Source organism: Rhinolophus ferrumequinum, chromosome 6 (genome assembly GCF_004115265.2).
Source record: "Rhinolophus ferrumequinum isolate MPI-CBG mRhiFer1 chromosome 6, mRhiFer1_v1.p, whole genome shotgun sequence".
NCBI classification, from domain to species: domain Eukaryota; kingdom Metazoa; phylum Chordata; class Mammalia; order Chiroptera; family Rhinolophidae; genus Rhinolophus; species Rhinolophus ferrumequinum.
The window spans coordinates 10,583,493-10,686,841 of record NC_046289.1 but is presented as its reverse complement, the minus strand read 5'-3'; the positions used below and the strand labels follow the sequence as shown (position 1 = coordinate 10,686,841).

Below are 103,349 nucleotides of genomic sequence, written 5' to 3'. Positions count from 1 at the left end.
CATAGTGCAGGGCACAAAAGCTGAAATGTGCTGAATGAATGAAGAATGAATGAATGTGTGAGTGCTCAGTAATGCTTATTGAATGTGACCGAGTCCTTGGTTCCCTAACTGAATGACCTCCTCACTGAGGCACAAGTCCCAAGAGCTCCCCGAATTGTTCTTAATTTTCTTCCATCTTCCATGTAAAAAGGCTTCCTTAGAAAAATCCACTGTTAACAGATATAGTTCTTTGAAAACAATGAAACCACTTCCTTTGTTTTTCTTGAAATGGGCCTCCTTCCTGTTCCACTGTCAGAGGCAAAGCTATGTTGATATGAATGGTGGATATTGTATGCCTTTCTTTGTGCTCTAGTGTTAAACCTCTTCCCACAAAATGATGGTTGTTGCAACATTCTGAGTGGGTTTTTCTATGTTGTTTGTTTTCCTTTCAATGTTAAACATTACTTTTTTAATATTAATGTCATATTTTTTTGAGGCAGATCTGAGGCAAAAAAGAGATTTGGGTTGATGTAGGTAACTGTGCTCCTTAGATTTTGCTGTGCGTATTAATTCTTTCATTTGATAGAGACGAATCACTTAATCTCTGTCCTAATCCCTTTTCGTTCTTCATTCAGTGCGGTTTACAAGTGATTTGTGACTCAGTCCGGTTCTACCTCTCCAGCCTCAGCTCCCACTATCCCCACCACACATTTTTGACTTTCTGAATCAATTGCAGTCCCCTAAATCACCAAATTTGCACTACTGTTCCTCTTACCTCTATTTTATTGGTACCAACTGGCAAATTCATGTTCATTCAGCCGAAGTATAATACCACCTCTTCTGGAAGATAAAACTCCACAACACCCATCCCAGAGTGAACTAGTTGCCCTTCGTCAGCATCCCTGCCACAATCCATCCATATCTCTATCATGGCACCTCCACAATAACTGTGGTTATTGGCTTCTTTTCCCTCTTCCCACTAAACTCATTCCATGTGAGTTCCCAGTGGACAGCAATTATGACTTCCAGCTGTTTCCTGAGCACATAGCATAGCACCTGACACATAGAAGGCACTCAATTTGGTGAATGAAGGAAAAACAAATCTTTAAAAGAATATGAATTCCTACAGTGCTTGTGAAATAATTTCACAAATATAAATAAATGGTCATATGAATACAATGTTGTGGGGCGGAGGGACAGATTTCTGCTTTCCCTCAAATTATTCCATTCCCATTTTCTGCCTTAGGAAAACATAACAGCAAAAGCTTAGACATAGGTATTCACTCATTCGTTCATTTACTTGTTCAACAAACATTTTTGAGTGTCTATAGTGTACCAGGTAGAGTTCTAAGCACTTGCTTCAGGGAGAAAGTGACATTTCAGCTGAGTCATAAATGTTCACCAAAACTTGATTCCTCTTTCTGGGCACAAAACTAAACTACTTACATCCAGGTAAGGTCATGTGACTAGATCTCACCAATGGAATTTGAGCAGAAGTTGAGTTTCACTACTGGATCCAGGCAATTAAGAACTAGTGAGCCTTCTCCCTACTCTCTCCCTCTTGCCATTCCTTGACCACCTTGGCCCATTGCTAAACCATTGCTAACCATTGCTAAAGCTGATAATGAGACCAGATGGAAGAAGTTCTGGTCCTTGATTAACTTCATCGAACAAAGCTCCCCCACCATTCACTAATCTTAATTGGATTGTGATGTGAGTGAAAAATGAACTTTGTTGTGTGAACTACTAATACTTGGGGTTATGGTGGCAGTGGGGATGGCTAAAATGGATTTGGTAATGATGGAAGCAATTTCGGAGGTGATGGAAGCTACAGTGACTTGGGCAGTTACAACAATCAGTCTTGAAATTTTGGACCCATGAAAGGAAGAAACTTTGGAGGCAGAAGTTCTGGCTCCTATGGTGGTAGAGGCTAATACTTTGCCAAATCACAAAACCAAGGTGGCTATGGCAGTTCCAGCAGCAGCAGTAGTTATGGCAGTGGCAGAAGGTTTTAATCACTGCCAGGAAACAAAGCTTAGCAGGAGAGGTGAGCCAGAGAAGTGACAGGAAAGCTACAGGTTACAACAGATTTGTGAACTCAGCTGAGCACAGTGGTGGCAGGGACTAGCTGCTACAAAGAAGACATGTTTTAGATAATATGAAGCCTGACAATTAAGTTCACAAACTCATCCTAGAAAAAGTGCTACATATACCTCATTGCTGAATACCACTATGGTCACCTTCGAAGTACTCCCCTTGGGAAGCTATGCACCATTGCCAACACCTAGTCCACCCTTCAAAGGAATTTTGGAACTTTTTTTCTGGAATGGCCATCAGAGCTGTCATCATGTTGCCCTTGATGTCCTGAATGTCATCAAAATGTCTTCCTCTACAATATTTTCTTTATCTTCAGGTAAAGAAAGAAGTCATTAGGCACCAGATCAGGTGAGTAGGGAGGGTGTCCCAATACAGTTATTTGTTTACTGGCTAAAAACTCCCTCACAGACAGTGCCATATGAGCTGGTGCATTGTCGTGATGTAAGAGCCATGAATTGTTGGCAAAAATTTCAGGTCGTCTAACTTTTTCATGCAGCCTTTTCAGCACTTCCAAATAGTAAACTTGGTTAACTGTTTTCCGGTTGGTACAAATTCAAAATGAATAATCCCTTTGATATCAAAAAAAGGTTAACAACATCGTTGCAACAAGTTTGTGAATTTAATTGTCTGACCTTGTACTCATGTGTATGACAAAAAACTCAAGGACTGTTTTGTGACTAATTGTGTAACAGGTTATTTTAGTTTCTGTTCTGTGGAAAGTGTAAAGCATTCCAAAAAGGGGTTTTAATGTAGATTTTTTTTGTACCCATGCTGTTGATTGCTAAATGTAATAGTCTGATCATGACGCTTATCACGTGTCTTTTTAAAAATGTGCTCTATAAAGTCAGTCTAGACTCTGAAGCCATCTTGGTAAATTATTCCAACAGTGTGAAGTTAGAATTCCTTCAGGGTGATGCCAGTTTCCATTTGAAATTTATTTACAATGTGCTTGGGCACAAGAAGCCATTGTCTTAAAAACCTTGGTGTAGTTGAATTGATAGTTACTGTACTGTGACCTGGAGTTCACCATTAAAAGGGTCACCCAAGCAGAGTCATGGAGTTTATTTAATTATTAATGATTATTGGCACATACTATGCAATACATTAAATTGAATCATGGTACTAGATAAAATTTTAAATGAGAATGAAGCTTGTGTGTCATCCTTTATCATGTATAATCAACACATGATTTAATATCCTCAAAAAAAAAAAAAAAAAACCTTTATGGATACACAGCTCTTTGTTCTCTCTCTCAGGTGGCCACCTGATCAGAATGCTGACATCTTGACCTAAAAACAAGCATAGAGTCACCATAACATCTTCATCATCTTTATCAGCTATTTCCTGCACTTTGAGGCGTTTCCCTGAATGCACTTCAGGAGGTCCAGTGTCTCTCACAATAGAGTGTATATGGAGGAGTGATAGAGGACAGGAGTGAGAAAAGAGGCTCTGTAGGCTATTGAAAATCTTACAAAGGAGTTTGTGTATTAATCTACAGGACACATAGTTGAATAAACTAGGGACTATCTGTGATGGGATGAGTTTTTTCTTTTCTTCCCCTTCTCCTATCATCATCTTTTCTGGGTAATTGATACCCACTGAAGCTAAGGTACCAATGGAAGAATGGCTGGTCATAGATGCTCCACCAAGAGACTAATCATGATGAGGGCCGCTTTTCTCAATGCCCTCACCCCACAGCCCTTCCATCCTCCAAATCCCATTAATCAATGAAACTTCATACCGTGTTTCCCCAAAAATAAGACCAACTGGACAATCAACTCTAATGTGTCTTTTGGAGCAAAAGACCTGGTATTATATTATATTATGTTATATTTTATTATATTATATACCTGGTATTATATTATATTATATTATATTATATTATATTATATTATATTATATATCATATCATATCGTATTATATTATATTACATTATACCCGGTCTTATATTACAGTAAAATAAGACCAGGTTTTATATTAATTTTTGCTCCAAAAGACGCATTAGAGCTGATGGTCTGGCTAGGTCTTATTTTTGGGGAAACACGGTAGCATCAGAAGGCTGATAGTGGAGGCCTAAACAAAAAATATTCAGCCCCTAGGACAGGAGGCAATAGCACCAGTGAGATCCAAGGAAGGTTATAAAGAAGGAAAAGAAGAAGGAGGACTCAGGGAAAAAAAATAGAGAGAGAGGGTTTCCTACCAACTACAAGACCAACTCACCCAGGCTGGGAAGCCGGTCGGAAGAGAATGAGAGATGCATGGAATATGTAGTATGAAACTGCCATCTGCCCTAGGATTCCAGCCTAAAAGTCCCCAGTCTCATTGAATAAAGCAAAGAAACATCTAAATCCCTGGACTGGAAGAAATAATTCACATATGAAATAAATAACTGCATTTTTCTGGACTCTGTGTGCAATGGGTTCAACTGTGTCAACTTGCTTAAGCTGAAACTACACTTCTTTCCCATGTTTCTATGTTGGAACCAAACAGAGGAATTTGGACAAGATTTGGAAGGTAGACGTGAAACACAGCTATTACTCTGAAAATCCTCATGAGTACATCCCGTGGTGCACAGACACAGAGATGCTGGCAGGAGCTAGCTTGTCCTGTCCTTGCTCCCTACATCTCGCTCTTCTTCCTAAATGCTGGCCCTGCCGACCACTAGAGTCCCAGGCCCACCTTCTGAGCCCGGCTGAAGACTTACAGAGGTGACAGCTACCCATACATCTTCCACAGCTCTCCTGGGTGCCACTGCAGCAGCTAGATGTGCCAAATTTCCTATATTCATTGCAATTTCTGACCCTACAGGTCTATCTGCTCCAGCATGTCCTAGGGCCTGGTTAGTGACTTTTCTCTGATCCTTCAATCCCACTTCCAGGTCTTTACTTTCCCAGTTTCCCGCACAACCCTGTAAGATCTTCTATTCTTATATCAGTAATACTCCAGTGGGTCATCTTCCCTGACTGACGCCCTCTGAATCACCTTGCACATGCGTGGCTATCCAACGGGAAGATGTACCTGTACGAGAATTGTACCTCCCTTCCCTTCTACTATTAAAGAAAAAGGTCATAAATAGGAACTACAGAAATCTGGGTAAAGATTATACCTTTGTAGAGGTCTCCCCAAGAGAGAGTGACTAGTTAAGTTACCTCCTGGCTTCCTAGTGTGAATTTACCATAGTACGGAAACTGACGTTTAGCTTTTCAATCTTAGAAACCTGCCTCTTTTTCCTTTTTGCATACTAAGTTAAACTCTGTTGAGGAAGATTCTGTCAGTCTCACTAGACACCGACATAGACAATAAGGTCTATTAATATTAGTACAGCCTCTCTATTAATATAGCATGAAGAATAGTACTGTTGCAGGCTCCAGACATTTGTATCTTATGCTCAAAGCACTACGCTCTACAGAAACAGTCATATAGGAAGCTGAATGATAATCAGAAGCTCGCCTGGGGAGGGATGTGGAACAAAAATTAGAGGAGCTGGGAGGAATATTGAGTGATTAATAGCATCAAGTTATGACAGCCACCATCACTAGCACAGAACAGACTGGCCTGTCACAGTTGCAGACAACCTGTGTGGTTCCGTTTACAAAGCGTACGTCATAGTAATAGGCCTCCATCTGTAGATTACAGTATTGGCTCCGGTGCTTTATCCCTCACTGTATCCATGACTTTGAAGTTCCTTTCAGTCAAGGAGTGGAGTATATTTCCCAACCTCTTGATTATGAGTTCAGCCATGTGATTTACTTGGGCGGAAGTAACAGTGTTACAGTTCTGAGCTTAGGCTGGAAGAGGGCTAAAATGTTTCTGCTTGACCTCTTGTGCTCTGCCAATGCCATGAGAAGATTTTGCCTGGACCAGCCAGCTGGTCCAATGAGGACAAGGGACATCGAGCAGAGTTATCCCAGATAAGCCCAGACTAGATCAGCTAATCCCCAGCTGACCAGCAAACAGGTGAGAAATAATAGATGATTGTTGCTTTATGCCATGGCATTTTGGGACTGTTTGTTACACAGCAGTAGTTACCTGACATACCCTCCAAATGTGATTTTCTGGGATGGTGGAGGAAGTGCTCTTACCCCATTGTGGCCCCAGTGTTCCAGAGAGTGTGTCCAGGAGTCTCCTCCCACGTCACTAGGAGGCACCAATTGGGCCAATGGGAAGTTAGAGGATCATCTTTGAACCCTCAATAAAATTCTATTTGACATTTTCTATCCTTTTGGGTAGATGTAAAATCTAAACATTTGTCACAGCAGAAGAAAGATTTAAAAATTCTTCAGAAGGCTATTTCTCAATATTAATGGTTGTTTGCAAATAAAACTCTAAAGCACTATCTGAAAAAAACAAAACTGAAGTCCATCATTTGTGATTTTTGCTTTTATCAGAGTTTTAGGAAAACTCATACGCCCAGCAAAATCCCTAGGCAGCTTAGGATGCCAAGACTTTCTTCCCTTCCCTTTAAATCTGTTCCAACTCCATAAGGAGAATTCATGAATAAATGTGGTTGGCAGATGAACCAAATACCCAAAGACACATTTTTATGACAATTATATCTTAATTTGTTAGTTTGAAGTATGTATTTTTCATATCTTTATATGAATTAGAAGCATTGGTGGGGGTGGTCCTCAAAACACTTTATAATCCTATTTTTTCAGACATTCCTTCTTTCCCCACCCCTCCCTGCCTTTCACTAGCTTTCTCCACCCTTCCAGTTTATGACAGACTGATGATTTGGGGATATTTTTTGAGGAAATGTGGGAGGTCTGTCACCCATTTCCTACTTGACGTGGGCTTCATTTACCAGAAGGACAAAAAGCCCACCAACAACAATGCAAACACACTTCCCGCCTAGCTTGACAGCACTCCATGCATTGGTTTTAAACAGCTATCATCGTGCCCGACAAGGTGACAGCACTCGAGGGACAGGACAGGGTCGGGGAGGGCCAGTGAAGCATACCCTGCCATTTCTGAAAAACATCCCCTCAGGAAACAATTTGGCGTTTCCTGCAAAACATGAACATGCTTGGCAGTCTGACCAACTCATCGCCCCTGTTCTTCTCATACCACATGCCTGATGAATATGAGTAACGAGTCCAAGAACATAGTGAATACAGCTTCAATGGGAAAGGGACAAGGGGAGACAAACAATACCCTTGCCAAACAAACATGCAAGCACACACACCCACGCCCCACACACACCCACGCCCCACACACACCCACGCCCCACACACACCCACGCCCCACACCCCCCAAACATATAAAGCCACTTTAAAAATGTTGAGTAATACAAAATGGCTCAATCAAAACCACTTTACACTATCGAGAACAGGGTTTAAAATTACTTTCTTTCTCCCATCTAAATATATTTGGAATGATAATAGCATCCATTCTTCACTGGCGTATCACATGCCAAGCACTGTGTTAAAACATTATATATATACCCTGCAGAGTAGGTATTATTATCTAAACTTTACAGATAAGTAACTTTCCAAGATCGCAAAGAAGTGATCAAGGGGCCAGGATTTGAACCCAAGGCTGTGTGTGACTCTAAAGGTCAAGCTCCTTTCATTAAACCACAGGCCTGGTTGGTAAGCTGGAAAGTCCGGACACAGGAACTATTTCTACATAAACCCAACTCATTACTCAAGGCCTATTGAAGTCACCATCTCTTCTATGAATTCTTGACTCTTTCTGAACAGATCTCTGATGGTTACAAGTAACAGAAACCCACTCAAATTAGTTCGAGCAGGGTATTCTAGTCCCAGCCCTAATATAGGTAAGGAAACGATGGGAACATACAGGAATTCAGGAATCTGAACAAGATTCCAGAACCTGAGGCAGCCAAGACAACTCTCGGCCTGTCATCTCACAGAGGCTGCTTTTCTCTGCACACCTGCACATCTCAACCAGCTTCTCTGAGTCTCTAGTCCCTCAAAAAGCGGCAGCCTACATCCAATTCCACAATGACTTCCTTAATGGCAAATTTACTAGACCTTTGCCCTCAGGACCTACCACCTAAGAATAATAAGTGCTTTTCACTTTCCGGGTTCCTAGAAGAGAAATCTGATGGGCTCAGCTTATATTTTTCAGCTGGACCAAACACAAGGCACAGGTCGCTGGCTGGTCTATGGTTGGGCACCCCTGGGTCAGATGTTCACCCTGGTCCAATCAGAGGTAGTGGGGAGGAGAGGATCAAGTGATCTGCAGCTGCCCCTTCTAGGTGGGGAAGCGCCCTGAATGCTCAGCTCTCATTCACTCCCCTTCCCTTTAAAAGGCTGATTCATATAATTAATTTTAAGGAGTGCTCCCCTTTCCTCATTAATATCCAACTGCCTCTTATTTATTTTTTGGGTTCCTAGAGAACCACCCCTTAAGGCCGTTATATCTGTAACGCCTGACCAAGTGCTGAGATTTATACACAGTGGACACTTAACACAATTTGTTTTACTAGATAGAATTCATTGTGGGGCAGGACAATGCAGATGGTCATAAAGAATTTCTTTATTCCTTCCCTTGCCCACAGAAGGGCCATCAGAAATATAAAGAGACTATCACAAGTGATCACAAGTCTTTAACCTCACTGGCTTAATTGGAGCATACGTGGAGAAGGGAAAGAATTTGACCCTGAGCACATGAACTCTGAAATTCTACCAACTCTTTCTAAAAGAGGCATCCAGGCCAGTAATACTCAACCGGGAGTAATGTTCCCAGGTACCATATCCTTGCTCTGATTCCATCCCCTTATCACCCATTTAGAGAAGTCTACTAGCGTTAAGATAAATGGCTCTCAAGCTATTATAATGGTAGGCTTGATTCTGCTCTAATTTGTAAAAGAAAAAAGTAAAAGGTTCAAAGCCTTGGTATTAAATTACTTGTAAATTACTGGTAGTCATGCTACAATTGGCATTGTGACAGAGAACTGGTAATTCATGACATTCCTCTGCCCCCAGCTGAGATGGCACTAACTGTTTCGATAAGAATGCTTTCAGTCACAAACAACAGAAAACTCAACTCAACTGGTCATAAAAACAAGGACATGTATTAGCTGATGTGGTGGCTTAATTATGTTCATAATTCTTTGAATATCCTCTCATCAGAGGTCTCGTATGTTCTCTCTCCTACATCAAGGCTAACTATAGTGATTGGTTGACAAAGAGAGTACTGTGGGAATGACAGAATGTGGAAATAAAGGAACATAAAGGATGTCCAAGACTAGGTCATAAAAAGAAATACAATTTCTACTTGGTCCTCTCTGGATACTTGCCCTTGGAATTCAGCCACCATGCTCTGAGGAAGCCCAAGCCGTTTGTGGAGAAACCGAACCAAGGGTCACGACTCTCAGCTCTGACTCAGCCAGCAGCAACTTTCCAGTCAGGTGAGTGAGCCTTGGGGGAAGTGAATCCTGCAGCCCCTACCTGAGCTGCCCCAGCTGACATCTCATGGCCGAGGCAAGCCCTCCCCACTGAGCCCTGCCTATATTGCAGATGTATGAACTACAAAATGATAACGTGATGTTGTTTTAAGCCACTAAATTTTGGGAAGGGTTTGTTCCACAACAATATATAACTGATATGGCTAATCTAAAAGGAAGTCCAAAGGTAGATCAGCCATCAGAATCATGGATTCAGCAATTCAACCACTTATCATTGAATGTTTTCCTTCCCTTTTCTCTGTTCTAGATTACGGAATCTTCATTCTAAATCTAGTTCCCTTGCATTTATCCCATTGCTGATTGCAGGGGCAATCAGACCTTCCTCCTTCAATTCAGGCGAGAGAGTAGAATGAATTCCCCTGGACCACTCTTCTGAATATTTTTCCAGAAGCTCATATCTCCTGGGCCAGAATTAAGTCACATGCTTATTCTGGAACAAATAACAGGCAAAGAGGATAACATTTTGACTAATCAGTCCTACCCCTGAAGTTGAGATCAATTCCCCAAACCCCATTGCTGCTACTTATGGGATAGAATGGATATTGGAAAAGACACTTCACTGATGTAAGACATTTGAAAAGGGTGTCAGGTCAATAGAAAAGCCCTCAGGTTGTGACCAGCCCTGGCACGCGATAACTAAGAAGATTCACGGGATTGGCACTGTCCTGAGTGAGCTATAGAGGATCTAGCTTTGTATAGATTATAAAGCAGGTCACTACTTTCAAACCCCATTGACTCAGAACCTGTCCCTTACCCCTTTCTCTGGCATCTCCCATTTTTATCATCTGTCTCATCTTCATTAGCTCTCTGCACATTTATACCTGCTCTCTGGCAGAGGACAGCTTAGTGGTTAAAAAAAATAATCCAAAAAAACAACAACAAAAAAAAACCACACTGTTCAACTTCCAGTCACGTTATTCCAATTTCCCTTGGAAAAATAACCCCCTGACCTAGGCAACGGTTGGTGTCATTATTTTTTCCATTTCTGCCAATGAAATAATTAAGGCTTTATGGTTTGGGTAGATTACTTCTCCCTCGATCTATCTACTCATATGAAAAATGAAAGGAATAGAGCAGAAGATTAGTAAGCTTTCTAGCTCCAGGAGTTTCTGCATTCGGCCTCCTATCTTCTCCAAGATGGCTACGCCCATGCCCAAAAAAATCAATGTCATTTTATGACAGTCAGCTGTCGTCACCATATCCCCGTCCTTCTGCTAGTGTGTTTTCACTATGGTGAGCCATCTCCAGATTCTACCGCCCTTCTTCATTTCCTGGACTGGCTAAAAGTAATGAGGGTTCCTTAGCTGTTCTACATGGAGTTTTCCTCCTCGTTCCTTTTGGCGTTGTACTGACTCCTTTAAACACAGCACAGGATTGTGATGGAGTTCAGCAAATATTTCATTTCCAAAAATTGAGTGGGATAGTTCTGGAACAAAAATATTTTTGAAGATTCCACTTAGGATGCTCAGCGCAGACATCTTTTTATATCACGAGAGCTACTCCTGCCTCCACTCCAAATTTGAACTTCTAGCGGTGGCCACTATATTGTTCCGTGATTTTACTCCCCTAGTCAGAACTGACTGATTCATGAAAAGGCATCTGACTCAAAAAGGGCCAATCAGAATCTTTCTCTAGAATTTTTTTTGAACAGTAACTAGGAAAAAACAGTCCTGTTTTTAGCAATCGTAGACACTTTGGTGGCCATTTCTCCTAGGTAACAATATATAATAAAGGAGAATGAAGTTGATATGCTGGGAGAAGTAAAGATAAGAGATGGGATAAGAGGTTCCAGAGGCATTAGATTTCTTGGCTCTATTCAGTCCTGTGGGAAGCTGCACCAGTTATAAAGCCATAAAAAAAATCTTTTGGCTAAGTTAATACATGTTTAGTTTCCATCACTTAAGCACAAGAGACTTGATATGAGTACTGAAAACACTAGGTCCCAAAAGGATCTTTGGAACTGGGTCTTTGGCATTTTCAACTGATTGTGATTTGCATACATTTTCATTTGCTTTAAGTGCTCACCTCTTAGTATTTGTTTATTGCATGGAATACTAGGAAAAACATGGAATTCAGAGGCAGAAAACCTGAGTTTAAATTCTGGCTTTAATACGTTTTTGTGACAGTGCCAGAGCCTCCCTCAGCCTGAATCTCTTTTTCCTATAAAGTGGGGAGAATAATAATCTTTGCTCTAGCAACCTCTCAGGGTCATTGTGATGATCCAAATAAGAAAATGGGGAGGGACAGGGCCATATTCATCTTTGCGTTCCTAATATCTACCATAAGGCCTGGGACAGTGGTGTAGATACTGAATGACTGTTTGACAAGTGAAAGAAAAATATTTGAAAGCATTCTGCATACTTTAAAGCACTACGTGAATTAACATGATCAAGACCACTTCACAGTAGTGGAGTGTATGTATAATGATTTACGTTAGCAGGTTAAGCTGGTCTTGGGCTCAATGACAATTTCAGTGTCATGAACAAAACTTCCTACAAATAAGATGTGAAGTATATGGAACTTGTGACCAGCACCCTTCCAACCTCTCTTTGGTTATTCTCCCTCTGTTTGGTCCAGACAGTGTCTAAGTGTTTCTGATCTCAAATTGCAAAAGTGGCCAGTATTCTGGAGCCGCTAGATGCTGTTGTAGGAGCATCAAGATGACGACGGTGAAGAAAGAGATTATTAAAATGACTTAAGGCCCTTTCACTCATAATTAGCACATAAACTTACCTCTCCCTTTGAACCATGAGTGGGGCTAAGGCTCCCACAAAACTCTCAGGATGCAAATTGCCCACTTGTGACTCCTTTTTCTCTTCCCAAATGCCCATGTCAAATTATACAAAGAAGACACGAGACCTCAAGAAGCACAACTGCCTGGGAGCACTCAGTGCAGGCGCAAACAGATCTACACACTGTATTATGATACAGGAGAGTGTAACCACAGAAGTTTATAATGATAATCCTGAATCATCGTCATGGAAAATGTTATACATGGTATAGTCTGGCCACCAAGACAGGAAAGTGGTCAATGCTTTATTTCTAATATCCATCAAAACGATTAAAATTATTTAAAGGTTTAGTGCTTCAAAAAGTATATTCCTAATTAGCTGAAACACATTTCCCAAAATGATTCATTTTCCAACTATTCAACAGATCCAAAGTTTTCGGCTATCATTGCTCCTTCAATGGTTCAGTAAGTCCATCGCAAATACTAGATGCCCAAAGCCTGAAGACCCCAACCCCTAATGTTGTATAGTAGGTGGAAAATGAACAGTCTCCTAACAATAAATATATTCTGCCGGGATAAAAATGCTTTGCTTCACTAACCTTGACTTTTTTCAATTTATAAGGGAAACCTGTCTTGACCGAATTTCCTACAGCAAATATTATTGGAAAAAATGAATCACCATGGGTTTTTGTTTGTTGTTGTTGTTGTTGTTGTTTCCCCTACCAATAGATCACCAGTTGTTGGCAATTTTTGAAACAAATGATCTCTCACTTTCCTACCTTGATACACAGAATGCAGCATGTGTGCTTTAACCTATGCTGGACCTGTGAACCATACAGTGGAGACTTTCCTGGCATGTCCAAGGAATGGTGAGAGGGCAGAACAACTGGAGCAAGAGAAAGAGAGGGAGAGGAGTAGAAACTGAGGACAGAGGACCATGAGGTGGGGTTCAGGGTGAAGGCCATTGCAAAGACATTTGTTTTTACTCTGAATAGACTGAAAAACCATTGGGAGGTTGGAGTAGAGGAATAGCATGAACAGATTTAACACTTAACACTCCAGGAGTTGGGTTGAGAATAAACTGCAGGAACAGGGGACAAATGTGGAAGCAGAGAGGCTGGCTAACCAATTAACTATAATGGAGGGGAAAGAAGAGTGTGGCTGGGACCAAGATGGTAGTAGTAAAGGTGATAGGTGTGAGGGTCAAATAATATATGTAAATAAACAGCATAATGACTGGACACTCATCCCCAGCAGATGCTGGCTATTATTAGCATGATGGCATGCTGAACCCCAAGACTCATCAATAAATGGTTGGTAGATTGAATGGCAGACCCAGGTGAGTGATTACAAATTGGAAAGTCAATGCCAGGATTAGAAAAGGCACTTTTTGAACACTTCTGTGTAGATCAACCCAAATGAACTGGAATTGAGTCAAAACCGTAGAGTTCCTACTTCTCCTCATTGAACTCTCTGCTTGGATTGTTCTAAAAATTACACACACACACACACACACACACACACACACACACACACACACACACGAAAGCCCTGTGATCAAAAAGCTTGTTGAAATGCCACAATTGCCCAGAATCCAGCCTGACCTCACAGCACTCCTACATACTAAAAATCATTTCTATTGTCTTACATTTTTTGCTTTAACAAGCACAAGAGGCCATGAACTCCAATATCTGAAGCAAACGTGTTAAACATCTGGGATCTGGCGTAAGTTTCTCCTGTGGGATGCATTGTTTGTTCAAACTTTTATTGAATAAAAAAATAAGTAAGAACTGAATTTCAAAATATTCGTGTAACCTAGTGAGAATATTTCCCTGAAATGAGAAACAAAATATAGAGTTCTTCAAACCAGTTAATAAACTTAATTTAAAACCAGGCTAGAAATCAGTTCTTCAGACACAGAGTGATGTCTAAATGGAGTCAAGCTTGAGTATCTGGAGCTCTCACTCTAACAAGATGGCTGGTCTAACCTAAGTGGATTTTTCCAGGCTAAAGGCTGCAGCTCACAACTACTCCAGGAAAGGTCATGGCATTTGCAGAAAGAGCACTGACTTGCAGTAGGGAGCAATCTCTGTCACTTCAACACACATGATCTTGTGCAATTTAATTTACCTCGGAGTTTGATTTGCCTTTTTATTATAAAAGATGGAAAGGACACTAATGCCCCCCAGGTCTTAGAAATTTACAAGCATAAAAAATAGAATAAGAAGAGTGATAGAATGTTTAAAAGTTCTTTACATATAGACACATAGGAGAAGAGGTAAAACGGAGGGAGAAGAAGAGGGAGAAGAATGTAAGAGATTGTTATTAGAACACAGGAAGGACCAAACAAGTTGAACCAAGCTTTTAAAGAAGAAAAGCTAAGAGTCATCTTCTGGAATGTTCCTCAAGGGTGGGACAACCTCTTGTACTCCTATAGTATCTCCCCAAAGTGCCCAAGGCAGCACCCACTGACTGACAGACAGACAGGTTCCGCTCGGCCTCCACAATGCATACCCTGAGTATTCTAAGTAGTGGGGTATGGGTAAAGGAAGACAGAGTCTGCCACCCCTTTTTCTTTGGTAGCCTGAAGGACAGGAAATCAAGAAGAAATATGTCTTCTTAAAATGGGGACAGGAATAGCTTTTTAAATCCACATCTCCCTTCTGAGAGGGAGCTGCTGTTCCCTACAAATTATGTTTGTGCAGCTGAGCATCTGGAAGGGTTTGGCCTGGATGGTGGGCTGGAAGTTGAGTTTGAGAGTAGGAGTGCTACATACTATGGAGAGTAAGATGGATTTGGAGTTTGGGGACTTCACAGGAAGGAGGGAGGAGGAGGTAAGTTGATCTTGAAAGAGGGAGCCAGTGACACAGCAGGGCTGGAGAACTGAGAAGTAAATTCCTCTCTGTTCCACTCTCAAACTCTCAGTAAAGTTGACCACATGTTCAAGTGTAAATGGCGTTTGTATTAGTTTCCTAAGGCCACCGTAACAAAATACCACAAACTTGGCTTGAAACCCCAGAAATATATTCTCTCACAGTTCTGGAGGCTGGAAGTACAAAATCAAAGTGTCAACAGCACCATGCTTCCTCTGAAGGTTCTAGGAAAGAATCCTACTTCGCTTCTCTTCTAGCTTCTGGTGGTTCCTGGAAGTCCTTGGCATTCTTTGGCTTGTAGCTACATCATTCCAACTCTGCCTCCATCTTCACATGGCCTTTTTTCTCTTATATCTTTGTGTGTCCTCTCCTCTTCCTACGAGGATATTAGTCATTGGATTTAAGGCTCACCCTATTCCAGTATGACCTCATCTTAACTTGATGAATTACATGAGCAAAGACCCTATTTTCAAAGAAAGTCACATTCCGATGTTCTAGGCAGACATGAACTTTGACAGAACATTATTCAATCCACTACAGTGTTGTTTCATCTTGTTTTTGTGGAAATTAAGAGACAAGGCAGTTTCATGTCAGGTCAACTGGCAAGAGACTGGGGAAGGGGAGGTGTTTGGTAAAATGGCCTGTGAACCGAACGAATTCAAGAGAGTTCGGAGTTGGGAGTCAGAGACGAAAGTAAGTGCTCCCTCCGCCTCTCATGGGGATGTTCAGAAATCTGGAAGGGCTTTGGAATTCCAAAGGGCATGCAATGAAGACTTCAAGGTAATATTATCCGGCTCTCTTAGGCCAGGAGACAACCGTGACTTCTGGGTTACCGATAAAAGAAGGACACTTGGGAGAGGGGAAAACAGAGAAGACGGAAGAGAAGGAGGAACAAAAGGAAAAAAGGTGGGGAGATAATTAAGTAAGACCGATGAGTTTCTGAAGGGAGACCAAGGAGAAAGACAAAACAGCTCTTTAGAGTCAGGGTGAAGGATCCAACGCAAGACTTGGTAAACAAAAGAAATCAAGATAAGCCTGGGAAGAAAGAAAAGAAGAAGGGTGGAGAGGGAGGGAGGGAGCAAGAGAGGAAGAGCTGCATGGGAGGCCTCATGCAGTGTCACCAAAAATCGCCCCCACTGCCACCCAGAGCTGCCCAAACCGTGGCTTCTGGCTCAGGACCCTAATTAACTCAAAAGAACAGAGCACAGGTGGGAACCCTTTCTGCTTCTCTCTCTGCATCATGGTTCTTTTGTTGGTTTTTTTTTTTTTTTTATGGTACGAAAGTATTTAAGAAGCACCACATTGGTACAAAAAACACATAACCTATAGTTCATGCTTTAAAGCCAGAAGAGCCAAGTGAAAAGTCAGTACAAATTCTTACTTTTACTTAAAAAAAAAAAAATTCAAGTTGTACATTGGGAATTGAACTACTATGAACTCTCTTTTTTCTAAAGCTGTGACATGAGTGATTTCTGGTCAATAATGTTCTGTCAAACATTGTACTAAGCCAATGTACTAATCAAAGCAGATAGAGGACCAATAAAGCTGTTTGCTCTCTCCTATTCCTGCTGAGCTAGACCAGGAAAACACAATCTTAGTAGGAAGACTGACAGGAAGAGGAATTGCAGAGCTCCTACCCCAACAGAAAACCAAACGAACTAATTTCTACAGAAAGGATTTTAAGCAAATCCACACACTTCAATGCTATAAGAAAAGGATACCTTTTAGTCTCCTTCCAGCACAAGCACATTCCAGTAAAACAGGAGCCTTTAGAGCACTAACAGCTAAAAAGCACACAGCATATAATGATTTGATCATTAAATGGGTAACCATGGAAGTCCCAAGATTATATCCACTAGGTTAGCCTGAGTAGTCATTTATAAAAATGTTGTTTCAAAAATGCTTAAAAGAGAGTTCTGGTTACAGGGGGGCTATATCAGCGGAAGACATAGTGATACAAGGACTGAAAACGTACGACTAGGAATTGATTTTCACACGTAGCTTGTGGGTAAAGTACATCTCTCAGCTGATTCCCACAGCCAAGACTAGCTGTGTTAATAGGAGCTCTAGAAATCTCAAGACAGGCAGCTGGCTCAATAACACCCTACAGAGATACTCCCAAACACTCAAAAACCCCATTGAGGCGGAAGGACTAAACTTTGATTCAGGTCAAAAGCTGTGAGGGCACAAAATGTATGCAAAGTCTGCTGGGTCAAAGGGGGCTGGTGATGGTGGGTGCTGACACCAACGTGGGTGCTGGGCAGGGTCCCCCAGGTGGAATGCTGGACGTGGGCTCGCTCCAGAGGAGCCCAACTCAGTAACCCCTGAGAGAGGCATGTACCTGGGGAGGAGTACTGGGGTTATTGAACACAAGGTTTTTCAGGAGAAACAGGTCCTAGGAGAATCAGGTCTTTTTTTTTTTCTTTTTTTTTTTTTGACCCACCCATATTTAACATTAACGCAAAGGTGCAGAACAGAGCCAGTTTTTCCAAGATGTATTCTTCCCTCATTAGCTGAAGCCGCTCCCAAGATACTGGGCTGCTGCAGTCCAGAGCAATCTCATTGCCTGGAAGAGGGACCTCGGATGGCCGATTTTTGTGGGAAGCTGGCCCAGAGGATCAGTTGCACAGTGAAATCACCGTTAAACCACTGCTTAAGTCCGGTCCCCGGTCTTTTTCTGCTCTGTAATGCAGAAACATTTCTTTAAAGGCCAGAAGAATCCATAAACGTGAGCAGCACGTCCAATGTGTCACCAGCCACTTCATCGTCATGGTGCTGTAAAGTTGTTGTGACAGCCACCATGTTAAATCTAGCAGTCTGCTCCAGCAGCTGTTCTGCAATATGCTTTTCCACCAAAGGAATAGATTTGTTAAAAATAGGCATGTAGGTGAGTTGATTCTCATCTGTGTGACCTGGAGCTAGTCAATCCCTGACCCCCAGCCTCAGATTCCTCATTGTAAACAGGTAGTTGGATCTCATGACATAATTTCTAGATCCTTTGAGCTGTCGTGAGCTATATGGAAGTATTATCAATAAAATTCAATTAAAACGACCTCCCTGGAGTATCCACAGTGTATTGGAAGAGTGAAAATGTTGCTAGAAACCACATTCCCATTTTGTAGAGAGTGGAGATGAAATGGACCTAATTTCAAGTCTCAGTGAAATTAAATTAAATGAAATACAATGAAAGTGAAATGAAATGAAATGAAGTGAAATGAAATGAAATGACATTGAAATGAAACGAAATGAAATTGAAATGAAATGAAACGAAACAAAATGAAATGGAGTGAGAAGGAAATTGCTGAGAGTGTGCTGAGGGAAGGAAGGCCACTTTGGTCCTCCAAGTTCCGGGAACTGATTATAAATTGAGTCATGGCTTTGATATTACCACATTTGAAGTGAAGAAAGGCATAGGGCAAGACTTGTTAGGACAATAGAGAAGAAAATCATTCCCACCTCATCATCCGATTTCTGAAAACAACACAGAGATGAGTATCTTTACCCCCATTTAACAGATAAGGAACATGAGGCTCGGAGAATCTAAGCAACTTGTTCCAGGCCACAAACCAGTCAGTGGCAGAACTGGGATGGAAATCCAGGTCTGTTCAAGTCCAATCCCAGTGTTCCGTCTGCCTCACCGGATTGGCACTATTACGCCCCGCTGTCTGACTCAAGACAAAATTCCTATTGAGAACCTGCGTGGTGCACAGCTCACTTTTCTCTCCTCTAGCCCAAGGAACACAGGCATGTTTTTAAATTGAGAGTGATGGCTACCTGGCCAGGGGCCACAGCAAAGAATTGTTCGCGCAGAGATTCTTAACCAGACCAGAGCCAGGAACAGAGTAGAAACCTGACAAATATTTGCTGAGGAGTTGAGTGAGTATAAGATCCAGGATGAAGATTTTCTGCATGTTACAAAGGAAGGATCTGAGTTCAGAGAAGCCAAGTGACTTGCCCTACGTCAACAGAGACCTAGAAAAGATCTCTCTTTTTCCGGAGAGAGATGAAAAAAGAACCAAAGATGTCTAGACTTCCAGACAAGGGATCTTCCCACCATATCACCATAATTTCTAAGGCCAGTACAATTTTTGCTATACACTTAATGAAATGCAGTATACTTTGGGGAGAAATGAATGCTAACCTCCAACCAAGAACGTTTATTTGCCTCATGGGTTAATTAGAAAATGACTCTGCTGTTTCAGGAAGCTAATAAACGCATGGTTAATGCAATTATCAGTTTTCATATTAGGCTATGAGTCATTTTGTTTATGTTAGCATTCTTTCCTCCTGTGTGGTATGTGCTGGAAATAGGAGCCCCCGTCACTCACTCAGAAAGCAATTTACTGACTCGCCGTGAGTGGAGGACTGCTTTCAGAGTGCATTTGGTCCTTCAGCTAGAAGAATGCATCCTCAGGTTTCTCATCACTGAGGAGCCACCTCATCTCATCCCCTGAGTGTTCAGTCTCTAGCACCAAACTTCCTCCTTTAATACATAATTCTGACCGTCTTCAGAATACCTCCACCTGGATGTCTTACAATCACCTCAAGTTCAACACATTCTATCTGTCCAAGGATATCTAACTGTGTAATTAAGATCTATGCATTTCACTACATGTAGATAAAACAATAAAAATGTTTTTAAAGATGTAAGTTTAAAATGGAATTCATCTTGTCCATTAAACCACATATGTACTATTTGGGAATCACTTGGGTGAATAATTCTGTAATCTGTGAAGAGTGTTAGACTATGTTTTACAAAGGAAGTTAAGACTTATTTGTTATTGGCAAAGAGACCCAGGTCTCTGTAGACTGTGCCCTATCCTGAGGCTCTAGTTCAAAGGGACTCTAGTTTTTTCCAGCCTCTCTGCTCCAGAATACCTAAAGAATATACTAGATACCTGGTCAAGCCACTAGATGCCACGATGGACAAAGGGACAAAGGGAGTGCTAGAAAGATTTTTTAAATATGCATTTGTGGGAATGGGTGGGGTAGCCTGGCTCCTAGACAAGGGGTGTAGGAATGAAGCCAACCCTGGAATGGAGAAACCAGAGATCAGAAGGAACCCTGAGAGAGAATCGTCATGAAGAACAGCCACAGGGAAGGCCAGCGTCAGATCACTGCATGGACATACTTTCTTTTCTGACCCGGGACAACAGGAGACAAAGGAAGCCATGGCTTCGCTCATGAAGGGGTGTTCTGGAGACTGCAGAGAGATTCTGTGAGTTTGGGAGAGAAGAAAAGAGAAGCTAAAGGGAGAAGAGGTCAAAATGCATCAATAGCTTATACTTTGCCCCTTGGACACAGCTTTGCTCTCACTGGACAGGACCTCGTCATGACTACCAACTTCCAACCTTGGGATGCAGATGAAGTGGGGGTTGGGGGTGGGGAGGCAGTGCAGAGAAAGAAAGAAGAGAGAGAAGAAAGGGAAGACAAGAGAGGAGGAGGAGGGGAGCGAAGGCCTCTGCCAAGCCCTTGACCTTACTCAAAAATAGAGTGTGGAAGCAGAGTTCAACCTCGGGAGGAGGAACAAGAGAACCAGCTCCGTCCATCTCCATCCTTCTCTTCTCTCCCACCTCAGCCTTCAGCAAGTTGTTGAGGAACCAACAAAGGAGTGGAGTGGGGCTGAGTGAAGACTGATGAAAATAAGAACAGGAGCAGCCTGGAGGTGATTCCCCGAGATGGAAGCACGCAGCTGAAGGGAATGAGTGTGAAGGGCGAAGTATTTAGTAGCTGAGTATTAGCAGAGTATCAACTCAGTATTAGCTGGAAGGAGCACTTCCTCGCCTCCCAGGGCCTGCCCCGTCTACAGTTGCTCCAAATGAGGCAACAGGTCCATTATGGTTTGACTTATTGTCACAAAATTCTTGAAGTACACCTGAGAGCACTTCACCACGAACTTGTGAAAAGTCCTTGCTTTTATGATGAAAAATGATGCCACCAAGTTTGTTTGTTTTTTTTTAAATGGTCCTGAGGGCTATTAAAAGGTAATACATTCCAAAGTTCCAACAGGAAAAAAGGCAGGAAGCAAGGGAGTCTAGCTCTCCCCAAATATGCATAAATTCTGAGCTGAAAGGAACATCTTGACTAACCATGGTGTCACTGAAAGGATTATGATTTCAATAGTGCCTTTGCATATAAAAATGCATCAGTGTTACTGGTCTGCTTTTCAGAAAGACTGGTGAGATATTGGGTAGAAATCTCTGGGGAGACTTTTCAAGGTGGAGCTAGAAGAAAACAAAATAAGACAAAACAAAAACATAAGACTACAGGTTCACTGTAAAGAGCTAAGTTATTTGCAAATACCACAGCTTGGTTTCCATGATGGCTTTTTTTGACACATTTTTAAGAGCAGGGGATGTTCTATTTCACAAATGTAACAGCAATCCACATTCCTCGGTAAGGATTAATTATAAATGGTTTGTACATTAAAACTCGGAAGTACTCAAGGCACCTGTTGAAAGTATAGTTGCTACCATGTGATATAAGCCAGTTCGGCAACATCAAATGCATCCTAAGTAGAAGGGTGCATAGTAAAAATTAGAAAAAAGGCTAAGTTGAAATCAAAACAATACAAACAAAAACTACTTTTAAATGGCATCAAGCTATCCAGTGACTCTCTGGCTTTAAATCAGTATTAATTAATGAATAATTTATCAGATCTTGATAAATAGGTACCATAATGACCTTGGTGTTTGCACTGATGTACAATTTACCCCTGCCTTTATTTTACAATATTGCTCAAAAATATTCCGAATTCCAGAAGAAAGTGCTGTTTGTCACTGCCTGTCAACATGTGATTCCCTTCTATGAGAGGACATCAGTGGCAAATTAATAGATCATTCCTGTATTGACACCTATTTTCTCAGTCTAATGGTTTATTTTACTGATGGCTGTTGGTGAAGATTCATCATCAGAAAGCATTAGCAAGTCAAAGATTCTAACTCGAGGCTGTCATCATGATAAAAGCTACGAAAGTGATACATCTTGTTTCTATGCACTCCCTTTGTCCTGAAACCTCTTGGTTATTTATTTTTTTAAAAAAACGTCATTTAGTTTCTCAGGGATCCTAATGAAGATAGCCATCTGCTAAGTAAAGGCACAAAGAAATCTGAGAACAAAAATATCAACAAGAAGGAACGATCTGGATATTTGTTTGTTGTTGATGAGCTTTGGCTAATTCCAAAATAATGAAGAGTTTTATTAAATGTTTGCTCCTTTTCTTTTTCGAAAAGAAAACATTGCGTTTCAAGGTCCGTACAAACCGTATCAAGAAGAAAATTTTCACCTAACATTGGTTTTGTGTTTCCTTTCAATGCATTTGATAATTGTAAACATGAGGTATCATATTCTAAATTTCAAATATGTATCTGGATATTCATAACAATTTTTTGTTATATAAAATAGACAGGTCTTAATAATCATTCAAATCCAACCAACATCATTTTGTCTCCTCTTAAGACAAAAACCTTTACCAACAGGGATTTCATGTGTTGAGAGGGGAGTCAAGAATAGTTGCTCCTTTGTCATGTTCCCTCTCTCTGGGTGACCCTCTTTGGTCAGGAAGAACTTATATACATTCAACACTCAGGCCACAAAAATACATTTAAGCCACTGAAAAACGAAGTCATCAGACCTATTGAAACGTTTTCAACATCTAGGAAAGTAACATCCCAAAGGCCAAGGCAGTTACCTAAGAAAATTTCTAAGTATGTACGTTACCCAGGACAGAGAGGCAACAGGTAAGCAGATTCCATACCAATTAGAAAGTGTTATGACTGGCAAACCACTACGAAACTCTAAAATTGCAGTTTAATGGAAATGCTGGCTGTCATCCCCAAAGTACATTTCAAGGAATCACAAAACTTGAGAATTAGAGGCAGCTGAATGGAAGTTTTCATCCATGTTGAACCCGGAAGATTAGGTGGTAACACAAGGACTTTTGCAGGTGCCTCAGCTCTTAACCCGGGGCCCCTTCCCTCACAGAACGCTTCATTCTTCAGGACCTGATGGAGAGCAGGGCTCCTATGACAAGCTCTTGGCCCAGCTCAGAGATGGAGCAGAGCTGACCAGGGACGGGCATGGAACACCCAGATAGCTCAGGGTTCAATGGAACAGCCGGACCCGTAGACTCCAGCACAGGGAGCACAATGCCGTCATTCAAAGACCAGGCTTATCCCCAGTCTTGTGAAAATAATAACACTCGTCTATTCCCCAGGGGTGGGTGAAGCAAACAGCTTTTGGGGTTCTGGGAGCCTCTGGAACTGTTTCCCAAATGTTTGGGGTTTGGCCTTACGGTACACACTTTGCCCCTGAGTGTTTTTCCCTTAATTTTTTAGGCCCAAGTGTATTTTAAGGTAAATTGATCCCACATGCTTCTGATTCACTTACATTGAATTCATCAGACCATGTTTGGAAAGAGCAACACGAAGCCCAAGAAGCCCTCTGAGCCTGCTTTTATGAGTCTCTCTGTGCCTTTTTTCTTAGAAGCAGGAAGCCACATTTTGACATGGACAAATAAAATGCAAGCCCCAGAGACTCAGGCCTGGCTCCAAATGTAGCACCTGTGAAACCAATGGGTCCTCAAGTCACCAAGACGAAGCTTCCCTTCCCTGTCTTCCAGAAGTTCAAGGAAACCTTGCCCGTGGGCTGTGTTGAGCCTGCTGCGGGGCGCAGAGCTCACACAAACCGTCAGCATCCCTAACTCCACGCCCATTCCTGATATTTCAGCCTCCTCATACAAGGGGAGCCCAGACTCGGGCCTCTTTGCTCTAGAGCTGAACTAGGGCCCTGTGCTGGCAAGTCTGCAGGAAATTGTCCATTCTCTTCCGAGCTGTGGAACGGGGCATTCTGAGCCATTTGTTGTTAATGTTATTGTTAAAATCACTTGAACCTGCTGAAGGAGCACAACGGGGAATGGCTTGAATGTGATTAGTTTTAGAGAAAAAAATAAAAATAACAACAGCCAGTAGCAAAGTTAGGTGTGTGGCGTGGGCGTGAGAAATGCTCTCTGGGTAAGCCAAACATGCTATTCCCTCTACTGAAGAACCGGTTATTAAGAATCTATGAAACACCTATTAACTCTAACAATCCAGGGCATAGTTCCTGGCACATAGTAGGTTTTTTATATATCTTAACTCGTAGAATGGGAGCACCCACAGATCTATCCTATAGACTCAACTTCGGCCATTGGGGAAGGCTCCTTCTGAAGCCGCAGGTCAACTTCCGGGATGGGACACAAAGGCAGCTTGTGCCCACCTGTTCTCTAATCTGTGATTTGCCTGGGGCTCTGACACTTGAAGGAAATCCGGAGTCCCTCATCAGGAAAAGGACAATGAACCCTACAAACCGTAAAGATGTTTAAGGGCAACTTGCCCTGGACTGGGGGCCATATTTGTCTCCCTCTCTTGATAAGGCGCTTAACCATGTGTTCTCAACTCCAGCTATTTGTTAGCGTTTTAAAAATTCGTGATGCCTGGGCCCTAACTAAGACTGACTCTATCAGAATCTCTGGGGGCGACGCCCAGGAAATCTGTTTTTTCTTAAAAGCTGCACTAGTTACCTGACTATGCAATCAGGGTTGAGGACCACATTTCAAGGAACTTGATGTCTCATTAGGGAGACCATCTCAGGGATGATGTAGATGCCTGATCACTGCACTGTACACCTGAAGCTGAAGCTGAACAATAATGAATGTCAACTACAATTTTATATACAGATATAGTTACAAGAAGTGGAGTACAGCATTAGGAATAGAGACAGTGGAAATGTAACGGCTGTATGCGATGTCAGAGGGGTAGTAGATGGGGGAGGGGGGTTACCACTGAGTGAGAGATATGATAAATGTCTAACTATTACATTGTTTTGTACACCTGAAACTAATAAAAAAAATGTTTAAAACATTTTTTTAAAATGAAGGAACTTGAATACATTCCTGTTCTGGAAGAGTCCTTGGAAATAATCCACATACAGAGGCACTGCTGGTTGTTTTCTAACCTAGTGAAATAGGATTCAGGGCTGATGCGTCCCCCTAACTTCTGCACCCCATTTCAGCCCACCCCTCTTTGTCATGTGCCCGAGTTATAAATGCTGATCAAGCTGTCTGAGACTTTTTCAAGCCAGTACACAATAAACAGGTTTAAAGAGAACCAGAACCAACCCCAAATGCTGAATCATCTGTGATGTCAAAATGAACCAAACACAAAATCTCTTCGAATATTTAATCAGTTTGGAGACCTCTGCCTTCCAACCCAGTTGGGTAAAAAATTCCAAAGAAAGCATGATTATGGGGTCCTCAAAGAAAACACTGGGCTAAAATGGAGGAGACTGGGTTTAGGAAGACAGAACATAACATGTGTCTGAAGGCCTTTTGAAGGAATTCTACCACTTATTACTTTAAAAAAAAAAACCTCAAAATGAACAAGAAAGGATTAAACAGTTATACAAATTTCACGACAACTAAAACTTCTTTTACGGCTGGAAATACCAGACATGGTTTTGAAATAGACTCTTTAAAAACCCTCAGATCCTACAGTGGTTTCTTTCCATAGCCTTCTCTGTACATACAAGAAGCAAACTAGCTACACACGGCGTCCTTTGGGCCCTTGCAAAGCAGCAATCAGCGAGAGACAGAAGGCGTGGAAGAGGTGAGAGGAAGCTGTTCACAGTCTTTGAACACAGACTCAGATCCCAGAAAACCTAATCTATTCTCTTTGGGAAAAAAACTAGGAAAATAAACTGAAGGCCTCGAAAAATCTCCGTCAATTCAGGTCAGGGTGCCAATGATAATACTTTTTGATAACTGTACTGGAGGAACTGGGGGGAGCGTGTCCTTCAGAGTGACAGGTCTACAATAATACAGGCTGGGTCAGGACATTGGGGCCGACTTCTTTGGAAACGTTCAGCAGGAAAGGCGTAGTAACGTCTGTCGCGCTCTCATTCTCCCTCTCATGTCTTCTCTTCTCTGTCCCTTGGTGCAGTTGAGAGGCAGTGTCAGGCTCCAGCCCCGGCTCAGAACGGGTACTGCGACACGTGTATCCGCAGTCGGATCACGGAACTCCCTCTGAAGTTGACGACGGTGTTGACAGTGACCATTTCCAAGTCTAGCTCTATGTCCCGGGGTCCTTTGATGGGGCGTGTCATCACCAGAGTGGCACTGATGGGGCCCGTTTGCTGTGGACAAAACCGAGGACACTTGTTAGAGAAGTCCTGACCAATGTAAGAGGGCAGGGTCAACTGGACCCTAGAAGCTGCTGAGCAACGGCACAGAAGGGGAGGGAAGCAGACAGGAGATGTGGCCATGTGACCGCTCACAGACGCCCCGGGAGGTCAGGCTGCAGCCTCGGTCAGGGTCCTCCCCCTTGTCCACTGCAGTCACAATGGCATCTCCTTGGTGCCACTCTTCCCGGCTTTGCCCACGCTTCACCTGGCTCTTTCCTGCTAACTCTTCAGGTCTCAGCTGGAAATGTCACTTCCTCAGAGGAGCTTTCCCTGCCTTCTTCAATCTAAGTTGCCCCCACCCTTGACCCTTTGCCATTGTACCTGCTACTTTGCATAGGACGGTACATATTTATTACCGTGTGTCACTGTGCACACTGTTTACTTGGTCCATGTCCAACGTGTAGGTCCCCACTAGACCATGACCTCCATAGAGCTCAGATCAGGGCCAGGTTTGTCACCAGTGAATCCCCTACAACCCAGCATGGTGCCTGGCACACAGTAGATGCTCAGTAAATATGTCTTGAATGAAAGAACAGATAATTAATGGAACTAACTGTGTGACTTAAGGTTGTCACTTCGCATCTCAAGGCCTCATCTCTACAATGAGGGTTTGTACCAGATCAGTGGTTCCCAAGTAAACAGCCTCTAAAGGATTTCAGACACTTTATTTTTTTTTTTTTTAACAATTCCTGGGACCCATTCCAAGATTTTCTGCCTCAGTGGTTTTTCGATGATGTCTGAGGAAAGTGTAACTTGTTTACGGGCCTCCAGGTGGTTCCAATTTGCAGCCCCTGCTGAGGCTCCTGTCTAGACACTGTAGTCACCTCCAGCTTTGCCATTCTGTGACCCTATCGCTGTGGTCCTAATAATGTCATGTGAACTTTTCTCCTTCACTGAATCTTTTTCTAAGACTTCTGAGGAGGTAGGGAGAGCAGACTGATACCAACTGAGCACCCGCCATGCATGAGACGCTCTTCTGGACACTTTTACGTACATGTGCTTATTTAATACCCATGACAACTCTGAAAGGACTTGCTACTCAATGTGCAGTCCCTGGACCAGTAGCATCCATCAGTATCACCAAGGAGCTTGTTAGAAATGCAGGATCTCAACCCCTGCCCCCAGACCTACTGAGCCAGAATCTGCAGCTTAACACAATCCCCAGGTGATTCATGGGTACATTCACGATCGAGAGGTACTCATCTAAAAAAGCACAGAACTCAGACTAGGGATCCTGGCTGTCCTACTAAAGGTGTCTCATTATTTCCTCATTTTATAAATAAGCAAACTGAGGCCCAATGAGGTTAAGTAATTGCTTAGGGTCACCCAACTCGTCAGGAGCAGAGCCAAGGGATTTCATTCGGGTGCTTCTGTCCCACTCCAAACCCCAAGCCTATTTCACTGCATAACCATGATCAGAAGAGACTGAGGTGTGTTTACTTTTTCTCCTTAGCACTGCCCTTAAGGAGATGAGCTTGGGGTTCAGTGCAGTGACCAGATAGTGGGCCCCTAGAGAAGAAACAGCATGAAGGAACAAGCATGCTGGACAATCACTTCCTGCAAGCTGCAGAGCCCAGCGCTGTACCCAAAAAACTGAAAATAAGAGGCTCTGCAAAATAGAGAAACTTGGCTGCACCAGGTGTTTTATCTGTCTCCACAGAGGGAGGGCTCTCTATAAAGTTCTAGACATCCCCACAAGCTGCCACAGGTATGTCAAAGGTGGGGCTGGCAGACAGGTGCCAGCCAGGTCCTGAGACCTCTGCTGAGTCTGCTGATGCAATTTCCTCTTGGCATCAGCTCTCTCTGTTCCCATCAGCATCAGCACAATTGGCACCTGCTCACGCAAGAGGATCACTCAGACTTCCTTGTCAACTCTTGCAAAATCTTGGAGCCCTGGGCCAGGACTCCCGAGGGTACAGCCACACAGGGAAATGCTCATGGCATTTACATATACAAATATCTCACCAGCTTTCACTATTTGCATGAACAAAGGCCAAGGGTTGAGAATCCTGAGCTGTGGGCAGCCTTCAGGAGGGAGAGCCACAGAGCCTGGGAGGGGGAAATGGAACTACTGGAAACTTCCAGCTTGTTCCTTTGGGCTTTCCTAGTAAGGGTCTCCAGAGCATGGGAAATCATTGCCTCTTGCATTTGGAAGTAACCTTAGTGGTCAGTGAGTCTGACCTCCACCTAGCTCAGATCTGCAACAGCCTGAGAAAGGCCGGCCCACAGCACAAGGGAAGGTTCAAGTGCCTGCCAGGAGAGCTGAGGACAGCCACATCCACTCCTCACTAGGCTTTTAGGGCAGAGTCAGGGAATTAATGAAATAGCTCCCACTGAGAGCCCTTGGTCATTGGTGAACCTGGTGGTCAATGGTGCAAAATGATGGTGGTGGTGGTGGCGGTGATGGGAGTAGTGGTGGTAGTGGTGATGGTTGATACCAGGCATTTGGCTACCACCTTTCATAATCTCTTATTTAATCCTCCTAACACTACCATTTAAGTAGGTTAAGTACACTACTTAAGATCACAAAACAAGCACATGGTGCTGGATTGTCTCCCTCCAAAAATCATGCTCTGTCCGTTATGCTCTATGATGAGCTCTCAGTACCTCTCACTTTTCCGACGTTCCACTACACTTACTCTACTTGAGAATCAACACTTTGCATTGTAAATGTTTGCCCGGTTGGTTGTCCCCTCCCCACTATAGCCTGGGCTCCACAAGGGCAGAGGCTACATCCTGTTTGTTCCTGAGCTCTCAGTGGTTGACGCAAAGCCACATACATAGTGGAGTGGTGCTGAATTAATGCTGTGATGGAAGAAGGAATTAATAACTGAAGCCTGTGGAGTTGACCACGGTGGGAGTAGGTTGCAAACAGCCCACCAACATATGTCTTCTTGGCCCTGATCCTACACAAGCTTGGATTTGTTCTGAATCAACTTGTGAAATAGCACTGTCTGACACATGGCAAGCGGCCAGACCATGGCAAGTCAGCTTCCCTTGGCCCTGCCATCTGATCCACGTGTGTCACAGACTAAGCACACTTTGGCACAGTCCAAACCCCATGACCGTACTCCCTTCTCTGGCCCAAATTGTATTCCTGCATCACCTGGCCAATCACCAGTCCTCTGTCTAGGGCTCAGAGTGACAGACTACAAAACAGCGCCTGTGCAAGGAGCATGTGTGCATGTGCGTGTGTATGTAGCGCACATGGGTATATATGTACGTGTGTTGTGTGTGCCTGCATATGTGTGCACTTGCATAAGTGGGTATGCGTGGGGTAGGTGTATGTGTGTATGTACGCATGCATGCGTGTGTGTGGCTGTGGTTTGCCTCCTGGGTGAGATGAAGCTCTTCCCAAGTGCTTGTTATACAATCAGTGAATCTCAGGGTTGAGGCTCAATGGCCACCAAGCTGCACCTCCCACATGACGCTCCAGTCCCTTGGGCAGCACTGCCAACTTCTCCAGGGCCCAGGAGCTCACAACCTCCTTACAGCAGCAGCAGCAGTAGCAGCGGAAATACCGTCAATACAATAATACCTGTTGCTTACTGAACACTTTCTGTTGTTACTAGATGTTAAAGTAGACTTTTCTTGTTATCTCAAATTCTGCTGAGACCCCCAAAGCTAGAAGAGTGGGTGGAAACACCCCACATCCTAAAGAGAAATGTAAGAATATTGTGGGGACAGAGCCAGGAGTGCAGTTTCCAGGCTCTTGGCCTCACGTGGAAAGGTGCTGGCTCAGGTAGTAAATGGGCACCGACTGTGACTGGATGGCCATCAGCTGTGGCTAGTTGGCCGTCAGCTGTAACCAGTGAGCCATTGGCCACTAATATAACTGCTGTGGCTGCGCTAGCAGCAAGTGGGGGCTAGCAAGAAGACGGTGGCTGAGCTGGCAAGCGCGGATTGCATGGTGGAGTCGAGGAGAGTCGGTCGGTTGGCAGAAAAGCGGACAGCAGGTCGCACGTTGTGTGAATCCAGCCTCCAGTGAGACTATAGTGGTATGACTCCCTTATCTATGGCTCTGTGGGTGTTCCTTTTTGGCCTAGCCACATCCTGCGTTCTTATGTGGGGAGCGGGACCAGAGACCCCGCAGGCCGGCCTGCACGACAAATATACATAATTTTTGTTGCCAGACGGCCTGGGTTTGAATCCTGCTCTGGTGCTTCCCAGCTGTGAGATCTTAGGCAGGGTACTTAGCCTCTCTGTGCCTCAGTGCTCTCATCTGTAAAACTGGTTGGTCAAGCAGGCCCTCTACATAGGATCGCTGTGAAGGTGAGGAGTGAGATGCAAAGCACTTGGCACTGTGCTTGGCACCTGTCGAACAAGGTAGAGGAGTTTTATAGTTTCTGTGGCTGTTATACAGGACTTGCAAAGCTGTGGCCCCAAGCCAGATCTGTTTCTCTCCCTCTATCACCACCTGCAGCCTATATACATGTATTAAACACACTTACCAGCCCCCACCTCAAGCATGAGAGGGTTTCAAGAGAACTGTTCAGGGATGATGGGTCCCCTGACATTTACAGATGCGGAGAGGGGTACGTGACTCTCTCCTGGAGAAGTCTAGAGTAGAAAGCCTCAGAGCTGCCTGGCACCACAGTGAGAGGTGGCTGCTGGTGTCCTCACGTAAATAAGGTCTGCCAGCCAGGGTGAGGCAACCCCCACCCCTGGAAAGCCCGTGTGGGACACAGCACCAGAAAGAGGGGCAGAGAGGTTTGGGGTGGCAAGTGGCTGAGTAGAGGCCGTGTTACCCACATCCGGGAACAGTCAGCGCTCAGTCCTCAGGGAAACCTCCAAAGAACCCAGTGAAAGCAAGAGCATTTGGGTCTCTGCCCCAGAGAGAGCACCAATGCCACCTTACAATGGCAGCAATCAAGGGAGACTCAGGTCCCCCAATCTCTCCCCTCCGACCATCTGCACCCCCTACCCCTGGAGGAGGAGCCTGAGGCAGGACTGATAGAGGAAGGTGGTACAGAGGCCACCCCCACACCTCTCCCCCCACCCTGCCTCTGAACATGTGTGTGTATGTGTGTAGGGGGGGCCGCTTTACACTGAATGAGGGGCTGAGAGGTTGAAGTTTGTACTTAAAGCAGCTCGGACTTATATGGGAGAATGAGACAATTCAACAGCAATTGCAAGTGTCTGCAAAGCCTATGGGATCGACCTGAGATGTCACTCGGGTATGCACAGGTTCAAGCCAGCAGGGTGAGAGAGAAAATGAAAGTTAGTGAATGTCTCAGCCTTGCCAAACCCCAGTTGTCTGATAAAAACAGTTGTTTACTGTGCTAATGAGATGGTCTCATCTAATCCTAAAGTAAATACAGTTATTACCCCGTCTTTACAGATGAGGAAGTTGAAGCTCAGAGAGGTTAGGTAAGGTGCCCAAGGTGACATGGTTGGGAAGTTGCAGACCACAAATGAAGCAGGTCGGCCTGGCTCCGGGCCCACATTATCATGACTATGTTATAGCTTTTTAGGTTATTTACCATGTTTCCCCGAAAATAAGACCTGACCAGAAAATAAGCCCTGGCATGCTTTTTCAGGATGCTCATAATATAAAATAAGCCCTAATGCATCTTTTGCAGCAAAAATTAATATAAGACCCTGTCTTATTTTCGAGGAAATACGGTAGGGCTTATTTTATATTATGAGCATGCTGAAAAATCATGCTAGGGCTTGTTTTCCGGTTAGGTGTTATTTTTAGGGAAACACAGTACATAGTCTCACTTTTCTCCCATAAATATGTAAAAATCAAATCATGTAAAAAATGAAAATTAGGGCCGGCTCAGTGGCTCAGGTGGTTGGAGAGCCGTGCTCCTAAAGCCAAGGTCGCTGGTTCGATTCCCACATGGGCCAGTGAGCTGCACCCTCCACAACTAGATTGAAAACAACAACTTGATTTGGAATTGAGCTGCGCCCTCCACAACTAGATTGAAAACAACGACTTGACTTGGAGTTGATGGGTCCTGGAAAAACACACTGGGGCCGGCCCAGTGGCTCAGGTGGTTGGAGCACTGTGCTCCCTAACACAGGGGTCACCAGTTCGATTCCCACATGGGCCAGTAAGTTGTGCTCCCTACAGCTAAGATTGTGAACAACAGCTCTCCCGGGAGCTGACCTACTACGAGCAGCCAGCTACTGTGAGCAGCCGGAGGTTGGCGTGGACTGTTGTGGGCTACTGTGTGCTGCCAGGAGTGGCCGGCAGCTGGCGAGAGCTGCCGTGAGTGGCGGACCGACAACTGGAGACTGACTGCCTCAGCTGAGGGGAGCGCAAGGCTCATAATACCAGCATGGGCCAGGGAGCTGTGTCCTAAACAACTAGACAAGAAACAACGGCTTGAACCAGAGTGGGAGGGGAGGCCAAAGAAAGGAGGATAAAAAAATAAAATAAATATTTAAAAAAATTATTTAAAAAGAATGACTATGGGTGGACACTGCACCTTTGGAGTGTGGAAGCCCTAGCTTGTCTGGCAGACTTCTGTCTTCCTGCCTCCATACCCTGTGGCTCTACAGGGCCCCCAGACCCAGACTGTTTTCTCTTGCCTTTCCAGCCAAGAGCCACCTCGCCATCCCTAACTTCCTTCAGCCATTCTCAAGGCAGGCCTAGATCCCCTCCATATGCCGACATCCCCCTCTGAATAAACACTAAAGAATCAGGGCCCTTCTCAATGTTCTGAGAGAGGGCACCAGACACATACAGCTCAGCTGTGTGCTGTTTCAAGGGTCCCACTGTTGCTGTGACAACCCAGGCCCAGAGGAAACTTCCAGGAAGAGCCCTCCTCCTGTCTACTCCATCTGTAGGATAATCTTCTTCCCCGACCATCACTGGGTACCTCTTACAAGTGAGCCACATAGGGAACATTTGGGTCTAAGGGGATTTCAGTGGATGGTGTCCTGGTGAGTGAACTCTTGCCTAGACAAAGCCACTGGCTGCTGGGGGAAAAATGGAGGCAGGTGGAATAAGTGACGGTACTTTAAATCCCCAAAAGGGGCATCTTTGTGCTGTTTGGGCCCCACTGTGTCTGTACAGATGAGAGGGGCGAGATTGGTGAATGCCAAGGGGCTAGGTTTATGTCCCCAAGGACAGCAAGCCTGCAGCTCACAGATGTGGATTTCTGCTGGACAGCTGTTTATGGGCGTGGGGGAAGGATGAACATAGACACAGATCCATCTTTTTCATCTTGCAGAAGCGCCTCTCTCCTCAACTCATTTCATCTTCTTGCAAAGCCCTTGACCCTGCTGCACTGGTCTAGAGATAGATGTTGGCTCCATAAGCCCTGTTACCACATATGACCTGGCCTGGTTAGCGTCTTGCCAAAAGCATGTTAGTAAGGATACAGGCACAATACCAGCCCCTGGGACCTTTTCGAATCTGTCCTAACCGCTGCTTCTGAGACCTCCACGTTGTCAGACAGTCCCAGCCCCAGCGGCAAAGAATACAACATTCTGCAAGGAGATGAGGAGAGGAGGGACGGAGAACTCAGATATGTGGTCCTTTTACAGGCTCTTGGACCATCTCCCTTAAAAGTGGGCACATTTCCATGGCCTATATCTTTCTGAGGATTGCTCCCCACAGTAACCTTGGAGGGCTGTATTCATTAGAAATGCAGATTTCTGGGTGAAGCAGGCTGAAACGTGGCCCCCAAAGATACCAGGTCCTAAACCCTGGAACCTGTGAGTGTTACTTTTTAAGGAAAAGGGAACTTTGCAAGTGTGATTAAGTTCAGAATCTTGACACAGAGAGATTGAATTACCTGAGGGGGACCTAAAGCCAATCACGAGTGTCATTATAAGAGACAGAGAAGATGTCATGCACACAGAAAGCGGGAGGCAATGTGACCACGCAGGCAAAGAGTGGCGTAATGTGGCCACCAGTCAAGAAATGCTGGCAGCCACCAGGAGCTAGAGGAGAAAAGGAAGTGAGTCTCTCCTGGAGCTCCCGAGGGGATACCGCTCTGCCAACACACTGATTTCAGCTCAGTACAAGTGATTTCAGACTCTCGGCTTCCAGAACTGTGTGAGAATAAATTTCTGTTGTCTTCAGCTACCATGTTGGTGGTAATTTGTTACAGCAGCCACCGGAAACTGATACACTAGGACTCCACCACCCCATGTGGAATTACTCTGGATAATTCAGATGATTCCAAATTCTCTGGAGATGAAGCTCTGGAATCCACTTTTTGAACTAGTACCCAAATTCACACTGAAATGTGAAAAACATCACTCTGAGCCAGTGCTCTCTAAAGAGATGTCATCACCCCAGAGGTTTGCAGGAGGTGAAGCCCAATAATATAAATGATACAGTAACACAAGCATGTCATTTACAAACAAGCAACTATATTTTAGGGTGTGCGCTCTAAAACTTTTTCCTGATATGGATAAGTCAGTGCTATTCAGTCAAACTTTCTACGATGACAGACATGTTCTCTATCTGAGCTAATGTAGCAGCCGCATGCGGCTGTCGAGCCCTTGAAATATGGCTAGTGCCACATAAGAACCTACTTTCTAATTTTATTTCATTTTAATTAGTTTACATGTAAAGAGCACAGTGACTGCTGTGTGGGACAATGCAGGTAGAGCCCTCTCCTGTGACGCGTGCCTTTATATTCACTGCAATGTAGGTACCATGAGAATAGAGGTTTGGGATGCTTTGTTCACTGCTGTATTCTCAGTTCCTACAAAGTGTATAGCAGGAACTAAGAATACAGCACTTAATAAATACTTATCAAGCAAGTGGGTAGATAAACGAATATGTGAATGCCTCTCCCATAGAACTAACTGTAGGAGGTAAGAGCCCGAAGATTCCATCTTGGCCTAACTTCTCATGGCACAGGGACAGAGGAGAAGCAGCTTTCGCAAGGCCACACAGAAAGTGACACAAACCAGAGCCCTGGAGTCCTGACTCCCTCCTCCTTCCACGTTCCTCCCATCACAGCCGCCCCTCCTAGCTGCATTTGGACTGGTTTCCAGAAGCACGTGCCAGGCTAGACAACACAACACATTGTCGATGGTGAGGGTTGGTCGCCGCCCCCTCTTACCCGCATATAGAATTCTCTGCCCTCATTCCCAGACTTGATCTGGAAAATGTAGTAAGCCCCAGGGTAGCGGGTGGTTGCTTGCATTTGGAAGATGTCAGCAGGAACGGAGCGTCCGGACACCACGTCCATATCCCGGTACAAGATGGTGAAGGGCTGGTCTCTGCAGCCAGGATTCTCAGAAGGACACATACAGCGGCTGTTGGAAAGGGAAGTCGTGTGAGAAAGTGGCAAAGCCTTTCCAGATGCTGGTTGTACCTACTTCCTCACTTAAAATGCTGCAAAGGAGGCCACCTCATTTTTATCATCTAAACGCTGTAACTGTAGACTCTCTCTGCTCCTGGCTCTCATTGAAAAACTCTCCAGCATGTAGGAGAGCTCTCTCTTTCCTAGAAAATGGCCTATTCTGACCAATCAAATAATCTTGTTATCAGGGTATAAACCTTAGATGTCTGCTTTTCAGAATACTGAAACCTTCTCGAACGCGCTTCACATTTGTCCTGTGTTTAGTCCGTGGAATGTGCTGCTGGTGGAAAAGCCCTTCACTTCCCCAGACATACATACCCATTAAAAATTTTTATTTTTTATTTGTATAATGAAAAAAAAGGAAATTTTAAAAGTGAGAAATTACATTAGATTGACAGGTCTTGGGTGGTCCTTTTACATTCTCTATTGCACTTAGCCCAGTCTGTGCGGAACGTAATTTAATCTTTTCATTCAATAAATAGGAGCTCAGAATTCACTATGTATGAGACGTGACATTAAGACACTGTAATTGCAATTACAAATAAGATCCTGACCACAAATAGTTCAGCTTCTAATAGGAGAAATAAATCAGAGACAAATATCTCTAACACAGAGCAGTTAATTCAAAATACTGGTAATAGCATTGTCCTAATACAATATCATTGATCCCTATTACCAAGAAATAACGGTTACAGACACCCCTTCATTTATCCCTATCTGCCTCCCATCTCATCGCATCCCTAGACTCCCCCTAGGGGTCAGAGGTCACAATAGGATGAGGACGTCTGTTGATATACGCCATGGTGGCCAGAACTGAAAGTCACCCTTCCCATGTTTCTGTCACTCTGCCCTATCTCCCAACCTACCTTCAAAATCCATTGGTTCTACTTCCAAAATATAGTCCAAATCCAACTACTTCTTACCATCTCCATTGCCCCCGCACTTACTGTCTCACCTGGACCTCTGCGATGGGCTCCTAATGGGTCTCTCCCCCTCCAATCCATTACATGGCAGCCGGAGTGCTTCAGTCAAACATAAATCTGATTATATCTCAATCCCCAGCGACCACCTACTGCCACTTGAATAAAACCTAAACGCCCACTTGAACCTCTGAGACCCCATGGGGTCTGACCTCTGTCAATTTCTCTGACCTCCTTGGAGGTCACTGTCCACTTCACTCCCTGCAGCAACTCAGGCTACTTTCAGTGACCTGAAGACATCGAGGTCCCTCCTGCCTTATAGCTTTTGCACATGCTGTTCCCTCTGCTCTTCCACTCTCTGTTACGTTAACATCGACTCACCTTCCCAATCCAGCCCAAATGGCATTTCCTCAGAGGGGCTTTCGGGCTCCCCAGTCTAGACCAGGTCTGGCCTACTCTTTCATTTTGTAAATTTCTGTTCTTCCTGTTCACAGCACCTGTGACAATCTATGACTGTATATTCATTTATGTGACAACACACTCAAGGTCTTTCTCCTCCACTCGCGTAAGAGCAAAACCCACAGCACCTAGCACAGCATCTGACACAGAAGAGGAACTGGACTAACACCTAAATGAATGTATAAAAGAATTTTTAAAGTTTTGTTTTTAAAGTTGCATCAAAATTGCCAAGTCAAATGTCCTTGGTGCCAAATGGCCACATTAAAATGTCACATGTCACATAGGATTGTTTCTTAAAAGAAGTTGGGAGGAGGGAATGATAGCTCCCAGCTGGGAGAGGCGGCATTGGAGCCGAGACCTGACAGGTGGGGCAGATTGGTGTATGGGGCAATGAAAGGGATGACTTCTGTATGGCAGAAAACGTGTGCACAAAAGACAGGACATTCTGGGGTACGGGGAATGGTGAGAGAGAGCGTGCCTTGTTCAGATTGGCAAAAGTACAGGACACCTGAACAAGGAAATGAGCTGGAAGAGAGCTCCTAGAGTCAGACTGGAACGGGCTTAGAGGATCACTGTCGGCGGCCTGCCAGGGACCTCACCAGTAACACCAGCTCAGTGCTGCGTGTTGAACTGGCTCAGGCAAGGGCAACCGGGAGAAACCCGGCTATAACCAGGAATGGAAGCCAGTAAGAGAAGCCTGAAGCTGTGCCCTGCCCCAAAGGCCCTGGAATCAGAAATCCAAGAACCCGGTTCGAAAGAGCTACTTAGAAGCACAGCTTGCAGCAGCAAGCGAAGACATCCCTAAAAGACCTGCATGTCCCTGCTTTGTTTTCTTTTGCCAGTTTTTGACCAGAGGGGGAAGCACCCTGATAAGCCTCAAATTCCTCTTAGATGCTGCGTTCCTGGAGGACACGATGGGCGTGTCCCATTCATCCCAGTGCCAGGGCTGGGCGTTGCTCAGGGTCGAAATGTGTGACTAGTAGAGAGGAGGGCAGAAGATGTACGCGCACGTGCGCGCGCTGAGGAGAAACTGAGATGGTTAAATAGGGACTAAAAGAGAAGGAAAAGCTCTCCTAGTAGGCCAGGCACAGAAAATCACTGCCCTAGTGCTGTTACCTGGTAGAGGTTGTCTTCACTTTAATTCTCTCCTCAACTCTAATATTTGCCATCAAGCGATTTAGTAAAACATTGAACATTAGAACATCGGAGACGATTAGAGCAAGCTACGCACCGTCAGTACTGAGGACTCTCTAGCGACCTCTGCAGCCCCTCACTACTCACAGTGTGGTCCAGGGAGACCGGTAGCATCTGTTTCACCTGGGAGCTTGTCAGAAAGGCAGGACCTCAGGCCACGTCAAGCCCACTGAATCCGGATCTGCTCTCTAACAAGACCGCCAGGTGGTTCCTACGCACGAGACATCTGAGAAGCCCAGCTCTAAAGACTCTGTGTATCCAGAACAAAGTCGTTAAAGGGAAAAAGAGGGTTGTGAACACTGCCTCTCCTCTTGGTTCACTCTAGAGAATCGCCTTATAGCTCTGGCATGAGTGGGGAAGTGACAGAGAACTGTGGGGCGAGGGGTGTAAGGCGGTAGGCCAGGTCTCCCCATTCCCTGACAGCTGTACTTTCCCTTACACCACACTGGCGCCTGAACCAGGCCCCTCACCAATGCTCCCATTTCCCGAGGAGAAGCCATGACTTACTTATCGCTGATCCGCAGATAAGGCTCCTCACAGCGGATGGGGTCGATGCACTTGAAGCCCCCTTGCACATTGTAGCAAGTCTGCTGCAGGGTGCATGTGTGGTTTCTGTGCTCACACTCGTTGATGTCTGAAATGCAGGGTAGACGAGAGGCTGAAGCAGAGCAGAGCTGCCAAGGTATTGGCCCCGGGCCACATGTGTGGGGGCAGGGGTGGGGACTGCCTGCATCTTATTACATAGCTGCCCTTTCCAACATGGCAGGCACTGGCCACACGTGGCTACTGAGCATTTGACATGTGGCCAGTCCCAATTGAGATGCGCTGTCAGTGGAAAACACATACCGGATTTCAAGGGCTTAGTACAAGAAAAGAAGGTCAAATATCATATCAATAATTTTTATATTGAGTACATGTTGGAATAATACCTTGGATATAGTGCATTAAATAAAATATAGTCTTAACATGAATTTTACCTGTTTCTTTTTACTCTTTTCATGTGACTATTACAAATTTTAAATTACATAAATGGCTCCCATTTGTAGCTCATATTCTATTTCTATTGCTTGGCACTGCTATGGAGATTTCTTGCTTGGAGTTGGGGTAAGGCAGCAGGTTCAGGGAGGCTGAAAATGGGTCAACTGGGCAGCTACCAGCCTCCACCAATGGCCCCAGTGGGTGGAGCATGGGGCTGGAAATTGGGCCAAGCAGCCGATTTGAGCCAGACCCACCCCCCCTTTCACAGCCTGGGGTTCTGACCGAGAGGACTTGGAGGGACCCAGCAGTCAGATGTGTGAGGTCTCCCTGGCATCCATTATCTAGGAAGTCAGTAGAAAACACATGACCAGGATGCCCTCCAGGGGCCGTGAGAAAGCCTGGGCTGTGGTTGGTCCAGGCCACACGACGTCCTGGGTGGGTCAGAAGCAGTCCTCAGAGGGGATACAGAGATCTGCCTGGGGAGGCAGGCCTAGACCTCAGGGAGTGCCACCTGTCTCTGTGGAGTTTACTTACAGAAGTGAGAGTGGTCATGACCTTTCTGAGGCCAGAGGATTTTTGCTTCCGAAAAAGCAAACATCACAAGGCAGGAAGGCACCAGCCCAGGCATCCTGCCCAGAACCTGCCCCTCTGGGAGCCACCAGCACCTACTCATGATCTCACCTCTCACCCTCCCAAAGCCGCACAGGATTCCCGAGGTGAAGACATCTTGAGCCAGCCCCACCTTACACCTCCCTCAACCAGGTCCTTCTGGACAGCCTTACCCTGGCAGCTTCGGTTGTCATCCAGCAGGATGTAGCCAGGGGGGCAGGAGCAGAAATATGTGCCAGGCTGGTTCACACACTCGTGTTGGCAGAGGAACTCAGAGAAGCTGCACTCATCCATATCTGGGGGTGACAAGTTACACCTGTTGTTTATAATCGCAGACTACCTGGATATGAGAGCTTAGTGGACATCTACTCCAGCTCCCACACTCTCCTGACATATACGATAGCTCTACTGCCAAGAAGTTGCCAATTCACTTCTTGAATACTTCTGGTGATGGGGAGCTCACTATCTACTGAGAAAGCCCACTGATATTTAGACAGCTCTGATTGTTTGAAAATTCTTTCCTACAGGGAGATGAAACCTGTCTCCATTGAGCTTCCAACACCCTCTGCCTCTGGCTCAGCTACATCATGTAATCATCACGCATTTTGCCCCTGCAGTTGACTCTACCCTCCATCTCTGGAGGTGAGATTTGTTTGCCTGCTGGAGGTTTCTGGGTGCAGTGCTCTTCCCCAGGACCCCAAAAACCATTTGCTGGTCCTGGTCTTCCGAAAAAGCAAACTTTACTAATCGCCCCAAAGTTGAAAAACATTATTATTCCTATAATCACAACTAAAAGGGACATATCCAAAAGGCCAGGGGTTGTCCAATATATTAAAACTTCGTCACGTACAAAAACCTCCTTGAAAGAGAAGACTCTAGAGTGGCATTGGGTGGGTGGGCATATCGTCCCTCGGTGGTCTGCCTGCTGCAGGAGGGCCAGGGGAACCTGGAGCTGGGCCACTCTGGCTACAGAGGTGGGACACGAAAGGGCAGCTCCTGAACTGTCGGCTGTGGCAGTTGACGCGGAAGGCGGAAAAGCCAACTCTTCATCACACACAGCGCTTGGCAAAAGAGCCCCCATGTAAGCCTCATTCAATAAGCACGCCAAAGAAAACATGTTTTTCTTTCATTTGTTGTTTCCCGAAAACTTGCTTTTACTAGTTTCCCCATGTGACATGTCCTCGGATTGCTCTCTAACTCACAGACCAGGGCAGCTGGAATCACCCAGAGAGGTGTCAGCAAGTGAGGAGGCTCCTCCACCATCAGATAATTCCAGGGGTTACACGGCCCATGCCTCTCACATCCAAGAAGGAAAAACTCCTTTCCGTCTCTCCCTGGGGTCTTTAGGTGATGGGTCACGAGCCAGCAGAACAGGACGCTGACTTGCAAATTAAAGCATGCTCAGTGCAATCTGCTTCTGTCATGCCTCCTCCCGCTCCCCCGGGAGCCTTGTAGAGTCCAGTCTCTGGCCCTAGCTCGTCATAACAAAGAGTGTCCTCATTTATTTCTGTTGTTTGTGGACTCCATCCATAACGTTAGTAGAAGCAGCAGTAAAACCTAGCAGTTTCTGTGTGTTCTCTATGTAGCAAGCACTGGGTTAAATGCTTTACCTGTCGCATCTGATTTAATCCTCACCTCAGCCCTCTGAAGGAGGTGCTATTACTAGCACATTTGACCGAGGGAAAAATGAGACTTACAGAGGTTTCGTCACGATGAAATTCACAGAGAACAAGTAATCCGTAAAGCCAGGATTTGAACCCAGCCAGTCTCAAAATCCTAAGCTCATCAACACAGTGCTGTAATGTCTCCCTGTGTCAATCATACTTCGGACTTAAACTCGGTGAATGTGGAGAGTCCTGAGGTTGGGGGAGTCCCCTGAGCAGGGCGAGCTCCAGTGCAGATGGAGAGGGCAGCACCCATCCCCATTTCCCGGTGGGCAGGAAGGGGCCCTAACACACACACTCAGTTTATCTGAGGGTCTGCAATCCCCAGACCAAAAAGTTGAAATACAAGCCCGGGTTCTGACAGGGAGTGCACACGAGGCCATTTTCACTCATCCATGTGAGAATGCAACATGGTTTCTGGGATCATCTCGGCTTAGAAATCCCTGAAGGACAAGGGCACACAGCTAGGAAGGGTCGGGTGCTGCAGGGAGGGACCACACTAGCTGCGATAACACAGTGAGGGTACCATTTCCTGGGGAAATGATTAGCAGAGAAAGTAGGAAGGGACAGGAAACAAACTCTCTCTGCATCACGCTGCTATCTGAGGCCAGCCCTTGGTGGCCAGGGGTCACTGTAAGTCTAAGGAGATTGGGCATCATGCTGAATGATGGCAGTTTTGGGTAAAGTGAGTCAACTGCATATCCTGCCAGACGACCAAAGCTGTAAACTGCTTGAAAAGCCAAAGGTCTCTTACACTTACGTTTTGAGAAAGGGAAATCAACCTGTAAATGACACTTAGGTACACCAACTTATCGAATCTTTGTGACCATCCTATGAGGGTATTTGTTTTTTAACTGAGGCTCAGGAAGTGACTTGGCCAGGGAAAGCAGCAAACAGTCGAGCTAGAATTTGAACTCAGCTCTGTCTGGCTCCAGAGTCACTCCACCAGACCGCCTCTGCGGATGGTCAATACACCTCAGTGGATGTGCAGGGACTCCTGGAGAAACAAATGATCCCATCTCCTAATGCTACGCTTTCCACCAATTAGTTCCTTGGTGCAGGTTCCCCAAAGAGTGCCATGGGGGCAACTGAAATTGAGGAAGAAAGTAGCTTTTCAGGCCTGAGAATATTTTATTACTGTTCCTGGGACTGACATTTAATTGGTATAAGGCTCTCTGTAACTGCCCACTTGTGTCTCTGGCTTTCCTGGCCCTAGGAAGAGGTGCTCATTTGTTTCAGAGAACTGGCTTTAGTGCACTCCGCTCCTACATGGAGCCATCACAGTCCCATTCATGACCTGGGTCAGTTTCCGTACAATGAAACACAGGATTAGGAAACTTTCCTAATGAGCAGGACAAAAAGATTTTCACACCCCAGGGCATGGTCCACTTATTTTGAAAAATACAGCGAAGCATCATTAATTTGGACTGTGCTCATTTATAACTGCTGAGGGTGCCAGAAGTGAACGGGAGGGAGTTTACTTTAATTCAACATTTACAAAAGCACAGGGAAAGGAAGAATAAAAGAAAGAGCTATGCATGGCTCTGTGCAGTACGCTCAGAAATATGAGTAAGACGCTGTCCCTCTTCTCAAGGAATTTACAAGAGTTTACAAGTTTCTTATTCCAAGGATGAATAAAAACAGTAGAGGAGAGTCCACAATCTAGCATGGGCAGAGAATTATAGCTTCTAGGACTTGGAAGGATTTCTAAAAGGTCAACTCAGTCATCACATCTATGTTCTCACACCAAATTAAGATTTCATTCATTCATGACTCAATCATTCATTCATGGACTCAAGAACCATTTACGGTATGCTCACCATGTGCCAGGCCTGGAGCTCGGCACTGAGCATTCATAGAGATTTTAGAAGTTCACAGAGTGTTTGCGCTTACATACATGATCTCATTCATTCCACACACACCCCTTCCAACCCTACCCTATGAGATATGTTGTTATTCCTGAGTCACTCCCCTCTGTAAGCTCTGCCTGTGCTATCCCCAGAACTTGAGTCAGTGCTGGGTGAGGACAGATAACTCAACATGCAAACTTTGGTGACTCTTTTCCCTCTTCCCCCCGTCTCAGACCCTAACAGGTTATTCCGTTGGGTTTTGCATTTGGGGTCAAATGACAAGGGAAGTGGGACTCCACTCCACCTTTCAAGAAGTGACTCATCTCTGTTTTGTGTGGTTGTGACCCCACTGCACTGGGAAATGTCCCAAACTGGAGATGTTTCTGGGAAATGAGAGGAAACACCTGTAAAGGAAGCCCTTGCCCTGTACCCCCAATGCTACGCCCCCAGTACAGGGGGAAACCTCCAAAGCTAACGCCCATTACCACTGCAACGGACTCCGTCATCCTCAAGTTCATATCCTGGGTCACAGCGACAGATGAAGGAGCCGTAGGTGTTGACACAGGTTTGCACACAGGGGTTCTCAGTTGCACACTCGTTCACATCTGTGGAAAGCAAAAGCACATCACTGATCATTCCCACAACAAAACATCCACACTAACTAGGCAGAACAAACGCACTGGCAACAACGTCTGCTGTCACGGGAGACGGTATCTGCTGGTACCAAGGATCTCCATCTCGGACCTATCAGATCGAGAAGTCAGACCTCAAAAGTGTTTACTGAAGTACAGGGGCTCCATCCATATGGCCCTCTGGGCTCACAAGGTGGGAAGGATGAAAATAGCATGTATACATATCATATACATGTGTACACATGTACACATATACACCTCCTAGAAAGTCTACTCTCCAAGGCTCACCAACAGGAATTTCTAGGCAACATCCGCTCTTTCCTGTCTTTGCAGTCCCAATTACCTATTCCCCCAACCCTACCGACTTTGAAATTTCAGGTAAAAAAACCAATAATGTGACAATTCTAATAATAACTATTTATTATTGCTGTGGACTGGATTGTGTCCCCACCCCCAACCACATTCATGTTGAAGCCCTAACTCGCAGTGTGACGGCATTTGGAGATGGGGTCTTGGGAATTAATGAAGGTTAAATGAAGTCCGAAGGGTGGGGCTCTGATAATGGGATTAGCGCCCTTATAAAAAGGGACACCAGGGAACTCGCTCTTTCTCCTTCTGCCATGTGAGAAGCAGAAGAGAAGGAGGTCATCGAGAAGCCAGGAAGAGAGCCCTCACAAGCACCTGACCACGCTGACACCCTGATTTTGTACTTCTGACCTCCAGAATTTTGAGAAAAATAAATTTCTGTTGTTTAAGCCACCCAGTCTATGACATTTTGTCATGGCAGTCCGAGCTAAGCCAATAATGCATAAATAACATCACTGATTAGAAAAGAATCTCTTCGCATTATAGGTGTACCAGAAGGAGGAGAGAGAGAGCAAGGAATTGAAAACCTATTTGAAGAAATAATGACAGAAAACATCCCTAACCTGGTGAAGGAAATGGACATACAAGCCCAGGAAGCACAGAGTCCCAAACAATATAAACCCAGAGAGGCCAATACCAAGACACATCATAATCAAAATGCCAAAGGTTAAAAACAAAGAGAGAATCTTAAAAGCAGCAAGAGAAAAGCAGTTAGTTACCTACAAGGGAGCTCCCATAAAACTATGAGCTGATTTCTCAACAGAAACTTTGCAGGCCAGAAAGGAGTGGCAGGATATATTCCAAGTGATGAAAAGCAATGACATACAATCAAGATTGCTCTACCCAGCAAGGCTATCATTTAGAATTGAAGGACGATAAGGAGCTACCCAGACAAGAAAAAGCCGAAGTTCATCACCACCAACCTAGTATTACAAGGACTTTTAGAGAGACTTCTTTAAGTTGGGAGGGCAGTTAAGGACGGGTGAAAGGAGAAGGGCTTAAGAAGAACAAATTGGGTGTTATACAGTAGTCATGGGGATGTAGGGTATAGCATAAGGAATATAGTCAACAATATGGTAACAACTAGGTACGGTGCCAGATAGGCCCTAGATCTATCAGGGTAATAGATGGAAATGGGGTTTGGGGGCAGGGTGAAAAAGGTGAAGTATAGTCAAAGGATGTAGAGTACGACATAAGGAAGATAGTAATAGTATCGTAACAGCTATGTAAGATATCAGAGTGGTAGTAGCTTGGGACGGGGGTTATCACTTTACGAGGTCTAACTATTACACTGTCTAACTATTATGTCTAACTATTACATTGCTTTGTACACCTGAAACTAATAAAAAAAATTTTAAAAAAAGAAAAGAATTTCACACTCACTGAATCCTTACAACAACCCTGCTTTGGGGCCATTGCCCCATGTTACAAGTTCAGGAGGTTAAGGAAAGGACCACAAAAGGGCACAGGGAAACTGTTAGAAACAAGGGGATATTCATTATCTGGAGTGTGGTGATGGTTTCATGGGAGTATACATAGGTCAAAGTTCATAAAATCATGTACCCTGAACAGTGAAGTGCATCGTATGTCAATTATGTATTAACAAGATGCTTACACTTGTTTTAAGGTTGAGAGATGTACTTAAATCCCCAAGCGAACCTGGGTGCACTTGGAACTGGAACATGAATTAGGGGTCTTCCCATAACATCCAAGATTCATTCTGCACAGCTCCCCAGGACGGGGGAGAGGGAGGAGGGAGCCCCTTTCTGCGAGCATTGGCCGACCAGTTTTAAGCACACCCTCTCCCACGCTCCTTGTGCCGACTGCCAAAGTTCCAGCTGAGACCATTTCTATCCCCTTCAAAAGTTCAGGTAAATCTCTTAAGACTCTGAACAGAGGTGTGAGTGTTCTCAGAGTTAAAAGCTTTCACAGTGAGCAGTTTGAGAAGCTTTTCTTAAAGAGGAGAGCTAATCCCATGCTTCCTGGCATCTTTGGAGCTTTCAGAAAGAAGAACGAAACAGACAGCTATGCAGAGAGCGTCCACTGAGATACCAGTTTGGGGGCTCTCCACGCGGGAGGCCAAGAAAATGTCGTGGTGCCGGGCTGTGGAGTGCAAGTTCAGGCAGGACGGCACCGGTGAGTATTTGGGTTGGCATCCTTGGCTTCCGGCCAGACGCTGGCCACACAGAGATGAATAAGCTTGCATCCTGCTCTCTCTCCAGCGCTCAGCTGTTTCTGCAGAGCAGCAGGACCCAAAGGATTCTGCCCCCTGGGATCCTGGCTGCCCTTTTCTGAGATCCGGACATGCCCAAGTGCCCTTCTGAGCCCCATGGGAGCAGACTACACCCCAATCCAATTTGTTGGACAGAAAGGCCAGACCCTTTGTTCTACTCTCTACGATGCCACCTGAGCTGCATGACGCTGGCCACGTTGCTTAACCTTTCTGAGGCCTGATTTCCTTGTCTGTGAAGCAGGGCCACAAACACCTGGCGTGCCTACCCCATAAGGCTATTGTTGGGATTCAGTGAAACGAGCAGACATGACAATGTTTGGTGGAGTGTAAAGCACCCTTCCTCCCACGAGCTGTTAGGATTACAAAAGCTCGATAGAGTTCAGAACATCCCGTGTCACGCCAGCCGGCCCTGCTGATGCAACATCCCAGCGGCCAGGCCTGGGTGCTGTGCCCACTGCTGGACTTGGCAGTGCCAGGTGTGTTATCTGCTCCTTGTCACAGGCCTGTCCCTGAGAGGCCTCAAGGACACAATGGACTTTTGGCTCTGCTGGGCCTGGCTGTTTTTCAGGAGGTGTTGGGTACACCAGCAGCCTCTGGGGAGAAACCGGGGCTGGCACCTCCAATCCCCAGCCTTGGCACAGAGAAACCTGCATCAGCCCTAAGCCGCTTATCACAGCAGCAAGGGAGCCAGGCGCCCACTGCCTGCTCCAGTGGGAAGGAAGGGCCCCTGCTCTATCAGCTCCCTCAACCTCCCAGCCCAGCCTCTGCTCTCAAGAAAATGACTTCTCCTGGCGAGAGGAACACAGTCGAGACTTCTTGGAACAATTAGCAGAATGAGCTTTGGAGGGGAGACTTGCAAAGAATCCAGGATCAAACTCTTTAAGGCTGATGCCTTCCTGTTTACCCAGTGATTTAGATACGATTAAACTAATGGAGACATAATATCCTCCAACTCGCTGGCCAGGAGCCTGCCAGCCAGACCTCGAATGGTGTGACAAGGAAATGGGCCCTGCAAAACCTGGTGGCGGGCTCCAGACAAAGACCTCATTCTGAGTCTCCGGCACTGCCTCCCCCCTGGATAGAGCAGCTGCCAGGGACTGGAGGCCCAGGCGGGGGGGGGGGGGGGGTGGGGGGGGGGTGGGGGGGGGTGGGGGGGGTGGGGGGGGGGGGGGAGTGGGGGAGCCGGGCAAGACTTGCACTAATTCCTTGAGTCTTAATAAGTCCCCCATTCACTTCCTGAGCAGAAGAAACCTTCAAACCACAATAGGCATGTAGCTTGTTTTTCTTACTTATCAGTATTTGAAGTGATCGTGTGGAAACCAGAAAATGCCTGTTTCATTCTGTGTTGTTGGGGACTGCTGAGTGTAGAGGAAGTTACTGCCACCACCAGGCTCTTTGCTAGGTCACAGGCCCACCTGGCACAGGCTGAAGGGAGTGCTATAGCGAGAGACATCAAAATTGCCCATAAAACCCCCGCTTGGAGTGTCCATGTTTATTTTGCAATTCATCAAGGGTCAGGAGATCTTTCTGACCACCCTTCTTTGGGCCCCAGGAATTGAACTTAGGCTATGGGCTACGCAAGAAAATTTCTGATTAGCCAAGAAAGCGGCACGGCTCCTTCTAGATAGCAGACAGAGAAGCAAAGCCACGAAGCCGTGCTACCCAGCCAATGGGCCTCCGTGGTTCTCATCTCCGCAATTCTCAGAGCACTTTTTGACACGTTTCCTCAGTTCAGGTCTCAGGTTTCTGTAAGCAGTGGGGATGAACAGGCAGTGACAATGGGCGGAAAAACACTTCAAAAACGGTTTCCCACCAACATAAACTGTCAGACTCTGAAGACGACGGCGTCTAGTGTTTCACATCATGTTCAAGTTATCGCTCATGTCACATACCTTGGCAAGACCTTCCGTCCTCGTTGAGGGTAAAACCAGGGTTGCATGTACAGGAATAGGATCCAGGAACATTCGCACACAGCTGCTGGCAGTAGCCATAGCGACATTCATCAATGTCTAGAAACAGAAACACAAGCAAGGTGAGACGTTTCTCACTCGCTCGTGCCACCCCCATCATCGTTACTACCCATTATGGAGAGAGACCATGAAGGGCAGCAAAGAGGAACTAACGGGAAGACAGTGCCTAGTAAGTGTCAGGGATGGTGACACGCTCCGGTTCCCAAGGCTCAATCTCCCTAGAATCCTCCCAGTCCCGTGAACACCTGAACCTATCCTGAACGTCGTAGAAGAAAGTTCTGCGGAGAGAAGGATGTTGGGCAAGGCGGTGTCTAAGATTTCCTCCGACATTAAGAGTCAACGCTAACATTCTATATAAATGTTTCACTGCTTAGGGAAAGGACAAGTTAGCTTCAAGTGTAAACTAACAGACTCGCTCCGATAGATTCCTCACCAGCTCCACTGACAAGAATTGTGCAGGTGTCAGGAACAAGAGCGTCTGGCCAGGATGAGCTGGGTAGCATTAGTCTGGAGACCCATAAAGCCAGTAATACAAGGACTCTGGAGTTCACCTGGGATTTCCTCCTTGCACCAGAGCAGACATAAAACTCTGGATAAACATACCTCTTGCAAGCCATGGCTGGCCTTTCCAAGCAAGCAGCTCTGTGGATGAATGGATCCCTTTAGCAGAGCCGGGCAATATGACCTCCCAGCTGACATAGACTAGTCAATGGGGAGCCTGATGTCACTGAGAAAGCACTTCCCCACCCCCAAGTTGATGGGCTGAAGAATTCACTCCTGTGGGATAGGATGTCTTGACTGAAGCCTACAGGTGCAGACTCGCCGCAGTTATAACCGTAGTTATAACTGTAATTATAACTTGTTCTTACCTCATCCTCACCTCCTCCTAAACTAACCACATTCCCTGCCTGGTACCCTCGTTACTTTGGAACCAGGGTCCATCCAAGGCTCTGGAGGCCAGCTCAGAACCTCCCACTCTGCCTGGCTCCTACCACCTGCTGCCAAAAAGGACCCCACCTCCCACTTTCCCTATTGTTCCACCTTCCTCAGAGGCTGTGCCCTGCCCTTGTGACTGTGTTTTATCCCTGAGTCCCAGCTCCCTCTCACCTGGCCCACCCCACTGCCCACTGAGCGCGATGCAGCCCCTGCTTAGACAGCACACTGACTTGTGAGGCTGATGGTCCTGACCTCTTCCCAGGGTGCAGCTCGGCACCTCACCAAGGACAGGGAGGCAGCAGGGAAAGGAGAGGGCATCCTCTCCCTTTACCTAGAGGTAAGGCAGCCCCCAGCCCCTTGTTTTTCTGCAAAAGCAATGCCTCCAAAGGGGCACAGAAGGGGTCACAGATGGCTACGGAACTTGTGTTTTTAAAGAGAAAGAGGAGTTTGGCCAGAAGATGGTATGAGCTCGGCCACAATTAGGAAAGGTCTTCATTTCGGATGTGAAGTGTGAGCAGGCTGTACATGTGGCACGACACTCAGCTTCCAGGGGTATCCCTCCCAGAGCTTCCCGCTCTGTGGACGAGAAGCCCCCCTCCCAGGCAGAGGAACGTCCCAGGGGCTGGCCCTATCCTCCGTGTGAGCCAGCCTGTGGCCCGGCCACCTCCTCTCTAGCACCCCCTTGTGGTGGAAAAAAAACGACTGAGAAACGGGAGACAGATTTTAGACTCAATTCTTTGTCCAAAATGTCCCTCCTCTTTGAGTCTCAGTTTCCAACTCTATATAAAATTTGAATGACATAATATCTAACATCCTTTCCAGCTCTGAAATTCTACATATTAAGTTCCCATACAAGTAACTCACTCACAATGCTCTACTTATGTTCAAAGCAGTGGCATCAAATTTTCCATAATAGCTGAGGTTGGTTAAAATGCACAGCGACCACCATATACACAAATGCCATATGCAGCCTGCAAATGCCATATGCATGTCTGGAAAGGAGAACCAAGCCAAGTGTAGGCTGGCTTATCAGGCCCCGAGGAGGCTGCAGACAGGGCTCGAGAGCCGATCTAAACTCCGTCTCCATCAAGGGAGACTTGGAAAAAGGAACCTTTCTTTTTTGTTTCCATGATGTTGTTTGGATTTGTTTCTCGGCTCCTCCAGGACTGAGTTCCAGGCAAGAGAACAGTGTCTTAGAGAATTAAACTGGCAGGGCTTTTCCAAGAAAACAGCATAGAAATCACACCCTAGAAATAGAAATTGAAGTGACAGCTAGAGATTGCTATGAATTCATTCAACTTGGCTAGACCAAAAACTAGAGGGAAAGAAAGGAAAATAACCCTCCAGTAAAAATAAACAGAGAGATCACATAGTACATGCCAATTGCAAGGAACAAAATTCTCAATTGGTGATCACTGACTCCTTAGCAGTAAAAAGAAAGACGCTAGTGGGGTGGGCGTGGGGGTGGATATGGTGGGGTATTGGGAGGAGACGGTGGTAGCTCAGAATCTACGGGAGACTTGGAACTTTTCTGTCACTAAGCAAAGTGTTTCGTTAGTAGGAGTTCTAACTAGGACAGAATAACCCTCACCTCTATCACTTCCCGCCTTGGGTATAAACTTCCTGAAAACAGGAAGAAGGTGTAGGTACAATCGAACAGGAACCCTTAAAAAATACATTCAAAAATTCTGAAAATCAAATGCTGGTGATGGTGATAACTGATTTTAGAAGGTGGTGAAACATGTAAGCTCCATCGGCTTGTACCTCCCCCACCCAAAGAAAAACCCACCCAGCTAACGCCCACATTTCACAATACCCCTGGCAACCATTAACTTCCAAGAGGCCCTGTGGGTCCCAGAGAGCGGTTACCTAAGCACTGGCCTTCCAGAAGCCAATAGCCGTCAGTGCAGGAACACGTATACCCGCCGTCAGTGTTGATGCAAGTCTGGGTAGGGTTGCATTGGTGAGAATCCGTCACACACTCGTCCACATCTGTAATAGAGACATATTCCAAAGAATGTCACCTACATCTGTACAAAGCCCTGCAGCCACCACAGGTGCCAGCTGCTTGTCTGGCTGGCTGGGAGCAGTTGATAGTATCCCTGAGTTATATCCAAGAAGATGGAGGCACCTCCCTGATGGGTACCACTACGAGAAACAGGCCTCTTTGGAGGGGGGCACAGCTAGTCTGCTTCCCAGAAATCCACAAAGGGAAATGGCCAAGAAAAGAACACACATACATCCTTCAACACTTTTCTGCCATCCTATCCCATCATTTTCTCAAAGCATGTCACCTGGATAATAACCATTACTTGATTTAGAAATGCATTTTGTTAAGCCTATTCATTCACGTGTTAAAATAGGAGTCTTTTGTGTACCTACTGTGTGCACAGAGCTATGATAAACACCTCTGAGAACATAACAGAAGAAAAAGAAAGGTCCCCTGACAAAGCTTGTAGTCGGGTCACTGAATCGGATCCATGTATGAAGATCTTTCAGCCTGGGGTCCCTGCCCCTTCGTGAAGCTTCACGGAGCCCTCCCGTCTTCCCTGCACTCCGGAGCTTCTGCAGCTGGTCTCCTGCTGCCCTCTGCTCCCCCTGGGTTTTCCTACGCTGCTACATACACGTCACTGTCTCCCTGGTGGTGCGCAGGTCCTTGTGTCCAAGTTGGTCGGGTCTTAATTGAGAGCTTCAAAGCACCAAGACCAGGCTACAGTCACGGTCAGATTTCTCAAGACATCTGGTGTACACATTCAGCACTTAAAACTGTTTGTTTCGACTGAAACGAATCCCTTTTCCCTTTACCCCACACTGCATTTTAGGGAGAGCATTCTGAATCCTGTAACGGGACCTCCTGACCACACTCGGACTTTGACTTAAAGCCCCGGCTGGATCTGCCTGGCCCAACTCCCATGCCTTTCCTCCCCGTCAGTCCTGCCCTCACCTGTCTGCACCTTTTGCCCCCCTCACCGCTGCAGTCAGGTTTGCTCCTCCACACTCTGTCTGTGCCTCCCCCAACTGGAACATCGCACAGTTGGAAACAATATTAAAAGCTGCAGTTCAGTGAGCCTGTGCAGTATGCCCGAGACCGCATGTATGTTGCTGTGTTTATTCTCACAATCACCCTGTATGCTGGGCTCGTGACCCCCATCCTACAGACGGGAAACTATGCTGAGGGAGCTAATCAAGTGTCAAGTCAAGAGCCTAGCCCAGGCCTCCCTGCCTGCCTGACTCCAAACCCACTCCGTGCAGCAATAACAGGTCACATCGCCCTGGACCAAGCAAGTTCAGAGGGAGCTGGCAGACCTGGCAGAGGAGACAGGGCTGAGCTTTTGCTGCCTTTTCCTGCCCCTCCTGGAAAACCGTCTGCCTCTTGACATTGCATATTGCAGACTGTGGTGGGGTTGGGATGAACCTAGGGCCCCAAAGTTTAAGCTCCTTGAGGATGAGGGTCTTTTGTAACACAGGCCTTTTCGGCCACATGCTCAGGAAGCAAGCACAACTGATTCAATGAAACATTTGGCCAAGTAAGCAACCGTCTCTTGGGTTCGAGTGACACTGGCACAATCCACCACCCAACTGCGACAAGTCTGGCATTGCGTGGAACCAGCCTCTAAGAACCTGGTTCCAAGGTGGCAGCGGCCTCCGCTCCACCCGGACACATACAGCTTCGGTGGCAAAGGCCCAGCCTTGTTCTCAGCTGCAGGAGCTCCTGCCTCTGCCCTCGGCCGGCCTCCCTTCCACCCAGCAGAGCCTCCCCGGGGAACCGGTGAATAATGCTTGGCCAGCAGCCGCGCCTGCTCAAATCCACGTCGAAGCCTAGGATAATAAATAATGCCACTATCGGCCAGCGCATATTTACATTTTTCCGGAGGGGAGTGATGGATGGCAATTATACCCTGGGAACAGCATCGCCTTAGGAATTTGCTCTTTTTCCTGCCTTTAGGGGAATGAAGGGTGAGGAGGACCCAAGGCGAGAAGAGCTGTTAGAGAGCCTAGGCGATAGCAAGTTCCCAAGGCTCTGTGTTTGTGTAACTTACGGCAACAGAGTGTGCCCACGGAGCCCCACACAGAGAAACCAAACACTTGGGAGTGGACCAGACTGGGTCAGGAGGGCACGAGGTGCCTAAATATGCACACGCGTGTGTATGCATGTGCACACACACAGGCACATGCAAAATATTCGAACCTAGAAACTAAAGCTTTCAAGTTCATTTAAAAAAAAACAAACTCCACCAGTTTTACTAAGTTAAAGAATTAACTTGGTTATACCACATTTCTGTTGCTGTATCTTCAAAAAACTCAATTTTTAATTTTCACTAACTGATTGAATGGATTGTCAATATTAATATACTTTGAGAACTCAAGTCTCTGGACTTGTTTTATTTTGGGAGGGGGGGGAATGTATCCCGTCTTTATATCTTCGAAACACACCTGGTATAATGCTGCGTCCATTCTAAATGGTCAATAACTATTTGGGGAATGAATGAAGGAATGAATGAATGAACACATGAACAGCAAACATTAATCCCTTTACAGCCCCAGACCAGGTTTTCCCAGCCAACTTGCTGGCAAGACCACACTGGTGTGTGGACAACAGCCCCACTGAGAACCACTGTCAGCTATACACCTGGTAGAGCTGAAACTGGACATATTCATGCTGTGGGTTCCACACGGGGCTAAAAGACCCATCACACATCCCAGCTCACAGCTGAATTGCTTACATTAAATACGTTTGATTTAAATAACAGAAGGAAAAATACATCAAATCACTCCAAGGACATTCTTTGGCAAGGCATCTTTTTCTGCATCAATGGAAAAGTACAAGTTACGGCAACCTGAGTAAGTGTCATTATCCTCGGACACAACCCGTGCCTGTTATTTCCTTTCCTTCTTTGTGTGATATTTGGGAAGAATCTCTGAAGAGAAAAGAATGCGTGGTTCATTCAGTCACTTACTCACTCATTCATTCTTCATGTTCTACTATGGCTGTGTGCGTGCGTGTGCGGGTGCGTGTGTGTGTCCTCCCAAACCTCCAGGCCATCTCCATCTGTATCAGCCCTGCCAGCTTCCTGCCTCCCTCCTGGGAGCTGCAGTCCTGGGCAGCTGCCTGGGGATTTGGAGGCTCCACCGCAGCAACCATGGCTCATCTCTCTCCAGGTGGGGCAACGTCCATCCACTGTCCAGGCAAACAGCACCCTGGTAACTGGAGGAAAGAGCTCACTGACTTCTCCAGAACGTGGCAGCAGATCAAAACCCAGCAGCATTGGGCCAGCCCAGGAAGAAATCGTCCTCTGCGCAGAACACCACAGCTCTGCTGACCCAAGCAGCTTTGTCTGAGCTGTCACCCTTTCCTTCAGACATCCATCCCTTCAATGAAAACATTCACAGTCTGAAACAACAACTGCTCACTTAGGAAAGCCATCAAAGCCAGTCCAACTCATCCTTCACGCCCTCCCAGGAGACTACAGGCAGATGTGGGCTCCCAGGCCTCAGGACAGCAGGCCACACACACGTTAGAGACGGTTGTTTAGGATTTCGTGCCACTAGCTGTGTCTCATCTCCCTAGCCAGAAAGCTTCATGGGGACAGGTGCATGAAGGCACTGAATAAGGAATGGCCTTCAACTTCCCAGAGCCTGGACCAGCAGAAGCGCACCTGTGAGATGGCAGTCACTCCCTCAAACCTGTGGCCTGCAGCCTTAATCCCGGTCCTGTGGACAGCCCTCAGCCTCCTGAAGCCCAAGAACTTTCAGACAGCTGCCTCCTTCGCTCAGTGCCTCTGGGAACTCGGCCCCAAACAGGAGGTGGCTCAACATATATTCATTTATGTGACAATATACTTAATGTCTTGCTCCTCCACTCGCATAAGAGCAAAACCCACAGCACCTAGCACAGCGTCTGACACAGAAGAGGAACTGGACTAACACCTGCAAAATCCCGTCTGCCTGTGAGAAGAACCCCACAGATGTCTACCAGCTCAGTTATGATATGCACAATCCTTTCAACCTCTGTGCTGCATCTTTTCAGCCCATCTACCGTGGAAAGCCAGTGGAGAAATGTCCTCTCAGAGGGCCTGCTACTGCCCTGAGTCCAAGGGTCGAATCTGTAGAGTCACTACAGTGACAAAGGCGTGATTGCTTTAAGCATCAGTCCTCTGCAGTTTCACTACGGCCCGCCCGCTCTGTGTGTGTGAGTCAATCACCACAGTCCCCACCCCACTCCCCAGGCTGCCCCACAGAATTGGTTTCTATAGCTTTATAACTCCCTGTACTTTACCTACCTTTCAAATTGACATTTAGCTCTCCCTGCCCGAAAATCTAGTGTCCATTTCTCTTCTTCTATGGTTAATCAAATGTCTAAACTTGACTTTTTTTTTTTTTTTTTTTTTTTTTTGCCTCTGAGGACCTTTCATTTTCTCAAAGTCACTACAGTTGGGGTCACAGTCGGACTTGCCTTCCCAGCTTAGCTCTTTCAAGGAACAAGTGAAAACGTCGTAATGAACATTTGTTTAGTAAATTCCTTCAATATTTATCCTTTTCCTCTTCACCATCTTTTTATTCTGTTTGCTAGAAAGGAGTGGGATGTAATAAATAAGATAGCGTCTTTTACGAGGTCACGTAAACTCTTCGCCGCTCCGCATTTTAAACTCCCAGGCAGGGAGGTACCCTCTATGTGCCCAGAAACTTAAAGTCTGAGAAGAAACGTCTCATTTCTGGAAAGAAACATTTCCAAAAAATGTGCATCACTTGTTATTGATTTGTTCTTTACAACCATTGTTTTTATTGTTTGTTTCTCACACTAAATAAATTTCTACAAGTGTTTAAAAAAAAACAAAAAAGAAAAAACAGTAAAAGCACGCCCTTTGAATCCAGTCAAGATCTCACAAAGGCACCAGATGGAGGAACTGGCCTCAAGTCATCAGCATATGCTACTCAACAACCCAGGACAACAAAACGAATGGACTTTTCCAGGCTGACTGCAAGGACAGCATGGAGAGGACCACTGGGTACAAAGCTGCCGGAAGCTTTCGCCCTTGAAGCAGGCGTCTGTGACGGAAGGAAGTGGTAACAGGCATCTCACCTCTTTTACCAGATGGACTCTCCGGACATCACAGATACCATGCTATTGGTTGATGCCTATTATAGGTCCTTCGCTAGGAGTGGGCTGGTTCTCAGAAAACAATATACAACTCACTTTTCTGTCCCATGTAAAACGAGGGGTCCCAAGTATAATAGTGTTAACTCACAGGTTATTATTATAAAAATCTCTACAGGTAGATATAACAGACTTAATGTGCTGACATAAATACACAAAAATATGTTTGACTATAAATAATATGCATAGGCATGCCAGCTGTTTATTATATATGAATGTACATTTCATACGTGTGCACGCACACACGCATTTACATTTCATCATTTATTCTTATAAGGTGAAGAGAAAATACTTAAATTGCTTTCATAACACAAATTCTGCTTGAAATAAAGTGTCCTTCAAAAACTGCAAAGCAAAACCAAAGCAAAACCTAGTGGGGTTCCCCATGCCCATAGGGCGAACATTTTCTAGGCCATTCTCCCAGCACCAAAGCATAAGGGAAAAACACCAAAGGGCTGAGCCTTTCCAGAAAGGGCTAGTGGGTTAAAAAAAAAAGGAGAACTTTGGGGGCAGTCAGAGGAGGGTGCGAATCCAGACTCCTGCACTTCCTAACTGAGTGTTACTGAGCTAGTTCATTACTCTCTTACATCCTCAGGTATTCTGCAAAATCGAGCGGTGGCAGCCTGCCTCATAGGTTGCTATTAGAGTTCATAAATTAAAGTGTTCACGGGTCCGATCAGCACTGCCTGGTACCCAGTAGGTGCCCAGGAAATGTCTGTTCCTTTCCCCAGTGAGGTGGTGTTTCTAGCAGCTGTGAAACACAGGGGCAGCTTGGCTTCTGTCTCCTGCAGGCTCTGTTCTGGGAGTCACCAAAAACACCAAGATGGCAGCACTGGGGCTGTAAGGCCTGGTTAGATCTATGGTTCAACTAGAGCCAGGGCCAGGACTTCTCCCTCTAGAGCTCCAGACACATGCCAGGAGATTGGGACAAGAGGTACACAGAGGCAGGGAGAATTCTTTCACAGGGTCTCAGTTTCCCCCTCTGCACTTTGGCATCTATGGGTCCATCTCTGATTCTATAATTGTAGCCGTACAAAAGCCTAAGATGTATTAGGTCGGTGCAAAAGTAATTGCGGTTTTTGCAATTATTTTTAACCTGTTAAACCACAATTACTTCTGCACCAACCTAATATGTCCTATTGAATTCCAAATACGATCACACTTGGCGCGACCAACGATTCTTCCCTCTTTCTGTGTCTTCTCTTCTCCAATCCCAGGGACAGCAAAGGGCTGACTCTGTGCACCTGTGTCCGCACCCTCAGCTGAATGCCTCTGCTCTTCTGTGAGAACGGCCATCAGCCACAGGAAAACATTCTCGCTGGGGGACCTTGGGAGAAACTGTCCCCATGCATTTGGAGGACTACACCTTTCAAAAAGCCTCCACGCGTCCTTTTTTGGACACAGCAAAATCATTTCCTTGGTAGTAAATTTTTACCCAGTGAAACAACATGTTTTCCCAGCCCGTTTTTGTTCCTTCCTTGCTCAAGCTAATGGGGCTTGATAAGAAAGAAGAAAATAACAATGGCACATTCCGACGTCTCTGATTGAAGCCAGCTTTGGGCCTGCTGCTGAGCTGGGTCGGTGCCATTTTTCAGCGAGACAAGCCCAGCCAAGGCTGGAAGCTACACAGGGCCTACTTCCCAAACACCTGCTTAATTAAAGATCTCAGCGTTTGAGAACTCGCTTGTTGAATTCCCAGGACATCTGTACTCCATGTGTCTTGTGGGCAATCATTAGGAACCAGATCTTTTTGTGTTTACAGCACTTTCCCCGATGCTTGATATTAAGCATAGGATACAAAGCTTGCTCACTTTGTACTTCCAGTGAGGCAACAAATATGTGGTCCATTTTCCAAACAACAACAAAAAAATCCTTTCCTCTTAGAAGAAACCAGCTGGAATGCAGGTTCCAACCTCTCCATGAATTCTAGTTTTCTCTCCACGAAGTGAGAGCTTAGAAGAGAGTTCTGAAAGGCCGCTTCTAGCTCTGACCTTCTGCAGAAACAAACTGCAACGAATGGGGATCACATTGCTTGGTTCTTGAGTAATGATTTTCATCCACAGTGCTTCGTAAACATCAGCTGACTTTAGCTGCTTTTAAACTGGGCCGTGAATTGGCCAAGCCCATTCAACTTTTGCCAACGTACGAATGGTCACTGCCGCTGCAGGAGGGGTGGCGAGCAAGAGGGAGATGACACATATATTCCTTCTTCAGCATCAGGCATCAAGATGTCCTGAGAGTAACAGGCCAACGCTGGCTTAGTGCCAATCTAGACATGGTATTTTTTTTTTTTTTTTTTTTTTTTAAAGGGCTAGGCCATGATCGTGACTATAAAGCAAGCAAAGGAGCCATTCCTTTTTAAAGGAGTATTCACGAACAGTCTATATAGGCTATCGCTCTCGAATCTCGTCATCTCCCTGCCGGCTCCTCCTCCTCCATCCCTGGGAGCCTATTGCTCCCCACATCCTGACCTCCATGTGTTCTCACCCTCTTTGCCACCGTCTGTGATCGCCTCGTGCCCGCCCCACACGCTCCCCTCCAATGTTATCCTCGTCAACGGTACCATTCTTTTTTCAGTATTCTGGGCTAGAAATCTCAGTTATCCTTAAAGCCTCCCCTACTACTCCCTATTCTCATGCAATTCTCCTTCTGAAAATCTTGCAACTTAACCTTTCTTTACATCCCCCATCCCCAAAGACACCAAGGCCCCACTGTTTTTCCTCTAAATGACTGTCTTAGCTTCATTACTGGTCTGCCAGCCTTTAGTCTCTCCCGGTGAAAGTATAATAAACACAGATTCCGGGACCATCCAAGACACAAAAAGGACCGTGGGGCTTTACTACTCAAAATTGTGTGCCCCCTTCTTAGAAAACCCGTAACTTTCTTTTATACCTTGACAACGCAGCACGTCAAGCCTCCTTTTATACTCAAACACATGCTAAGCACAGCTGGTTTTAGAGGACTCCACATTGCAGTACACGGTTAGCTGTGTATGGCTCCATCTCCCTTCACTAAACCACGAGTTTCTTGAAAGCAGGAAATGGGTCGTATTCATATTTGTGTCTTACGCACCTAACACAGCACCTGGCATGATAGAGGCTATTGAAGTGAATTATACTGGGAATGCAGGTACTTTGTTCTTGGGCTCTTCTGAACGCCACAGGGAAAGGCAGTTAATCCATGTGACATCACAGGAACCAGTTTAGCCACCTCCTCCTTGGTGGCCCATATCTCATCCCTGTGGGATGACGGATACCCACAAGGCAGACATTTGCTCACAGTTCAGGCCCAGCAGAGCCTCGGGCCCCAGCTGAGAGCGTCTGGAGGCTTCTTTCCAACCTAGCGTTTGCCCAGGGCAGATGTGAGAATGTCCTCACCCCCAGAGGCCTTGACACACCATGTGTTTGGCCTGGCAAAGTAAGTTATATTTCCTCTTTTTTTCCAGAGAGCTGAACGTTCTACACAAAGAAGAAGTTTATTTTCAACCATCACAGAAGGGGACAAAATCAGAAGAGGGAAAAGAGACATCTTCTGCCTGACCTGAAAATGGGCATCCACAGAACATCTTAGGGCACAACCAGGAAACCCAATCCATTCTTCAGGCTTGGGACAGAACTCACAGCCTGCTGCCGGCTGTGGGAATACCCAGGTGTGCAAATTTACCACAAGGAATCAATCGGCCCATCATCAGGTACACACATTTCCTGGCAGTCACCCTTGGAGCGATAATGAAATCTACACGTGTTCTCTTCTCACCCCTGAGGTCAGAAGGCCCTGCCACCAGTTCTGACTCCATCACTAACTAACCAGGGTCACCTGGTTCGTGTAATTGATCTTCTGCATCTGCCTCCTATGGGGCTACCATCACCTGTCCTCCTGGGCTTGCATGCTAGTGGGGAAGACAGATGTTGAACACAAGTGTGTAGAGAATGCTGCAGAGGGCTGTAGACGCGTAACTGGGAGTGTCACAAATCTGGGAGGGTCACAAATCTGGGAGGTGAGAGCAGGTCTTGACACTGGGCAATGACATAGGGAACATTTCCTTCACATACACCCATTCCTGGAACCCGCAGCCTCCTAAGAAAAGGGAGGGAAGTGACAGATGGCTCTTTCCACATAACAAGTTACAAGAAATAGGTCAGCAGGTGAAGAAGAATACGGTATTTCATCCTGAGACTCACCCACTGGGCTGGACTCCTCTCCTGCCCTCACTCCTCCATGCTGGTACAGCCCAAAGCTCCCTGCTCCCCTTCTCTAGCAGACGACCCAACACATCAGAGAATAACTGTTAAGGCTACAACTCAAGAGGTGAAACCTCAGGAGATGGCAAGAAGAGGTGAAAAGCAGGTGGGGACCACAGGGGTGGGAAGAGCATGCCAAAGTGAGAGACAGTCCTGGGAATACCATCTCCTGGCTGACGGGGGCCACATGTCCTGAGCTTCTGGAAGCCTGAGCCACGTCCTGCTCCCTACCACACTTTGGACTTGGTAAGAGTTGGATTATATCACTTGAACCTAAAATAAATATTTGAACTGATTAAATACTTTTCAGGATTGTGTGTTTACCTGGCTGATGGCCTAGGGTAGGGGCTGCCCTTTTCCATCCACACCTCTGTGGTCACTAGCAGACTCCTGGGTTTCTTTAGTGTGGAAGGCAGAGAGATGAAGGACCAACTACCTGACCTGCCAGGTCATTCCAGCCCTCCCTCCCACCATGTAGAGCCTGGAAGCCGAGTCCCAGCGCCAATAACACAGCTATTCAGGATTCATTTATGCTGCACACCTTTACCGTGCCATGAGCCACAACTGCTGTAGGTACTAGGGACTCAAAGATAAATGACACGGAAGCCATGTCTGTTTACAATCCAGTAGGGAACAGATAAGAGACCAGATAATCCCAACTCAGTAGGGTAAATACCATGCTGGAGAGGAGTAGGGATATTTCCAGGAGGAACAGCCTTCCCGGAATAGAAGTTATGTGTGTGATCCAGATGGATGATGTGGCAGAGGCAGCCACAACTGGAGACTGTCCTCTAATATCCATTCTCCCAACTAAAGGCTGCTTTTACAGCTTCCCTTCCAGTGAAATGTGGTTATGTGACCAAACTCTAGCCAGTGGGGTATAAGTAAAAGTAATGTGTAACAACTTCTGGGGCATGCTTTAAACAGAACGAGTGTGTGGTCCCGTTGTCACTTGCAGGTGTGACGGGGAGAGTGGGAGCAGCCATCTTGGATCTAGAGGTAAAAGCCACACACTGAGTTTGGCCAAGCCACCCTACCAGCCTTGAACCATCTGCCTCTGGACAATATGATGAGAGAGAAAATGCTCTCTTATCGAAACCAGTGTGTTACAGGTCTCTTCATTACAGCAGCTTAGCTTGTACCCTAATACACAAGAAGTTATGTTCTCAGCTCTAGGAATTCTTTTCCCCCACAGTGCGACCCCCACAGAAGTCCTAACCCTTTGCAGTTCAGAGCAATTTGACTTTCGTAGTTTTAAAAAGCCACAGTGAGGTGAGCCCCACAAAAGGTAGTCCCTAATTGTAAACAGTTTGAGTCAAGAGTCTGCTCATACGAGTCTGCTCAGTTGGCTTCCTAGTAAATGCCTTTTTGACAGGCAGTAATAGCAGTAGTGGAGGAAATTCTAATACAGAACAATAGAAACAATGACCCAATGGACCGCCCCAGAGACCACCACATTCTCTGTGCCCCGCTGCTTCAGGGTTCCTAGTAGTTACCTGCAGTTGCTGCTCAGCCTTGGCACCCCCTGCCCCGCCCCCACTCTCTCTCTCTAACTCATTCCAATCAGGCTTCCATCCCTTTCCCTCTACTGCAGCCTCTCTCGTCCAGGACACCAGTGACCTCCACAATGTCAAATCCAATGGTTCAATCTTCATCCTTTGCTACTTCTCAGCAGCACTTGGCACAGTCAACCTCCCCCTTCTTCTTTAAAGACTTTCTTCATCAGGCTTCCATGATCCTACCCTCTGTCATGTCCATCAGTGAATGAGTAAACAAAATGCGGTACACATCTCACAGACACACACAATGGAATACTACTTGGCCTTGAAAAGGAAGGAAATTCTGACACATGCGACAACATAGACACATCTTGAGGACACGATGCTAAGTGAAACAAGCCCGTCACAAAAAAAAAATTCTCTATGATTTCACTTATGCGAAGTATCTAAAGTAGTAACTCATAGAAATAGCAAGTGGAATGGTGGTTGCCAGAGGCTGGGAGGAGAGGGGAAGGGGCGGTTAGTGCTTAACGGGTATAGAGTTTCAGTTTTGCAAGAAGAAAAAGTTCTGGAGGTTGGTTGCACAACACTGTGAATGTACTTAACACCACTGAACTGTACACTTAAAAGTGATTACGATGATAAATTTCATGTTACGTGTTTTTACCAAAAAAAGTTAATATCTATCAATCAAATCATATTTCTTCATTGAATTCCATTCTAAATTTATGAATTGCTTCTACCCAAAGACATAATTGGCCTGTGAGCTGAAACAAAATCCCAGTGAAGAAGCACACAGCTGTGTCCTGCGCTCCTGCAGTCCTTAGTGCTCTGCAGCCCCCTTCTCCACAAAGGAATTCAGTAGAGAATCAGGGAGAAAAGGGATGGAGGGAAATAAAGATGAAGGCCTAGAGGATGGGGACGAAAGGAGGGAAGCAGGAACGAAGCGCTGGACTCTGAGCATCTTGTGCTTCTAGTAACTCGTTCCAACAACCACACAGGTTGGTGGGAACACAGGCTTTGGAGTCAGACCTGTTTCAAATCCTGCCGCCCGCATTTTTTTGGCTGTGTGATTTTGAGCAAGTTTTGTTGTTGTTGTTAATGTTTGTTTTTAGCCACTAAAACCTGTGTTTCCTCATTTGTAAAAGGAGCTAGTGATAGTACAGAATTCACGGGGTTTCGTGAAGATCTGCGTAAATAAAGCCTTTAAATCATGCCTGGTACAGAAATGGCCTGTAATCCAGATTGACTGTTACAGCTTCATGTCAAGAAGCAGGAGGAAGAAGAAGAGGAAGAGAGGGAAGGGAAAGATGGGAAGCTCACCCCCTAAAAGCAGAGAAAAAAGACGGGGCTGAAAGCCAGGTTTCCCTGAAAATAAGACCTAGTCGGACCATCAGCTCTAATGCATGTGTTGGAGCAAAAATTAATATAAGATCTGGTGTCATGTATGTTATGTTACGTTACGTTACGTTATGTTATATAAGACCCAGTCTTGTATTATATTAATTTTTGCTTCAAAAATTAGACCATCAGCATTAGAGCTGGTGGTCTGGTTAGGTCTTCTTTTTAAGGAAACACAGTAGTCCAGAACCTTTCACTTGCTCAGTGGTGGCTTTAGGCAAGTTATTCTCGGCCCATTTTCTCCTCTGAAAAACAAGGTCTGAGGTCTCTTCTATCTGGAAAGGTCGATGAATCTGAATCCTCTGTGCCCGAGATGAGTTCCCTACCCTCACTCACTGTCTACACCTCTTACCTAGGCAGGGCCAAGGAGGCCCTCTGGAGGACAGAGGGGGAAAAGACATCAGCATGGCTGGGAGACGCCCACAATTTGCCTCTAAGTGCAAAATGAGGACATGAGCTTGTAGACCAGACTATTCCAAAGGGGGGAGAAAACTTACGGTAAGAGGGTGACCTGAATGGGAAGGGTTTCTTACCTGATGCCACTTTAAAAAGTATTGGGGAGCACAATTAAGTTATCTTCTATGCCAAGTCAGCCTCGTGTCAAGTGTCTATTACAATATGTAAACATTGCTATAATGTTTGACCACCGCTACAGTATTGAACAGTGTTATACTATATGTTATACTACACGAATGCTGTTTTAATGTACAAACATTGCTGCCTCTCCTGAGATTTACTCTGAAATAAGAATGTTCTAACATTTCCCTCAGGACCTCTCTCAAGACCTGTGTAATAGGCATCTTCAAAAAGCTCTTCTCAGGGGCTTAAGAAAAGACAGAGGAGCTAATGAATCCTCTTTTCCCCTTCATTAGCCCAAGTGGTGTTGATGCCAATAAGAGAAAATGTACTCATCAAAATAGGGACCATTCATTCATTCATTCACTCACTCATTTTATCAATATGTATTGACTAGTGCAGAATGGATAGGTTTTTCATTCTTTGTCTTCACATGCCCTTTACAAGCAGAATTCAGTCAAATGTTTTTATCTAACTTTATATTCTCTTAGGCAAGTCTAAGTTATAAGTGACATAAATGAAGGGAAGATGGTTAGTGCACAGAACAAAAAGTAACAGATCAGGAACTCGGCTAGCCTTCCCACTAACTAGGTTCATGTCAGTTTTCCCATTTTTTAAATGGGGGCATCATCCCTGATTACTTCCAGGGATTCAATGAGATAAGAACTTCCTTTAGAGGAAATGCTACCTTACATGTATTTTTAGAGACTATTACTATTAGAGAAGAAATACTTTTCTCCAAGTCATAGAAGAAATAAGTGGAAAGAATGATCTAATTCTATTCCATCTAAAACTGGGTCTGATGGTTTCACATTCCACCTGTTTTGCAAGCAGCCTCTCACCCACCTACTCAGTGTCTGCTTCCCAGGCCAAAGAAGGAAAGGGTGAGCAGGACAGAAGATGATTTTGGAGGACCATTATATTACTGGTGCTCATTTGCAAGGCTGTTTTGTAATCTGATGTAGCCGGCAGGACTGGACAATTTGGCAGAGCAGAAAGAGACAATTCCTCTAACGCCTGGTCACTAGACATTCATTCATCTGTCATTCATTAGATCAGCAAACATTTACGAAATAACTTCTACATTTTTGGCATTATGCTAGATACTCTGGATACCAAACTGAACAAATCATGTTCCAAACAAATTTCACAGAATCAGTTATCACGCAGATCATATTCCCTGGTGATAATGCAATTAAATAGAAATCAATAACAGAAAGATAAACCTCCATAAATGTGTAAAATTTTTAAACTCATCACTAAATAAATCATGGACCCTAACAAGTAATCACAATGAATCACAAAATTCTTAGAACTTAATGACAATGAAATTACTACGTATCCAAACTTGCAGGACACAGAAATATCTGATCTTAACTGCTAATATTAGGGAAAAAGAAAGCTTTAAAATTAATGAGCTAAGCATTCAGCTTAAGAAGTTAGGAAACAAGCAAAGATATCCAAAAAATTAGAAAAGATAATGAAAAGCAGAAGAGCAGAAATTAATGAAATAAAAAGTACAAAAACAAAACAAATAGAGATCAATAAAGCCAAAAGTTGGTTCTTTAAAAATGGCTGATAAAATGGATATGATTTTAGCATTTTAAGAAAGAGTTAGCACAACAATATTAGGAATGAGAATAGCAACAGCACCATAAATTCCGCAGAGATTTAAAAGATAATACAAAGAATGCTATGAAAAAGTTCATACAAATTAATCTGAAAACTTAAATGGACAAATTTTTAGAAAAACATAACTTTGCAAAACTAATTTGAGGAGTAAAAAGTCCAAACAGTCCCATAAGTATTAAAGAAATTATATCAGTAGCTAAAAATTTCGCCCCCCCACACACAAAAAAAACAAATCTTGATGAGCTTATAGACAAAGTCCAATAAACTTTCCATGAATTGGTCATTCTAGCCTTTCAGAGAATAGAGAAGAAAGAATATTTCACCCTATCAAGTTAATTATGTTGATCCCAAACCCAGCAGGAGTTATTTTTTAAAAAGAATGTGACAATCCATTTTAATATATAGACTTTGATGAAAAAAATCCTAAACAAAATGTTAGCTAAACAAATCCAGCAGTATATTTTAAACAAATTACACTATATCATGACTAAGTTAGTTATGCTAGGAATGAATGAAAGGTGGTTTAATAAGAAAATCTATCAGTATAATTCCCCACATTAGCAGATGTTTTTAAAGCATATATTTATCTCAATAGTTGTAGAAAAAGCATTTGATGAAAGTCAACACTCATTAATGATTTTAAAAAGAAAAACTCATCAAAACTCATTCTTAATGAAGAAACATTCGACACAACCCTTTTATCATCAGGAAAAAGACAAAGATGCTCCCTGTCACCACCTATATTCAATATTATTCTATACGTAACAGCCAGTGCAGTAAGACAAGAAAAATAAATAAAAGGTATAAAAATTAAAGAAACAAAACTCTCACTATTCACAAATAGTGTGATTGTCAGAATAACCCAAAAGATTCTACAGACTAAGTATTGCAAATAATAACAGAATTTCATAAGCCATCTGGGTATAAGATCAATATTCAAAATAAATTGCATTTCTAGACACTAGCAACAAAAAGAATACTAAATTTTTGAAAGATGCTATTAAAATAGCAACAAAAACATAAATTTCCTAGGAATGAATCTAGACAAAGATGGCAAGACATGTTTAAAGAAAATTATAAAAACTTATTGAAATATATTTAAAGAAGACATTTAAAAAGGAAGAGATTTAATGTTCAAGGATATAGACTCAATAAAATAAAGATGTCAGTTCTCTTTCAAATTTCTCTAAAGTTTCAATGAATTACAACCAAAATCTCAACAGAGTCTGTTTTGGTTTTTTTAAGGCACTTGGCCCAAGAATAGCCAAGACACTCCTGAAGAAGAAAGTAAAGGAACCTGGTTTAGTTAATAAAACTTATTGTAAAGCTATAATAATTAACACTGAGTGGCACTGGTGCACAAATTGATAATGGGGAGGGAATAGAGAACAGAAGCTACAACATAGGTGTGGAACTTGATAGGTAAGATAAGGGGCATTATAGAGCAATGGGCAGAGACTACGCAATAAAAAGTGATGGGTTAACAGCTGATTGTCCATACAGAGAAAAGTGTAACTGGATCTATGCTCACCACATACATAAATAAATTCCAAATAGATTCAAGATTTGTATGTGAAAGTCAAAGCCTTAAAACTTTTAAAAGACAATAAAACACATTTATGATCTTAGAATAGGGAAGGATTTCTCAAATAAGTCCCCCCTAAAACACTAACTACTAAAGAAATGATTAATAAATTCAACTATATTAATTAGGAATGTCTGTTACTCAAAAAACACCAAAAAGATGAGCCACAAACTGGGAGAAGATATCTGCAATTCATACAACTGAAAAAGGATTAGTACCTAGATATTGAAAGAATTGATACAAATCACAAGTATATAAAAAGAAAAAAGAAAATCTAATAGAAAAATGGGCAAAGAAGATGATCAGAGTACTTCACAAAAGGGGAAACACAAATGACCAATAAATATACTAAACGATGATTAACTTCATTAATAACCTGAGAAATGCGATTAAGAATATGAGAAAAAAACATTTTACGATGACTTAGATTGGCAAAGATTTAGAAGTCTGTCAATATCAAGTGTTGGTGAGAGTGTAGATCAACAGAAACTCTTAATCATTGCTGAGAAGTGTGTAAACTGGCATTCTGGAAAACTATAAAACATTATTTTGTAAAGCTGAAATTTCCATACCTATAATAAAACTGTATGGTACCCAGAATATTCATAGCATCATTCTTTGTTAGTAGCAAACATTTAAAACAACCCAAATGTCGTTTGATGAAACCATGAACCCATACATTGTGCTATAATATAGTCCAACAGTGGAAAAGTATACAAAAACAACAAATGCACTAAGGCCACACACAAGAACACGGAATCTTAGAAACATAACACTGAATGAAATGAATCTCAGAAGATAGGTGGTGCCATGGTGGAGAAGGCCACAGGTTCTTAGGTTCGGTGCTGGGTTCTCCCACATGCATAGTAAAGAAGTTTCTGGCTTACATATGTTACATTAATTTTGTGTATATATCAAATGTTGCATAAGTCCTTTCCACAGTTCAGCTCGTGGTTTACTGAGACAGACTGACAACAGCTACAACACACTCGTAAATAATATAATGGAGCATTTCTTAAAATGCTCTGGAAATAATTAGTCCTGCATATTTTACAGGAACTAAAGGCTCTACTGCATCACTAAAATCCTGTGAAGTAGGCAGGGCAGGACTTGTTATCCCCATTTTACAGAAGCGAAACTGAGGTTCAGAGAGTTTGAGACACTTGTCCAAGGTCACATAGCTAGTGAGGGACTGAGCTGGGGTTCAACCTAGCCCTGGCCCTCAGGATGTCTGAGGGCCAGACATCCTTGCCCTGGCCCTGAGGTCTTTCTATAGATGCTTCTCTATTAAACACTTGCAGTTAGACTCTAGTCTATTTCTAATACCTCAGCACTAGGCTCTTTTGAATGATTCTGGTCAATTTTCAGAATAGTCTTATTCAATTGCTTAAGATTTTCTTTCTCAGTCATAGGCAGTGGTGCACCCCGGACCATCATTCCATTTCAAAAGCTTTTAGACGCTATCATGCACTTCATAAGTGACTAGTGGGACTTTTTTCAAGGGTGGAAGTTAATTACTCTAAGGAAACCTGTCTTAGGGAATACGTGGCTACATACAGCTATGCATCTGACTGAGCACCTTCTACTGTCACATGGTTTGTATACATTCTCTCTTTTAATCCTCACGGAAAATAACTAATAAGATAGGCATTATCCTCATTTTACAGATAAGAAAACCAAGGCCATTCCTAAGATTCACTCTGATAAGGGGCCAGGACATAAGGAAGGACCAACAGTTCTGCACATGTGAATGGAGGCAGAGTGCACGGCCAAGGGCATCACCACATTAAAATAAAACGGGATCAGAAACACACGGGTGCTTTGATGTGGGATGATGATGACCACGATGATGATGATGGTGGTGGTTATGGTGATGATGGCAATTTACATAATAATCTATCATTTTTTGTTTTTTTATATTTTGTTTTTCCTCAGGGCAGGATGAGCAAGACAGCGGCACAAAAGATTCAAACAAGGCACTAGGCATTTCTTCCTGACTCGGAGCACTGTAGCAGCTTGATATTTTTATAAAAAGAATTTGTGGTATTATCTCCCCGACCATTTTTAACGAAAAGGAGAGTCAGTTGTCTTTGAGGTGCAGTGAGGGTACCTGCATACCTGAGGACAGGTAGGTAGCATAGATGATGGATCCAGGCCGCTTCATTCTTTCTGGTGATTATCCCCCAATGTCAGGAAAGGTGCATGTACAATGTACGCTGAGTCCACTGGTGGGTGCATACTTTGTTATCTGTCACTGTTGGCTCAAAACAAAGTTACAGTCCTTCTATTTCCTCTCTTTCCATGTGAAAGTGGGACCTCAGGTATAACTCTTGTCCACTCAGCATCTAAACTTCCTTCATCTGGTAACAGCACCCCAATTTTCCTTTAAGGAACTCTTCCGTGTGCCCAGTAGCTTCAGACCCACTCCTGGCTCCGGGGCTGGACCTGCGATGTAGGCTTGGTTGCTGATTGCAGTCAGGACCTCAGGGCATGTGACCCAAGCTGGCTACCAGAACGCAAACACATCCTTTTGCTGGAGCCCTAGGGATGGAGGCATTCTCTCTGGGTTGCTAAACTGGTAAAAGAAAAGCCTGAAGCTGCCAGGGACCACTGTTTGAGAGAGCATGTCTTGAGAATGAAGACGTTGAACACAGGAGATGGAGAGAGAAGAAACTAAGTCCAAATGATACCCGCTTAAGCCCTTGGACCCAGCTATGTCTGAGGCAAATTCTACTCATGGACTTTCCAGTTATGAAAAAAATAAACTATGTGGGCATGTAGTTTTTTTGTTGTTACTATTCTTGTGTTTTATTTAGTTGTTTTGCTTAAGCTACTTTGAGCTGAGTCTTTGTTACTTGCAACCAAGAGAGTCTTGATGATTAATACACCGAGTGTAATCAAATTGCCCTACGGTTTTATTGAATCACGGATGGAGTCCTGATGTGGGCATTCACTTTGTCGAAAGCCAGAGCACCAAAAGTAATAAGTGAATGTGTTTCATTTTAAAAGGTAAATATTGAGAAACCTGCTCTGTGTTCCTAGAAATCTCTGCAGAACACATCAGTCTAAAGTAGTCCTACCCAATCTTTTCCACATTGAGGCATTTATAGAACATTCTAGAAGATGTGGCAAGGCACAATGAAGAAAGCAAAGGTGATTGGTCCAAGGACTCAGGCATCCCAAGCCCCTGCCATCCATCCCAAGAATTCTTCCTAATTGATCCCATGGGACCAATCTCAGGCATACCTCTCTCCCAGGTGCCAGCTGAGCAGCTGTACTAAAGGAAGTGAAAACGGAAGGTGAGGGAACCTGTTTCAGAGCAAATCCGCAAATGAGTCTTCTCTTAACAAGATGGGTGACTTGCCATATCTGACAGTACATTCTTCATCCTCCATACACCATTCTGGAACAAAATGCTTCTAAATTATTAGCATTGTTTTTCAAACTCAGTCTGCCAAAACCCAGCTGTTTCTGCACAGTCAGGCTTTCTGGGGTGTGTGGCTCTGGATTCGTGGGAAGGACCCCACACTCTGCTGAAACTGCCTTTCCTCTCTACAGCAGACCCAGACTTCCAGCCAAGAAACAAAGGGACAGAAGGTCACCGGACTGGGGGTGGAGGGCGGGGTAGTCATCGAGCAGAGCCAAAAGAATGCCATTATTCAAGAAATGATGGAAGAGTTTCTTCAAGACTGGCCAAAGGAGTCATTCTCTTTGAACTCTGGGAGTTTAAAAATGCTGAGCTCCCGGTCTGCAGATTCTTCCGTTGACCCGTTGTGGTCAAACAAGGATAGACGGGTGGGATGAGCTTCCTTGCTTTACAAATCCAGGAGCTCGACTCTGTCGCTGACGAGTCCAAGGAATCTAAGGCAAGGCATGTTGCTGTTGTCGTTGCTGTTTTATTAATGGCCGCACCTTCCTGTTTGTCCGGCACTTGTTGCCCAACTTTCTTAGACAGCTGACCCATCAACAACCCAACAAACATTACCGAACCCACTCTGTGTGCATGACAAGGAGGTAAGGAATATGGGAGAGATACAGACAACTAAGACATGAGGCTGTCATATGTCAGGAGCAGAGACACACTTCTCATTTAGTCTCAGGTAGACGACGATAAACGCCCCCAGTAGAGGAACAAGCTAAGTGTTTGGGGAACTCAGGGTAGGGTGCGGAGGGAATTCCACTGGGCTTCAGATGGGGCGATAAAGATCTAAGAAAGCCTTCGAGAAGAAATCACATACAGGCTAAGTCATTTAGGATAAGAAAAAAAATGGCATTCTCTGTGGTCTCTGACCTCAGAAGGGTCCCTGCTGGAGGGACAGGGCTGTATCTATGTTACGGACTGAACTGTGTCTCCCCTAAATTCATATGTTGACGTCAAATTTTGTCCCTCCAAATTCGTATGTTGAAGTCTCAACCCCTAGTTACCTCAGAATGTGACTGTATTTGAAGAAAGGTAGTTAGATACCTTTAAAAAGGTAATTAAGTTAAAATGAGGTGATTAGGGTAAATCTTAATCCAATATGCCTAGTTTCCTCACAAGATGAAGAAATTTGGACACAGAGACACACTTAGAGGGAAGACAATGTGAAGACCTCCTATAAGCCCAGGAGAGAAGCCTGGAACAGATCCCTGGCTTGAGGCCCTCAGAAGGATCCAACTCTCCTGACACCTGGATCTCGGACTGCTCTCCTCCAGAGCTGGGAGAAAAGAAATGCCTGCTGCTCAAGCCCCTCAGTCTGAGATACCTGTTATGGCAGCCCGAGTAGACTCATACATGCTGTGTGCTCCCCAGCACCTCCCACACTGGAGACTGCCCAGACTTCCGGAAGCAAGTGGGCGGCCTCACTTTCCTCCATCCATCTGTTCTCAGGGCTCGTTGACAAGACCCTCTCCGTGTGCGTGTGGCTCACGGCACCTGATTCTAGAACCCCACACACTCCTTCACGGTCAGTAGGCTGCACTGGAATGCGATCCTGGCAAGCCTTCCCTCCTCATCAGAGCTAAAAGCCAAGTGGCACTATCTCCTCTTGTCTTAATCACTTTCTATTTTTATTAACCCTTTTGGGGCTTGTCTACCTCGTTTTTTTCATCTTCAGGAGGAGATAATGGTAGCAGCCAAATTTATTCCATGTACAACTCTGTATGGAGCTCGAATGTGGCAAGAACAGAGTTCTATAACTTACAGAGAAGACTAAGCTTAGATCTTCCATGTAGTGGGGTTGGGGGAGAATTCTTGTGAAACCAGACTCTAGTTCAAGGACCTGAGGCCTAGGCCATGGGCCCACTTTAAAAAGGCAGTTCTGTTTAATCACCTTATCCTGACAAACACTAACCTGGCCAAAATGCTTAGACTATAAAAATGAACACAGGCAACAGAATCAAAGATTCCAAAATTGTCAATCTGAGATCCTGTATTGTTCATTTGTGTCCTTAGTACCTTACAACAAATGAGTATCTAAACTAATCTTATAGACCACCCTGCTCTGGGAAGCCCACAGGTAAGCAGTAATTTGCCAAAGGTCATTCAGCTTCCGAATCCAGTCTCTTTTCTTAGGATTAGGAATCCAGAGACTTTGGGCTATATCCCAGCTCTGCAGATGACCTTGGGCAACTTGCATCTCATCCTGGTCTCCAGGTTTCCCAAGAAAACTGTAAATGTCCCATCTCTGTGTTGCCTTCCTTGACTCTCTTGGGCAGAATTAGTTGTTCCTGTGATACTTAGTCCAGGGTGGCCTTGTGGTCTCCACAGGAGTTGGCGCCCCACCCTCTCCACACACACACACACACACTCCATTTCCTGTGGGTCCTCAGGGAGTCCTGCCCCACAACTGGAGAATGAAGTGTCGGCCAGCTCGGCCCAAACCTACCCTCGGCACTACTTGGCCACAGTAATAGCTCTGGGGGATCCATAATCACCTCAGATTTTATCTCCAACTCCCCCTTGCCAGGGAAGATAAAATTTTACAGTCAAAATCCAATTCCAGTCTGGCAAAATCTCAACTTTGTTCTTTTGAAACCAAAGCAGAGGAGAAGGCCTCAGACGCTTGAGAATTCTCAAAGTACCATGTTGGGAATTATGAGAAGTGTTCTGTGCAAGCCAGTCATAAAATTTTAATTCACTTACCCGGAAAGTTCCCAAGAGGTTTACAGCTGTGGCGGCTGGGCTGGGTCACACAGTTTATTAGAACATGGTGCTGACAAGCCCAAGATCAAAGTTTCTTCTCTTTGTGCCTGTCTGCTCATCACAGAGGAAAACCCTGAGCCACAGGCACAGCATGCAGTCCCCCACCCCCTTACCACAGCTAGCTCTTCTGTTACCTGTCCCAAGGGAGGAGAATGAGGATGTGTGGGCTCCTCCTCACCTACTGACAGGTGAGGTGAGTATCAAGGTTTAAGCACAGCTTGGAGGTGTGGCAGAGTCCGGGAGCCACACTCGGCCGGATGTCGTATAGCTTGGTTGGATTTCTGACAACCCTCCTTGAACCTACACAGTCCAATTCATTCACCTAGGACTTGATGAAAATCGTGCATGCAATGTACCCACAAAATTAATAATGACCCTTAGAAAAAGCTCGAGTGGGAAACATTAAAGAAAAAGGTAATGGGAGAAGAGATCAGACCAAGGAACGCCCAGGGTTTCTGTCAATGTTTGGCCTTCTTCCCCTTAATACATGTGGGACGATTATCAAGTAAGGGATCCCAACGGAGCCTTCAGTCAACACTCGTTTAACAAGTACTTATCAAGCACCAGTGACGCACCACTAGGAATATAGCAGAAACAAGGTAAGACATGGACAGACAATAAACACAGCTAAGAGATGGAAACAACCTAAGTGTCCATTGGTGAATGAACGAATAAAGAAAATGTGGTTATATACACAATGGAATAGTATTCAGCCATAAAAAAGAAGGAAATTTTGCCATTTGCACCAAAATGGATGGACCTTGAGGGCCTTACACTAAATGAAATGCCAGACAGAGAAAGACATATACCATATGATGTCACTTATATGTGGACTCTTCAAAAAAAAAAAAAAAAAAGCTCATAGACACAGAGAACAGCTTAGGCGTTGCCAAAGGCAGGCGGTTGGGGTTGGCAAAATGGGCGAAGGGGACCAAAAGGTGCCAACTTCCATTATAAAACAAATAAGTCATGCGGATGTAATGTACAGCATGGGCACTACATTTAACAGTAATACACTGCATATTTGAACGCTGCTAAGAAAGCAAATTAAAAGTTCTCATCGTAAAAAAATTCTCGAATTATGTGTGGTGATGGATATTAGAGTTATTGTGGCGAGGCAATATAAACAAAAATCAAATCATTATGCTGTACACCTGAAACTAATATAATGTTAATATCAATTATACCTCCATATTAATTAACTAGTTAATTAAAGACAGTTATTATTCAGTACTTCTCAGAGTGTGGTCCTCAGACCGGAAGCGTTAGCATCCCTTGGAAACCCAGGCCCCACCCCAAATCTACTGAATCAGAACCTGGGGGTGCGATCCAACAATCTTAATTGAAATCCTCCAGATGATTTTACGCCCACGCAAGTTTGTGACAGATAATAACGGTAAGTGCTGTGGTGGAGAGTGAGTGCAGGGCTACTTTGGGCAGGGTGGCCAGGGGTGGACTGTTTAAGAAGGTGACAGCTAAACTGAGCTGAAGCCTGAGAGAGGGGAATCAGCCCAGCAATGTGAAGAGTCAGGAGAGAGTTCCAGAGGGAACAGCACGTGCCAAGGCCCCGAGGCAGGGAAGAGCCTAACATGTTTGAGGAAGAGAAAGGAGGCCAGTATAGCCTGTGAACCACAAAGACATCCAGGACATTTTACGGGAGGGGCAGGGCCTACAAGGCAGCAAGCTTACACTCTGGGGGGCCTCGCCCATGCATGAACTGTGTGGGATGCGAGGACAGTCACGGAGCCCTTCCAAATATCCTCTGAAATGGGGAAAACAATATTAAGGCCATTGAAGAGTTCAGTGAGACAGTGCATGTGAAAATATTGGGGAAAGCAAGAAGCAGTGTTCAAGTGGGAATTATTACAATTAAGGAAGTAGATGAGGATGTTATTACAGAATCCAGCCTCCCACAGTGAGAAGCCAAGAGACAGACACAGGCCAGCGCTAACTGGATTCGAGCCAACACCCGCCCTCTGGAGCTAAATGACCAAGGCTGGCCTCACCAGGATTCCTCAGCGTACCATGAAATTTCTTGCCTCTATGTCTCTGTCTATGTTCTTCCCTTGACCCAGAAAGCCCTTCCCCATCTCCCACATACAAATCCTACTCAGTCCTCCAAAGATTCACACGGAGGCCCTCATACCCATCCCCAGAGCAGAATCCCTATCCCTTGTGGGCACTCCTACAGCACCTGGCGATGCTACTCCTGCCACTTCTCACACTCTGGCTCATGTAAAGACTGATGACTTATGTACATCCACCCCTCCCCAAACCCCACTCACATCCGCTCAGCTGCGAGATCCTGAGGGCAGCGACCGAGTCTTATTCATCTTTAGATCCTCTTCCAGCACTTGGCAGTATCTGACACAGAGATGTGCTCAGTGAATATCTGTTTAACCAAATGGATGCACAGATGTGTAACACCTGTCTTTATGGAAGGTTTCTCTGACCACTCCAGCCAGTGCCAACAGGGAGCCTCATACCACCTGCTGTTGCTGCCCCATCACATTGGGCTACAACTATGTGCGTGTTGGGTTCTCTATTCCCCACCACCTCACCCCTAACCCTGGCAAGGGAGTGTGAACTCCCCAGGGCAGTAATGATGCCTGATTTATCTTTGTGTGCACAAGACAGACCCCAGCACCTAAGTGAACAAATGAAGGAATACAGTCCATTAATGATAATAAATTAACCTATTTGGACAACTAAGACACATAATCAATTTCTCTTGCTCATTTGAATCCTATACATACAATTCACCATGAGTAGCTTTACTGCCTGTTCAACAAGTATCTACCAGGCACCAATACAATGGTGAGCAACCCAAAAAGTTCCTGCTGGACAGAGAGATGTTAAATAAATAATCACAAATGTCTGTTTATCCCAGTTATGGAGCGTGCGCCAGAAGACACAGCACAGGACACTGTGGTCACTGCTAAGTTCTCTCTGAGTTCATCGCTTGCCCCCGCGGCTCCGTCCCACCATGCTTCATTTGGTCACAGTGGTCCCGGTGGAGATGGCCACCCCTCACCCAGCTCAGATGCAGAAAACAGATGCCGTGTCTTTCTCCCCGATGGGAATAAAGCAGAGGCAGGTTTTTTGTGCGGCTTTGAGTTGTTTCGTATACTCTCCCTCCAATTATTATCCCTATTCCCCTGGGAAAGACTGAAGATGCCAATTTCATACTGGTTCTGGATGCAAAGTCTGTTCTGCTCGACCTCATTGATTCCTGGGGGATGTGTTAAGACCTGCAAAATATGTGGAGCTCGTAAATCAATTCTGGCTGGGTTTCTGCGAATGTTTTAGTTTGAAGGAAATTCAAACGGCACTGACACGTCCCCCAAGCCTCACTGCTTCCCCAGCCCCGACCCGCCCGCATCCCCTGGAGTCTGTGCAGGCTGGCTGCCTGGGGCAGGGCCCAGTGCTGGCTGTCCCCATCTCCCCTCTGGCCCAGCTCCGACAAGCCAGAGGGGAATGGGAGGTCAGTCCTTGACATCTAGTCTGCTGTCTGAGGCCCTCTGGAGGGAAGGAATCCTGTGAATGTCCTTTTCCTGCCAGCCCCCAAGGAGATGGCCCAGGGACCCTTCCCCAAGCATGTCTCTCTGTTTCCAAGACAAACAGGAGCTTCAGGCCAGCTGCTGGGCTCCAAGGGGTGCCAATGGCATCTCATACAATTCAATGGCGTCCCCTGGAGTTGTGCGAGGAGCTGGCCATGGCTGGAGGTAAATCCTTGGGAACCAGCGCCTCCGATGGCAGGGAAACAAAGCCCTGGCTTCCAGGTGGGAAGAGCACAGCCGACCACAGACGCCCCTTTGCTGCATCCCAGAGGGGAAAGGACAGTGGAGGTAGGTCTCTGCCAAGTTAATCTGACGGGAAGGTTCTTCACAGGCATCTTTTTCCATCAGCCTCTCGGCTACAGTGTAAATTCAATTCACTGACTGCCAGTGGTGTGAGGCCCCACTCGGGGTATGGGCATACATGGTAACCATGGGCCCAGCCCACGGGACACTCAAGGAACAAGGACACTCTTGGTTGTCTTGGTCCCCTCTTGGCACCCGGCACGGTAGGGGCTGATAGGGATTCTCTGAGTGAAAATCCGTGTGGATGAGACTGCGTGTGGAAATGAGTGAAGGTTTAACAGTGCCCACACTCCCATTCATTCATTCATTCATTCATCCATTCAGTTGACAATCACTTGAGAGCTCACACTGCCGGATGCTGTGGATAAACCATGGACACTAGTGCAGTGCCTGCATCCGAGGAGCCGTCTGCCCACTGCCTCAACCCCACACCCACGCCCTGATGAGAGCACAGGGCACCTCCCTGCCCTCTGTCACACACCTGGGGGCTGCCCGGGAGCTGTGGCATTTCTGCCTCCGAGCAGGGGGCTAGCTGGTCTGCTGGGGGATGTCATCTGACTTGGGGGGTGTCTCTGATGAGGGGTCAGCCCAGCCCACCAGCACTTCCCCAGTCACAGCCTGCTGGGCCAGCATGGTGTAGAATCTGTCTTTCTGTCTGTCTATGTGTCCCTGTGTCCATGTGGCCAAAGGAAGAAGAGAACAAACGTAGCCTTGTCACTCCTCAGCACTCCCAGAGCTGACAGAGCCCCAGAGAAAGGCTCAACGGCAGCCTCTGACTGGGTGGAGAAGGGAAATGTCATCACAGCGTCACAAACTGAAAGGCAGTTTCTCTCCTTTTTCCTCCCCAAACCTCCTCATCTGGGAGAAACAGCCAGCAGCACCGACCACTCTTTGACCCATGACTGGGCAGAGATTGGTAGGTGGGGAACCAATAGATGGCTGTCCCCCACGGAAGATGGGAGGGTGGGGTGACAGCAGCAAGTGTTGAGGGAATATAGACCTAACTATCGGACACTCAGCCTCAGAACAACCCCACAAGGTGAGTATTAGATTCTCATCTTGTAAATGGGATACTCCAAGGATGTGACCCCCAAAGCCAGGTGAACTGTGCAGGCATGGGATTCGAACCCCAGTATGTCTGAATCTAAAGCCAGCTCCTGCTCTTCCCATGGACAGCACCATATCATGTCCCTCCACTCCCTGGCCTAACAACCCACTCCCTCCAGGTCCTCTGAGAACATAAAGATCCCCTTTCTTTCCCTAACAGCGGGTATTAGAACTTGGGCCTACCAGACGACACGTCCATGAGACTACTGTTAGCAACATTAAAGACGATTCCTAATTGATTGCATTAATCTGTTTTATTGTACTTAGAGACACATTCTCCTTAACACTAATCCTTGGCATTCATATGGTAGTTTTTACTTTCTTTCATTTAGTCCGTTCCTGATAGCAAAAGAGCTCTTGAAACACTGGGTGGGGGCGGGACCTGCAGGTGCCCTGCAGACACCATTCACACAAGCATGTAAGAACCACGGGGAGGGGCTCACCCAGTGGCTCAGGCAGTTGGAGCTCCATGCTCCTAACACTGAACGCTGCCGGTTCGATTCCCACATGGGCCAGTGGGCTCTCAACCACAAGGTTGCCGGTTCCTCAACTCCCACAAGGGATGGTGGGCTCCGCCCCCTGCAACTAACAACGGCAACTGGACCTGGAGCTGAGCTGCGCCCTCCACAACTAAGATCGAAAGGACAACAACTTGACTTGGAAAAAATCCTGGAAGTACACACTGTTCCCCAATAAAGTCCTGTTCCCCTTCCCCAATAAAATCTTTAAAAAAAAAAAAAAAAAAAAAAAAGAACCATGGGGAATATCTATCAAAGTTGCCGGCATAGGTACAGAACACAGGGGAGCAATTCTGGTCTAGAGTTCACCACTTCCACCAAAAGAATGTTGAAAAAGAAATCTGCTAGCCTTGATGACAAAAGAGAAGGTATAGTTCCCTTTCTCTATTGCAACACATTTGGAACCACCGTGCCTCTTTGAGAAGGACCATTATCGTGCACCTCCCACTAAATTAAAATACAGTTGGCTAACCGGTCTAAGTGGTCTGCTGCCTTGGCCCTGGCATTTGAGGCTATTTGCCACCTGGCAGGGAACTACAACCTCCTGCCCTCCAGCAGGCACTCTCTGGAGACCTGGCCATGCAGCCACTTCGGCCAGAATCTTCCAAAACAGAGCTGACGTTGAACATCCACACTTCTATCCTCTTGCAACACTACTTGCTTTTCACACAGAACTGGCTAATTCCAGAATGGAACATAATTAGCAGAAATGCAACCAGACCAAGGAACATAAGGTGAGAGCCAATAAAAATTTGTAGGTCATTGAGAAAAGTGCCACGCTAGGCACCGGGAAGTGCCTACTACACAAAGGCACCGACGGCTGCCAATGCCCCACCCATAGGTTCCCATCTCACCGCAGGTCAGGGCCAGTTCCCAAGGTCAGCTCCAGCTGTGGGTGGGAGGGGCTACCTCATAAATGGAGAACGGACACGGTCCTGGCAGAAGATATCACAGAGCTGTGGGCTGTCTCTGAAACCCAAGTAGAGGAGGACCACACCCTTCAGTAATCCAAACGACAATGAGTTAACAGAAAATCCAGACTTTCTGGACACAAATGTTATCTTCCCTATGGATTGGGAAGATTTAGAATAGTAAAACATTCTCAAGTTGTGGGGGACCTGAGAGACCATCTGGTCCAGGGAATCGAAGCCTGTTGTGTGAATGCCACAAACCCGGTTTGCAGACCATTGAGGCTGATGGGCCCTTCTCAGAATAATGCTTTTAACTGCATTACATTAAATTTGTAGGATTACAGAAGAAACCAATTATACTGAAAGGCAAGTTATCAAAATATTTTTTAAAATAAATTTGTGACATAGCAATTAGATAGGCTTCTTTATCGGTACATTAAATAGCAAGATTAGGCAGCAGGTCTAATATCTTCTACAATTTTGAAGTAGTGATAAGTGAGAGTGATATTTAAAGATAGTATTTCAAAATATATTAAATCTTTAAAGTATTTCAGAACTGCTACAGCTGTAATGTGATACATAGTATCTGTGTTTCTCTTGTTAATACTGTCACAGATGCTGATAAGAGTCCTACAGCTTACTGCCTACATAATGGAAAATAATGCTAAATTTCATTAGAAGTTAGTGGGAGGGGGTGGGGGAAACCATGAAAATGGATCACCTGAAATCTATCCACAGACCCCAGATTAAGACCCCTCATCTCCTACCACCCCTTCTTTGTGCGAATAATAAAATTTAGGCCAGAGAGCCCAAGTTACTTTCTTCATGTCACACAGCTAAAAAATAGCAAATCTGGCATCAATGCCCAGTTCTTACTGATGTTCTAGCTGTTCCCTTTACCACCACAGCATGCTGCCTCAATTTACGCTTTAAACATACTTCTTAGATTTTTTTGTTTTTAAACAAAAATAATACATTCTTCTAACACATCAAACAATGTGCGGATCACATTTAAAACAAAGTTTCTTCCTTCCTTAAATGCAGTCCTAAGAATAGACAGACAGACTAGAACCTTGCTAATCAAAATACCGTCTCGGAACCAGCAGCATCACATCACCAGGGAGATGGTGCAAAATGCGGACCCTCAGGCCGTCCCTGAGACCTACTGAGTCAGAACGTGCATCTCCCCAGGTGACTCACGGACACATGAACTCTGAAAAGAGCTGCACTGAATGACTTCCTGGAGTCCCTTCTAGGCTGAGGTCTCCTTGGAAGCACAAATCACCCCAATCGCTAACGCTGAAAAGTGGCAAGAATTCAACCTTCAACCCTTTGAAAGACCTGCACTGTTATATCTAATCCCCAGAGGACAGAATAAACAGTAACAGAATAACAGAACTAAGAGTTTAGAGTAGGACAATTTGTAACAGACTGATGAGAGTTGAAATGATGAAAACAAAATTATAATAACTGTTATTAAGCCTTACCACAAGTCAGCCTCCATGCTAGATAATTTACATGCATTATCTTATTTAATTCTCACAAATATCCTATGGGAGTTGATACTGTTATCCCTGCTTACAGATGGAAAAACTGAGGTTCAGAGAGACTAAACTGCTTGCTCAGCCTCCCACCCAAGGATTGGGAAAGACCTGAAGCAAGATGGGACAACCTGAGTAGGGCGGCGGCACTTGAACAAGCTCGCTGAGGGCCCAGTTCACAAGGACGCCTGAGCAAATCCAACTGTGGAGCCCCGCCTCAGTCCTGGGTCCCATTTCCTCTCCTGGCCTGCCTGGCCCCAGTGCCCTCAGCAGCTAAAGAACCAAGTGGCCACAGCTTTCTGCATTTTCCTTCTTATCTCATCCTGAGGACTTGGTTTCAAGTTACAGCCCAAGCCTGTATAATAAAATAAGAAGAAAAGCCTGTAGGAGCCTGTGACATCAGGGCTAAGTGAGGTTTCTAAGTGTTCCTGTCCTGGTCTCATCCGCTGGGAACAACTGCCATGTTGGAATGACTTCCCATTGTTTTGCTTCACAATTTAAATAAACCCAGGCTTTGCTGGCGTCTCGAAGCAGAACCTGGGCAAAGCCCTGCAGGGCTTGCAAGGTGGGTATGTACCAAGCTCAGTGTTAGGTGATTTTAAAGGTTTTAAAGAATTAGGCCTCCGATACATTTTCAGACTCTATGAATCTTTCCACAGGTTACCAACTCCAGACCCCAGCCACCTCCATGCCCAATCTTTCCCCATCAATATTTACTGCATGATACTCCATGCAGATTCTGAGCAAGGCATTTTCACACGTTATCTGTGAGGTAGGCATTGTGATACCCATTTTCCAGATGAGAAAACAGACACCCAGGTCTCAGAGCTAGGAAGTGGCCAAATCAAGGTGAGACTCAAGGCCAGTCTGACTACTAAGTTCCAGCCCTCTCCACTCCAGGACATACCACCTTCCCATCTCGGCCTTCTCAGGGACCTATCAGAAGCCATGTAGCATTTCAGCTGCTTGCTTTATGTCTCATCTCCCTTCCCTGACGGTAAGCTCTGGAGAGGGCCCCATGGCTGTGCCCAGACTCCCTGCCCCCTCAGTGCCTAGGCCAGAGCCTGGCACCAATGAGGTGTTCTGTATACATTGGTTGAATAAATACTGGCTGGCTTTCAGGAAAAATAACTCAAGAGAAAGCCTCAGGCCAACAACCATCCATCTTTCAAAAGGATCCATATGTGTTCCTTTCTGCCCGCTTGGGCGCTTTGATCAATGAGAAAACCCCGGGCCAGGACGAGGATAAAGATATCGCTTCATCACAAATGGCCAGAAGAATTCCTGCCATCCCTGGTGTAGTGCGGCTCTAGCAAAAGGCTGCTTACTCAGCCACAAAACCTTTCATGTGCATTCGTTCTTCGTGGAGTCCCTAACTTTGCCATTGAGCCAAGTTGATTAGCAAAGCCAGAACTAAGAATGCCCAACCAGAGAGGTGACAAGCTGAGCCCCAAAAAGGGATGAACACTCAGAAACAAGTGGGCTCTGGCCGAGGGCCCTGTTCCTAGAGGCAGTGTGCTATGTATGATAGGACGGTTCCTGAATGGGGGTTCCAATCCAGGGTGCCCCAGTCCCGCAGCTCAGCTCACCCCTCTCCCGGAGCCTTCAGCACCAAAGCTGGGAATCCCACACCATCCTGTTCTGAGATGTCTTTTTGCCAGCTCAGAACCCTTTGTGTATGTTTGATTTTGCCTTTTGCCTGGGTCTTGGCTGTGTTCTAGATAGGTAAGGCTTCCTTCCAGCAGGAATTTCCTCCTTGCCAATCAACCATGTCCCTCTGGCTCTCCGTCCCGAGAAGCCGTAACCAGATCTTCTAGGGGCCTAAGATCTGGGGAAGGCACTGTAACAAGCCACGCGTCCCGCCAGCCTTGCAGAGGTGGCCCTGGTGCTGAGCACCCGCAAGCCAAGATGCCAGTTTTCTTAAGGACACAAAACTTTCTGGGCTCGTGGGCTGTAATTCTTGGGTCACTGCTCACTCTCTCTGCAAGTCCCAAGTGATCCAGATTTACATCTAGGGCTTGTGGACTCAAACCAAACTTTGTTCCAGAAGGAGCAAGGTCTAGTCCCCTTCAAAGAGGAAGACAAAACAGAGATGTGGAGAAAGAAGCTCAGAGGCCCAGGCGACCCGGTACCAAGCCCGGTCCTGCCCCGCCTGCAGGAACAGGGCATGGTCTCATTTGGGCAGCAGGGAGGAAACTGCTTCCTTGAAAGTGGGTCCAAAACTCAAACATCAGCCACCGTGAAAGGGGATGTCTGTGTGCTTCTGTAAACTTTCCTGTAAACTTTTGGATACTTTGGAGAAGAAACCAGGCATGGAGAGAACAAAAGAGCCAGGGCTCTACTACGGAAGCAGTTTGCCAAAAAAAAAAATTAAACCTCAATTGGATCAAGTCTCCAGATCTAACTCAGACTAGTTTACAGAAAAATAGAGGGATGAAGGAATCTGTTAAACACCACCACAAGAATGCTGTCAGCAAAACCCCAAAGGTAGGACATTCTGTACAGGACAAACAGCTCAGCCTCTTCAACAGATAGGTGGCAAAGGGAACAAAAAAGATTAAGAGCGAGTTAAGAGGGGTGTCAATCAAATGCAATCCGTAGACTTCCTTTGGATCTGATTCAAATCAACCAACAGAAAAAAGGCATTTATGGGACAATCAGGGAAAAGTGAACATTGCCTGGATATTTAATGATAAAAAGGAATTGTTTTTTGTATGTTTGATGACGGTATTGTGGCTTTTTTAAAAAGAATCTTTATCTCTGAGAGATACACTCTGAAGTATTTAAGGATGAAATATGATACCTGGGATTTGCTTTAAATAAATCCACAGGGCTAGGGTAAGGAAGAAATGAGACTGGGTCTCTGCTGATAATGACCGAAGCTGGGTGATAAGTAGGTAACTGTTCAGTATGTTCTCTCTGCTTTTGCAGTCCAGGTTCAAAGTTTTATAGGACAAAACTAGTAATTACAAAAAAATAAAAAAGTTTTTAAAAAGAAGAGAAGGACCTAGTTTTTAATCATGGTCCAGTACTGCCTCTCTGAGAGGCTTTGAACAAATCTTTATCTTGCTGAACCTCAGTTTCCTCATCCAGAGCCTGAATGGGTTCAAAATCTGCTTGGCCCTCATTATCCTATGTGACCTTCAACAGGTTTCTTAGCCTCTCTGTGCTTTGGGTCCTTATCGTACAACAGCAATCCTACCTCATAGGGTTGTGGTGAGGATTAAATGTGTTAATTCATGGAAAGATCCTGGCACACAGCACTATATATGTTTGCTATTATTACTGCTGCTACTACTGCTGCTGTTATGGTTGTTTATCATTTTTCATTCTGAGGAGGAGGAAGAGGACATTCCTTTGCAGATGTGGTCCTCCTCTCCTAGAACACCGAAGTTTCAGAAATGTTTCCCAATTCTCCCCGACTGCACACCACCGCTTGTTCCATCCTCCCTCCACAGGTTCAGACCTACGTTCTGGGAAACACCAACCTTCTCCTTCTCCAGCAATGACCACAACGCCCTCTCTCGGGTCCTCCCCCCTCTTCTGCTGCCTGTGGGCCTAGATGGCCCACTGCCTGTTCCCAGGCTCGCCTCTCGCATCCTGGTTCCTGGAGGGAAAGTGGTGGAAAGAGACTCCCTTCCCTGTCCCCTCTCCTGCCCCCTCCCCATGACACCACCTCTTTCCAGGCCCAGAAGGACTTCTGTAAATCAGGAAACAATGGGGTGGAGGAAAGGGAAGTTAGAAAGAACTCTGAACTTATGAATGCCTAAGGCTGGACTTTCTGGAAACGGATGGGCCTGGTGCCAGTCCTCGCTAGGGTTCCTAGATTGTATTTTTCTTACAAAAGGGCCATTATGAGGGTTCCACATGTCCCGTGTGGCAGGTTTGGAGCTGTACAAACTGCATGACATCATAGGGACCAGGAGAAGAATAGGTTTCGCAGCCCTGTCCTTATTCTCCAGGGCACTAGGATCCTGGAAAAAGGTCTTGGGGGCGGGGGGGGGTGGCAGGGGGGGCGCTTCAGAGAGCGCTGCAGCAGTTCCCAGCTGCTCTACAACAGGGGCCCTGGGAGACTGCCCAAGACATCAGGTGGAGCAGCCCCCCTGGAAAACCTGGAGAGCCTCACTCTAATTGCCATTACGCCCCCTTCCTCCCTGCAGAGGTGCTCAGGTCACGGGGCTGTTCCAGCCCCACAGGACGTCCCGGAAGGCCGTGCCTCTACCCCAGCCTCACTTTCTCTTCGTTTGCTGTTGGGATCATTTCTCTACCAGACGAGAGAGGAGAATGTGGACTGGTGGGCAGAAGAGCTGGACTCCCAACCCACCTCTGCAGTTACCTAGCTCTCTGGAGTCCACGTTCCCTTTTCCATAAAAGGAAGAGGCTAAAGTTAAGGATGGTACCAGGCCCTGCCAGTTAAAATGCTCCAGTGTTCTGCTGCTTGTTATAAACAAGTGTGTGACCATCGTCTCCACCAAAGCTTCAGTCCATGGCTTGACTGGACCCCGCGCTCTTTCCCTTTGTACAGTCATCGATATTCAAAGTGACCAGCAACCAGCAACCCCGCCTCCCTCTCCCTTCCTTTCCCCCTCCACACTTCACCCCTTGAGACCAGTGAGAATGAAGAAGTTTGGGTTCAGGAGTATCCAGTTGTACCTTGTGGTGCTGAAGAACACTTGTTTGCATATTATTTGCATGTATTCAAATGTAAATGCACATTCATTTGCATGAACATATAGGAGACATTACAAAATTACCAACCCAGCCTCTCTAACAGTTGGTTACAGCTCAACATTCCAGAGCCCTAACATGGGACCAACAAAAATCTCACTAAGCAGACTGATGCCTTCCCAAACTTTTGGGATAAAGGAAGAAACTACAAGAACTTCAATTCACATTAATTTTTATCACATCCTTTCAATTTTTCTATTTCTTATGTACGCTCTATACTTCCCAAATCATATTAGCATCACAGGATATGTATGTAATTTATAAATATGTATATAAGGGGGGTCTAGGTGCAAAAAGATTTTGGAGAAAAAGTTTGGAGCCGTCACCACTCTAGACCATCTCCCAAAGCTGGAGAAGACTTTGGTCTCCCAAAGGTTTTGGTCTGACCACAGCCAAAGCCACCAGGGAGGATTCCAGGTAACCCTCCGCCAGACCCCCACTGGCCAAAGCTCACTGCGCACCCATCACATCTCTCACTCTCCAACTCTTTTGGGGCCTCATGGCAGATGGTGTCTGCTTGCCCCGGAGGTCTACTCTCGCTATGAGCCCCCATCAGCGATGCTCCTTTCAGCCAAAAAGATTTTGGTTTACACTCAATGAACCCACTTTCTTTCCAGAACAGTTGGTCTTGGCCCTGAAGGCTTCCTTTATTTCTGGAACATATGCTCCATTCAAGGAGTGTTGAAGAGAAAGCACTCTTCCTTTCTAGATCTCTCTCTGGGATTCACTTACTAAGTTTGACCATGTGCATTTGTTATTGAATAGAGAAAATATGAGCTTGGTCTTTAAACAGGTAGATGACAAATAGATATGACTGAAAGATGGATCGCTGGATGGATGGATGGATGGATGGATGGATGGATGGAAAAAAATAAAGAAAAAACAAATTGGCTTTCTAGAGAACTGTCACTAAGACAGCAAATTAAACTACTCCTTAGATGGGAGGATACCCAGAGATTCAGGCTGCTAAAAATGAAAAAACTATGTAGAAAGTAAGCCATTGTTTCAATGGTGCATTGAAGGTAGCTAACACCCCACTGGGGTGGACCTGCTGGATTAGGACGTGGCCTTCAGCAGACCACAGTGGACAGGAAGCTTAAGATTCTGGGCTACTCACCCACACACTGGTTGCCTTCATTCATCTGGAATCCAAAGCGGCACATGAGAGGCCTCGAAATTGTGGGGTAGTTTGCAGCTGGCAGCGGTGGGGCAGCTGCTGGGTACGGACCTGAGTAGGGGTTTGAGTAGGGGTTCGAGTAGGGCCCTCGATACACTGGGTTGGTTCGGGGGATGCACAGATACCCGCCATTTTGGTTCACACACATCATGTCGCCTCGGCAGGCCTCAGGGATGGTCCGGCATTCATCGATATCTGGAAGGTCGCAGAAAGGATGAACGTTAGTGGTCGCTGGCCATGCTGTGCATGGGGCTTATTTAAGCAGAGCTCTGTACCAAGAGAGCTATGAAGGACCCCAAAACACTCTTTTCCAGCATCTGCTCCCAAACACTTAGGGCAATGCCTGGTCCATCACCTGCTGGTACTCCCACAGGTTGGCTGAGTTGAATCAAATTGACCAGTGTCAGCCAAACATCAGCCATCAAATACCACCATCACGATGTTGGCCTTGGCCACCAAAACCTGTGTTACCACGTGCTTAATACTTTTTAAAAAAATGAACCCACATTTGAAACACAAGTAAATGTATTTTTTTTAATTTTACATGACTCCAGCAAATGAAAACATTATCAATTCGCATAAATAGAAGCTATCAGTAAAAGTAAATATATAACTACAAAAATACAGAGTGCTTTTCTGTGGGTGTGTACCATCTCAAGTACTCATGTGCCAATAGGATACTCAGGAAACACTGGGATAGACCTAAGAATCATTCCCATTTCTACTCCAAATAACAGCTGGGCAGGGACGAAAGAGTCCCTTACGTCAAGAAAAACAAGGCTTGGCCACGAGCTAGTCACGTGTCAAGTAGAGCCTTACTTGAAAGTCAGCTCACACTGTGCCAGCAAACAGGGTCCATTAGCACCAGGCTGGTGCTCTGCTTGTTATGCCTAGAAGGTGAGGCAGGTGCTCTAGAAAATCAGCCTTGCAGGGCAGGGTTAGGGGAGGCCTGAACTCTGGCTCCAGTAAGAGCAGCTGACCTGGTCCCCACACATTGGGCCCCTTTCACCAGCGCTGGGGTCTGCTTCATGTGGGACCAGAAGCTGGGGGAGTGATGCCTGAATCCTGACAGCTCACCCCAGCCATCTCACCTGAGAACAGCTCACACCAACTCCCACCTCAGGAAAGGGAAAAGATGAGGCCCTGAATGCCTCGTTCACTAGCTGTCGGCTTAAAATCATCCGTAAAACTGGTGGACCAGAAAAGATGGCAGCCGCCTCTCTCTGCGTCCTTCAGCACCTCATCCCCCTTCCCTTTAAATCAGAATGCAAGCCTCGGTTTCCACGGCAGGGTTTTATTCCTCACCGCTCGTCATTTTTTTAAACCATCTATCTACCCTCTGATTCTCTGAGCTGGTGTGAGCTCAGGGAAGACTCATGATTTGGCCTGAATCAAATATAATTAAAAAGCTATATACATCCCTGAGGTGGGGGCAAGTGGGGCTGCTTTATTCTTTTTATATACCCGAGGCACCATCCACAACAAACTATACTCTGAATGTCCTTTCTATCCTTGGACTTTGCTTATGCTCTTCCTTCTTCCTGAAATGCCATTTCTCAGGATCTTACTCATTCTTCTCATATATATAATCTCATATATATAATTGGCTTTCTATATATACATATGTACATACATGTATGTGCATATTATACATACATGTAGGTGTATAGTATACTCGATTCAAATGTGACCTCCAAGAAGGTTTTATTGACCCCAGACATAAGGCATTACTTACCCCCCTCCTTTTACAGGGACCACTGCTATCACCTCAACTTGGCCATGACTGTATTCCTACTGTAGAGTTCACGCCATCTAGGGCTACCTCTCCCATAAGATAGTATGCTACGAGAACAGCTCCCAGAATGTCTGTGCTAATCCTGGGAACCTATGACTACACTGGCTTACGTGGCAAAAGGGAATTAGGCAGCAGGTAGAATTAAAGTTGCTAATCAGCTGACTTAAAAATGGGGCATCATCTGGGTGGACGAGTATAATCACGTAATTGCTTAAAAGTGGAAGAAGAGGCAGAAGGGTTGGTCAGAGAGATGTGACAGCGGAAAGAGATCTGAAGCACGTGAGGGACTTAACTCACAGAGCTGGCTTTGAAGATGGAAGAGGGGACCGTGAGCCAAGGAATGAGGGAGGCCTCTAGAAACTGGGAAAGGTCCTCAGCTGACAGCCAGCAAGGAAACGAGGTCTCAGTCCTACAGCCGCAAGAAACTGAATTCTGTGGAAATGTAAATTGGTGCAGCCACTACAGAAAGCAGTGTGGAAGTTCCTCAAAAACTTAAAATAGAACTACCATATAATCCAGCAATCCCACTTCTGGGAATACATCCAAAGGAGATGAAAACTGGATCTCAGAGATATCTGCACTCCCATGTTCATTGCAGTATCACCACAATAGCCAAGGTATGTAAACAACCTATATGTCCATCAATGGATGAATGGATAATGAAGATGTAATACACACACACAGGAATATTATTCAGCTGCAAGAAAGAAGCACATCTTGCCATTTGCAACAACATGGATGGCTCTTGGAGGCATTATGTTAAGTGAGATAAGTCAGAGAAAGGCAAATACTGTATAATCTCACTTATATGTGGAATCTTAAAAGGCCAAACTTGTAAAAATAGTAAGTAAAATGGTGGTTGCCAAGGGCTCGAGGCTGGAGGAATAGGCAGAGGCTGGTACAAGGTACAAACTTTCATTCATAAGACCATAAGTTCTGGGGATTGGACGTACAGCACTGTGACTATAGTTAACAACACTTAGTTTAAGCCACTAAGTTGGAGGCAATTTATTATGGCGGCCATAGGAAACTAATAACAGACAGAGAGCTCCTTGGGGATAGGGACCAATTCTTGTTCCCTTTGCCCCCTCACGGGGCTTAGCCCAATTAAGGTGATAGGTACAAAGAAAGTGATGCCTAAAAGGGTGTCATTGAGTCCAACCATTCCGTGACTCTGTTCTTTGCCGTGGGCAAGGCTAATACAGATCTGACAATATTGAGCAACAGCGGAGAAAGAACGGGCCTTGCGGTTGGGCTATCCCTGAATGCCCCCACGCAGCAAAGGGTCTTTAGTGGCTTCTCACCTATACACTGTCCTGACTGGCGGTCCAGGTCAAAACCATTCGTGCATTGTTGCTGAAGGAAAGGGGAGAAGAAAAAGGCAAGGTCAATTTACTTATCTTTGTTTAACTATAAAAATATTATAATGGCATCACAGAAAGTTCAGGAAATAAAGAGGAAAAAAACGTCCAAAATACCAACAGCTGTTTTACAATAGCTATTTGTCATCCTCTCCCGGCTCCTTTCTGTATATTTTCTTACCCTTACCATTACTTTTCAAGTAATTACCTTACACACTTACCATTACTTTTCAAGCTCCTGCACCATTGCTTCCAAACCCCCATTTTTTAGCGGATGGTTTCATGCTCTAGTCATGAAAAGCAGTAATAATTGCATCGGATCTGCCAGATGAGGCACGTCCTGTGTTCATCCCTTTTTGGGAATGGCTATGACTGCTTTTAATTAAGGGCAATCAATTCACTTCGGGTGTTACTAAACCTCACCTTCTCAGCGCCCAGTATGAGTTCTTTGTACCCAAGGAAAACCTGAATGTGAGGTCTGTACCTCAAATGAAAGCTACTCAGTGATGCAGTCGGTTTTCTAAGAAAAGCAGAATTGGGGAAATTCCTCCGTTTCAACCTGAGCAAGACGACTACATAAAGATGCTTTCAGAAACAGATAGATCTCCAACAGTCCCCAAGGGTTGTAGGCTTCACGTACAACTTGAGTTACAATTTCACACATTTAGAAAAATGTCATGGGGGTCGACAGTGGGCCATTCGGAAAGACCCTGGAGCCCAGCGTTTTATAGGAATAAGACGAAGATGTGCGCTTCTGACTGTGGGAGCTCCATCCCTGGCCTTCCCTGCTGCTTCAGAAGTTCAGCTTCCCTGCGCAGTGGGATGGTTTGTGGAGATGACAGATTTAGCTTGCATTCCTGGGAGTAGGGTCAGGTGTCTTAGAGCCTTGGGGCAAAAGAAACAGAGCACAGAGCCAGGAGGCTGTGCCATAAAGCTCAGGAAACCAGGAGAGCTGGGTTCCAGCCCTGGCTCGCCGACTAATGCCAAGTGTAGGCATTGCAGGGGCACTACCGCCCACAAACACTACAACACCACCTTTGACTTAACACTGACAATAAGTCACCACCTCCCTCCCGAGGGACAGAAAGGAGGGAGCTTGATCCAATTGTGAGTCTTGGATTAGGAGTCACGACACTGATCCCAGCCCTGACACCAATGAACTACATCACCTGGGGCAAGTCTCAAGGTCTCTGAACCCCAGTTTTAATTTCTGTACAATGAAGAGCTAGATTTAGGTAAACTGTAAAGCCTCTCACACCCTCACAATCCTAGGATTCTAAAATGCGTGGCTGGACACCCTGATTTTCACCACCTTCTAGATAATTAACAAAATAAAAACCTTACCTGTGCATTCCCAGGACTTAGAAGACAGAGAGCCAGAATGGTGACAGTGAGTAACCTGCAGAGTGCAAAAAGTTGACATAAATGCCCAAGATACTTTCAGGAGCCAGGTCTGGGGGCAAAATGGATCCCATGCTGCCCGTGTGCTTACAATGGCAATGCCACCTTGTGCTTATATTAGGGGAGGCCTCCGGAAAGACCAATGGGGACCCCAGATACCCCAACCATCCCAAATAGGACCAGGTCTCTTCTACTGGTTTCATGTGCTGCGATAATACATTAGATGGCATTTTTTAAATAAAGGGTTTTGCTGTTTCAAAGAACAAATCTAAAACCCACTGCAGTGGTATTAGCCATATGTTGGCCAGTTGCTTTGATCTTTCCTCCTTACACAGGGAGACTGGCCTGAGTTTTGAACATCTTTATTCTGCAACGGATGCAGAGTGGCTGAACCATCACGTTTTCAAAACGATGAAAGGAAAGTGCAAACATGAAACACTTGGGTTCCACGGAAGGAAGGTGTCACAGGTATGTCACCTAATCCCAGAGCATGCTCCATGCGGGCCCTGAGGGAGAAGAGGAGGGGACCTGGGCAGCCCCATGAAGAAGCACAGCAGGAAAACCTAGGAGGGGTCAAGAAACCGGGGTTCAGGATGGCTCTGCATTCACAAGCCCCCAAACCTCTCTGAGCCTGCGATTTCTACCCTTCATCACTCACAAGCTTCTGTCCAATACAACTGTAGTTGCCAATACGCTTTAAAAATACAAAATCGATACCACCTCACACTCATCAGGACAGTTAGAATCAAAAAAGCAGAACACAAAAAGGTGACAGGCAATAAGAGGTCCAAATTTCTAGGTGTGAGACAAGTAAGTCACGGGATGTGATGTACAGCATAGGGAATATAGTCAATAATATTGTGATAGCGTGGTACAGTGTCAGATGGTTGCTGGACTTACCACACCGATCACTTCTTCAGGTATATAAATGTTAAATAACTATGGTGTACACCTGAAACTGATATGCTGTATGTCAGCTATATTTTTAAATAAAAATTGTTTTTAATAAAGCAGAAAACAAGTGTTGATAAGGATGTGGAGAAATTAGAACCCTTGTGCACTGTTGATGGGAATGTAAAATAGTGCAGCCACTGGAGGAAAACAGACTGGCAGTTCCTTACAATATTAAAAATAGAATTACCATATGATCCAGCAAACCCACTTCTGGGTATCTACCCAAAGAATTAAAAACAGGGTCTCAAAGAGTAATCTGTGCACCCATGTTAATAGTCGCATTATTCACAATAGCCAAGAGATGGAAGCGATCCAAGGGTCCACAGACAGATGAACGGATAAACAAGATGTGATGTCTACATACAATGGAATATTATTCAGGCTTAAAAAGGAATTAAATTCTGACATATGCTACAAATTGGATGAACCTTGAAGTCAGCATGCTAAGTGAAATAATCCAGTTACAAAAAGACAAATACTGTATGATTCCTCTTATATGAGGTGTCTACAGCAATCAAAATCATAGAAACAGAAAGCAGAATGGGGGTTGCCAGGGGCTCAGGAAAGGAGGCGGGGAGTTGTTTAATGGGTATAGAGTTTCAGTTTTGCAAGATGAAAAGAGTTCCAGAGATGGGTTGCACAATAATGTGAATGTACTTAACACCACTGAACTGTACACTCAAAAATGGTTAAGATGGTAAAAAAAAAAAAAAAAAGGGCCGGCCTGGTGGCTCAGGTGGTTAGAGCGCTGTGCTCCTAACACTAAGGTCGCCAGTTCGATTCCCACGTGGGCCAGTGAGCTGCACCCTATACAGCTAAGATTGTGAACAAGAGCTGGGCTGCCATTGGCAGCCAGAGGTTGGCGCGCGGGCTGCTGAGTGCTGTCGTGAGTGGCCAGCAGCTGGACTGGCCACCAACTGCGTCAGCCTGGGGGGCAGTGCAAGGCTCGTAATACCAGCATGGGCCAGGGAGCTGTGTCCTACACAACTAGACTGAGAAACAGCGGCTTGAACCAGAGTGGGACAGGGGGGAGGTAGAAGAAGGGGGGGGAAAAGATGGTAAAAAAAAATACAAAAATCTATGCAAATATAGTTTTATTTAGTGCTATTATTATTCAGTTCAACAGGGATTTATTTGAGCAACCACTAACGCAGATGTGGACCCGAGGCAGAAGAGCTACGAAACTATGACCCAATCGCTGCCCTGGAGAGCTGGCTGGGGAGCCACCTGAACTGATAACATCTATATACCTTGCTTAGGGCACTGACAGAAATACCCACTGAGAGCAATGAGAGCCACGCAAAGCCTTCCAGAGAAGGCTTCCTGGAAGAGGTGATCCTGAAGGCTTCATCAGTAGAGAAGTGGACCAGGGACATGGTTGGATTCAGTGGCCTGTTACTGTCAAATACACCTCCACTTTATAATCTCTCCCTTCATAAAAAGAGTATTCAGCAGATTACAAAACTCACTCAATCCATGACACAAGGCTCATGTGAATCAGCAGCTTTGGGTACTTGGAGGGCCCCAGAATTAAGGGGACATCCAGAGGGACCAGAACCCTGCTGTGGTGCTAGGAGACGCAAGCCCAATTCCTTCATCTAGTCTCCAATCCAAAGAATAAAGACTCTGAGCGTCCACAGGTTTTCATTTCATCTAAGTGCCTGCGCGAGCCAGGTTCTGAACGCTGGAGACAGCTCTGACCTTATAAAGCGCAGAGCCAAATCCCAGGGCTTTTTGATAGTTGCCACAGCCAGATTTATATCTGGAAGGAATGAAAGAACAATAACAAATTTATTTTCCAGGCTGTATATTATGAATTTCAATGTTTTCCTGTTTCTTCACATGAAGTTTCCTCTCGGTTAGTTATAAAACCCTGTCTCGTTTATGTTGGAGACAGAACAGGCTGACAGAATACAGTGGACTTCAAGAGTTAGTGGAAAAGGCATGCTAACCCCGTTTCTCCCCCTACTCCCGACTCCCCTGATCCCTCTGGCGGGAGAGCAAACCCAGGACAGGTCTCTTCTGAGAGATTCAGCCTCAAACCCAGCCTCCTGGAAGAGCCACAGCTGCGTCCTGGGGGCCAGGTAAGCTCCAGGCTAATCGAGAGGGTTTTCCAAAAAAGTGAAATAATACACAAGCATGCTGCTCTCACAATGTCACAAACAGTTGCACCTTGTCATGAAAAACTCTAGAAAACTCCAAAACTAAACTAACTGTAGGAACACGGGGTGGGGTTGGGGGTGACATTTCATGCTCTTAACTAGTCCCTGGAACTTTCAAAAACAGGTGGGTCCACCCACTTTGTACATCACTCTAAACTGTGAGGAAAGCCAGAGAGGCCAACGGAATCCCAGGGCTGTGTGTCCCCAATCCAGGATGATATCATTTACAGCTTAGTTTTCAGCGTATGTGCACGCGCATACACACACACACACACACACACACACACACAATCTGTCTAAAGCAGTTACATTTTCAAGAGTCTGCTGGATAAAGACTGCAGATGTGATCTAGATAAAGTTCTCCAAGGTTTAAGGATTACTTGACTAGAACTGCAATTTCCTTAAAGAACAGCAGAACGTTTGCTTACATGTGGTTGCGTCTGAAATCCCCACTTTTCATTAGCTTGAGACTTCTGGGTCGTATGCCCTTGGTGAATCCCACGCATAGGGCAAATCCAGCCCGGGGATGTTCAGCTTGCCCGTTCACTTGTCCAACAGCCGACGCAGCAAAATAATTGCTAGTGAACCAGTAATTGGTCTCCCGAATGTCAATATATATATAAATTCTTTTAAAAACACCCCACAAATCTGCTGCCCTTTCCGAAAAGAGGAAACAAGCTCTGAGGTTTCTGCAGACCTCTCCCGGACGCGGACTCTGTCTTATAAAATACCCACTCCCAAAAGAAGGCTTCAAGATGGAAATTGCAGAGGCGCAGCTTTTTATAATTAACAATATCATTGCATCACCAGCTAATGCCTTTTCCAATATCCTGACACCGCCTCACTCAGTCCATAGCCATTTTCCACCCATCAGGTTTTCAGGACGGTTTCCAGACCCTGGAGGGAAAGTCCGGAGGGGAGAACCTACCTTTTAAATCCTGGCATGTCCAAGATGCTGAGCGGGAGAAGCAAAGGGGGAAAGAAGAGGTCGCAGTGCGGGACCCTCGGAGCAGTTCCTGAACTTCGGCCTCTTCTGGGCCCGTGGGGCTCGCTGATATTTTATTCCGGGGGCGACAGCGAGTCGCGGAAAGGACAAGGGGGAGAGCCTGGGTCCTCGGAGCCACTGGAGAGCCGACAGTTGAAAGCACCTGGTTTTGCTTAGCCCTCTTCAGTAATTCAGCATTAAACCAATTGGAGGAGGAATGTTAAAAATGAACACTTCATTTTCTAAGTATGTTAAACAATGCAAATGGGGCCTCAGTCTGGACACAGCTGGTTCAGATTACAGCGCTCACCAACTGGCTAGACTCCTCACAACAATCTTGGGGCGTCTGCCAGGACCCAGTGCTCAGCGCTGGGAGGAGAGCCCTTTCCCCGCCGCGGAGCAGCCGCACTCGGGCTCCCAGCATCTCGGCTGGAGGCGATTGGCGGGCAAGTGCCGGAGGGTGGGGTGCGGGGGGCTGGGAGGGCCTGTTGACCCTTTACTTCCCACCCAGGGAGGACATCCCCGGGCTGGGCGGTCGTAGCCGAGGCGGGGGACGAGGACCCAGCACACCAGCAGCCCCTGGCATTGGGACACCCAGGAAAGTGAGTCGCCGCTGGGAGAATAACTTGAACTCATGACAAACAGCGCGACAGGGACTAGCTAGCATCTTATGATTTATTGGGAAACCAGAACCAATGAAGCAGAGGCTGGGGGCAAGCGACAGGAGACTCACGATTTTCCAGGAGAAGGGTTGGAGGAGGACGGAATCTGGCTGCCGCTAACTCGAGACATCAGCTTGTGCAACGCAAACCTTCCCTGGGACGCTCGCCCCGCCCCGCCCTCAGCCCGCGCTTCTCCCGCACGTTCTTGCTTTAATTAAAAAGTGTCATGGAGCAAATCAACGCGCGGCACACCTTAGACGTACACAACGTTAGGTGTCGATTTTATCCCAAGAAAGCTGGAATAAAGTTTCTTACATTCAAAAAGAAAGATGTGTCCCTTGGCTGGAAAGTGATTTTAACAAGAGAAAAGGTGATTTGAAAAGACAAAAGGACGGTCAGGAAAAGCGGAATGACAATGACCTAAAAGCACGATGCTGAGGTCTTTACATTTATTATATCAGTGGTTTCAAACGTTTTTATTCTTCCTTTTTAGAAACATTGGAACCCTTTTTATCAAATGAAATCTTACCAAAGACACTGTTCTATTAAAGACCAAGTGGGTTGGCAAGAGCCCAGGCACCTCCCTCCCCACCTGCATCTTCCCCTGGGCCCTTCAACAAATCCCTACCTACAGCTGTAAAAGCACTGATGAAGTCCTTTCTCCTCACGGAAATGATGGGCAGTAGGAATTATTATCCCCATTAAGAGAGGTTGGGTAACTTCCCTAGGGTCACACAGCTATTCTTTGATACAGGGGTGACTCCAAAGTCTGCATGGGTGGTAAGTAGGTGGAATTGTGCTGAAGGGGATCAAAGTTTTGCCACCCTGAAGCTGCCTTTTGGGATACTGATTTTTAAGCTGGTAATTAAGAAAGGACTCAGAAAGAAACTGTACCTGCCCCCACCCCCCTTTCCTGCCTGAGATTCAGAGGGAAAGACCTACTCCTGTCCTAGGAAGGAAATCCTAGGATATTCTCCTCAGCAGCCTAATTTTAATTGAGTATGGTGAGTGAGAGGGCATCTAACAGGCTGTTTACTAGCTCTCCCCTGTGTCCCATTGTTTCTGGATTGCCTAGCAAAAATCACCTGCCATGTATGTTCCACTCTTCCTCACCTACCTGTAAATCACCCATTGTCACTTCTGAAATCTATGGCCCCATCCTCCACCCCCCATTTTCTCCACTGTCCACAATGTCATATATACCCAATGTTGCCTCACTGTCTTTGCAATTTTCATGCCTATGTGAATTCTCCATCCACGTGTATTTGATTTTTCTTCTGTTAATCTGTCTCCGTTAATTTGATTGTTAGCCCAGCTAGAAGAATGTAGAAGATGGGAGGAAAAGTATTACTTTTTTTTCAGCCCCCACAGTATTCTAAAAATACACTCAACAAAGATGGCAGAATGTTGATAGTTGTCGAAATTCAGTGTCCATTTATTCTATTTACTTCGTATGTGTTGGAAATTAACCATCATAAAACATTTTTTGTGTCCATTATTCTTACGACGTTGGTTATCACTCCCATTGCTTATAATAGCAAAAGATTATAAACAACCTTAACGTCCATCAGTTGGGCACTAATAGGGTTAAATAAGGTAAGGGACTTCCAACAATGGACTCTTGTGCAACCAATTAAAAAAAGTTAGACACATAAGAGTACATGGATGACTCCGTTTACGAAGAAATCAAAATGGAGTAGTGACTGGGAGGGGCCCCAGGGGCCTTCTGGGTGCTGGTACTATTCTAATTATTGATCTGGGTGCTGGTTCCACAGGCTGCGTACACTTAGGATGTATGAAGTCCGGATGTTACACTGTAGTTTTTTTAAAAAAAGACTGCAACATCTCCCTATGTGCTGATATTGAAGGATTTCCCATATATTTTGCAGGTCAAAATGGTAGACTATTGGTAATTTCACTTAACTCAAACTAATATATTAAGAAGTGTAAAAGTAAGCTGTAGAACTCTGTGAAGCCTGCCACTATTCAAGAGAAAAAAATATGTACACACAAGTTATGCTTGTATGTGTACAGAGAAAACATCTGAAGGATACACGAGAAACTGTTAGCATTGCTTGTCTTCTAGGAAGGAAATTGGGTAGGTGGCGGGGGAAGAGATGTGAGAGGAAAATTTGCTCTTCAGGACTCACCGTTTGGTAGAATTTGAGTGTTGTACCACGAGCATGTATTACCTATTCAAACTATGAGGTTAATTTAATTGCAAAAAAAGATGTATTCTATTTATGTAGGGCTATTTGGTAGAGTAGGGAGAGTTTTAAATGACTTACTCCATTACCTCATTTTTCTATTAAGGTTAATAGGATAAGGAGGGAGAGAAAATCAATGTGCCTGTTTTCTACATGAGCAAATTGAGGACCCTGAAAGCAAATCTGTCTGGGGCCCCGTCTTAGACCAGAAAATGTTTCCATCTTAAAACTGTAGGGTTGGAATAAGAGGGATTAGGGCCACATATATAACAGTCCAAACTCCAGCCAAAACCAAGCCCATTCGATTCTGCAGCTCTCATTCTTTCCAGTTTACTGAGCCTGTGTCAACAAAAGTTATCTGCACAAATCTAATGCCAACAGGAGTCCCCAACCTGGGCTGTGGTAAAGGAGGAACAGTTTGCAAACCTAGGAGATGCAGCCTTTAGTGGAAACTGCAGGCCGGCTCTGCAGAGACCAAGTGGAGGCTGCTTTGTATAGAGAAAGTCCCGCCTTAGTCGCTGATGGGTCCATTTTTATGCAATGAGGAATCCAAATCTGCACAGTCTGATTGGTCCAAATAGCACTGTCCTAATTGGTTGTCATAGAGTCGTTCTGATTGGTCAGTAAAGATGCAAATGGAGATATAGCTGTGCAGTTCCAACTGGATGGGGCAAGTCTCTGTCCTATTGGCTGAAAGATGATGCCAGGAACTTCTTGATAAGGGTGCTCTCAGATGGCTGAACACAGGGCAGGAGGCTGGCAGCTCAGTCTGTGGTTTCCCCCTGAAATGCAGAGTTCATGAGAGGCCTCCACCAGCCAGGGCTGCTAGACGAGTGAAGAACTTGAGCCCATTTAACCACAATGAGTTCTTCTTGGAAGGTATATTCCTTCTCAGGGTCAACATTTGCTTTCTCTGACTTACTGCCTATACGTGTACATGTGTCACTCACCTCCTCACCACCTAGTCCCACTTTCATCCTCTGAAATCTGGCCATATCACCACCATTCACCCTAAGTTTCCTAGTGTTCTCATGGCCAAACATCATGTCCTCCATCTTTAATCATTCTTTTGTCTCTTTGAAGAACTTGCCCATTGATAATCCATCTTCTCCTCTTGTGTCCAGGACTTTAAGTTTCCTGGTTTTCTCACTATGACTGCATTTTCTCCAGCCTCTTTTCTTTCTCCTCCTCCCTAGCCAGAGTCCCCCAAATTGGATCCAGCCTCTCTACTCTTTCTCACTACCCTCTTGTCCTAGGAATAGTCACTCATCCTATAGATGTTATGGAACATGGGTCCCATAAACTGTCAGCGTGGTGCAGATGACTCTCAAATAAATCCCTTTCATCATCCCTAACTTCTCTCTTTCTCTGCAGACCCAAATATTTAGCTCCTTAGGAGATATTTCGCCAAATCCATTTCCTCTCCCAACTTACCAGGCACCAAGTCAGTGTAATTCATTCATTCCCTGTGAACCAATAAAAAAGTCAAAAGGATTCCACTCCAGTGATTTTTGGTTTGGGGTTTTGAGTGGTGGTGGTGGTAGCGATGTGTGCGTATGTTTTAATAGAAATAGCACAATGGTTATGTTTCGTGATAAAATGATACGTGTTCTGACATCATATTCTATAGATTGGTGGTCTAGGGCTAATATGACAGCTCTGTCCCTTTAAGGTAGCACAGATTCAAGCTCCTTCTATCTTGTTGCCTAGCAATCTCTAGGATGTTGACCTACTCTACATGGTCCAAAATGGCACACTACCATGACACCTATATTTCAGAAAGCAGGATATAAGCTGATAGCTTCACCTAGCTGCAAGGGACACTGGGAGATGTAGCCTGTGTTGTGAGAGGTCATCAACCTACTTAGCTAAACATCTGGAGTTTGCTTAGTGTGAAAGCAGAAAACGAACATCAGAGGACAAGCAGTAAACTCTGCCGGAAACCCTAAGGAACATCAATTATCTCTCGACTTTCTTTACCCATTTTTATTTCTACAGTGATTTTTCCATTGTCAACTATGTTGTAAACATTTCTTTCAGTTTGTCTTTTACCTTGTAATCTAATGGCATTTTTGGAAATGCATACAGTTTACATTTCTGTATATTTCGATGTCTTAATCCCATCCTTCATGGTTTCTGCTTTCTGTGTCTTGCTTATGTTAAACATATAATGGCCTTTAAAAATATTGGTTCTATTTCTCTGGAGAACCCTGACAAATACAGCACCCTAAGCAACTTTTTAACCTTGCAGAGCTTCAGGTTTTCAGCTATAATGGGGGCAAAAAGAATACCACGGTGTTGTAAAGGCGCTAGTATTCATAAAGCACCTAGCATGTGCCAGCGCACAGTAGGCCCTCAGTAAAGGTTAGGAAACTTTCTCTCTTTTATTTGCACCATGAGTCACTAATGGGTCAAGAGTACAAGTAGGTGTGTCTAGGCCTAGGTGCCCCTGCCAGTCTTGGGAATGTTAAGAAAGGACATTCCCTGGAGGAGGAGACTGTCAAGTCTTAAACCTTAGACATTACATTTACTGTAACACCCCTAGTTTTACAAATGTGAAAACTAAAGCCCAGAGAGACTGATTTACCCAAGATCATATAATTAGAGGCAGAACAGGAATTGGAATCCAAGTTTTTGAACTCCTGTTCCAGGATTTCTTCCCCTATCACATGTGGTCTCTAACTGTACTCGAATGTAACCAACTTGTTCAAGAATGTCAGGATTTTCTACACATACTTGGAATTCTCAGGAAACTCGGCGAATGGTGAAAACCCCTGGGCTTTTTGTGCGGATTGTTTTAGCTGGCTGTGATTTTAACATATAATCATGTATAAAACATGAGATCTCTACTATCAAAAATCTTTAGGCAAGCCCACTCTTTGCCATGGAATCCCCGAGCTGCACTTGAGAAAATAGCTAATGGCACTCTTCTGTTTGTCATCTCCGTTTCATTTTTGTCTGTTAGTTTTCTGACACTTCATATGTATTGAGGTTTGGGGCAAAGTTAATACATGTAATGTCTTTATAATAGGATGATGTTCAAATTACCGCATTTCCTATTTGCAATCCACATAAGATCAGTGGCTCTGAGATTCTTGAACTTACCAGACCAGTAAAATCAACCCTCTCAAAAATTAGAGGGAACAATATTATACCGCCAACTTTCAATTCTGCCAAATCAAAATAAAAAATATATACAACCGTCATATAGCACGTCATCATATTGCATAAAAGAAAGGACTTTTAACACCAAATGTAGGAGAGACTGTGTAAGCTTCCCTACGTACCCAGATGGGATATCAAATCTTAACATTCCTGGAGAGTTCAAGAACAGGTGAGGCATACGTTATTTGATCATCTCTATTGTCCTACAAAAAGTATAAGATTGGCTCCTTGTACAGTTTTAAGACATGCTATGTGAAAATGCTTTCAAAATAAAAGGAAGTAGGTGGTGGTACAGGACGAAAGCAGAGTTGGTAATCCTGACTTGTTAATCATTGAAGTGGGCGATGGGTACACGGGTTCGTTGTCACTCTGTCTGCTTTTGTGTCTATGTTTCAAAATTTTCTTGAATAAAGTTTTAAAATTTTTAAGAAAATACGGCATAACGTTTACATTTCATAAAGCTGAGTAATGAGTATGCAAGCATTGATTCTGTATCCTTTGAACATATTTTAACTTTTGTATTTGTGATTACTGCTTTGAAGTGCTTGTGGGCTAAATCCAACATTTGGGCCCATGGTTAATTTTGACTGCTTTTTTCCTGAGTATATGGGTCACACTTTCTTTTTGTGATTACACATAGTTTTGGGGCTGAAATCTAGACAATTTAGGTTTTGTGTAATAACTATTGATTCTGATATATTTTTCTGATTTTTTAAAACTTGGATTTAAACTGAGGAAGCCGTCTTCCCCATGGGAGAGTGTGGCTGCTGATGTCTCTGTTTCGTTTTTTTCCTAATTACAATTGACATTCAACATTATATTAGTTTCAGGTGTACAGCATAGTGGTTAGACACTTACATTGCTTACAAAGTGATCCCTCCATAAATCTTGCACAAACCTGATACCACATATGGTTGTTACAATATTCTTGACGATATTTCCTAAACTGTACATTATATCCCCATGACTATTTTGTAATGCCAATTTGTACATCTTAACCCCGTTTTCAACTAGCACTCCAAACCCCCTCCCATCTGGCAACTATCAAAATATTCTCTGTATCTATGAGTTTGTTTCTGTTTTGTTTTTTAGATTCCACATATAAATGAAATCATA

The 103,349-nt window shown here is 45.2% G+C and overlaps 1 protein-coding gene across 1 annotated transcript; it reads right to left on the bottom strand.

Moving 5' to 3' along the window:
- Positions 1-25,319: 25,319 nt before the first annotated feature.
- On the bottom strand, positions 25,320-97,049 carry FBLN5 (fibulin 5). The gene is made up of 12 exons (XM_033109497.1): positions 96,933-97,049; positions 96,143-96,380; positions 92,042-92,096; positions 90,641-90,692; positions 87,482-87,736; positions 51,292-51,414; positions 48,409-48,525; positions 43,771-43,890; positions 39,945-40,067; positions 38,692-38,818; positions 35,369-35,564; positions 25,320-26,285 (listed from the first exon to the last, which is right to left on the bottom strand). Exons 2-12 carry the CDS (start codon positions 96,157-96,159, stop codon positions 26,124-26,126), a joined length of 1,347 nt encoding a protein of 448 aa, XP_032965388.1. The 5' UTR covers positions 96,160-96,380; positions 96,933-97,049; the 3' UTR covers positions 25,320-26,123.
- Positions 97,050-103,349: the final 6,300 nt, after the last annotated feature.

Excerpts from the sequence above, each read along its gene's own strand:
- FBLN5 (XM_033109497.1), bottom strand. Across the intron at positions 90,693-92,041 it reads TAAGTCCTGGGAATGCACAG|CAACAATGCACGAATGGTTT; the intron begins GTAAGGTTTTTA and ends CCTTTCCTTCAG. Across the intron at positions 48,526-51,291 it reads TCTGGAAGGCCAGTGCTTAG|ACATTGATGAATGTCGCTAT; the intron begins GTAACCGCTCTC and ends TTCTGTTTCTAG.